Source organism: Acomys minous (genome assembly GCF_964271855.1).
Source record: "Acomys minous genome assembly, chromosome: 16".
Taxonomy (NCBI): domain Eukaryota; kingdom Metazoa; phylum Chordata; class Mammalia; order Rodentia; family Muridae; genus Acomys; species Acomys minous.
In genome coordinates this window covers 11,030,460-11,144,365 of record NC_140498.1, presented here as the reverse complement: position 1 = coordinate 11,144,365, position 113,906 = coordinate 11,030,460, and the positions used below count along the sequence as shown (strand labels likewise).

At 50.2% G+C, this 113,906-nt stretch overlaps 6 protein-coding genes across 15 annotated transcripts; 3 read left to right on the top strand and 3 right to left on the bottom strand.

The window, feature by feature from the left end:
- The first annotated feature begins 248 nt into the window (after nt 1–248).
- LLGL1 (LLGL scribble cell polarity complex component 1) lies at nt 249–15,190 on the top strand. Of its 4 annotated transcripts, none has more exons than XM_084763732.1 (22): nt 249–498; nt 3,349–3,446; nt 5,364–5,445; nt 5,547–5,677; nt 6,585–6,740; nt 6,820–6,982; nt 7,072–7,204; nt 7,388–7,442; nt 7,595–7,749; nt 7,840–8,063; nt 8,230–8,297; nt 9,178–9,331; nt 9,415–9,519; nt 10,194–10,486; nt 10,693–10,840; nt 11,011–11,164; nt 12,293–12,588; nt 12,993–13,257; nt 13,374–13,488; nt 13,616–13,728; nt 13,924–14,044; nt 14,135–15,190. In XM_084763732.1, the coding sequence occupies exons 1-22, from the start codon at nt 418–420 to the stop codon at nt 14,211–14,213; spliced, it is 3,189 nt and encodes a 1,062-aa protein (XP_084619858.1). In that variant the 5' UTR covers nt 249–417; the 3' UTR covers nt 14,214–15,190. The 4 variants fall into 4 exon arrangements, with proteins under 4 accessions (XP_084619858.1, XP_084619857.1, XP_084619855.1 ...); XM_084763731.1 differs by having other exon boundaries at nt 13,921–14,044; XM_084763729.1 differs by having other exon boundaries at nt 7,069–7,204; nt 13,921–14,044.
- On the bottom strand, nt 15,157–29,652 carry FLII (FLII actin remodeling protein). Of its 2 annotated transcripts, none has more exons than XM_084763727.1 (30): nt 29,553–29,652; nt 27,558–27,668; nt 27,132–27,203; nt 24,888–24,968; nt 24,558–24,643; nt 24,307–24,468; nt 24,033–24,136; nt 23,434–23,609; nt 23,198–23,355; nt 22,598–22,682; nt 22,180–22,330; nt 21,892–22,028; nt 21,354–21,566; nt 21,022–21,201; nt 20,436–20,518; nt 20,251–20,325; nt 20,005–20,088; nt 19,745–19,916; nt 18,109–18,213; nt 17,834–18,025; nt 17,389–17,577; nt 17,163–17,302; nt 16,847–17,090; nt 16,570–16,724; nt 16,424–16,484; nt 16,216–16,344; nt 16,039–16,145; nt 15,859–15,964; nt 15,588–15,653; nt 15,157–15,442 (listed from the first exon to the last, which is right to left on the bottom strand). In XM_084763727.1, the coding sequence occupies exons 1-30, from the start codon at nt 29,613–29,615 to the stop codon at nt 15,308–15,310; spliced, it is 3,822 nt and encodes a 1,273-aa protein (XP_084619853.1). In that variant the 5' UTR covers nt 29,616–29,652; the 3' UTR covers nt 15,157–15,307. The 2 variants fall into 2 exon arrangements, with proteins under 2 accessions (XP_084619853.1, XP_084619854.1); XM_084763728.1 differs by having other exon boundaries at nt 21,892–22,025.
- A 240-nt stretch (nt 29,653–29,892) lies between these two features.
- Nucleotides 29,893–35,881, top strand: MIEF2 (mitochondrial elongation factor 2). Of its 5 annotated transcripts, none has more exons than XM_084763743.1 (4): nt 29,893–30,023; nt 32,856–33,008; nt 33,195–33,357; nt 33,888–35,881. In XM_084763743.1, the coding sequence occupies exons 2-4, from the start codon at nt 32,862–32,864 to the stop codon at nt 34,940–34,942; spliced, it is 1,365 nt and encodes a 454-aa protein (XP_084619869.1). In that variant the 5' UTR covers nt 29,893–30,023; nt 32,856–32,861; the 3' UTR covers nt 34,943–35,881. The 5 variants fall into 5 exon arrangements, with proteins under 5 accessions (XP_084619869.1, XP_084619872.1, XP_084619870.1 ...); XM_084763746.1 differs by lacking the exon at nt 29,893–30,023 and adding an exon at nt 30,032–30,134; XM_084763744.1 differs by lacking the exon at nt 29,893–30,023 and adding an exon at nt 30,141–30,909.
- A 5,895-nt stretch (nt 35,882–41,776) lies between these two features.
- On the bottom strand, nt 41,777–79,871 carry TOP3A (DNA topoisomerase III alpha). Its single transcript, XM_084763733.1, has 19 exons — nt 79,530–79,871; nt 71,832–71,891; nt 68,725–68,798; nt 66,393–66,468; nt 63,254–63,362; nt 60,567–60,710; nt 60,277–60,447; nt 59,910–60,010; nt 58,483–58,557; nt 57,151–57,233; nt 56,206–56,413; nt 54,855–55,040; nt 54,600–54,729; nt 51,305–51,418; nt 51,038–51,203; nt 48,589–48,732; nt 46,934–47,056; nt 45,206–45,891; nt 41,777–43,057 (listed from the first exon to the last, which is right to left on the bottom strand). Exons 1-19 carry the CDS (start codon nt 79,707–79,709, stop codon nt 42,879–42,881), a joined length of 3,009 nt encoding a protein of 1,002 aa, XP_084619859.1. The 5' UTR covers nt 79,710–79,871; the 3' UTR covers nt 41,777–42,878.
- Nucleotides 79,872–80,126: 255 nt separating this feature from the next.
- Nucleotides 80,127–92,488, top strand: SMCR8 (SMCR8-C9orf72 complex subunit). Its single transcript, XM_084763734.1, has 3 exons — nt 80,127–80,307; nt 80,615–82,973; nt 86,393–92,488. Exons 2-3 carry the CDS (start codon nt 80,620–80,622, stop codon nt 86,844–86,846), a joined length of 2,808 nt encoding a protein of 935 aa, XP_084619860.1. The 5' UTR covers nt 80,127–80,307; nt 80,615–80,619; the 3' UTR covers nt 86,847–92,488.
- Nucleotides 92,489–112,453, bottom strand: SHMT1 (serine hydroxymethyltransferase 1). Of its 2 annotated transcripts, XM_084763740.1 has the most exons (13): nt 112,101–112,453; nt 110,759–110,980; nt 109,342–109,438; nt 107,439–107,584; nt 105,594–105,709; nt 104,865–105,025; nt 101,137–101,218; nt 100,331–100,543; nt 97,671–97,787; nt 95,843–95,965; nt 93,608–93,724; nt 93,089–93,199; nt 92,489–92,832 (listed from the first exon to the last, which is right to left on the bottom strand). In XM_084763740.1, the coding sequence occupies exons 3-13, from the start codon at nt 109,417–109,419 to the stop codon at nt 92,660–92,662; spliced, it is 1,437 nt and encodes a 478-aa protein (XP_084619866.1). In that variant the 5' UTR covers nt 109,420–109,438; nt 110,759–110,980; nt 112,101–112,453; the 3' UTR covers nt 92,489–92,659. The 2 variants fall into 2 exon arrangements, with proteins under 2 accessions (XP_084619866.1, XP_084619867.1); XM_084763741.1 differs by lacking the exon at nt 110,759–110,980.
- Between the last annotated feature and the right edge of the window lie 1,453 nt (nt 112,454–113,906).

Sequence of the window (113,906 nt, the reverse complement as noted above, 5' to 3'; positions counted from 1 at the left end):
GAAAACTGGCCACACAAACTTGGTAACCTCGGCAAAGATGGCGAAAGTGGGGCCTGTAGGGACTAGGGAATTGTCCCTCGCATTGTGAACATGTTCGTGTAGCTCAATCTTGAGTGGAAAACAACCTTCTCCAAGCTTCCTGGAGTGGAGACCCACCTTCGGACTACAAGTCCCAGCAGGCCCCGCACCACTGCACATGCGTGACTGGGGCCCCCTGGCGAGCCCGGCGAGCCCGGGGGCCCGGTCCTCGCCCATTGTCTGGCGTGCAAGGGGCGGCACGGCACGGCGGGCACGCTCACGTCGTGGGTCGGGCGGGCGTCCGTGGCGTCCCGCGCCTCCGTGAAGGCCCCGCCCCGCGCCTCAGGACCGGCGGGGCCGGGCGCATCCCGCGGCGGCGGTGGCGGCGGCGGGCACAAGATGATGAAGTTTCGGTTCCGGCGGCAGGGTGCCGACCCGCAGCGCGAGAAGCTCAAGCAGGAGCTCTTCGCCTTCCACAAGGTGCGGCGGCCGGGGCGGGCCACGCCGGGCCGCCTCTGCCCTGCAAGCTCCGCGCTGCTCCGGTGTGCCTGGTTGGGGTCTCAGGCTGTGCCCTGCGCCGCGCCGGGCGCTTTCTGGCTCCTCTTGTTTCTCGGCTCCTGATCTGAACCCCTGATGTGTCTCTGGGGTGTCCCTTGGGCTCAGTGGAGTCCCCCTACCTATCTGCCTTTCACTCTTGGCCTCTCTTTTTTTTCTTTCTTTCTTTCTTCTTCTTGCCTTTCTTCTTTCTTTCTTCTTCTTTTTTTCTTTTTCTTTTTCTTTTGGTGTGTGGCCCGCCTCGGCCGAGGGGCAGGCACCCAAGGCCAGGTTTTGTTTTTCGTTAACTCCTAGGCGGGCGAGAGTGGGAGAAGTGGGGGTTGGGGGGGTGGGGCTGGGAAATCCCAGCGCCGAGTTTCCACCCTTCTCCCGAGGCTCTGCACTGCTTTGGGGTCTCTAGTCTAGGGGATGTGCGGGTCTGTGTGCCCAACTACAAATTCAAACCGTGGTGCCTCAGTTTCCCCCGCCATGATATGAGACCAGTTTCCTCCTTGTAGATTCTGCATCTCCTTGTAACTAGGCCAGGCGGCCGGATCTTACTAAAGTTGGAGAGACTGTAAGGGGGAAAAAGAGACCCCTGGAAGGGCCTCAGCCTCCACCTCCCCAGCACTGACCAATATAGAGCCTTGCAAGGCTACCTCTGATTCGTAGTGATGGGGCTCGGATTGGGTTGGATGTGCACTCAGTGTGTGCACTCTGTCATTAAGGATTGGATTTCTCATTTCTATTACACACATGAAAAGAATTGAGATTCAATCCGGAGTGGGCTGCTTTTCTTTCTTGCCTTGCTGTGTGATGACAGTCAAATATGGGCCCGGAGTTTTGGGGCAGCTGCTACCCTCCTAAACAGAACTTAGGGACCCTGAACTTCTCTTAGGAGCCATGTTTGAGGGGAGGTCCTGCCATGGCTCATTTCATCCTGTTGAGGTCCCGGGCCAGCACTGATGGTGCTGTCAGAGTTCACCGACTCTGTGACTAAGAACCTGCCAGCGAGACCTGTGAGGAGAGGCTCCTCAGATGTGAGCCTCTGCATTTGCTGGTGTGGCCATGAGGATGAGCCCCATGAAACAAGAAGAAAAATGAGTCTCAGCCAGTGAGTGGGGGTCTGTAGTGAGGACCTGCACAGATGTGGTGATGCCGGGCTGCGGGTCGCCTCCCCTTGGCTGGTGCTATAGTGGCAACAGTTGAGGCTGAGACCTGATGTGAGTGGGACAACAGTGATGCGAGCTAGCTAGGTCATCTTGGGGAAAAAGAGCTGTTAGATCTCTAGGGAAGAGGCCTCAGATTCTTGAGCTTGGGCTTGTGGTCCAGGGTGAACACCCGTTTTTGTTTTGTTTTTTTTTTTTTTGACTCTGCCTGTTGGGTTCAAATTCAGCTCAGACTGTAAGTTGCCTGTCCGATGTGCATCCAATGCTAATTTAGTCTGGATCCCTGCCTCCTCGGTGCTAGGGACACAGTAGAATCCAAAGGAGACAGCTCTTCATTGAAGGGATGGCTTATTCATTGGGCAAAGGACCAGGACAAAAAGCCAACACAGAGAAGTGCAGTATATGGTAGTTCACAGGATTGGCTAGTGCTAATGATAAACCGTGGTGTGTGTGATGAGTGTGTGGGAGTGTGCACTGCGACGATGATGTAGACAGGACCTGTTAGGGAGGCCTTGTAGAGTTGCCGGTGTGGTGGGGGAGGGGGCAGAAGGAGTACAGGAGATGCTGCCTAGCAAAAGAGCAAAGGGCTTTGGGGTAGGGGGGGTCGGGGGTCGGGCGAATGGAGATGCCCAGAGAGGAATCATGTAGTGAGGACTCGGCTTTGGCCGTGGATCAGCAGAAATCTCCAGGAGGGCCCCACGTGGAGGAGGTAGGGAGGGCTGGCTGGTTTTCCATAGGTAGCCGCCTCTTGAGTGAGCGCTGGTCCAGGCAGGCATTGGGTGGGCCTGGAGCAGGGTGTGCGAAGGCCAACTCCTGTGTGTCTTAAAGCTAAGACAGTAAAAGCTCAGGAATTGATTGGATTTGAGGTGCAAAGGACAGGCACTAAATAAGGGATTTAGCCTTCTCTTCCATAAGATGAGCCTGATGGTGCCCACTCAGGACCGTGGGGACTTGCCTTGCTGTCTTGTCCTAGTGTCTCCTGGATGCTGGACTGCAAGCCTGGGGCTAACTGGAGGGGTCAGGTCCAGACAGGGTATGGCAGTACTATGTATGGGAGAGGGAATTCCCTTACCAGCTCAGGGACGGGGAGGGGTTGGTGGCCTTGCTTTCTTCGATGGGTTCACTGTCACTGCAAAGTGTAAGCAGGCTGGATGGAGTGCATAGTTACTGCCACACCACCTATCCAGAGAGCTGTCCCCACAGGGATGGCCTCTTTTACTTATGTTTTTATTATTTCTGAGACAGCATCGCACTGTGAGGCCCATGCTATTCTCTAGCTCAGAATCCTCCTGCCTCAGCCTTCCAGATGCTAAGATTACAGCCGTGTGCTACCAGTCTACATTTGACATCTCTGGAGGGTATTCATGTCCCTACCACACTTGGTCCTTGATGGGTGGGCCAGTGGGAGGAAGCACGGCCACACCAGCGTGAGGCAAGGGTGCTGTGCTTGCTTCACAGAGAGCAGAAAAGCGGGTAGGGCACATCATCACTGACAGTGCCCAGGCTAGCCCCGCTTCTGATTGCTCTCTGGCTCTTTCCACGTGGGGAGGTAGGCAGCACCTTCTAGGCCAAGCAGAAACAGAAGTCCCAGGGTGTGTTGCCCATGTAGCCCTCTCTTTCCTCACAGACCGTGGAGCATGGCTTCCCCAACCAGCCCAGTGCCTTGGCCTTCGACCCCGAGCTTCGCATCATGGCTATCGGCACCAGGTCTGGGGCTGTTAAGATGTATCCTTTGCAGTCATGGCACTCGGGGATTGTGAGGACCTTCATGCTGGGGTCCTAGCGTGCCAGGTGCTTCATGGAGATGGCTGAGTGTGTTGGAGCCACTGAAGAGGGTGGCTGTGCCTGCTTGCCCATGACTCCTTTCAGAAATGATACCGTCTTTTTGTTGGGAGGTGGGTGATTGCAGAGAACGTCAGGTAGCAGTGACCACAGCTGTGCCTTGCAGTCTTTCAGCCTGCCAATTCTTAGGTGACCCTGCCGTCACCTTGGCAAACTGTGACTGGGGCAGTTAGGGTTAGCCTATGGGCCCTGGTGAGAGGGCGGTGAGCCTGTGTGGACACACAGACACATACACACAGAAATATGAAGATCCATGTGTTCAACCCAGGGGACGAGGGCAGTGCCAGGCTCAGCATGGTGAGTGTGACACTGCCTCTATTTGGACCCTGATGCTGTACAATAGACCCAATGGGCTGTACAAAGCAGGCATTTTCCTGCCCTCCCGGGAGGGGGTGGGGCAGCAGGCTGCCGAGTGAGTGTCTCCTTACCCCGGAAATACCACCCTAACCTGCCTTCAGGAAAACTGAGCTTGGTAAAAGTGCTTATATCTCTCACCTCACTCACCCAGACAGAGCTAGGAGGACTAGGTCGGGGTGGGAATCCGGCCCATTGCTTCTGAGCTGGTGTCCCGTGTTAGGGAGTGTGCCTGGATGGATGAGCATGTCCTTCCCTCTGTGGTGGGACACTGAGTAGCTTCCACCCTACTTTCCATGGCAAGCCCTGTGGGTGCTGTGCTGCCAGTCCACTTCTGAGGCCTTGTACTGTTTTGTTTTGGGTTTTGGTTTTTCAAGACAGGGTTTCTCTGTGTAGCCTTGGCTGTCCTAGACGCACTTTGTAGACCAGGCTGGCTTGGAACTGGCAGCGAGCTGCCTGCCTCTGCCTCCCGAGTGCTGGGATTAAAGGCGTGCGCCACGGTGCACGGCTCAAGGCCCTGTACTGTGTTAGAGGTGTCCACATCAGAGTGGGCCACAGTCTTCACTGCCAGGTGCTTAGTGCTGTCCTTGTGGAAACTGGCTCCTCATGCTTAGTACAGATGAGGAGGCCTTTCTTGTCCCTCTTTCCTTTAAATTCCTACAGCCTTGAGCCCGCCCCAGGGTTGGGAAACTGAGGCTGGAAAGTGCCAGCCTTGGTCTCTAAGCCTCCCTTCCCCCTGCAGGGCAGGCTCATCTCCTGGGAGACCTTGCCTCCCGCCAGCTGCCCCTGCCCTCTCTTTGTTGTCCTTGCCAGGACTGCAGGGAGTCCCAGCTCAGTACCCAGGCAACCGCCCCTGCCCTGTCCCTGGGACAACATCCCTGACCCATCTTTAGTTCTCTTGGGCCCCTTCAGGCTTCGCTGGCCACCTGGGGTTCCTGCGTCTCAGGGCACTTGCTCAAGCAGGTGACCAGTCTTGTAGCGTGCGTGTTCATCTGTAAGATGGGCAGTGGAAGCTGCTGGCTGCTTGCTCTGGAGGAGGTTGGGGTTCTAGCCCTCAGTTGGGGTTGTTTGATCCGGTGCTGCTCTGTTCTGCCTGGGCCTGTTTAGCCTCTACTGCAAGGCGCTTGGTCCATGCAGGTGCATCCGAAGCCCCGCGTGTACCACGCTGGAGCCACAGTGCTGAGCAGGTGTTTATTCTTACTCCATCCACACCGGCTTTCTGAGTTTGAGTCGTTAGCTTGCTGTACAGATGAGGGCTTGAGAGACCTACAGCAGCACGCTACTTCGGGGGGCCGTGAGGAGTCTGGGCACCTTGGGGACGCGCAGGAGCAGCGTTGCTTCATGAAGGGGGCTCATCAGGAGACCGCCGGACTCCTGGATGGGCAGGGTCTTGGGAGAGGCCTGTCAGAACCCCTGCGGGCGTTTGTCCTTGACAAGTCACCTCAGCTATGGTGCACCTGGCGTGGAATTCACAGGCCTGCATCGGGACACAGCCACCGTCACCCAGATGCACTTCCTGCCTGGTCAGGTGAACATCTGCCCTCCTTTACCAGCACTGGGTGGTCCCCGTCCCTATGTCCTCCTCCCCTCCAGGTTATCCCCACTTTGGTCTCTGCTTCCCCCACTCAGGGCCGCCTCTTGACACTGCTAGATGATAGCAGCTTGCATCTGTGGGAAATCGTCCATCACAGTGGCTGTGCCCACCTGAAGGAAGGGCTCAGCTTCCAGCCACCCAGCCGGCCCACTTTTGACAGTGCCAGGTACTGGAAGACTAGGTTGGGGCTAGCCACCGGGTAGGGGTGATAGAGAGAGCCGAGCCGCTGAGCCCGCTGAGGGTGGGGTGTGGAAGCCTGCCTGGGTAGGGCCTTGCTTCGCAGCGGTACCCTTTGAAGTGAAGGTTGAGGTGTGACTAGCTGAGTCTCAGGCTAGTAGGCGGGGTCTGTGCTTCCCACTGTGGGAGCTTTCAGTTTTGGGGTCCCAGTGAATAAAATATGTTATACATCCAACTCCTTAGCCTTGCAGGCTGGCATTGTACTCTCTAGGCATTTGGGACAGTTCTGTGCCAAGGTGACATGAGCAGAGTCTCAGGCTAGTTTTGGTCTCCAGCCTCAGTCTCTCAAGTGTGGGGCTACAGGTGTGTGCTCCCATGCCTGGCCTTCCTGCTGGTTCCTTGAGTTTGGATAGGCCAGGCCACCGTTGGTAGTTGGGAGGGTTCTCCAGGGTACACTCGGTGAGGTGCACAGCAGGCCAGGCTTCCCAGGTAAATGACCTGGCCCTCAGGCCTGCTGGAGATGGCTGGGATGGGCTAGTCCTTGAGCACAGGTTAGTCCCTGGGCTGTCCCCTTCACTGTAGGCAGGGACTGGAGGGGCCCCTGGGTACCCTGGCTGGGGCAGTGTTCTATCTGCTTGAGAGTGGCCCAGTAGTAAGAGGAGCTGTGAGTCCTTTGAGACCTGGGGAAGATTTTTTTTTTTTTGGTCCCTTTCTTTGCTGGCAGGCTGAGGGATAATTGAGTGGGTTAATTACACTGCATATTGCCTTCCCAGGGTGTCGCCTGTGCTGTGAATAGGCCCTGCAACTACACAAGAGCCCAGAGAGAGGGTCCAGCCCATCCGCCTTCCCCAGCAGGGGGATGGGCTCACTTTACTTGCTTTCCCTCTTTCCTGCAGTGCCCCTGCCAGTCTGACCCGTGTCACTGTGGTCCTGCTGGTAGCTGGCAACACAGCGGCCCTGGGAACCGAGAGTGGCAGCATTTTCTTCCTGGATGTTGCCACCCTGACACTGCTTGAGGGGCAGACTCTCAGCCCAGATGAGGTTCTGCGCAGGTGAGCGGCAGGTGAGCAGCAGGCAGGGGGACCTTCCCGTTCCTGGGGAGTTCTCCTGACTCTGGGGCACTCTCTGCAGCGTGCCAGATGATTACCGCTGTGGGAAGGCCTTGGGCCCTGTGGAGTCGCTCCAGGGACATCTGCAGGACCCCACCAAGGTCCTCATAGGCTACAGTCGGGGCTTACTGGTCATCTGGAGCCAGGCCACACAGTGTGTGGATCGTATCTTCCTGGGCAACCAGGTAAGCAAGCGAGGCCTGTGAACCCCTCCCTCCAGGCCCTTGTACACACCTGCTGGCTCACCATGCCATCCTATCCTCGTCCGTAGCAGCTGGAGAGCCTGTGTTGGGGGCGTGGTGGCAGCACCGTTATCAGCTCACACAGTGATGGCAGCTATGCCATCTGGCCCACAGACACTGGCAGCCCCCCAACGCTGCAGCCCACTGTAGTGACCACACCCTATGGTGAGCACTGGGGAGGCTTGAGCCGAGGGTGGGACCGGAGGGCTGTCTGGCTTTGATGAGGGTACTGCCTAGCCAAATCTATAGAAGGAGACTCCGGGGGGGTATTTGCTGGGCATGGGCCATACCTTGGGGAGAGGCACATGGATGAGGAATTGGGAGGTCTGACACTCTCCCCACCCCCAGGCCCTTTCCCCTGCAAGGCCATCAACAAGATTCTGTGGCGGAGCTGTGAGTCAGGGTAGGTAGAGGGGGCAGTGTGGGAGGGGCTTGTCTGGCTGGGGACTAGAGGATTAGGCTCTGGGTGTAGAGGGGTGAAGCCCTTACTGGGTTATCCAGCGTGTGCCCAGTTCTCCAGGGGCTCCTGGTTCACGTGGCATCCCTCCCTTGCAGAGACCACTTCATCATCTTCAGTGGCGGGATGCCTCGTGCCAGCTACGGTGACCGCCACTGTGTGAGTATCCTGCGAGCAGAGACACTGGTGACCCTGGACTTCACCTCCCGTGTCATTGACTTCTTCACAGTGCACAGCACACAGCCTGAGGATGGTGCGTACCCCAACTCCCGCACCCCAGCGGGCCCAGTGTGGCTGGAAGCTGAGCTCAGTCACTCACTCACTCACTCGCCCAATTCCACAGAGTTTGACAACCCCCAGGCCCTAGCTGTGCTTTTGGAGGAGGAGCTGGTGGTGCTGGACCTGCAGACACCAGGCTGGCCAGCTGTGCCTGCCCCTTACCTGGCCCCACTGCATTCATCAGCCATCACTTGCTCTGCCCATGTTGCCAATGTCCCCAGCAAGCTGTGGGCCCGCATCGTAAGTGCGGGTGAGCAGCAGAGCCCACAGCCTGCCTCCAGTGCCTTGGTGAGTGTGGCTGTCCTGTGACCCAGGAGGGCTGGTCAGGTGGGGGCTGTTGCTGGTGGAGGGTAGCGTCCAGCCCAGACTGGAGATGGGAACATGGTGGGCGTCTGACCAGATGAGGGAGAGCGTCATCCTAGCTTCAAGCGCTCATCTTTGTTGTCTTTCGTAGAGCTGGCCCATTACTGGGGGCCGGAACTTGGCTCAGGAACCCTCTCAGCGTGGGCTGCTCCTGACCGGGTAGGTGTGGGGTGTGGGCTATAGACAGGGCCCTGTGAGGCCTTATTTGCTTCTTGGATGCCCCAGATTCTTTGGGTGCTAAAGTGCTCGGTGACTCAGGCTTAGTCTAGCAAAGTCGGGTTGCTCCTGTAAGGAAACCTCCCTACGTTCTGGCTCAAAGCCCTGCCCTGCACTTCCTCTTGGCCTTGGACTGAGTTCCAGCCCGGCCCAGGCTCCACCCACTTGGCTTGCCTGTCATAGACTGGAAAATCTGGGTTGGCCTCCGCTGACTCCTCCAGTCAGGTGCTGGAAAGCCAGGCTAGGTCTAGGCGCTGGTGACTCAGGCCTTACTAACAGCCTTGCCCCTCCCTCCTGCCTGTCTTGGGACCCTCAGGCCTCTCTAGGCAACTTGCCTTTTCCTGTGGAGAGCTTATTACGGCCTCAGGGATGCTGGAGAGCCTGAACCACCTCACTCTAGATCCTTCTCAGCTACCTGGGAGTCTCTCTGTCTTGAGACAGCTGTGTCCCAAGATTGCACCCTAGTTTTGTCTACTCTTCTCCCCCCGACGCCCTGCTTCCCCCGCTTTTGCCGCCCAGCCTTCCTACTGCCTTCTTGGGCCTTTTGCCCTTCTTGGGTTCATGGCATATGCTGTGACTTCTGAGTGCCCTTTGTCCCCTCTGCCATCTCCTAGTTGTCAAGGTGGTCATCCCTTCTCCCTCCAACCCGTTCAGAGAGTGCTTGGGCCGTGAGATATGTGTATAGCCTGGCATGCAGTGGGCACTGAGTACCCACTTCCTGCACAGTGGCTCCAGCTAGTGCTTGGCATATGCAGTAGCACCTATAGTGGCCACTGGAGGAATAATCTAGAAGGTGTGGATCTGACACTCAGCCTCTCCACAGCCATGAGGATGGCACTGTGCGGTTCTGGGATGCTTCTGGTGTGGCGCTAAGGCCACTCTACAAACTGAGCACAGCTGGCCTCTTCCAGACGGATTGTGAGCATGCTGACAGCCTGGCCCAGGCCGTGGAGGATGACTGGCCGCCCTTCCGAAAGGTGCCTCCCCCTTCCCTCCCCTCAGGCCTGGCCTTTGAACTTAAGTTCCGCACAGCAGCAGCATTGCATCTTGTCCCCTCCAGGTGGGCTGCTTTGATCCCTACAGTGATGATCCACGGCTGGGGATACAGAAGGTTGCACTTTGCAAGTACACAGCCCAGATGGTGGTGGCTGGCACTGCAGGCCAGGTATGGTTGGTGTCCCCAGGTGTGGCTACGGGGGAGGCTTTCTGCAGGAGGTGGCCCTGGAGGGTGTGGTGAAATGGAACCAAGACAGGTGGTAGGTCAGAGTGGGAAAGGAAAGCCAGGTGTGGTGGCGCACGCCTTTAATCCCAGCATTCGGGAGGCAGAGGCAGGCAGATCGCTGTGAGTTCGAGGCCAGCCTGGTCTACAAAGTGAGTCCAGGACAGCCAAGGCTACACAGAGAAACCCTGTCTTGAAAAACCAAAACAAACAAACAAACAAATAAACAGTGAAAATGAAGCACTGGGTATGGTTGGCAGGGTGAGGACCAATGGAGAGTGGGAGGTGCTGTCACTTGAGGAAGGGTAGGGGATCCACAGAGACCTGAGGCTGGGCGAGGAGGGTCTCAGTCACTGACTGCATTTAGCGCCTGACCGTGTACACGGTGTTTAGTGTTTGCTTGACTCAGGAAAGAGTCAAGGGCTCCAGGAGGGCAGGGGCCAGCCCGTTATTAGGGCACCACGGTTTCTTGGTGCTCAATGCAGCCTTTGGCATATAGTAGGTATTCAAAGGCTACTTGCTGGTGGGTGAATGAAGACATTATGGGCCCACTCTGGCAGTGTCTGGATAGGGTCCAGCATGCCTTTCTTCTGCTGAGTCCGCTTCCTGTTGGGCTGCAGGTGCTGGTGCTGGAGCTCAGTGACGTGCCGGCAGAGCAGGCCGTCAGCGTGGCCAGTGTGGATCTCCTTCAGGATCGTGAGGGCTTCACGTGGAAGGGCCACGAGCGGCTGAGCCCACACACGGGGCTGCTGCCGTGGCCTGCCGGATTCCAGCCCCGCATGCTGGTGCAGTGTCTGCCGCCCGCTGCCGTCACCGCCGTCACCCTCCACGCTGAGTGGAGCCTCGTGGCCTTTGGGACCAGTCATGGCTTTGGCCTTTTTGACTATCAGCGCAAGAGCCCTGTGCTGGCCAGGTAATGCGGCAGCCAAAACCCTGAAGACAGTCTGGGATTCAGTTTCCTTTCAGAGGTTGGTGTGGCAGAGGCAGGCTGATTGGAAATGCCCCTTATGACCTCTCATCCTGCGAGAACTCTCAGAGCAGAACCAGGCCGCTCTGGCTCGATGACCTGGCCTCTGATATCTAGTAGCTCCATAGCACAGCTGGCCCTGTCATCCCCAGGTGTACCCTTCACCCCAATGACTCTTTGGCCATGGAGGGGCCACTGTCACGGGTCAAGTCCCTCAAGAAGTCACTGCGACAGTCATTCCGGCGTATCCGTAAGAGCCGTGTCTCTGGCAAGAAACGGTCTACTCCTGCCAGTAGCAAGGTGAGCTGGGCCTGGCTGCCATGTCCATGCCCTGGCCCAGAGGCCTCAGGTTTGTTCAGTTGCCGTGCTCCCGTCGTGAGCCGGGGAGCAGGTGCAGGGATGGCGATGCCTCCTGGGTACTGGGCACAAAGGGCTCTTAGAGCACATCTGAGGCCCTCTGGCTCGTCCAGTTGCAGGAGGCCAACGCACAGCTGGCAGAGCAGACCTGCCCACACGACGTGGAGATGACACCTGTGCAGCGTCGCATCGAGCCTCGATCTGCTGACGACTCCCTTTCTGGCGTTGTACGCTGCCTCTACTTTGCTGACACATTCCTTCGAGATGGTGAGGCCAGGGGAGGGCCAGGGGCTGGCGAGGTTAGATGGCCTCTGTGTGCTGGTGGGGGAGGTGGCGTTACGAGCTACACTGTGGGACTCCTTGGCCACCTGGATGGCTTCCCATGGGACGTATTTTGGGGGTTTGTTGAGTGGGTTGTATAAGCAGCAAAGGAGCCGTGATGAGGTGGACAGGGTGGCTCACCCAGGCCCTGGTCCTGCCCATTCATTCAGGGACTTGGCATCGACTCTGTGGTAGAAAGTCCTCTCTGTGCCTTGGGTATGTTAGTGGCTCTTTTGTTTTTTTGGTTTCTGAGTCGAGACGGTTTCTCTGTGTAGCCTTGGTTGTCCTGGACTTGCTTTGTAGACTAGGCACCAGGCTGGCCTTGAAGTCACAGAGATCCTGCCTTGGTCTCACCAAGTGCTGGGATTTCAGGCTAGTGGCTCTTTGGTAGTTTGAAACACAGAAAATGGTGTGCAAGCCGGGCGTGGTGGCGCACGCCTTTAATCCCAGCACTTGGGAGGCAGAGGCAGGCGGATCGCTGTGAGTTCGAGGCCAGCCTGGTCTACAAAGCTAGCCCAGGACAGCCAAGGCTGCACAGAGAAACCCTGTCTCGGAAAACCAAAAAAAAAAAAAAGAAAAAAGAAAATAGTGTGCAGTCAGCCACATACCTCAGCCGCTACCCCAGGTATCTGCTACCATCGTATACCCTGTCCACACTTTAGAGAGCAAAGATAGGCCAGTAGACAGGGCCTCACCATGTAGTTCTCGCTGCCTGAAACTTGCTATGTAGATCAGGCTGGACTCTACTCACAGAGATCAGTCTCTGCCTCCTGAGTACTGGGATTAAAAGAGTGCTACCATGGCCAGCCTTGCTGGAATCAGTTGAGGGTGTAGTTATGGGTTGGTAGTATCAGGGACTAGTCTGTGGCCCTGACACTCATCTTGAAGGTGTCCTCGGGGTGGCTTGTGCCTCTGGGTTCTGAGACCAGTGGGTTGAGGCCACATAGCAGGTGTGAGAAAGGAGGGAGCACCGCTCCCTACAAGCAGTTGGGAAATGAAGGTACAGGTGAGAGGCTGGTCTGTGAGGAATGGGGTTCATCAGGAAGCCCCCCTCACTTTGCTTGCCCCCCACAGCGACCCACCACGGGCCCACTATGTGGGCAGGCACCAACTCGGGCTCTGTATTTGCCTATGCACTGGAGGTTCCAGCAGCCACAGCAGGTGGTGAAAAGCGGCCTGAGCAGGCAGTGGAGGCTGTGCTGGGCAAGGAGGTCCAGCTGATGCACCGGGCACCTGTGGTGGCCATCGCTGTGTTGGATGGGCGTGGCCGTCCACTGCCTGAGCCCTATGAGGCTTCCCGGGACCTGGCTCAGGCACCTGACATGCAGGGTGGGCATGCTGTGCTTATTGCATCTGAGGAACAGTTCAAGGTGAGCATCGATGGATGGTGCAGATCCATCTAGGCCCCCATCTTGGACCTTTTAGAACCCCTGTTCTGCCCATTTTCCCTACCTGCTGAGACCTAAATCCCTCACACTCCACCAAAGAGCCTTCAGCCAGTGGCAGCCCCTCAAGAGTCTGGGTGCACGCTAGACCTACCAGGTTCCCCTGAGGCTTTCTACCTTAACGCCTTCTCCAGGACTCCCATGGGAACTCCTTGAATCCTTACAGTACCAGGCATAGAACACACGACTGTCTAGTTAATCTGGCACGGGCAGGGGTCGATAGAAGGGGGTGACTGGTTGCACAGTTGGGCTGAGGCCTGCAGGCCTAGCTGGGTGTCTGCAGAGGTTAGGACAAGGCTGGGCCTAACTCACTGGCTGTTTGTCGCCAGGTGTTCACACTACCCAAGGTGAGTGCTAAGACCAAATTCAAGCTGACTGCCCACGAAGGCTGTCGTGTGCGGAAGGTAGCCCTGGCTACATTCGCCAGTGTGATCTCCGAGGACTATGCTGAGACCTGCCTTGCCTGCCTCACCAACCTGGGCGATGTTCATGTCTTCTCTGTGCCTGGCCTGAGGCCTCAGGTACATTACGCCTGTATCCGAAAGGAGGACATCAGTGGCATCGCTTCCTGTGTCTTCACACGCCATGGCCAGGGTGAGCCAGGACAGGGGCTGGGAACAATTGCTGGGTACAGCACAAAGCCCAGGCTCGTGCTGGCCAAGGGTGGGGCAGCATCTCTTCCTCACACGGTCCTCCTCTCCTGCGCACAGGCTTTTACTTGATCTCTCCGTCGGAATTCGAGCGTTTCTCCCTGAGTGCTCGCAATATCACAGAACCACTCTGCTCCCTAGATATCAGCTGGCCCCGAAATGCCACCCAGCCCAGGTAGGTGAGGAGTGGGCCCCATATCCACCTGGGATCTTCACTCCCAGGTGTTAATGCCTGTTTCTGGTTGGGGGATGGGGTGTAGTGCCTGCAATAGTCCCCATTACACTCACATCTGTTTCTCTAGCCAAAGGCTTGAAGAGTCACCCAAGCTGAGCCAGGCTAACGGGACCCGGAATATCGTTCTGGCCCCAGAGAGCTGTGAAGGAAGCCCCAACTCTGCCCACAGCAAGCGAGCTGGTGAGAAGGCTCAGGGTCAGGCAGCCATTGGCTTTGAGGGTACTTGGGGGAGATGGGTCAAGACATAAGCTTGGTGCCATTGGGCCAGGGCTGGAAGTGGCCAGTGCCTGTGTGTCTGCATGCATGTTCTGCAGTGGGCTGTTAGGCCGGGTCTCTGGGTGCATAGTAGACGCTGAGGAGCATTTCTTCCAGCAGACACCACAGAAGCACCCGAGACCACACTCTCACCTGTGTCCATTGACTCAGCTACGAGTGGGGATACCACGCTGGACACGACAGGAGACGTCACAGCCGAATATGTGAAGGATTTCCTGGGGTGAGGCCAGCTGCTCTCTCCCAAGCCTCCATCCCCAGGGCAACTCGGGGTCTTGCCACCGCAGCTCTTCTGATTACTGCCCCTCCTCAGCTCTCCTGAGGACTCTGAGAAGAACCCGAGGACCCTGGGAGCAGATGAGGCCCGAGCCTACACTCTTCTGATTAAATGAGGTGCTGCGAGGGCAGCCAGGCCTTACCACACAGCAGCTGCCATTCCTTGCTCCCGCGGGGACCCTGGCAGGGCTCTAATGCTGTCACTCCAGGAAGACTAGCTGCCAGAGGCTTAGAGACCCACAGTCACCGTCATCAGTGCTACGAAGGGGCTGGCCTGTCAGCCTTGAGGTCCTCCTGGGCATTTACAAGACCACCTCTGTCCTGTGGGCGTAGGAGTTGAGGCTCACCCTGTTCACCGAGCCCACGTCATAGGAGAGTCACCGAGGCAGATATGCCTGTTGAGCCAGCACATGGACTGACTGTATGTGCCTGTAAAGTACCGTATCCTGCTATGGGCCCAGCCTAGCTGGAGCCTGGAGCTCTCTGGACCTTGGTAGCTAGTGCCTCTGTACCTACATTGGGCATAGATACCCCCCTTACCTTGCTACTTGGTACTGTCCTAGACCCCCAGCAAGTTCATCTCAGGCTGTCCTGAACGGGCCTGTCCACCCTGCAGACTGGTATGCCTCCCCATCTGCTGACCCCAGCCCACTGTCGGTCTTGCCTAGCCCCTTAACATTGTCTCCACACCTGTTAACCTGTGGGATCCAGTCTTACTGATGCTGCGCTCTGAGACACCTCCAGCCTGAAGGTTAGCTGGAGGGAATGTGCTAGGAGACTGCACTCCATACTACCCTTCCTTTCTCAAGCAGAGTATTTTTCTAACTCCTGGACTGCGTTGGCCAGCCATTTCTACAGCAGTTTTTTTGGTACTGGCTCCTGGCCTGTGTGTATGCTCATGTGACTGGAAACTGCAGGCATCATGGCTGGAGTTGGTTAGGGGTGTGTGAGTGTGTGCGGGCCGTGAGGATGGCTTCCCTGTAGACTCCACCTTGGGCTTTTCTGTCTTTTTTTAAAAAACTAGCTGTTTTAATATTAAAAGTACTGATTTTTTAAATATTGAAAATAAAAGCATTTAATATCTTTTAAACTACATGTGGACACACTGGTGGGGCTTGGGACTGTGTGCTACTTGCAGGATGTGGGGCGCTGAAGCAAGGTGCTGGCAGGCCTCCTCTTCCTCGCTGGAGTCTGCGGTCACAGGTACTGCCTAGGCTGGGGCCTGACGGAAGGCGCTCCAGGCGTGGAAGCAGCGGGTGAAGGCCCGCTGCTCATTACCTTTGCGGACCAGGCGCAGACGGCGTGGCTGCTCACCCTCCTTAGAGCGTGTGTGCTGGATGTACACCTGGTAAGGAGAACGGTGGGCCTGGGTAGTCCTCTGAATCTCGCTGGACTGACCACAGTGCCCGTTCCCAGACTTCTGTCCAGGATGATGGAGGGCAAGTGGTTCCTGAAACCATCAGGCTGGCCTCAGTCTCCCCCTTCCTTACCTGGCAGGCTTTCAGACTCAGTTTGATCTCCACTTGGCTGGTCTGTGTCCCAACCCACATGTAGACCTGAGGAACACCGGAGGGAATGGTCACATGGGTGTGCTGGCCTTTTTGGTATTTTGTATTTTGCTAAAGGTTGAACCCGGGGTCTTTGTGTATGATGCTCAAGTGCTGTGCCTGTGACTGGGGGGACGGGTGCTCCCCTCACCCCACTACTCCCATCTACAACTTCCTAACCCAACAGGCAGGTCTGAGGTGGGGGATGTCTCACTTCTTGGCCATTGTCTAGCAGCATGATGTCATCATCTGCCAGGTCATCTTGGCAAAAGTCAGAGCATTTCTCAGTCACCGCGAAGTACCCTTTCTCGTTGGAACACCTGAAGGGCAACAGCCAAGGTGAAGGGCAAGGCTGGAGGACGGACGAAAGCCAGAGGAGGGGTCAGGCACTCACCTGAAGAGCCTCGTGTGCTTCATGTATTCTGCGTCGTCGTCATAGGGTTTCTGTGCACCAATGCCTACCCAGAAGAAGTTCTCTGGCTCCTCGCCTTCGTTGATGACCTGTGGGGAGGCCTGGTCAGCCAGGGCCCTCATCTGCTCTCACCTTTCTGCCTGCCCCCACCTCAGTCACCTGTTTGCTGTAGGAGGCATCAAACATGGTGTTGAGGATGTCTTCTGCCAGCTTGGCTTCGTCGGGGTCTGATGCCCGGCCCACCCAGGCATACACGATGCCTTGGTTGTCCTCACTTTCAAAGGGAACCTATGACACGCACAGGGGGCTTGGGTCAGGGTCCAGTGTCCAGGCCCACCACCCTGCTCTGCTGTCCTGCCCGCCTCACCTTTAGGATAAAGCAAAACTCAGAGTTGAGAAGGCTGGAGTCAGTGTTGATCTGGATGCACCTGGGAGAAGGAAGGCCAACAGTGTTACCCCCCCCCCCCACGGAATCCTGCCCTCTCCCCTTCCCTCCCCTGCCCAGGCACTCACCGGGTGCAGAGGGCACTGCCATTGGTGCGGATCTGATAGAGACTTGGCTGAAGGGCGCTCTGGGCTGCCTTCCTCTTGCCCCGGTGGATGATGAACTTTCTTTTGAAATGGGACAGGAACTTGGGGTTCTCTTGCTGCTGTGTCATCCGTACTACCTGGGGATGAGGGGTGCCTGGCTAGTTCCTGAGACCTGGCCTGCCTTTCAGGTCTGGTTTAATCCTGCTATTATCCCAACCATAGGCTACGGGGCACAGCCCAGGGCTTGGGTGAGACACACCTCCAGCTTGCCTGGGAAGAGGCTCTCGAACTTTTTCTGCAGACTGAAGGTGAAGGTGAGCCAGCCCATGTTGGAGGCCTCCCGGCCCTGCCAGAAGTAAACGATGCACTGAAAATCCTCCTCGGGCTGCTTCTCTTCCGCCTCAGCCGCTGCCGCTTCCTCCCCTTCTGCGCCCTCTGCCGAGGCCTTCTTCTCCTTGTCTTCTGTCTTCTCTTCCTCCTCATACTCCACAGGCACCCAGTACCTGCAATTCGGACAGTAATGAGCAGGGGCCGTACAGGGGAAAGGACAAGAGGGTGAGGGTGTGTTGTGGCACCTGCAGAGGAAGACATAGCAGTCCTGTGTGTAGAAGTGGCCAAACTCCTCCTCTGGCAGTCGGGTGAACTTCCTCCCCTCCAGCACGAAGCCTTCCATGCCATCGAGGTCCTCGTTCCATTCCTCCATCAGCTGCTCGGCCTGTCAGGCCAGCCCCAAGTAGGTCTGAGCCCAGTGCTGTGCAGAGCCCCCACCTCTCCCCCTCGCCCCACAAGGCCTCAGCCCACCTCAGCCAGTGGCATCGGCGGCTGCCGAGGCAGGAAGAGTGCAGTCAGGTCAGCCTTCATCTGGTCTTTCTTGTCAGTGTCACGTTTCACCTTCCCAGAGAGCCCCTGGCCCTGCAGCACGGCCTCCGCATTCCGTGTGTAGTCCACTGTCAACACATCGTCCCAATTTTTGAACTTCGCCTTGAACACCTGTGGAGACCAGTAAAATGCCATAACTGGACAGAGAGGTACAGCACAGTTTAGGCAAGGCTTGGAAAAGCTGGTCAGTGTTCAAGGGGCGGGGGCCTAAACAGGAACTTAGCAAAAGAAGTCGGGACAGGTTGTAGAGTGGGTAGTTGTGTGCAAAGCTGGGTGGGTTTTGGCCGCCTCTGCAGTACAGTAGACCAGCAGAAGGGTCAGGGCATAGTGGGCAGTGGGAAGCAAGCCTCCGGGCATGGGGGCATACCTGCGCCTCAGTGCCCTCCAGGCTGCGGCTGACCACTGCATGGCGTGGCCTGTGCAGCATCCCGCACAGCTCCTGGCCCAGTTTGAGTGCAGCAGCGCGCACTAGGCGTGGGGACTTTCGCCCAAGCCAGATGAAGACATCAGACCAGCAGTCCAGGATGTACACGCATCGTGTGTCCAGCAGGCTCTGCAGCTGGAGGACAGTGGCTGGAGGTCAGGACCTGCCTGGCCCACACAGACTCACACGGGGCCCGTGCCCACCTGTCACCACCTCACCAGTCTTATTCCTGGCATCAGTTCCACCTTTGGCCGTTTTTTATGTTCCACCGAGAGCTTGTAGTTGATCTGCGGAAGCTCCAAGTAGCCCAGACCCAGGCCCACCTGGAGGGAAGAAGAGATGGGCATGGCAGACCCCACCACACTGGGGCCTGGGTCCCCACCTTGCTGTTGGACCAGTTTCCCTTCAAACTGAATGACATTTGAAGTTGCTCTTACCAGTGGAAGGAGGGGTTTAGCTTTTTTCTAGTGCAGGGAGCAGTACCAGGGCCTTGCCCATGCCAGGCATGTGTTCTACAGAGTCCCACGCCAAGCCAGTGGTGGGGCATTTTGTTTTGTTTTGTTTTGTTTTTTGAGACAGGGTTTCTCTGTGCAACAGCCTTGGCTGTCTGGGACTCGCTTTGTAGACCAGGCTGGCCTCAAACTCACAGAGATCTGCCTGCCTCTGCCTTCCAAGTGCTGGGGTTAAAAGATGTGAATTGGGGCTGGAGAGATGGCTCAGCGGTTAAGGAGCAGTGGCTGCTCTTCCAGAGGTCCAGAGTTCAATTCCCAGCAACCACATGGTGGCTATGAGATCTGCTGCCCCCTTCTGGCGTTCAGGTGTACATTCAGGCAGAACACTGTATATATAATAAATAAATCTTTTCTTTTTTAAAGATTTATTTATTTACTATGTATATACAATGTTCTGCCTATATGTGTGCCAGAAGAGGGCACCGAATCACCCAATCTCATTACAGATGGGCGTGAGCCACCATGTTGTTGCTCGGAATTGAATTCAGGAACTCTGGAAGAATAGACAGTGCTCTTAACCATCTCTCCAGCCCCCAATAAATAAATCTTAAAAAAAAAAAAGTGAGCTACCACTACCTGGCTTTTAGCTGCTGTTTTAAAGGATGCAATTAAAAAGTATGTGGCTGGAGAGATGGCTCAGAGGTTAAGAGCACTGCCTGCTCTTCCAAAGGTCCTGAGTTCAATCCCAGGAACCACATGGTGGCTCAGAACCATCTATAATGAGATCTGGTGCCTTCTTCTGGCCTGAAGGCATACAAACAGGCAAAACGCTGTATAAATAATAAATATTTATTTAAAAATAGAAAAAAAGATTTATTTAAAAAAATAAAGAGGCCCCTCCTTGGTGCCTACGGAGGGAGGCCAGAGGTGGTGTTGGACCCCCTGGAGTGAGAGCCACCTGATCTCGGGTACTTTGGAAAAACAACAAGTGCTTTTAACCACTAGGCCATCTGCAGCCTGGAAAGGGCTATTTTTGAGACAAGGAATCACTATGTATCTCTGGCTGGTTAGGTAGACCAGGCTGGCCTCAAACTCACAGAGAGATCTGCCTGCCTCTGCCTTCAAAGTGCCGGTATTAAAAGTGTGTGGCACCATGCCCAACGGACAGCAGTTAAATACAAGTTTTCCTTTCTCGTCCGATCTAGGTCCTTACTGCTGCTCTGACTCTTGTCTCTTCCCTGTTCGTGGGAACCTTAGTCTCCTGTCAGTCACAAAACTAAGGCAAATATTCAGCTCTGGGACCCTGGAGCTTCTAGCCCACTTTCCAGAATGCTAGCTCCATTCTCAAAACAGGCTTCCAGACCCGAGCTCCTCGTCCAGAAGGTGACAGCACATGACTCACCTTGTATAGCTTGGGCTGGGGTGGCCAAAAGTCATCAGGCACATGCGTCTTGACCTCAGAGGGCTCCCCACCCAGCACCTCCCAGAACTCGGGGGGCTCTTGGCTCTGCACCAGGAGTGTGATCTCTGCCTTGCCTTTCCGCTCATTCTTGTTAATTTTCTCTGCAAAGAGTCTGAGGACAGATGCAAAGCCCTCAGCAAGGCCATGTGGTCCTTAGGGGTACCTTCCTTTGCCCAGAACATTCCACAGAACCCATGTACCTGGCCTTGGTGGTGCTACTCAGCGTGGCCTGGGCCCCCCGCCACACGTAGATGTCCAGACCTCGATCCAGCAGGAACACAAACCTGGATAGGACAGGAAGAGCTGTAACGTAATTCCCTGTCCTGACCCAAAAGATGGGGCTCTGGTCCCTTTTCTGCCAAGCTCTAAGGAGAAGTTAACAAGCTTGTTTCTTCATAGGTGAGGAGGCAACCGAGGACAAGCACCTCTCCTACCAGGGCACTCACCTTGGATCCAGTGAGGCCCCCTTGAGAGGCACAGGCTCCAACTTGATGTTCTTTTTCCCATATACACGGTACATCCTGGAGGGCAGGGCAAGAGTGATTTATTGTAGGCACTTGACCCTAACACCTCTGCCTCCACCCAATCCTGGCAGTCCCGGCCAATGCCACCCATCTCTCTACATGCTAACCTGGTGACATAGTGTGTATCTTCCACAGTATAGAAGCCACTGGCCGTTCCGCCTTCAATGTAGGAGATGTCATTGTCAAACACCTATGACAATGGTTCTTCATCACTGAGTTGTTCCCTGCCCCCACCAAGTACCTGTCAGGCTTGGTGGAGTTCGCACAGCTGAAGTACGTGCCCACACACCCAGAATGAGTCTAAGCAGAATGGTATACACGCAGTGGAGCACAGGCGTATGTCCACGTGGAGGGCAGCCCGAGAGCTGCTTATGGAAGGCTGCGGTAAACTCCAGCCGCATGCCACCTCTAAGGCAGTAGGGGAAAGCCAGTTTGCCAACTGGCTTTGTGGCTTATTCTTAGGCTTGGCCCCGCCCTCAGCGCTGAGCCTGTAACCTGCACCAAGAGCTATTAGTCCCAGCCCCATTTCTCAGCTACATTCCCAATCCTGTCAGCCCTTCTCTGGCAGCCATGAATTCCCGACTCTGACCTCAGGCTCCCTGCAGTCTCTTGTTGCTCCCCCTGGCCTCCGCTCCCCGCCCTACCTCTGTACACAAGGCCTGAGCTCCCCGCTGTCTGGGTTGGCTGTTGTACCTGCAGGAACTCCTCGCTCTCATCGCCCATCTCCTCACGCACAGTACGGCACTCAGCACCCAGGTAGTTGCGCAGGTTGACTGCATGGATGGCAGAACAGGCTTTCTTGTCAAGTGTGGCCTCCCCGCCAATCCAGTAGTAGATCTCCCAGTTCAGGGAACCGCTGTCATCCAGGAAGGTCTGAGGAGACCAAGGCATCAGCCACGAGAGCCTTCCCGGCCCCAGAGAATGCATGTGGGTTTCCAGGCCACAAGAATGGCCTATCCAACCCAGCCTGCCCCCGCCCCCAGCCTCACTGAGGCACAGCATGCAGAACAAGGAGCCAGCCCCACCTTGAGCACAATGTAGCAGTCAGCCTCGTAGAACTTGCCATGGAAGGCTTCCTCCACCAGCACAGGCACAAAGTTCTCAATTTGCCAGATGGTCAAACCGGGCAGCTGGCCCACATCCTCCGTGAAGAACTCCGAGTAGTCAAGGCGTGGCTTCTCCAAGCCCTGGTCCCAGCGCCGTGCCTTTCCCCCAGGTGCCCGGGCATCTATGCTTTCCTGGGGACAGGAGTGGTACTTGACTTTACTGACACACTAAGACTGGCCTCTTTCTGCACTCACCACAGGGTCTTTGCATTTGCTATTCTCTCTGTTCAGGGCCCCTCTTCCTCCTGGAGTCCAGGGCTGCCCTGTCCCAGCCCTGATCTGACTTACCTCTGGCTTTTTTTTCTTTTTTCTTTTTAGGAGACAGGGTTTCTCTGTGTAGCCTTGGCTGTCCTGGACTCGCTTTGTAGACCAGGCTGGCCTCGAACTCACAGCGATCCGCCTGCCTCTGCCTCCCTAGTGCTGGGATTAAAGGTGTGCGCCACCACACCCGGCTTACCTCTTGCTTTTTGTTTTTCTCCTGGGCAACATCTGACATGCCCTTTAGGACTTGCTTGGCCTGGTCATCCTGGGCTGAGTCCTTGCGCCTCCGAAGCCGCATCTTTCGAGCCAAGGGATCCTTGGACCCGCTCCCTACTTACAGGAGATGGAAGAGCCTGCAGCCCCACTGGGATGGCTACTGGACATTCAGACAGAGGCCAACCCCATCCTTGTCCCCAGTCTGCAAACCGGAAGCAGAGGTCCACAGACCTGCCCTTGCTCCCAGGCCAGGCCACACTCTACTTACCAGCGGCGGCGGCGGCGGCCACTGTGGCAGGGGAGGCACCTGCCAGCCTCAGCTGGTTTTGTAGTGAGAAGTCAATGTTGTACCACTCAGCAGCGCGGTCAGCCGGCTTGGGCGGCATGACCAGGCTGGGGTTTTCTCGAACGTCCAGGACCTGTCAGATGAGCAGAAGTGATGCCAGGCTGGACGCTCACCTCCAGGCCACATCACACCTGGCCTCTAGCTTTGGTCTATAGCTGGGCCCAAGAAATACATCCTGACACTATGGTGTAATGCCGACAAGGTGCTCTCCTTGGTGGCAGCTGGGCACAGCTTCTAGAAGGCTTCTGCTAGGTCTCTCACTCCGAGATACAGGTGCACCCTCTGCTCTGTTTTTCCTGATACCCTGTCCCCACTCCAACGCTGGCCCAGCCTGCCTGACCTCGATCTCTGTCAGGAAGTGGATGGCCTCTGGGAGGGTCACCAGGCGGTTCTTGTTCAGGACGAGTTTCTTCAGCTTTGGGCACCTGCAAAAACAGGGCCAACCACCCAGAGGTGGTGGCGCACGCCTTTAATCCCAGCACTTGGGAGATAGAGGTAGGTGGATCTCTGTGAGTTCGAGGCTAGCCTGGTCTACAAATCGAGTCATGGGCTGCCAGGGCTACACAGAGAAACCCTGTCTCGAAGGGGGAAAAAAAAAAAGCAAGCTTCGAAAGCAAGGCCAACCAGGGGCCGTAGGGGATATGGTATTGCAATTGGGGTCAGGGTGAGGGGTCTCCCCAACTCTATCTTAGAGCAAGGGATCGACATGAGAGTCAGTGATCTTCACAGGAGGATGGGACCCATAAATTTATATGGTGCTGGAGCCCTTCTGACCTAGACCCCTAACATCAGCTTCCTAAAAGGTACTCTGGGAGCCCCAAGCTGGGTGTAGGACAGGAGGGGGCCTCATCCCTGAAGGGAATTCAGTCATTAGCAGGGTGCGGGCAGGTCACCAAGCTGCAGCCTAGGCCCTGCCCAGCATGCCCAGTCTGCCCAGCACCTGCAGAGACTTTCAGGAATCAGCTCCAGGTTGTTGTTCGCCGCCATGAACTCCTCCAGGCTGCTGAGCTTGCCGAGGCCGGAAGGCAGCCCATCGAAGTCCAGCTTGTTGGAGTTCAGGTACAGCTTCTTCAGCCTGGTCAGCTTGCAAATGGCTGACTGGGGAGGTGGGGCGTCAGTTAGGGTGGGGCCCGGCACTCCCGCCCAGCCCACCCAATGTCCCGGGCACAGGCTCACAGGCAGGGAGGTGAGCTGGTTGCGAGACAGATTCAGGGTCTCCAGGTGCACCCACTGGTCAATGCACAGGGACAGCTCTGTGATCTGGTTGCTACTGAGGTTGAGGCGGTGCAGGTTGGGGAGGGTGTACAGGCACTCCGGCACCCTCGTCAAGTCATTGCACGACAGGTCCACATCTGAGGCATTGGAGGGGCACATCGGTTGAGACCCACACAGCAGCCACCGGAAGAAGCAAGCCTCAGTGTGATATTCTACCAGGTCGCACGGTCTTAGGCATGCAACAACCTCTATGACCTGAAGTATCTATGTTTGAGAAACTCCTCAGGTGGGCTGGTGACAGAAACCCAATGGAAGTTGACCACAGTGTACAGAAATGTAGTCCCAGCACTTGAGAAGCTAAGACAGGGGGTTATGAGTTCAAGGCCAACCTGCCTACACAGTGAGAGCCAGCCAGGCCAGGCAGCAGAGTCACACAGGAAGACACTGTCTAACATAGCTGTGAGATGTGACTGAACAGACGGGACCCTGCCCCTTCACTCCCAAGGAAGTAGACAAGCTTAAAGGGGTAAAAACTTAGGGGATACCCAGATAGTCCAGACCTGAAAGGTTGCTCAGGCCCTCCAGGCTAGTGGGGAGGTTGCTCTGGGTGCGCTGAGTGTTCCGTAGGTGCAGGGTCTGTAGAGCCATCATGGCTGGGAGCTGCCTGTGAAGAGAGGAGTTGTCACCTAGGGCAAATCCACTCCAGGGGTGCAGCTGGGGATGAGGTGAAGGGGGGGGGCGTGACGTTCAGCAAGCGCAGGCCAGCAGAGGCCTGAGGGCTTAGGGTGGAAAGGGTCGGGACCCCTGGGAAGCAAGGAGGAACGAGGCACCTACCGGAGCTGAGCATGCAGCAGCGGGTTTCCATTCAGCACCAGCGTCTGCAGATGCACGAGGCGGCGCATTTGAGGTGGAAGGCTTTCTAGGCGGTTCTCACTGAGGTCCAGGTACAGCAGGTCCGTCAGGTTGATGAACAGCTGGTTGGGGATGGAGCTGATGCTGTAGTGCAGAGAGAAAGGCTGACGGTCGCTACTCCATCCCGCCTGGCTCTGTGCTGCCCACCTGCCACGCCACTCAGCTCCCAGCACCTGTTATGGCTGAGGTTGAGCACCAGCATGTTCTTGGCGTTCTCCAGCTCCCGTGGGCATTCTGTCAACTGGTTATGGCTCAAGTCCTAGGGAGCAGAGACAAGGTCATTCCAGGGTGGCCTCTGCCACACTCTGGGATCTGACAGGACACTGAACAGAGAGAGTGACGAGAGCACGCCGGGCCGGAGGGAAACAGATCCTGAGTGGAAGGGGCCCAGGTTAGGGAACCGACTGCGTGAGTGATGCTGGCCCCGCACTGTGTGACTGCCCTCGTGGGTGAGGACTGATGCCTGGGCATCACAGGGGTTGGACGGGCAGGGAACCACTGACCAGAACCGAGAGATCATCCAGCTTGAAGATATCATCAGGGACTCCGGAGTTCTTCAGGCTGTTGGCCCGAGCTACAATGGCCTAGGTGTATAATAAAGAGTTCGTGAGCCTCACTTTCTGCCTTCAGAGAGCAGCACAGGCAGGTGGGGTGCCTCTTCAGAAACTGGAGGCCAGGTCTGGGTACTCTCCCACCTCTGGCCTTCGCTCACACAGTCCATCTGCTGGGCTTTTCCTATGTTCCTGGTGAGTGCCTCTTGACACCTTAAAACCCAATGCCAAGGTGCCTGGGTTCAACATGGGGCCTCAGGGTTGGAGTACTGGATGGAAACCCGGGGCTCTGTATGTCACAAGTTACGCACACTGCCGATGAACTACGTCCCCACCCACTTCTGGTTTGTACCATCAAGACAGGATCTCACTATGTAACTCTGGCTGTCCTGGAACTCACTCTGTAGATTAGGCTGGCCTTGGACTCAACAGAACCACCTGCCTCTGCCTCCCGAGTGCTGGGATTAAGGGCCTGTGCCACTACGTTCAACTCCACAGTTTATTCTGAGTCAAGGTTTCTCTAACTTGTCCAGGGGACCTTGCACTCACTCTGTAGCCCAGGAGGGCCTTAAACTTCCTCTTTATCTACGTTAGCCTCTCATAGCTGGGATATAGTCTCTGAGCCACTGGCTCAGCAGAATACATCTTTCTTTCTTTCTTTCTGTTTGTGTGAATGCTTGCACATATGTTTGTGCACCATGTGCAGTTCAATGCAGTCACTGCAGGTTAGTCATGGCCTTGATAGGCTGGAGCAGCCAGCTAACTCCCCAGCTGTGTGATACGACACAAGGTCACCTCATCACTGTGTGCCCCTGCAGCCTTGCTTAGATGTATAGAAGCTTGAGCAGAAGGCCGGAGCTGGGGAACAGCGGTGTGACACTGCTGCTTCTGCATCTCAGCGTGTACTGCAGCAAGAGCCACATCTGTTCTTTTTTTTTTTTTTTTTTTCCCAGACAAGTTTTCTCTGTATAGTCCTGGCTGTCCAGGGACTCACTCAGGATCCACCTGCCTCTGCCTCAGGAGTGCTGGGATCAAAGGTGTGCGCCACCACTGCCCAGAGATCTGCTATGTGTTTAGGTGCAGCCTGCCTGCTGGAGGAAAGGCAGGGACTTGTTCAAAGCTACTTAGCCAGTGTGGTGGTGTGGATGAGAACGGCCCCTATGGACGCTTGTGTTTGAATATTTGGTCCCCAGTTGGTGGAAGTGTTTGGGAAGGGTTCGGGGGTGTGGCCTTAAGGCTGATGTATAACCACAACCACAGGAGGCCTCCCGTTTTCTGAGGAGAAAGAGAAGAGGAGGCAAGGGGAGGTGAGAGGGAGGAGGAGGGGTAGCTGCTATTGGGATGTAAAGTAAATAAATAACTTAATTAAAATAGGACGTGTGAGCCAGACGTGGTGGCGCTCACCTTTAGAAGCAAGCAGATCTCTGTGAGTTCGAGGCCAGCCTAGTCTACAAAGTAAGCCCAGGGCAGCCAAGGCTACACAGAGAAACCCTGCCTTGAAAAACAAAAACAGGACATGTGGCCTTGACGGGGGAGGTGGATCACTGGAAGGAGGCTTTGCACCACTCCCAGCCAGCTCTCTCTGCCTCACCGCTGCTGCCTCAACATGTGAGCTTTCAGCTACTGCTGCAGTCCATGCCCCCACTGGGGTGGTCATGGACTCCAACCCTTGGAAACGGAATGTGAGCTCCCAAATTAAGTGCTTCCTTCTGTAAGTTGCCTTGCTCCTGTGTCTTGTCACAGCGATAGAAAAGTAACTAAGACAGCTAGTAAGTGGCAAAGCCGTGGTTTATAGGCAGGGAGCCCAAGTCAGACCCTGGTCGCTGAACATCTTGGGGTCCTAGACCTACAAAGGCTAGTCTCGGCTGAACCCTGTAAGGCTGATTTTCACGCCATCTTCCATTCCAGGCCCAGTCACACCAGCTACATTGCTGTGTGCTAAAGGTTGGAAGCTCATGACAAACTAACATGGACTAGCAAGCACCATGCTCTGCTTGCAGGGCCGTGTTCAAACTGTCCAAAGACGTAGTGGGCTTCAGAACGTTTTTGCTTTTCTCCCAGAAAGTTCTCCCACTCATATGAGATCCTCCACAAGAGGAGAAATGGTGCCCTCCTGCAGCAAACACAGGACTCAGAGGAGAGGAGAGCAGACTCTGGCCCAAGCCTGACCCTACCAAAGCCCCGGCCGACACTCACCCGAAGCGAAGGCAGGCTGGACAGGTCCCCATGCAGCGTCGTCAGGTTGTTGTGGCTCACAGACAGGTGCTCCTGGACAGGACAGAGTTAAGAGGCTCAGGTGGGGACCTAAGGTGTACAACCCCTGCTGCCCCTGTAACTCTGCACCATCTGGGGAGGCCATCCCAACAGTCTCCCCTCCTTTACACACCCTCACCTCCCAGACGGGTGCCCACTCCTCATCCATCAGCTTTGCCCCCGGCTATTTCTGTTTTCCCTTTGTGACTTAGCCTTTTTGCAAGGTATGCCCACCTGGCCTAACCCCTGCAACAGGGACCCTCCTGCTGCCGACGCCCCCTTACCACCGACACCCCCTTACCACCGACGCCCCCTTACCACCGACACCCCCTTACCACCGATGCCCCCTTACCACCAACACCCCCTTACCAGCTTCTGCAGAGCAGCTAGTTCTTCGGGCAGGTAGCAGAGGCCTGTGCGGTTCAGCTTTAGCCATCTCAGGCTGGTCATAGCCTTAACATTCTCAGGGAAGTAGCCACCCTGTGGGGTAGTCATGGTGAGGATGGTCTGGGAGAAGAGGGCCCCGCTCTCAACACCTTCTGTGGCCCCCATGAGAGCCTAGAGGCCAGCATCAACCCCTTAGACACTTCGCTTTCTACTTCCTTTTCTTACTCACAAAATGGGACTGAATGAAAGTCCCAGAAGCACAAAAGTACGGGCCCAAATCTGTCTCTAGCTGGAGTCTGTGTCCCAAGGATGCCAGACAGACCCGGTGTGTTTCAGGGGATAGGCAGCACCCCACTGTGGGTAGTGGCACTCACAATGCTTTGCCTGGGGTTCTGGGCACTTTGGCTATCAGGGATGAGATTCCCAAGGATGCTCCCCAGATAGCACGAAGGGCCCAGCCCCACACTGTCCCCAGCTGGCTGTCATTTATTCTCTCTCACATGTAACGCCCATCTCAGCACCCCTGTCTGTTTCTGTTTTTTCAAAACAGGGTTTCTCCATGTAGCCTTGATTGTCCTGGGACTCGCTTTGTAGACCAGGCTGGCCTGGAACTCACAGACAGCCACCTGCCTTTGTCTCCCAACTGCTGGGATCAAAGGCCTGAGCCACCAATACCAGCCTACGGGTTTTGTTGTTGGTTGGTTGGTTGTTTCCAGTCCCCTCTCCCCCCAACAGGGTTTGTGAAGTCCTGACTGTCCTGGAACTCACAAAGATGTGCCTGTCTCTGCCTCCACGGTGTTGGGATTAAAGGCGTTTGGCACCACAGCCAGGCCACACCTGGCTGCTTTGACATCTGAGCAGCATGAAGCTTAGTTGCTTTTTGTTTTGTTTTTCGAGACAGAGTTTCTATGTAGCCCTGACTGTCCTGGACTCACTTTGTAGACCAGGCTGGCCTCGAACTCACAGAGATCCGCCTGCCTCTGCCTCCCCAGTGCTGGGATTACAGGTGTGCGCCGCCACGCCCGGCTCAATTGCCTTTTACTACTATCTCCTCCTCCCTCCACATTCCTCAGGGTGACTCAGATGTTGCCAATCCAGAGAGGACACAGAGAGACCCCAAGTAAGGGTGGTTGGAATGTAGACAGGGTAAAGTGGTGACACCTGTGCACAGGGTCAAACGTACAGCCACGTGCAGGTGTGCTCGGGAGGAGCCCACTTCCTCCTCCTCCTCCTTAGTCCCCCAATCTGGCATCTAAAGGGATGGACGCCAGGTGTGAAGGGTCTAGGCCTCTGAGCTGCCCCTCCAGGGGTCGGCGATCAGCCTGACACATCTTTTCCTTTTCTCCCCCTTAAAGACAAGACAGGGTTTTTCTGTGTAGCTGTGGCTGTCCTGGAACTTGCTTTGTAAATCAGGCTGGCCTCGAACTCAAATATTCACCTGCCTCTGCCTCTGAGGTTGAAGGCGTGCTCCACCCCACGCCCTTCGCCTGCCTCCGTCTTTACGGTCCAGAACCTGGGCTGCCGGTTGCCTGTCTCCCGACCCATCAGTTTAGCAGCTGCGCAGACACGCGCCTAAGACCTCGCACACCTGTTCGACCCTCCACACTAAAGAGATCCCTCTCCATTCCACGCCTCCAAACGGGCTGTTCCAAAGCCCCTAGGGCAGATGAGAACCCGGGGGCTGCCAGGGGAGAAGTGACTGGCCCGTGACCACAGGGTGGGGCGGTGGCTGGCTAGGGCGTATTCCCCGGGTGGCACAGGGTCTGGTGCGCGGCCGGCCAGCCGCTCTCCCGCGCCGCCCTAGTCCCCGGAACCCCGGCCCAGGTCTTCGGCCGCGGGCGGGGCAGGCCCGGGAAGACTCGCGGAGGCCCGCCCGCCCCGTCCGCCGGCCCCGGAAGCGCAGAGGGCGCGGCCCAGAGGGACAGCCTAGGGGTCACCCTCCTCCTTCCCTCCTCCGCCCCCCGCCCCTCAGCTAACCTTGAAGTCGTTGCCGCTGAGGTCCACGCCGCGCACGAACGGCAGCACCCCGGTGGCCTCCATGGTGGCGCAGCTCTCCTGCGGGCGAGGAGGAGGAGGAGGAGGAGGACGCGGGCCGGTCGGGAGCCGCGGGCTGGGTCAGCGCCGGCCCCGCCCCTTTAACCCGCGCGCGCCTCCTCCCGGCCGCGGCCTCTCCGGGAAGTGCGGAGCCGCAAGGCCTCGCCGGGGACCAGACTCCTCCGCGGGGTCAGGGACTGGCGAGACCTGCTGGAGGGTGGGTCCAGGCACTGTGGCCTTTGAAGCTGGCTGTGACCCCGGAGAGATTATGGAGCCACCGTCAGGGGCGCTGGCATTTTGTGTGTGACAGATCCGCGGTCTTTGGAAGCTTCTGGACTCAAGCTTTGCTCGTGCGGACCGTGCTCCCCAAAGTTGTCCGAAGCAAACGAGGACTCAGCATGTGGCAGCTATGAGGTCAGGATGCACAAACTTGAGAATTCTCTCTCTCTGCATCAGGGCTCCCGCCACCGATCGTTATTGGCTTAGCTTCGTGCTCTAGGCTACCAGCGCCCTGGCCAGCGCACGGTAGGGTTTCCCTAAACAGACACAACTGTTCAGTGGAAGTACAGGGTCTCGGCATCCAGTGTCACGGGAGTGTGACAAGCCTGGGAGAGGTCTCACGACAGGTGGCAGAGCTCTTTTGCCATCAGGCAGGCCAAAAGAAAATGAGACCACCAGGCGCTCTCACAGGGGCAAACTTGAGAGACTGAATGTAGGCCTTTGAGCTAAGTGCAGTTTGTCTGCCAGGCTCACAAAGGGAACGTGGGCCCCAGGCAGCTTTCTCCACCCCGAGGCTCCCGTTACAAGTACACACAAGGTCAGACGTCAGGCTTAGCCAGGACTGCTGACAATTCGATGCCAGCCTTCGCTTCCGTGTGAGGCCCTTTCTCAAAAAAAAAAAAAAAAGAAAAGAAGAAAGAAAGAAAGAAAGAAACAAACAACAAAATAAACCAGAGCAAACTCCGAATGATTGTCACTCACTCGCCACCTCCCCCCGCCTTGTTCTGACAACATAACCTTGCGCCTTTAAATCCGGAGTGTCTGTGGTTTCCGCTCCCCGCGGCCGAGGGCCGTGCCTGGCGGTCATTGGCTGAGCCGCGTAGTTTTGAGCACGTGTGCGCAGGAGTTGTGCGCTCCGATTGGAGCGAGGGCCTGCTTATCCAGGGTGCCTCTCCGGTCACTCGCCTACCCGGGCCTCGGCGTTCGGTTCCCGGGGCTTGCACGTTCCATTCCTAGGCGGGCCCGGGGCCTCCTGGGTCCTAGTCGCTGTGTCCTGGGGTCGATGCGCTGACGCCCGAACGTAGGTACTGTGGCAGCGCGGGGGTCTCCCTGTCCTGGGCGTGGCACTCGTCGCTGTGCAGGTGGGGGCGTGGCCTGTGGTCACACTGCAGTGGGAGGGAGGACATGGCGACTGAAGCCCCGAGTTCGAATCCCAGCCTTGCCCCTTCCCGAGTTGGGCATTGCACACGATTTCCAGGGCTTTGGAGACTTCCCCCTTGAATAGAATCTAAGAGCATTTGGACGTTGCTACACGTTTCTGCTCAGCCCTACTCCAGGGCAGTCAGCTTTGGCCCAAGGGGAAGAACAGGCAATATCCAGCCTGTGAAGAATCAGGTTATTTTGTTATTTGTTTTCTTTTGTTTTGTTTTGAGTACTGCCTCTATTATGTAGCTCTGGCTGTCCTCGAACTCACGGAGCTCTGACTGCCTCTGCCTCTAGAGTTCCAGAATTAAAGGCCTGCACCACCACAGGCACCGCTGAGTTGGTTATTTTTAGCCACCTATTTTATTCCCTCCTTTCCCGAGTTTGAATATGAGACCCCCCAGGTGTAGGGCTGAGTCCCATTTCAGACAGATAATGAATGTAAGCCCCTTTAGTTTGCAAAGTGGGTTCCTGGTCTGAGGGTTCCTGGTTGGTGTTAATGAAGCAGAAACCGCCTCTGGGCTAGTGGTGGGCTTCCTGGCTGGCCTTTGACCTTGCCAGGCCCCAGGACAGGGCCTTATTTTTAGTCTGGGGAGAGTGGACATATGTCCCAGCTGAGTCACACAATGCTTCAGGCTTCAGCTACTCCAGGCATCTTGTCACTTGGCAACTGGGTCCCACGGCTGATGGCCCTGAAGGAAGGGCTGAAGTCCTTGGTGCCCCAGCAGGCAGTGACCTTCTGGCTTAGTGGACTGGGCCTGGAGATTTTGGTCTCCTTTTCCCAAGTTCCTGACCCTGGCCAGCCCCACACTTTTGAGTCTTCCTCATTGGTGTCACCCTACAGAGAAACAGAAGCCCATGGCTTTAGGCCTTTCTCTCACCTTCTTATCCTCAACGCTGTTCCAAGTCCATGGGCCGCGGCAGTAATTGGACCTCTGAGTTTGCTGAGGGTCTTTCAAAGGACTGAAAGGCAGCCGGGCGTGGTGGCGCACGCCTTTAATCCTAGCCTTCGGGAGGCAGAGGTAGATGGATAGGCGCATCTCCTATGTGAGTTTGAGGCCAGCGTGGTCTACAAAGTGAGTCCAGGACAGCCAGGGCTGTTAGCACAGAGAAACCCTGTCTCGAGAAAACTAAAACAAACAAACAAAAAAGGTCTGAAGGGCTCCACCAGGCAAGCTTCCTAGAAACCATTGCAAGTCTTTCTGGGTCCTTGGGCTCCTCCTGACAGGGTGGCTGTTTTGGGTGGGTCCTGATTAGGGGTCTGAGAACCTGACCAGGAGGTATGGGGAAAATATTCAGGCTTTGAGGGTGGGCGAGTGTGGAGGCTGTGCTGTGAGTCCTAGACCTCAGCGCTCACTCTGAGGCTTGGCAGCTTGTGTCTCTGTGGGCTGAGGGTGGTGACAGTAAGCTTCTTGATAGATGTCAGAGACCGTAGAGGGTAAAGTCGGGAGGAAGGCCTGGAGCCTTCAAATCTGAGCCCTTTTCCAGGGAGGGGCCTGGCAGGTTCCCCAGCTTCCCTCCAAGAAACCCACTCTTTGAGCACCCCCTTTCTCCTGAGTCCTCAGGAAACCACCCTCTTGATTACTATTTGTTTTTGTTTTGGCGTTGTTTTTTTTTTTTTTTTTGAGACAGGGTTTCTCAGTGTAGCCTTGGATGTACTGGACTCTGTAGACCAGGCTGGCCTCGAACTCACAGAGATCCGCCTGCCTCTGCCTCCCCGTCCCTGAGTGCTGGGATTAACGGTGTGTGCCACCACGCCCGGCTTCTCTTGATTATTGTTTAAGCACCTGTGCGTGTTGTCCCTACCCGTTGCCTGTCTTGCAGGTGACCATGGCAGAGTTCTCCCAGAAGCAGAGGAAGGATCGTGGTGGCGAGGGCCTGGGCAGTGTGGTGGACTTTCTCCTGGCTAATGCGCGTTTGGTGCTGGGTGTTGGTGGGGCTGCAGCGCTGGGCATAGCAACCCTGGCTGTAAAGCGGGTAAGGCCAGGTGGGCAGGGTCTGCCTGAGACCACGGGAGGAGGCCAGGACTGGGGAGCTGGGGACGGCGGGACTAGAACTCAGGGCCCCTGCTTTTTCACACTAGCTTCCTGGTTTGCTTCTCCCCCCCCCCCCCAGCTTTGCCATGGCCCCCTGATGCTCTGATCTGTGTCACTTTGCCTGTAGCTCATCGACAGGGCCACCAGCCCTCGGGATGAGGATGACACCAAGGGGGACAGCTGGAAGGAACTGAACCTGCTGAGAGCCACGTCACTCCAAAAGCCCCAGCCCCCCTCTGCTGCCCTCAGCCAGCCCACACCTCCTGCGGTCCCCTCACCCTCTGCCCCAGGTGAGCTGCACTTCTTCCCTGTAACCCTTGCACGTGCATGTGTGGGCGGTGCAGTCTTCACAAGTTTCTGCTCCTTTGCTTGTGGGCTCCTCAGATGTTGAGTGGGTATCATAGGTCCGTGTGTGCCTGGACCTCACCTATGCCAAGCAAGCACCCTGCCACTGAGTTACATCACGGCCCTGGGGGCTGTCCGGTCCTTGTTTTTGCCTGTCTCCTTTTTACTATAGCAAGGTTGTACCATATGATAGGAGAGAGCCTCACATGGGGAAACTGAGGCCTGGAGAGGGACAGAACCTGTTTTCACCATTCTCCATGAGTTATTTTAGTTGTAGAAGCCAAAGTGTTGGGCCTCTGGCCAGTGAGACTTTCTTTGTCACCGTGCCCACACTGTACCAAGGACCTGACCTCAGGGCTTTCTTGGTGACCTTTACAGGTGAAGCCAGGCACCACCAGACAGCTAGTCACCAGGTAGTTTTCTTAACTCCTTGTGGAGCCTTCTGATTTCTTCTTGTGGATGCTTTCCTCTGCAGTGGGGCCCACACCCACCCACTCCGAGACAACACCTAAGCTCGGCTCCCCAGCACCCTTGTGCCTGACGTTCCAGGAGAAGCTGCTAGCATTTGAGCGCACCCACGTGATTATCCCAGAAGCCCATGTGACTTTGGTGAAACAGCTGGCTGGAGACATTGCCTTGGAGCTGCAAGCCTACTTGAGGAGCAAGTTCCCAGAACTGCCCTTTGGTGCACTTGTGCCAGGCGGGCCTCTCTACGATGGGCTGCAGGCAGGGGCTGCTGAGCGTGTGCGCCTTCTAGCGCCCCTGGAGTTGGAGCCGGGTCTATGGAGCCTGGTACCTGGCATGGACACTGTGGCCAGGGAACCTCGATGCTGGGCTGTACGCAGGACCCAGCTTGAGTTCCATCCCCGTGGGCGCAGCCCATGGGACCGCTTCCTGGTGGGGGGCTACCTTTCCTCCCGTGTCTTGCTGGAGCTGCTACGGAAGGCCCTGGCAGCGTCCGTCAACTGGCCAGTCATTGGTAGCCTGCTCGGGTGTCTGATCCGGCCCAATGTGGCTTCTGAGGAGCTGCTGTTGGAAGTGCAACATGAGTGCCTGGAGTTCACCTTAGCCGTGCTCATGGTGGTCCCTGGGGCCAGCACTGATGACCGGCTGCTGCTGGCTTGGCCCTTGGAGGGGTTGGCCAGCAATCTCTGGCTGCAGGATCTGTATCCAGTAGAAGTTGCCCGTTTGCGGGCCCTGGATGAACGGGATGCTGGTACTCGCCAGAGGCTGTTGCTTCTGCTGTGTGGTGTGTGCCGGGGCCATCCAGCTCTGGTGCAGCTGGGCTGGAGCCATCTGACTCAGGTGGTTCTGCATTTGGGTGAAGAGGAAGTGGCCTGGACAGAGGAAGTCTTGGGAGAACGCTTTCTGCAAGCCCTGGAGTTTCTGGTGGGCAGCTTGGAGCAGGCCAGCCTGCCTTGTCACTTCAACCCCAGTGTGAACCTCTTGGGCAGCTTTCGCGAAGAGGAGATCGATGACATTGGCTTCGTGCTGTACGGCGGACTCCAGGTCCCCGAGAGCCTGCTCTAGGTGAATGGCCACTGCGATCGGCTTGTTTTCTGATGCTGGAGAGCAGCAGTCACCTCCCTCCCAGGACACTGCAGAGTGGGGTTTGCTTTGTTATAGCCAGAATAGAGGGGAGGATACATTACCTAAGCCCAAGGGTGGGCATGTGCCTGGGTGACGGTGACCAAGATTCTCAAACCTAGAGCGTCTGGGTTGCTGTCACCTGAATGTGGCTGGCCTGCCCTGCCTCAGGCCACCGTCACCAGCAATCAACTCACCAAGAATGGGGTGTGGCTTTGCCTAGGCAAAGGGTGGTTCCAACATTTTGCCAGGAAGGAAACTTGATGTTCTTGGTTGGGTAGCAGCCTCGTGTATCCTGGTGGCAGCCACAGCTGGTCATGGAGTCGCTTGTGTTCGTTACCCCCTGGGGCTGGAGTTGGCTTCTTAGCTGTTGAAGGAAGCTGTTTTCCTCATGGTCGTGCATTTGTTTTTGTAGTTGAGTCCTCAGGCTTTGAAGTAGAAGCTGACTCCCTTGCTGCCTGCCTTATACCCTCCTGCGTGGTTGGTTTTCTCTATAGGTTTGAATGAATTACCTCTGGGGGAGCTCCTTCCCCACTGGGGAGCTGAGCTCCGTGCTGCCTATGCAAGGCTGCTGCCTAGTGGCTGCTCCTGGACCTCACTGCAGGGCAGAGGACCTGCCCTCCCAGAGGCCTGTGTGCAGCCCTGGCCTCCGCAGTGTGCCAAAATATTCACGATAAATGTCTGTATCCTCACCTTGCACCCTGGGCAAGGTGGCATGGCTGGAGGAGGCAGACTACCTCCTCTGCCAGGGGGGCCTTTCTATTTTAGGTACCACCCCCTTAGACACAGACACACACACACATACACACACACACACACACACACACAGACAAACACACAGCTATGCCTTGAAGAGTGTGAATAAAAGGAGAAAAAGTTTTATACATGTGTGATTCTTCCTAGGTGGCTGCCTGGAGCTTCACAAAGTCTGGTGGCAGGAAGTGGAGGCTTGAGTCATCTTGGGGGCCAGATTTTTTTTTTTAAAGTCTTTAGGCTGAAGAGATAGCTCACTGAGTGTACCCCTATCAGGTATAAACAGGGCTGAGATTTGCCCTCTGCACTGTGGGAGCACAGTTCTTGGGTCTCAGCCTGAGAGGCCCCCAGTAGTCATGGCGGTAACCCAGGATCCACATGATACGCAGCTGCCTCAGCTCAAGCCAGCATTTCGAGGGACACTGCCCAATCTTTTGGTTCAGATCATCCGTGCCTCAACTTAGCCTCCAACCGTGGTTTTATCTGGCCTTGAATTCATGCTCTAGACTTTTTTTTTTGTTGTTGTTTTTTGAGACAGGGTTTCTCTGTGTAGCCTTAGCCATCCTGGACTCACTTTGTAGACAAGGCTGGCCTCGAACTCACAGCGATCCGCCTGCCTCTGCCTCCCAAGTGCTGGGATTAAAGGCATGCGCCACCACACCCAGCTGCTCCAGACTTCTTAGTCTGTGAGAAATCTAGGGCATATGTGGGGCAGGATGGCCCAAGGGTAGACAGCCAGGGGCAGAGAAATAGCTGCCTCATTACTCTGGTCTCTAAAATAAGCCTTCAACTGTGGGAAAGATTAAGCTTTGTCACAGGTGGAAGCAGTCTTGGCGGGCTTTACACTTGGGGCACCCCATGAATACCTTGTGACAGACTGAGTGGAGCCTTAGGGGTGGAGAAAGAACTGCCTCATTACTCTGGTCTCTAAAATAAGCCTTCAACTCTTTGCATGGCCTGTGATAATTATACTTTTTAAAAAAGATTTATTTATTTTATTTATTGTATATAAGTGCTTTATCTGCAGAAGAGGGCATCAGATCACATTACAGATGGTTGTGAGCCACCATGTGGTTGCTGGGAATTGAACTCAGGACCTCTGGATGAGCAGGCAGTGCTCTTAAGCTCTGAGCCACATCTCCAGCCCCATACTTTTATTTTTTTAAGATTTATTTATTATGTATACAATGTTCTGCCTGCATGTGTGCCTGCCCACCAGAAGAGGGCACCATCTCATTATAGATGGTCCATGTGGTTGCTGAGACTCGAACCTGGAACCTCTGGAAGAACAGCCGGTGCGGTGCTCTTAACCTGTGAGCTATCTCTCCAGCCTGACATTTGTACTTTGTTTTTGTTTTGTTTTGTTTTTTTTTTGGTTTTTCGAGACAGGGTTTCTCTGTGTATCCTTGGCTGTCCTTGAACTCACAGCAATCCACTTGCCTCTGCCTCCTGAGTGCTGGGATTATAGGCGTGCGCCACCACCACCACCACCAGGTACAGCCTTTATTACTTGAGACAGCCTGCAACACAGGAAAAGCCCGGCACATAGCCCAAGGCAACATCAGTCACTCTGGTGACCCGAGGATACTCTACATTGCCTGACTAGCAACATGGGCAAGTCCTTTTAGTTTTAGCTGACAGGCTGAGCCTTGGTGGATGGCCTGACACCCAGGCTTTCCACTCCCATGGATTTTAGAAGGAATGGTCCACAGTTGGGCTGCAGGCAGAGTCCGTGTCCCAGTGCATACGCTGGCATTTAAGGTACGGTTATATGGCCTCCGTGACAATTGAGGGATTGGGCAGTTCTCTCCCTTCCAGGGATGGCTGGGAGGAAGCGGGTGTCTAGGTTTCCTGAACACCATGACCAGGAGCAACTGGGGAGGAAATGGTTTAGTTAGCTCTCAGGGAGCTTGAGTCACAGTCAGCTGGAAGAAGCCAAGGCAAGAACTCAAGCAGGGAGGAACCTGGAGGCAGGAGCTGATGCACAGAAGGCGAAGGCTACTTACTGTCTGCTGCTAATGACTTGCTCAGCCGGCTTTCTTACGCAACTCAGCAACAGCTGCCCTGGAGTGGCCCTGCCCATAGCGGGCCAGGCCCTCCCACATTAGTCATAAACCAAGACACTGCCCTGTGGGCCTGCTTACTGGCCAATCTGATGCAAACATTTTCTTTTTTTGTTGTGTGGCATCTCATTCTTTTTTTTTTTTTTTTCCTTTCGAACAGGGTTTCTCTGTGTAGCTTTGGCTGTCCTAGACTCACTTTGTAGACCAGGCTGGCCTCAAACTCACAGAGATCCACCTGCCTTTGCCTCTGGGGTTAAAGGCATGAGCCACCACTCCCAGCTTTTTTTTTTTTTAAGTAATTTATTCAGATTACATCTCAATTGTTATCCCCCTCACTTGTCTCTTCCCGGTCACCCTTCTCTCCCTCTTTTACGTATTTCCCTCCCCTAGGTCTGTGACAAAAGGGGACCTCCTCCCCCACCATATGATCACAGACTATCAGGTCTCATCCTGGTAGCCTGCTTACCCTTCCTGAGTGCCACCAGGCCTCCCCACCAAGGGGAAGTGGTCAAATAGGAGGCACCAGAGTTCATGTCAGTTCTACAATTTTCTTGTTGAAGTTCCCTGTTTCCAGATGTCTCTAGCTTGTGTCAAGTTGACAAAACTAGCCAACACACTGTCTAAAAAGATCATCTCTTCACAGATGAGGGCACAGAGGCCCCAGTGGCTATGGGGTAGGGGAGTGAGGAGCTAAGCTGAGGCCAGACTTGTCTAGCCTTTCCTTGGTGCAGCCTGCCCAGCAGTTCTGGAGTGTTACCTGTGTAGATTTAAAAATCTCGGCTGGGCGTGGTGGCACACGCCCTTTAATTCCAGCACTCAGGAGGAAGAGGCAGGCAGATTGCTGTGAGTTCGAGGCTAGGACAGCCCACGCTACCTTCTTGAAAAAGTAAGAAGGAAAAAAAAAAAAGGCCCGGCATGGTGGCGCACACCTTTAATCCCAGCACTCGGGAGGCAGAGGCAGGCAGATTGCTGTGAGTTTGAGGCCAGCCTGGTCTACAAAGTCAGTCCAGGATGGCCAAGGCTACACAGAGAAACCCTGTCTCGAAAAAACAAAAACAAAAAAAGGCTCATGTTGAAGGTTTGGGTTTGGTCCATAACTGTCATGCTCAGAAGAAACTATCTGTTAGCACAAATGGGCAGGAGGTGGGGCACAGCTCAGGAGCAGGGCCTGCGCTTAGAATGAGGTCCTCGCTTCAGTCATCTGCACAAATTAAAGGCAACTGAGCTCAGCAGCAGAGGGCCTACCCACCATCACAAAATGAATTGGGGACTAGCAGGCATTCAGCCTGACATGATTTGCCTGTCAGATTGTCATTGTCCTAGGATAGTCACATTTGGCCGCCATTAGAGTTGTTTTTTGAGATTTCTACCCAAGCAAAATGGGACTAATGACTACTAGGTTTTTTGTTGTTGTTTTGTTTTTGCCAAGTTGGCACAGGTAGGGTCACCTGGGATAAAGGAACCTCAATTGAGAATATGTCTCCATCAGACTGGCCTATAGGCAGGTCTGAGACATTTTCTTGGTTAATAATTGACATGGAAGGGCTCAGTCCTTTGGCAGTGCCAACCGTGGGCAGATGGTTGTCTGAAAACAAAACCGAGGAAGCCAGTAAGCAGCATCCCTCCAGGGTCTCTGCTTCAGTGCCTGCCGCCTTCCCGTCATGATGGAAGGAGCTGTGAGATGAAATAAACTCTTTCCTCCCCAAGTTGCTCTTGGACAGTGGCTTTGACAAATTACTTTCAGGGAAAGCCAACTGTAAATCAAAGTTGAACTTATTTAAAAGTGGGAAGGTAGCCGAGCATGGTGGTACACACCTTTAATTCCAGCAGTCAGAGTTCGAGGCCAGCCTGGTCCACAAAGTGAGTCCAGGATAGCCAAGGCTACACAGAGAAGCCTAGTCTTGAAAAACCAAAAAGAAAGAAGAAAATGTAAAAGGGTCAATTCGCCTGTTTCAATTGCTGCCTCAGAGGCTTACTGCCTGTCTGCTAACCTAGACCTAGTCCTGGAAGCTTCTAGTCTCCATATAATGTAGCCTAGGCCTAGAATGTTTTCAGCCTCTGAGACTTACTGCTTAATAAGCTCACCCTTTCTTGTTCCTACTGTACTCTGGTGGGCTGGTTCAACTCAGCTGTTCTGGCTCAAACGCCTCTCCCAGCTGACTTATTCAGTCTGGCTTCTCTTTAGGCCCCTGAATTGTTCTGCTTGGTCTCCAACTAACTGCAGCAATAGGCTCTAATCTCCTGGCTCCTTCAGTCTTCACCTGAGTTCTCTCTCTGCAACCTGTCTCTGTCCTAGAAGAACTGCCTCCTGTTTTCATTCTGTGCTGCTCCCTTAAGTAGCGCCTCTTTCCTCTGTTCCCATGAGAGCTGGGCGTATCCTATTCTGACAAGTCTTCTCTGATTCATCACCTTTTCTGACAACTCAAGTAGACATCACTTTCAAACATGGGTGCTTCTTTCTACAAACTATCTTTACCTTCATCGTTTGGGATTAAAGGCATGTACACCATGCCTGGACCTAAGCTTTTCTTTACCTGAAACCTGCTCTATATAGGCTGGCCTTGAATTTAGATCTGCTTGCCTCTGTCTCCTGGATTAAAGGCATGTTTGTATTCAAGTAGGATCACACAGACCTAGGTCTTTGGATGTGATCTCTTTTCAGAGCACCCATGTTCTGAATTAAAATTCCTCTACAGGAAAATAAAAGCAGAAAGATACCGAAGGAAGGAGCCAAGAGGGATCAGACCTATGGATACCCCTGGACAGGATGAGTGTGGGTGTATACACAGGATCATGCTGCCTCTGAAATTACATCTCTAAACCTGCTAAGAAATGTCCGTCCCTACTTCTGACACTGCCCAGAGTGTAGCTTAGGTGCTCATTTTAGTAGCACATACACTAAACATAAAGATTAGCATAGCCCCTGCACAAGGAAGACATACAAATTAACAAAGTACCCCCTTTTGTCTCTTGGATTATACTCAGGTCTATAAATTAATCTGTGATTGAAGGAAAAAGCTGGGAGGTTTTTGTTTTTGTTTTTTTTTTTTTGGTTTGTTTGTTTGTTTGCATTTCGATACAGGGCTTCCTTGTGTAGCCTGGAACTTACTCTGTAGATCAGGCTGGCCTCGAACTCAGAGATCTGCTTGCCTCAGCCTCCCAAGTGCTGGGATTGAAAGTGTGAGCTACCACATCCTGCCAAAAGCTGGGAGTTTTCAGGAAGGCTTATGAGGGTGCTGTTGAGGTCTAGAGAACAGGCCATCCTATAGACTCAATGGGACACATTGCCCTGGCCCTGAGTGAAAGCAAGACTACTTACTGCCTTGTGTGTCTTTGGGTATACACTTTGTCTCCACAGGCAATTTTGGTTTTATCAGTGAAAATTTTCAACTCCATTAGCAGGGCCTACAAGCCAGACACACCTCTTCCCATCCTGCCTCAAGGGAACTTTACAGTACCCCAAATCATCGTCATCAGAGCTAGGTGTAATGGCGCACGCCTGAAACTCTAGCAACTGGGAGGCTAAGGCAGGAGAACGAGAAGTTCAAGATCAAATGACTTCATACACACCTGCACAGCTGTAAGGCAAAGGGGGAAAAGAACAAGAGTATGGAAGAACAGTAACGTCACATGTTGCTGTTAGAATAAAATGGTGCAAACATTATAAATATTTAAATTTAGCTAAAAATGTTAACATTCCATTGCCCCCCCCCCCAACACCAGCTGGGCAATGGTGGTGCACACCTTTAATCCCAGCATTGGAGGCATAGGTAGGTAGATCTCTGAGTTCAACACCTGCCTGGTCTACAGAGTGAGTTCCAGGGTAGTCAGGGCTACACAGAGAAACCCTGTCTCGGGGAGCGGGGGGCAGGGGATGAAGGGGGCATGGAGGGTAGGACCCAAGCAGCAATAAAGACCTTGGGCAAATCTTTCAAATAAATAAATGAAAGGAAGCCAGGCATGGTGACACACACACCTCTTTAATCCCAGCAATCGGGAGACAGAGAGGCAGGTGGATCTTGGTGAGTTCAAGGTCAGCCTGGTGTTCAAAGCAAGTTCCAGGGCAGCCATGGCTATGCAGTAATACCTTGTGTCAAAACAAAACAAAACAATGGAGTCATGACTTACAGCACAGTCTCAAATCCTGTGAACACTATGTTAAAGGAAAAAAACTAGGCACAGAAAGTACATGAGGTTCTTTTATGTGAAGGGATCAAACAGGTAAGCCCAGCAGGTGAGTGGCAGACCAGGGTCAGACCCTAAATGCAGGCTGCAAATGGTACACACTGCACAATGGTGGAAGCAGTCACTGCTGAAACTCGGCTGCCAGCAAGGCTGAGAGCCTCTAAGCAAAGGCTACTGGTCTGACCTGAAAAAAACCCCAGCTGCTTCACAAACTAGTAACTCAAGGAGCAACTCACATTTCACTTCTCAACTGTAAGACAACGCTAGCTCAGCTCTTCTAGAAGTTTATAAGGGCAAATAAAGTGCATGGCCTTCTCTGCGAAGTAAGAAGGAAGGTCAGTGCCCCGGGTTCTGCCAGCTGCAAGGGGCAGCAGGACACTGAGCTGGTGTGGGGAGTCCCAGGAAGGAGCCTGCTTGGCCTTCGCTGGCTGTTGCTGGCATCCCCAGACGGCATGCTACCTGAAAAAGTGGATGGATTTTCTATTAAGGCACATGAGCTCCGGGTGTCCTTGATGGAGCAGGAGTAGAAACGTGTGTGGGTACACAGGAGCCCCCGATGGCTGGCAGCACTACCTGCTTCTTTCTCACTTGGCAGCCACAGTCAGGGCCTCAATGGTCATCCAAGGTCAGTTCCTGCTTATAAGCTGACAGGACATCTCACTTTTCACAATGCAGCAGCTAGAGGCACTCCTGAGCCACAGACATAGGAGTGGCATCCAGTAGAGGGAGCCAGATTCTCCAGAAACATCTGATCTTTGTACCCCTCAGTAAAGGAAGGCCCACTCTAAAACCCAGCACCTCCCTAGGTTTCCAGGACAGTAGATGGCCACCTGGTCCCAATTTCCTGGTTTAGGCGACTTCCTTCACTTTGCCTGCCCTCATCTGTTCTGAGGACAAAAGGGCCGGGTGTGTCCAGGCTGGTGGCAAAGGCTACATTTCCGAGGCTTTTTTGTTGTAGGCCCCGCATCTAAGGAACCAGCTCTTAGTCTTTTGCTTGTAGCCTCTGGTCTCTGGACTTTTCCTCTGCCTCCTGGCCATGGTGGGGCTGCAAGACTCCCTGTGGGCAGAGATAGGAAAAAGATGAACTCACAATTGAAACCATCGAGGAGCAAGAAACAGGTCCAATGCCAGGTGTGGCGGTGTGTATCTATAGCCCTGGTACCTGAGGGGTAGAGCTAGTTCAAGGCCAGCTTGGGCTACAACAGATCATGTCTCGAAAACAAACCCAAATCAAAACTTGCTATGTTGGGTAGAAGTAGCAACTTTTACAAGATAAGCGAACCCATGGGTCAGACTCCCTCTACTTGATGAAGGCCAGCTCTATGTCAAGGGCACGATGTACATACCACCTGTTACCTGCTTGCTTTTTCTTTTTAAATTATTTTATTTCTACTTATGTGTATGTCAGCTTATATGAATGCAGGTGTCTGCAGGAGACACTGGACTCTCTGGAGCTGGGGTTACAGGTATCTACCAAACTCAGGCCCTTTGGAAGAGCAGCAAGTTTCCTAACCATTGCGTCATCTCTCCAGCCCAGCTTTCTTATTCTAAAAACCCCAAGTTCTTAGAGAACTGTCCTGATGAGGAGGCAGTCGTGTAACTTTCTATACCCCTTCCTACAGAGCAGAAATCCAAGCCCACAGTAGCAGATGGGGAGTCTGATCACTAGCCAGCTCCCCACTTCATCTGGCCTGCAAGGAACCCTGAGCACTGGAACCTTCTAGCCTATAAACAGGCCTCAGCGCTGGCTGCCCTGTCACTGAAGTCAACTCGTCATCTGGCTTGGAGATCCTATGTCACTTCTGGTGGCTAGAAAGTCTCAAGTGTGTACAAGGCCAAGGGCTGTGCAGTTATTTCAATATGGGCACAGCAAAGGATGCAGTGAGCGGTGGCCTGCAGCCCTGTGTTGTTGACCAAGCCTTCTGGTACTTCTTGCATCTGGAGGCATAAATACAAGAATCACATGAAGTCAGCCATGAGGGCACATGCCTGTTACTCTGGTACTCAGGAAGTTGAGGCAACAGTGTTGCAAGTTTAAAGCCAGCTTGGGCTATATACAGAACATTCCTCTAAATGTGCACCCCAGCCAGCACCCCATAAACAAACAAACAAACAAACAAACAAAAATCAGTCTGAGATTAACTTGGCTCCTTTCTTTATGAAACAGAAGTCCTATGAAATTGGTGGTAATATCTTGTTGCTGAGGAGACTGAGGCCAAAAGGCTCAGGCCGCTGTGTGACGGTATTCAACTGTGTAACTGCTGGCTAGCCTTGGGTTAAATAAGGCGGTTTGTGTACTGCTGTGCGCCGCAGTGCATGGACCCATGTGACCAAATACTGGGTGCAGTCCTTGTAGCACTCATTCCCGAGACGGTGGCAAGGCTGTGTAGAGCTGGGCAGGTTTCTACACACCTTCATAGCCAGTGTGCCCTCAGGTAAAATGAGGCTGATGTCAATGACCTAGCAAGGGTGACAGTCTGCAGGGGGAGGCTCTGTCACTGTGACACCAAATAAAGAAGCCCTTCACTGGCCTAAACCTCACCTCTTCTCTTTAGGAAAACTGTGATCTAATGCAGATTAAAGATGCCTGGGGGCTGGAGAGATGGCTCAGTGGTTAAGAGCACTGGCTGCTCTTCCAAAAGATCTAGGTTCAAATCTTAGCACCAATATGGCAGTTCACAACATGGAGGCTGAACACCAAATTAAAAAAAAAAAAAAAAAAGATGCCTGATGGAGAATTTTGTCACAGTGCTGGGCACAGTAGCTACTCCTTTTGTTTTGTTTTTCGAGACAAGGTTTCTCTCTGTAGGCCTGGCTGTCCTAGATTTGCTTTGTAGACCAGGCTGGCCTCAAACTCACAGTGATCCACCTGCCTCTGCCTACTGAGTGCTGGGATTAAAGGCATGCGCCCGCATGCCTGGCTATCTTGGTTTTTTCCCCCCAGAGCTGAGGACTGAACCCAGGGTCTTGCCCTTGCTAGGCAATCGCTCTACCACTGAGCTAAATCCCCAACCTCACAGTAGCTACTCTTTAATGTGAACCCACGACCCCGTGGTTCATACCTTACTACACAAGGAGCAAACAGCCAAAGCAATGCCCTGCTGACCCCACACTCCTCTGATCTGCCTTCCCTCCTTCTCACTGCTCTCTGCAGCAGTAGCCGCAGTGAAAACCTATGCGGAGACCTGCTGTCCTACGGCCTCACCTGGGGCCATGTTCTCATCCACCCACTGAAAGAAGCCACACTGCTGCTCTCGTGGCTTGGAACAGGTGTGAAACTGGCGTCCTTTGTTGGGTCCATCCTTCTGCACAGTCCGTGTGACAGCAGGCTGCCCGCACAGGCAGGATGTACTTCCATCATTGTCACCGCCAAGGCCGTGAAACCCATCCATGTGGCTGCTTATGCCTGATGGGCCTTCCATGGAGTTGCCTGGAGTTGATGCAGAGGTGGGGGCCCCTCCTCCCGTGGGCTGGCTGCTGTCAGCCCACAGGAAGAAGTTGCAGCCGCCGCCACTGCACTTATAGAAGTGCCGGCCCTGGTTGGGGCCCTGCTTGCGGACAGTGAGCAGCACAGCCTCCTGGCCACAGTTGCAGGTCACAGAGTTGCTTTCACCAGCAGCACTGTGCGGTAGTAAGGCTTGGGCCATTGCCTTTGATGGTCCAGTATGTCTGTTAGCCAGTGGTTGAGACAGGCTAGGCTGACTGCTGTCCATCCTGTTGAGGGCCTGGCTGGACTGTAGGTGGCCAGAGGGCTGGCTAGGTCTTGGGGTGGCCTGTGAAAATCGCAGGCCTAAGATTTCCTTCAAAGTCTCATCACATCCACCTATGCAGCCGACAAACTCCAGAGGCATAGTTGGAGGAAGGCTACCACGCTTAAACTTCAACTTCAACCTAGTGAGGCCAAGAGGAGGAAAGATGTTACTCTTTGCCCTGGTACACTGCGGTAGCCAGCCACAGCCTCCCCACTGACCCAGGAAGCCCATCCAGAGTACAGAGCTGGAGGAAGTGTACAGATGGACTCTCAGCCTCTAATAACCACCCAAATATAGGCACCTCTGGAAAGTTCTACTTCTCTACACCATTGGCCCCTGAGGGCTCTGGGGCTCTCCAAGGTTAGGAAGTCACGATGGGTAAGGATGCCTCTAATCTACTCTTGTGCCTCCGTGTGTGGACAATGAGAGTTTTCCAGAAAAGATGAACCCCGTGATGGTTCAGTGGAGTGTGGGACAGAGACTGAAACATCTCTTCTTGCCTAAATGAAAAGCAGTATTATTCTCTTCAGCAGTGCTGTATATCTGCTTTGGAAAGTAAGTATTTTGTCCTATAAGTCATTTAAAAAATGTGTTAATAAGAAATAAGTGTGCCGCCGGGCAGTGGTGGTGCACGCCTTTAATCCCAGCCCTCGGGAGGCATAGGCAGGTGGATCTTTGTAAGTTCGAGGCCAGCCTGGTCTACAAATGAGTCCAGGACAGTCAAAGCTACACAGAGAAACCCTGTCTCGAAAAACCAAAATAAATAAATAAACAAACATGTGCCAAGCTGGGCGTGGTAGCGCACATCTGTAATCCCAGCACTTAAGAGGCAGAGGCGGACAGGCCCCGGTGACTCCCACAGAGCACAGCACAATTAGACCAGCCAGTGGCTGGGGCTGCTGCTCAGACTGCAAGCTGAGAACGTTCCCTAGAGCAGCGGTTCTCAACCTTCTGCTGCAGCCCTTAATACAGGCCTCATACTGTGGGGACCCCTACCACAACATTATTGTCACTGCTACTTCATACCTGTAATTTTGCTACTGTTATGAGTTGTGATGTAAATAGAAGCCAGAGGGACCCTGACCCATAAGTTGAGAATCACTGCCCTGGACACTCGGCCTGGGTGTCAGTGAGGACAGCGAAGAGTTCTGCAGTGCATGCCCCAGAGACATGCAGCTCACCTGTACACAGGGGATGGCTGACACACGGAACACACGCTGCTGTCCCTGCTGGCCTCCAGCACCGAGTCAGGGAACCACACAGCTGACCGACATTCTGGGAAGCCCGTGCAGCTAAGGTAGAACCTGGAGAGCAGAGCGGACAGGTCGAATGCAGGAACATGGAAGGCACACTCTTTACATCCACCGGCCAGCAAGCCTCTACTTTCATTTTCTTGGTTTTCTGAGTCTTGTTGTGTAGCCCTGACTGGCCTGGAATGTGCTACATAGACCAAGTCAGCCTGATCATAGAGATATGCGCACCTCTGCCTCCTGAGTGCTGGGATTAAAGGTGTGTGCCACCACATCCACCCTAAGAAAACCCTGCTTGGATGTCACACTTCTTAAGTAGCGCTAGTGCACACCTGTAATCCCAGCACTCCAGAGGCAGAGGCAGGCATCTCTCTGTGAGTTTGAGTCCAGCCTGGTCTACAGAGCGAGTTCTAAGACAGCCAGGGCTACACAGAGAGACCCTGTCTCAAGGGGGGAAATGCAACTCTTGCTGACTTTACTTAGGTACCACCAGTGACTCGGTGTGGTGTTTCTCCAACATTCCCCAGCACTTGGGAAGCTGAGGAGGATTTAGCAAGTGTGAAGGAGGCCTGAGCTACATACTGGGTTTCAGGTTACCTTGGGCTACAGAGTGAACGAGACCCTGTTTCAGAAGCAAAACACACAAAATACCACCAAGGTGAAGCCATGTATGAAGTGCCCTGTGCACACACAGAATTGTGTGTCTGTTTTGTCCCTTTAACAATAGTCACTCTTAGCCCATGGTAATGTATGAATAGATTTCAGGCACGTGGGCAGCTGAGGCACGAGGATTTAGAGCTCAAGGTTAGCTTGCTACACAGGCAAGACCCTAGCTCAGAGACAAAACAAACAAAACAGAAAGCCATTCTGGGTTGGGGTAGGTAGTAGAAAGCTGCCAAGCGTATGAGACCATGGCTTCTACTCCTATAATTTAGATAACAAAAATGAAAATAGACAGAGAACAACAAAAATCTCCAGGGCCAGAGGCATGGCTGCAAGGCTAACAACACGACCCATTCTTGCAGAGGAGCCAGGCCTGGTCCCAGTACTCAGATGATGGACAGCTTACAGCCACTTGTAACTCTAGGAGATCCAACCCCCTGGATCCCGCAGGGCCCTGCATGCTTGTGGTGCCCACACAGACAAGTCATGCACACATAAAACAACTGTTTTGTTTTTTTGTTTTAAATCCACCTATAATGCAGTGTTGTGAAGTAGACACGGCCCTGAGGGACGGGGAAAGCGTCTCATGTGCCTGGTGGCCTCTGAGGTCAGAAGAAGGCATCAGATTCCTTGGAACTAGAGTTAAGGATGGGTGTGAGGTGCTTGTGGGCGCTGGGAACCAAACCTTGGTCCTTTATAAGAGCATCCAGTGCTGCTAACTGCTGAGCCACCATCACTCCATGGAATATAAATTCCTGTAGCACGCAGGAGCCGGGCGCCACCAGTTCTACCATCTTGCCCAGTGTCTGCCAATGGCAGGCCTGCTTCTACTTAATGCCGTGGGCCTGGACTGACAGGACTTTTCAGAGCTGTCTGGTCAGCCCAGTACACACTGGGTGAGCAGACGGAAGCCGGGTACTGACCCACCACTCTTCTTGGTCTTGAGGACCATATCCCTGTTGCACTGCGGGCACTTCCGAACAGGCTCTGGCATGGCTGGGTAGATCTCTTCTTGCTGGGACACCTCCGTCCTTTCTCCTAAGTACTGAGACAAGGCCTCATCCAATCTGAAGGAAAAGCAGATACACAAGCCCTTTCATTCAAAAGGCTGTTAACGCACTCTTAGGTCTCCATAATACACATGAGACTGGAAACATTGCTCAGGGAGCCACAGGCCACGCAGAAAGCACAAGCCCACTCTCTACCCCACTGCTCCTGGCTCCAGGCTCCTAGGGTGATGCCAGCTCTAGGTAGACACAAACAGTACAAATTCAGCAACGTCCAACTATATTCCTGTCATAGGGTAGTTTCAAGGATTAGAAAACACAAACTGGTGCGCACATCTTTAATCCCAGCACTCGGGAGGCAGAGGCAGGCAGATCTCTGTGAGTTTGAGGCCAGCCTATCTACAAAGTGAGTACAGGACAGCCAGAGCTACACATAGAAACCCTGTCTTAAAAAAATAAAGTTAAAAAAAGCAAACTGGGCCGGGTGTGGTGGCGCATGCCTAGAATCCCAGCACTCAGGCAGGGATCTCTGTGAGTTTGAAGCCAGCCTGGTCTACAAAGTTAGTCCAGGTCAGTTAAGGCTTCATAGAGAAACCCTGACTTGAAAAACCGGAAAAAAAAAAAAAAAAAAAAAAAAAAGCAAACTGGGGTTGGCACAAAGGTTCAGTGGGTAAATGTGCAAACCTGATAACCTGAGTTTGATCCTTGGAACACCACAGTGGGAGCAGAGAACTGTCTTCTAAAAATTGTCCTCTGGCTTACATCCATTTGCCTTAACATGTATGAACTCACACTCACAGTACATAACACACACACACAAATAAAAAACTCCAAACTAACATTTCCTGCCATCCATATAAATAATAGTCTTATAGAATATTGCCCCTAGACACCAAGAAGTTGTCCAGTGAATACTAGCTGGGTACCTAATTCAAATCAGTCTGGCCACCACCTGGAGTGAGTGAGACCCAGAAGACTGGCAGCTCAGTGACCAAGACTGTTCCTCTTTCAGACACTAGCTACAGATTTCAGGATGTGAGCTGTCTTTCTGCTGTCTGATTGGCTGCGTGGCTCACATAACTCAGAGAGCCAGACAGGAGAGATGCAAGGGCAAGGCGCACAAGCAAGACTGTATTGCTAGGCCTTCTCTGGGTGTACCACTTCCCAGGGGTCTCCGTGCACTCAGTTACTTGAAAGCTTAGGCCAGCTTTTATGATGTCTTCAATACTGAGGCACAACTGGTAAACCATGAGCCACTGGTGACCAATTAAAGTTCAGTACCACCATAGAGTAGTGGCAAGTACTGCCTCCTAGCCGTATGGAAGCTTCTCCTGGGAACTAATTCTAGCCTGTGGCTCAACAGGGTTATCCATCAGCCAGGAGACTGGCAAACAAAGATATCATCACTCTAGAGAGTTCAAGTGTGCTAGGAAATCAAACTAAATATGTTTCTATGCTAATGAATCATAGCATCAGGGTTAGAAAAGATTATTTTTCTTTTCTTTCCTTTTTTTTGAGACTGGGTCTTATTTTGTAACCCAGGATATCCTTGAACTCACAGCAATCCTCCTGCCTCAGCCACCCAAGTGCTAGGATGAAATGCAGGAGTCACCATCCTTGGCTTGAAAACATATTATTTCTTTCTTTCTTTTTTTTTTGTTTTTTTGTTTTTTGTTTTTTGTTTTTCAAGACAGGGTCTCTCTGTGTAGCCTTGGCTGTCCTGGACTTGCTTTATAGGCCAGACTGGCCTCGAACTCACAGCCTCTACCTCCCTAGTGCTGTGATTAAAGGCGTGAGCCACCATGCCCAGTGAAAACATATTATTTCTAACAAAACACATACTTTGTTCACTAACTGGCCACCTCTAGATGCTCTGGAGAATGACTAGGTTCCGCACTAGTTCCTGGATTAGCTGATGTAAAGGCAGAGAGTGGCACTTCTAAAGCTCAGTTTCTCTGGAAGGGAATAAACCAAACTCAGAGGGGAAATCCATGGCATAGCGCCTGTGTAGCTAGGCCCCTCCAGGGTGACTGGTGACTGAGAACCGGGAGGGCCCATTTAACTTCCCCCTGCTGAGCCTCCCTAGGCACTCCAGGCTGCTGTGGGAAGTGCCGTGGCACGGCTGGGAGCTACAGGACCCCTTGGCATGGACAGGGAGCAGGGTCTGGCATGGACAGGGGAACAGGGTCTGGCATGGACAGGGAGCAGGGTCTGGCATGGACAGGGGAGCAGGGTCTGGCATGGACAGGGAGCAGGGTCTGGCATGGACAGGGGAGCAGGGTCTGGCATGGACAGGGAAGCAGGGTCTGGCATGGACAGGGAAGCAGGGTCTGGCATGGATAGGGGAGCAGGGGCTGGCACTCACTTCTTTGCCTTTGCCACTGCTTCAATGAAGACCTGCTTGTATTTCTGCACTTGCTGCCTTAGCACCTGAAACTTATCCTTCTTGCCCTCACAGATCAGCTTGAGATCAGCTTCCAGCTCGGCACGGAGGTCAGGCTTGGACATCTCATAGCCCATGGAATCATAACCTGCAGGGAAAGAGCAGAGCTGTGAGCTTCTCAGTGACACCCTCAGGAACTCGGGACAGCTTGGCTTCCCACTGTCCAACGCCATCTCCCTCGTGCTTTACCTTCCACAAGTCCCATGCCCAGATGCCCAGGGAGGAACCGCTTGTCTGAAGTGAGTCCCACATACATCCGGGCTTTGATGGTCTCGATATGTTCTGCATGAGTTGCATCAGTACCTAGAAACCATTTCTTCATCATCATCGTCGTCATTGTCATCATCACCATCATCATCATCATCACCATTGTCTAGTATAGCACCAGCTGTCCTTGAACTGGCTATGCAGCCAAGGCTGTCCTTGAACTCTGAATTCTCCTCTACTTCCCAGCTGCTGGAACTGCGGTGTTTGCACCATGCCCATCTCATCTCCCCATTATTCTCACATAATAGAGACAGCAGCACCAGAACAGCCTGCGGGTACCTCACTTGCCATGGATACCTCTTTTGTCTGGGCAGTTTATGAGGTAAGATCTTTCTTACTCACATCTGAGCTTTGCTAGCAATCTCAGAGGCCACCACTATTCGGGCCCTGCTAACACCTGAGGGCTCATCAGAACTGTCAATCCCAGCCTTGCAATTCATTTAAATCCCTCTCTTTTCCCTGTGTTAGGCTGTGGCTGAGTGGCCCACTGCACCTATGTATTTCCTATTATTATTTATTACTATTACTGTTTATATATGTAACAGCTACATTTCTCCAGTATTGCTCGCTTTGCCCACCTCTATGCGAATCTATTTTAAGCTGTGGCCCGACTGACCTTTTAAATGTAGCTGTGCTGCTAGGAAGACACAAACCAAAATCACAGTGAAATACTACACCACAGCTGGCTCACTTTTAGGTTTCCGTCTCTGCGTGGGTCTGCGCATGTGAGTGTAGGTGTGTGCCCATGAAGGGGACATTAGGTCCCTGCAGCCGGAATCACAGGCAGATGTGAGCAAGCTAACGTGGGAACCAGGAACTTGCAAGAGCAGGAAGCTCTCTTAACTGCTGAGCCATCTCTCCAGCCCCTGGAATTGTACGTTTTATTGTGCCTGAGGCAAGGTCTTGTTATGTATACAAGGAGGACCTTGAACTCCTGATCTTCCTGCCTTACTTTTCCCTCCTAAGTGCTGGGTTTACAGGCTTATGTTACCATACTAGCTAGGTTCCCAGCCATGTAAACTTTGTATTGAGACAGGGGCTTCCTGGGCTGCTAGTCTGGCCTTGAAACTTTCACACTTCCTGCCTCAGCTCTTGAGTTACTTGTTCTGAATCAAAACGAAGATCCCAGGGAAAGGCCATAAGGTGCCCTCATCTGAGTCTGGAGTCATACAAACATCCCTATCACTACAAACAGGGTGCAGTGTTGGCTTCAACAGCACTGGAGGGGCGGGGCCCCCAGGCTCAGCATTCAGAGTGCTTGCCTAGTTTGCACAAGACTCCGGTTTCTACCCCTGACACTGTAAAAACAAATTTACTTATTTATTTTTAAATATTTATTTATTTACTATGTATATAGTATTCTGACCACATATACACCTGCACACCAGAAGAGGGCACCAGATCTCACTATAGATGGTTGTGAGCCACCATGTGGTTGCTGGGAATTGAACTCATGACTTCCGGAAGAGCAGCCAGTGCTCTTAACCTCTGAGCCATCTCTCCAGCCCCCTAAAAATAATTTTTAAAAAGTATTTTATTCAATTTTAATTTATGTGCATTGGTGTAAGGGTGTCAGATCTTGGAGTTATAGCCAGTTGTGAGCTGCCATGTGGGTGCTGGGACTTGAACCTGAGTCCTTTGGAAGAGCAGGCAGTGCTCTTGACCACTGAGCCATCTCTCCAGCCCCCCTAAAATCAAATTAAAAAGCACATTACCTGTGGAGTTATCCGAACTGGATATTAAAATGTATGTAGCCAGGGGTGGTGGTGGTGGTGCACACCTTTAATCCCAGGATTCAGGAGGCAGAGGCAGGTGGATCACTGTGAGTTCAAGGCCAGCCTGGTCTACAAAGTTAGTCCAGGACAGCTAAGGCTACACAGAGAAACCTTGTCTCAGAAAAACAACAACAACAACAACAACAACAACAAAAAGTATGTATTTAGTGACCTTAGGTAAGTTCTTTTTTAATTTTTTAATTTTTTAAATTTTATTGTATGTTTATTCCTTGTGTATTGGTGTTTGCCTGCGTGTGTATCTGTGTGAGGATGTCGGAGCCTCTGAAACTGGAGTTACAGACAGTTGTGAGCTGCCATGTGGATGCTGGGAATTGAACTGGCATCCTCTGGAAGAGCAGTCACAGCGCTCCCAACCAGAGAGCCACCTCTCCAGCCCCCCTCCCCCCTCCCCCACACTTAGGTAAATTCTTAACCTTTGCAGGTCTGACTTCAATTTTTTTTCCTTCCTTCCTTCCTTTTTTTGAGACAGGGTCTCTCTGTGCTAGCTTTGGCTGTCCTGGACTCACTTTGTAGCCCAGGCTGGACTCGAACTCACAGAGATCCACCTGCCTCTGCCTCCCGAGTGCTGGGATTAAAGACATGCGCCACTACGCCCGGCTTCTTTTTTCTTTTTTTGAGACAGGGTTTCTTTACATACCCCTGGATGTCCTGGAACTCACTCTGTAGACCAGCCTGGCCTCACAGAGATCTGCCTGCCTCTGCTCCCAAGATGTGGGATTAAAGGTGTGCACCACCACCATCTGGCTTCTTTTCTTTTTTTCTTTTTTTTTTTTTTTTTCTTTTTTTTTTTTTTTTTTTTGGTTTTTTCGAGACAAGGTCTCTCCGTGTAGCCTTGACTGTCCTGGACTCACTTTGTAGACCAGGCTGGCCTCGAACTCACAGCGATCCGCCTGCCTCTGCCTCCCGAGTGCTGGGATTAAAGGCGTGCGCCACCACGCCCGGCCTTTCTTTTCTTTTTTGAGTCTCGGTTTGGGATGGAATCATAGGGACTCATGTAAAGTAGGCAAGTGATCTGCCACTTAACTACACTACAGGCTCTTCCCTTAAAATATAGATGAAGCGGGGCTGGAGAGATAGCTCAGCAGATAAGAGCACTGTCCTCTCTTCCAGATGTCCTGAGTTAATTCCCAGCAACCACATGGTGGCTCACAACCATCTGTACTCTCTACTGCCGTCTTCTGACATGCAGGTGTACATGCAGATAGAGCACTGGTACCTGAAATAAAATCTTAAAAAATAACAAAAAAATCATCTATTTATCTATCTGTGTGTATACATGTATACATACATACATACACATATACATACATATATACACATATATATACACACATGAGGAATATAATGCCTTCCCCCGAGAGGAGGTCATGCCTGGCCTATAAATGCCCAAGAGCCATGAGCTCCCCACACAAGGTACTGACCGATGCCATGCTTCTCCATGAGGGCGATGAGGTCAGCCTCAGTAAGCAGCTGAGGCGGGCTGGTCTCCCCATCCACCATCTCCACAGTGCTGGGCTGAAAGCAGAAGCCTTGCTCATAGACAGGGAGGAGCTGCAGGGGAGCAGGTATGGCTTCAGATCACTTCGTCACCACGCTCATCAGCCCTGCTCCATCAAGAAGCACAGGCTGGAGCACAAGGGCTGCCCCTCCCCCGGGTGGGCCCACCTCCCCATCACCTTGTCACTCCAGTGATCATACGGATACACATCCAGGTAGTTACGGGCTACAATTATGAGGCCATGAGCTACAAAGCGTTCCTGAGCGATGTCAATCTCCACAGTGGTCTCTTGCCCCTGAGCATCCTGAGAGCAGCAAGCCAGGAAATGGCGAACGATGAACTCGTACAGTCGCCGGTCATCTCCCTGAAGAAACGGAAGAGAGTGAGAATCCTTTCAAAATAGCATGTTTCAAGGAGCACAGTCCCAGTGGAGTTCCACCTTGGTGTACGCCACTGTGAGCCGGAATCTGCAGAGAACAGAACACAGGGCTCCTCAAGCTCTGCAACAATGTGAGCTGGGAAGCTGCTCTCTTATGGTCTTTTGGGTTTGTTTAAGATAAGTCTTATTGCCGGGCGTGGTGGCACACACGTGTGTATGTGTGTATATATATATATATATATATATATATATATATATATATATATATATATATATATATATAATTACAGAGCTGTAATAGAACTCACAGAAGTCCACCTGCCTCTGCCTCCCAAGTGTCAGAGTTAATGGCGTGTGCCACAATGCAAAATTCACAACTCTGACCAGGGAAAAGTAAGCAAAAAATTCTTTGATATGAGCCTCATGTAAACAGAAATGAGGTAAAAGCACAAGAGATAAGCAGGAGACTTTCTAAATAGAGCCAGGTAACACTGTACAGGACAGCTTTGGGCTAACTTCATGTGTGTAGTGAGTTCTTGGGGTAACCCTGAATTACCTGTAAGCAGGACTTAATGAGGCTCACCCTACTAAAGCGCCCATGAAACAGTCACACACATACCTAACAAGTCCCTTGCTGAGGATTCACTCATTCCATCCCCCAGCCCACTGCCATCACTTATAACCAGGACAGATACACTATGCACAGGAATCCAGCTATGTGTGTGGGTCTCCAGGTACTTCTCTGAATGACTGCTGTCTCTCCCACGCACTGCAGCATGTGTGCCCCTCCCTCACAGTGCCCCTCCCTCACAGTGCCCCTCCCTCATAGTGACTAACTTGTCATAAGAACAGCTAAGGCTGAGCAGGCGGCGCACACCTTTGATCTGGCACTTGGGAAGCAGTGACAGGTAGATCTCTGAGTTTGAGGCGAGCCTGGCCTACATACTGAGACTTTCTCTTAACATAAAGGTTGGAAAATTTAAAACACAGAAACAGATTCACTAAAGGCTTCCTTGACTCCCCTCTTGAAATGAAAGACATTTGGTTTCACTGTTTCTGAAAACCAGAGCCTAGAGAGCAAGGTCTGGCCTTCCCGCCCACCCTGCAGCTGCTCTGTGCTCCAGCAGGACTCACCCTCAGAGAAACCAACCTGCAAGCTGCTGGTGTATTTGGTGGGGTGAATGGGAGGATGAGCTTGATCAGATTTGCTCCCATTTCGTGGAGTGGGGCCACCTCGCTCTAGAATGTTCTGAGCAAAAGCTCCCCAGTGTGGATCCACGGTCTGCTGTTCCACCAGAGCAGCGAGGTTTAAGTCTTTGGGGAAGATGTTTGTTTCTGTTCGTGGGTAGCTGATGTACCTAAGAGAAAGGTACCCCAAAAGGACATCGTTAGGCTTTTTCGTTGGTTTGTAGCCACTGGAAGTTGTAGTCATCCAGTCACGCACCTGACACTGCCAGTGTGAGTGTAAACCACCTAAGCGGAGACACCACGGCAGCTGGAGATGGGCCCTAAGGGTTAAAGCAGCGCTTTCCTGCTAAGGCATTCTGGGGACCTACAGACAGAAGGCAGAAGCAGCCCGTAGTGGTGGCGCACACCTTTAATCCCAGCACTCAGGAGGCAGAGGCAGGTGGATCTCTGTGAGTTTGAGGCCTGGCCTACAGAGTGAGTTCCAGGGCAGCCAAGGACACAGAGAAACTGTGTCTCAACAAATTAAAAAAGAAAAGAAAAAGAAAAAATTGAACATTTCATGTCTTGTTTTCATATACATCTTCAAAATCTACTATGTATTATACTTACAACCCATCTCAATTTGGACAGCCCACCTGTCACGTTCTCACACAGTGGTAAGCAGACAGGAAGGACACTTCACTGCTAGGGCACTCAGTGGCCACAGAGATATGAAGATCCTGACAGGCAAACAACCCTTAAAGGTGCTGTCTGCTGCCTGACACTCGGCAGAACCCAGGAGAATTGCTGAGGGGTCAAGAGGAGGACTCAGTTTACCTACTGTGTGCAGGGCCCTGGGTTAGAGTGAACTCCTAGCATGCAGGGCAGGGAGGTGACTTCGGCTTGCCCTGTGAGCTCCTGGCCTTACCCATGTGTATACAGCTTCTCCGCAATCCTCATGGTCTCCTTAGCATTGATTCTCAGTTTCCGAGAAGCCAGCTTCTCAAGCTCCTGTCAACAGAGACAGAAGATGTGGCTTCTGTGTCAAAGTGTTTTTCGAGACACAGTTTCTCTGTGTAGTCTTGACTGTCCTGGACTCGCTTTGTAGACCAGGTTGGCCTTGAACTCACAGCGATCCACCTGCCTCTGACTCCCAAGTACTGGGATTTAAAATGTAATTTTAATGAGAACAAAACAAAACAAATAATCAAAAACCAAACAGCCAAAAACAAACAAACAAACAAAAAACATAAGTATGAGCACAATGGTGCTTGGGAAGCGGAGACAGGAAGATCTCTGTGAGATCTAGGTTAGTCTCGTCCACGTGAGTTCCAGACCAGCCAGGGCCATATAGTAAAACCCTGTCTCAAAAAACTACAAAAATACAAAATAAAAAAATGTTTCTTTTTGGTTTGAGACAGGGCCTCATATAGTCCAAGTTGTCCTTGAACTCACGACTCTCCTGCCTCTACCTTCCAAATACCATGATCACCAGCATCTATCACTCTGGCTTCCTAAGGAAGCCAGTGAGTGGTTCTTCAAGATACTGTGCAGCTGATACTTGCCCAAGGAGTTAGCAGGTTCACAGCACCATATGTAGCTCAGGGCAGCTAGGACCACAGACATGTGCTACCACTCCTATTTGAAATCTGTATTTTTAACAAGAAGCCTAACAAGAACATGATGTTAAAATCTGAGAACCACACTTGGAGAATATGACTCAAGTCTCAAAAATCTCCCCTAGACACTAAAACACATCCTATGCACCTTTCTAATATCCAAGCTGTTCTTTTGTATTGACAGTCTGCAAAGGCTGAGCATGGTGGTGCATGATTTGAACCCCACATTCAGAAGTAGAGTAAAGCAAACTCTGAGTTTCGGCCAGCCTGGTCTACATCGTGAGTTCCAGGACAGTCAGGATTATAGAGAAACCCTGTTTCAAAAAACCCAAAATAGGCCAGCTGTTGGGGTGCACTCTTTTAATCCCAGCACACAGGAGGCAGATCTCTCTGAGTTCTAGGCCATCCTGGTCTAAAAGAGAGTTCCAGGACAGCCAAGGCTACACAGAGAAACCCTGTCTCGAAAAACAAAACAAACAGGAAAGAAAAAAAAGGTGTGCATCACCACTGACTGGCAGCTGAGTGGCCCTCAAATAGGTGATGGTCCTTCCTTCCTGGGCCATAACCCATGAAGAACTGTAGCCCCAAGAGCAGGAAGTAACTCTTCCTTAGTACCTTGGAACAACCTATCTGGAACGTACCACAGTGTCCAAAGCTTGAGGCCTCCACTTGCTTTTTGGCTTAGACTTGACCTCTACCACGGTTGCCATGGGATTCTAGAAGCAAAGAACATAAAACCCATATTAGCCTGGAGTTTATCACCTCAATCCCCCCTGCTACAGCCCTTGAGCAGGTGAGCACTCCATGTGGTGTCATGCATACTTGACACCGTGGATGCCATCACTTCCTGTTCACTCACGTCAAGACTTTGAGAGACATTTTCACAGGTGTTTAAGTCCGTGGTCTAAAACTGATGTGCATCTGAGTAAAGTCTCCCACCTGCACATGTTCCCTGGTATTTATAGTGGTCAGTGGCACAGCACGCATGAGGCGCAGGGGTCCATCACTAACCTCACATACTTTACACTTGAGGTATAAATAATACAAACTGCAAAGCCTCCAAAGACACTGTTAATAAACATGAAATTTGAGTGGATTGCTAATGAAGAGATTCATATATCACAATCCAAATTTCTCTTTCCCAGTAAGAGTGGGGAACAGATGCTCTTTCCAAGGAGCTCAAAACCTGTCACTTTGCCTCTTACTTGCCATTAAAACCTTTTTTAGTTTGTTTAGTTTACAAGTAGATTAGAATCAGTTCAGACTCTGCCCAGCGAAATGTCTCCTTGATTAAAGGCGTGTTTGTATTCCAGCCGATCACACAGACCTAGCGGGTCTTTGGGTGTGATCTCCTGCCAGGGTAGCCACGTTCTGAATTAACATTCCTCTACAGCATCACTAAGGCTGGACATAGCCATAGTCTATAACTCTAATAAAGCTCATCCTGAAGGTAATTGCTTGTCAGTATCTATCTATGAAGCACATTAATTTCTAACACTTGCATTTTGGGGGTGGTTGAGACAGAGTCTCACTACACAGTCAGTGCTGGCCTTGAATTTGCCTTCCCTCAGCTTCCTGAAGATTCCAAGCATGCACAATTATGATTGGACACTTTACACAATTTTAGTGTTGTTTTCATGTGCTTCTGGTCATGCTTATCACCAAAAAGTGATGTGCACACAGACACAGACACACACAAACACCCACACACACACAGAAACACACACACAAACAGACACACACACAAATACACACACACACACACACACACACACACACACACACACACACACACACACCAGAGACACACAAACACAGGCATACACAGGTTCACATGTGGAATATAGACTGCAGCTCTTAGGAATTGATTTTCTCCTTCCACCATGTTTCCCAGAGATTGAATTCAGGCTTTCGGACTTGGCAGCAGGCCCTGAGCCACCTTGCAGGCCCTGGGACTGTAAACTCTAAGCCCACAAGCAAGCATAGTTCAGTGGGGCATAGGGCAGGGTCACCCTGGCCAACAGGAAGGAACTGCTTCCTAGGTCGCCACTCTCTATGAACACCTTACCTCCATACACAACTGATAAAGGACAAGACAAGCTGTGTGGTTAAAGAGACGGTATCTTTTCCAGTTGAACTCTACGGTTCCATCTCTGTGTTCATGAGTTACTGTATTGGAGAAACACAAACAGAGGCTGTCTCAGAGAAGCCACCACACGACAGATGGAAAATGGCATATTACAGTGAAAAACCAAAGGGTTATGATACAGGGAGGAGTTCTGGATACCTCAGGGACCTTCTAGAAGATTCTGAATATTGTAAGGAGGCAGGGTGAAAGGCACCAAGGACGAACAATAACCATGCCTTTACTTAAGCTCTGCACTCTCTTGTCTTCCTGGGGCCTGCACATCTTACATAAAGAACCTGGGCTTTACCTTTAATTCTGTGGAAGACTTCTGGCACAAAAGCCTGAATGGCCTTGAACCTCTCCACCACAAAGCCCAGCGTTGGGAACTGGCAGCTGCCATAGCTGATGAGCTGCTCTGCCAGCACCTCAGGGAAAATCCGCTGCAGCCTCAGAGTCTGGAACCTCGTAAAGGCAGCTCCTGGAAAGGGGAGGAGGAAGGAAGGGAACAAGGAAGCAATAGACCAGGAAGATTTTTTGTTGTATAATTTAACACCAAGGTGCCACGAAGTCAATGGGCAGCCCCATCTCCCTCCTCACCGATTCTCAGGTCCAGCTCCTGCCTCACCTCCACAGCATCACTTACTCTCTGGTCAGGCTCAGTTAGGTTTTCACAGGCTGCCCTGACAGCACGTGGTGTGATCTCAGAGAAACGGGCTCTCAACACCTGCAGAGTGGGCTTCACTGCAGAAGGGAAGGAAGCACAGATGCCAAACTTAATCAGAACTGCAGCTCATACAAAAGCAATTGCTTTTCTTAAACCACCATGACACCCAGGCAAACCAGTCCAAAAAGCTGGTTTGCCTTTCACCTATTAGTTTAAATTAATGAGACACAAATAACAAAGAGAGAAAGGGTATTGTAAATTTTAATATAAGTTTTGTCAGAAAGAACAGTGGGACCATTTTCAGCTATGAACTAAGATCCTATACTTTCTGAGACTTCAATCTTATTTGGACCTTTGGGCTTAAATTTAAGAAAAAGAACAACTTGAACAGTTAAAGGATCTCTGAACATTTTTCTTAGGGCTCTGGAAAGATGGGTCAGCAGCCACCACGCCTGGCTCTCCTTCCACTTTTACGTGGGTTCTGGGGCTTGCCAGGCTTACGGGATAAATGTGTTCACTTGCTGAGCAACCTTGCCGGCTCAGTTACAGGTTCTATGGGGGATGTTTCTCCAGGAAAGAATATATAGGACATGCACTGTCCTGGGAAGGTCACACATTTTGCTGGGCGGTGGTGGCGCAGGCCTTTAATCCCAGCACTCAGGAGGCAGAGGCAAAGGCAGGTGGATCACTGTGAGTTCGAAGCCAGCCTGATCTACAAAGCTAGTCCAGGACAGCCAAAGTTACACAGAGAAACCCTGTCTGGGGGAAAAAAATCACACATTTAAATTCTCAGAAGTGTTACAAACTCAGATATAAAATTCTTTAAGGGTCTTTCCTTTAGTGAAAATTGAACTATCTTTAAGGTAGAGATAGGCTGTTCACCACTTCTCAGCTACCAAAAATCATTAACCCTGTTAGAACTATTTAAATTCACTTACACACACACACACACACACACACACACACACACACACACACACACACACACACACTCCTCCTCACATATGACAGAGGTATACTAGAACCTAGAGCCTCATATGCATGGTAGGCAAGCATCCTTTTTTTAGATTCATTTATTTTATTTGCATGAGTATTTTGTCTGTACACACATGCACCACATGTACTCCTGGTGCCCTCAGAGGTCAGAAGAAGGCATCAGATCCCCTAGAACTGGAGTTTCACTTGGCTGTGAACCACCATGTAGGTGTTAGGAATCTGGGTCCTCTGCAAGAGTAGCCAGTGCACTTAACCACTGAACCATCTTTCCTTTTTTTCTTTTTTTTTGAGAGAGTCTCACTATGTAGCCTTGGCTGGCCTGTAAGTACTGTATGTTTACCAGGCTGACCTTCAACTCAGAGATCTGTCTGTCTCTGCCTCCTGAATGTTAAGATTAAAGGTGTGTGCCATTATACCTCACTTTCTATCTAAATTTTTATTCATTTATTTATGTACTTATATGTGTATCTGCACATATGTGCACTCATGTCTGTGGAGAGCAGATGACACCTTGCAAGGCTCAGCCTTTTCTCTGGCCTGCTGGCAAACACTCCTATCACCAAGCTTCAGCTCCAAAAACTACTTAGTCAGATACCATAGAAAGACCATAGGAGAGTAAAAAGATGAGCTTTTTTTTCTTTTAAAAGATTTATTTATTTATTATATATATAGTGCTCTGCCTACATGTACACCTGCAGGCCTGAAGAGGGCATCAAATCACATTATAGGTGGTTGTAAGCCACCATGTGGTTGCTGGGAATTAACTCAGGACCTTTGGAAGAGCCGAGAGTGCTCTTAACCTCTGAGCCATCTCTCCAGCCCCAAATGATGAGCTTTTAAAAAATTAATTATGGCCAGGTGGTGGGGGTACATACCTTTAATCCCAGCACTCAAAAGGCAGAGGCAGGAAGGTCCCTGAGTTTGAGGCCAGCCTGGTGTATAAAGCAATTTCTAGAACAGCCCAGGCTACAAAGAGAAGCCCTGCTTCAAAAACAAACAGAACTGATTATGTGTATGATTACATGTATGTGTGGTTCTGTGAATGATTCAGGAGGACTTGTACACAGAGGAACGTGGCCACAGCCCACTTGAAGACCCTGTGGGGGGGGGTTGAGTAGAAATGGCCCCCACAGACTCATGTGTGTGAGTGCGTGGCCCATAGAGAGTGGCCCTCTCAGGAGGTGTGGCCGTGTAGGAGACGGTGGGGGAAACGTGCCACTGTGGAGGAGGGCTCTGAGGCCTTGTATGCCTAGTGCTGCTGCCTGCAGATCAAGGAGCAGACCTCTCAGTTTCTTCTCCAGCACCATGTCTGCCTGCACTGCCATGTTTCCTGCCATGACGATAATGGACAAAACCTGTGAAACCATAAGCCAGCCCCCATTAAATGTTTTTCATGGTGTCTCTTCACAACAATAAAACCCTGGGCAAGGCATGGTGGCGCACGCAGGAGGCAGAGGCAGACAGATCTCTGTGAGTTCAAGGACAGCCTGGTCTACAAAGCAAGCCCAGGACAGACAGGGCTACAAGAGAAAATCCTGTTTTGAAAAACCAAACCAAACCCAAAAAACAGTAAAACTCTAACTAAGATGGCCTCCCAAGCAGAGGAGCTCAGCAGTAGACTCACCAGCCTTGCACACATGGATAATCTCAAACCCGATGTTTTCACCTTCTCTGTCACAGTCCGTCCAGATCACCAGGGCCTGACAATGCTGAGTCTCTCGTTCCAGTGTCTTCTGAAGTTACCAGGGAAAGCACAATGAGCACAGAGTGAGGAAAATTACTTGGCTCCTTTACACTAAAGAACCTGACTTAGGAGGAAAGGTGGCTCAGTGGTTGCTCTTCCAGAAGACCGACACGGCAGCTTACAACCATCTGTGACTGCAGTTCTAGGGGATCTGACTTTTTTCTTTCTTTTTTCTTTTTTTTTTTTTACCTCTGGGGCACCAGGGATGCATGTGGTATACTGACATGCATACAGACAAAATACCTATACACATTTAAAAAAAAAATTAAGTTAGGGGCTGGAGAGATGGCTCAGAGGTTAAAAGCACTGACTGCTCTTCCAGAGGTTATGAGTTCAATTCCCAGCAACCACATGGTGGCTCACAATCATCTACAATGTGATCTGATGGCCCTCTTCTGGCATCAAGGTGTAAATGCAAGCAAAGCACTATATATGTAATAATAATAAATAAATAAATCTTTTTTAAAAATTAAGTTAAATTTAAAAGAAAGAAATCTGACTTAGCTAGGCAACATAGCCCATGTCTGTAATCCCAGCATTTGAGAGGTTGAGGTAGATCACTGTGAGTTTCAGGCCAGTCTGGGCTACAGAGTGAAACTGTCCTTCAAAAACAAAACCAAATCCAAACAAACAAAAAACTCAAATAAATCCAAGAACCAAATAATAAAAGAGCCCATCAAAAAAAATCATTGGTTGAGCCAGGTGTGGTGGCACATGCCTTTAATCCCAGCACTTGGGAGGCAGAGGCAGGTGGATCGCTGTGAGTTCGAGGCCAGCCTCGTCTACAAAGTGAGTCCAGGACAGCCAAAACTACATAGATAGACCCTGTCTTGAAAAACAAAAAACAAAACAAACAAACAAACAAACAAACAAAAATTGTTGGTCTTGGAGTATTCAAAGTTTGTGAGGTGAGGATGGGAGGTAGAGGAGCAGAAAGAATTGCTCATGACAGTCTCTGGTACAATCTTCCAGACGTGTGTGTCCATAGAAGACTGAGGGTTGCACCAAACTTTATCAACATGATAAAATCCAAAACCCAGCTCTAAAACACTCTAGCACTAGTGGTTCTGATCAAGTTGTAGTCACCGAGTAACTTCCTCCTTTCCCCCTCCGCAGAGACGGTCTCATGAAGCTTAGGCTTGCTACACAGCTGATGATCTTCAACTCCGGCTCCTCCTGTCTCCAGCTCCTCAGTGCTGAGATCACAGGGTGTGCTACCACGCCCAGTTTATGGACACAAGGACGTGCCCAGGGCGTCATACATAAGAGAAATGCAGTCTACAAACTGAGCTCAGTCCCAGGCTGCTCCCCAAGTTTCATGCTAATAAAGTCTCCCAGTTAGCAGAACTAAGTGTCTTGAACTGGTCATTTACTCTCCCCCAGTGTTGTTGCTGTTGTTGTTATTGTGGGGGGTATGTGGATGCCATAGGACTACTTCAGTGGAGTCAGTTCTGACCTTTCACCTTAAAAATATTTTAAAAGTGGTTAAGAGCACTGCCTGAGCCGGCCGTGGTGGTGCACACTTTTAATCCCAGCACTCAGGGAGACAGAGGCAGGCAGATCACTGTGAGTTCAAGGCCAGCCTGGTTTACAAAGCTAGTCAAGGAAAGCCAGGGCTACACAGAGAGAGTCTGTTTTAAGAAAAGAAAAGAAAAGAAAAAGAAAGATTGATTTAAAGTTTTAATTATGTGTATATGTGTGTGTTGGTGTGTAGGTTACGTAGGTGTCTGAAGGGGCCCCTACAGCTGGAGTCGCCAGTGCCTACGTGCTGCCTGATGTGTGTGCTGGGAACTGAATCCAGCTCCTTCAAAGAAGAGCATGTTTTTTGGCTTTTCAAGATAGAGTTTCTCTGTGTAGCCCTGGCTGTCCTGGACTTGCTTTGTAGACCAAGCAGGTCTCAAACTCAGAGATCCGCCTGCTTCTGCCTCCCAAGTGCTGGGAGAGCACAGAGCCATCTCTCCAACCAGGAATTTTTTTTTTAAATGTATTTTTCATTTGTGAATATGTGTGTGTTTCTGTGTGAACATATACCACAGCTGTGTGGATGCCTTCAGAGGCTGGAAAATGATGTTGGACCCCTGGAGCTAGAGTTACAGGCACTTGAGAGCTGCCCACCTGGGTGCTGGGAACTGAACTTGGATCCTTGGAAGAACAGAAGATACTTTCCAGCCTGAGCCACCTCAAGCCCTCTTCCCACCTCCACACTGGTTCCTGGCAATTGACACACATCACCAGGCTTTTGTCGGCCTGACAGTTTTCCTTCTTAGGTCAGGGTCTTACTATGTTGTCCTGACTGGCCTTGTACTTGCTATGCAGACCAGGCTAGTCTACTTTGTAACAATTTACGTTTAGACAGTCAATTATACTTTGTAACTTTTTCTAAGACAAGGTCTTGCTAAGCAGTCCTTACTGGCCTTCAACTTGCAATGAGACTCCTGGCTCTCCGCTGGAAGAGGTGTGAATTCATACTGCTCCATCTTACAGGGAAGGTTCTATAGTTTACCTAAGGGTGAGGTGGGAGCTAGAATTAACCATCTCACACCATTTATTCCTGGAATTTCATTTGCAAAGGTTTTATTTAGTGCCTTGGGTACTTAGTTTAGCCTGGGGTGGTGGCTCATGTCTGTCATCCCAGCACTTGAGAGGAGTAGACAGGAGTATCTGTGCAAGGTGAGGCCAACCTGGGCTACACTGCAAGACCCTGTCTTCAAGACAAAACACTTCACTTATGCAATAGGTGGAAACAATATCTTAAAGTCAGGATACTGGTTAGGAACGCTGGTGTACACCTTTAAGTCTAACACAGGCAAGTGGAGCTAGTCTGATCTACATAGTGTATTCCAGGACAGCCAAGGCTACATATAGAGTGAGACCCTGTCTCAAACAAATAAGCAAATAATCAATTAGCTATAATACTAAGATAAGTAGGGAAATTCCAGTGTATTAAAAACATAGAAATTCAGTTCAATGACTTCTGGTTGTTTCAATATTAGGGTCTCATATCTTCCAAAGACCTTACCTTGATGTCTATAAAATTTTCTGGGCAGTATTTTTCAATTTCTGCTTCAAAGAGGACTAGGGGATTGCAGCTCTGCCTAGAATAGAAACAAAAACACAAAGGCCTTTACCAGCACAGGGCAGAGAGTCATCTACACTGAGAATGTATAACCACAGCAGGCTCACATGTGACCCTCCCACAGGAAATGGCTGAAGACAGAAGAATCATGAGATCCCAGGGATTAAAAGCCTGAGCAGAACAGCAGACCATGACTCAACACAACAAATCAACACACAAAACCCCAGCAACATCAACAAAAATAAAACCAAAATAAAGAAATAAAACTTGGTAAGGTAGCACATACCAGACATCTACCACTTAGGAGACCGGAGAATGACTGTGTTGAAGGGGAAATAAACTTGTTTCTGTTTTGATCCCAAGTGTGGGATTGAATGTACTAGCTTCAAATATTTTACATTGATATTCAAATATTTTACATTGGTAATGATGGAAATTTTAAGACTTTTATTCAACTTTTGCTTTATGTATTGTATATTGTATTTGATAAAAACTTAAAACTATATATTGTATGTTGGTTGAAACTTAAGATCATTTTGTTTGACATTTACCTAATGTATTATACATGTACAACTCATTTGAAAAGGTGATGTACAGTTCCAGTTATGAAAGCTAACTGTTATAACTTGTTCACGTTGGTCAGATATAGAAATTGATAGTTGGTCACTTATAAATCTTTTTTTTAATAAATCTTATTAGATGCTAAATTAATTATAAAATAAGCTTTAGTTAGTTTCTTGTATATGTTTTTAAAAGGAATAGATAGATGATGGATAGGATAGATAGATGGTCTTCAAACACATCAGAGATCCACAGAAAATGGCATTTAATAATAAAGGGCTTTTATGACAGAGACACATCAACTCCTGACAACACCTCCAGTCTAATTATGAGGACATTAAGAAATGATAGTCACAGATAGCCACTGGACTGAGGAATTGTGCTTATCTCTACTGATGACAGACTGACCATCCACAATAATCAAGCCTGATACTGAAAAACTGACTGCCCAGCCTTGCAGAGACCAGGTCGGCCAGTCTTTCAGGATTCCTTCTTCAGAGCAGTGTGTCTGATGGTTCTGGGCCAGCTGGCTGAAGACTGGATGCCCTGAGGATGGAGAGGAAGCTGTGACTGTCCAGGCAGTCAGCCCTCTCTGTTCTGTCTGTACTTCTGGAGTGCTTGCCTGCACTTCCTTCATACTAGGTAGTATTTCCTTTTGGGGGTCTCTGATGGGATTGAAGACTAGATAGTCACAGTGTTGTTATTTTTAAAAAACTCTAGACACTAGGATAAGACTCAGTAGGATAAAATACTGAAATAATTTCTCTGAGCTTGTCAAGTACAAATGGTCCTTGTAAATGTGACTTTTACTGGATAATTCTCATAATTTTTTCATTGTATATAGTTTATTATATTTAATAGGAAGGGGGAGGTGAAGAGGAAATAAACTTTTTTCTGTTTTGATCCTAAGTGTTGGAGGGATGTTTACCACTTAGATGTGAGAAAGCAGGATACTTTTCCACATAGAGGCCGAAGTACTTTCTGGGGGAGCTTGCTGAAAAAAACAGCCTTGAACAGACTGAGAGGATGTATATATGGTTGGGACTTGGCTTTTGGCTGTTCATCGCTGCACTTCAAGAGTCTCTTAAAGAGAAGTGCTCCAGAAAAAGTTTGAAGGCTTTGGACTCCAGCTGAGGCTTGAGGTTCCAGCTGCTGCTCCAGGTTCCAGCAGTGACTCTGGTGGAATTGCTGGTCTGCTGAAACCCTGCTGACTACGCCAGGGACTGATAGCCTTAAGGTTTCATTGTAGTGTTCTTTAATATCCTTTTCTGATTGTTTCTAATCGCGTTGTTAGAGAAGTAGACTTGTTTACTAAGTTCATAATAAAATATAATTGATAAAAAAAAAATTGAGCCTACACTGTGTCTCAAGAGAGATGATTAGAAGCAAAGCTATGTCTTTCTGCATAGCGGATTGACCACTTTCCCAAGCGGATTAACAGGAGATGCAGAGATGAAACTCTGGGATCATTTATGCACATATGCAATAGAATACACACAATCTGGACTGCATTGAAAAGAGGATATTTAGGGAAACACCTCAAAGTGGGTATTTATTCTATAGGTATGACTTACAGCAGGTCATTTAACCCTAGGTAATTTTAGTATTAAAAGTAAATATTTAGAAGCTATTATAAATGACATGGTAACATCAACATGCTTCAAAATCCCGGTAGCATTCATCACAACTTATTTCTCCGACTAATTGTACTGACCATTTTCGAAACTTCATCTGGAAATCATGAGCCAGCAGATGTCCAGAGACGGAAGTCATGACCATCGTGACATTCTGAAGGACAGCAGACACTAAGGTTAGTCTTTGTGCGGTTACACTATGCCAGACGCTTCAAAGGAAAGGACCAGTGAACAGCACTGAGAACAGACTCAGCTGATGGAAAAGAAGGGACAGAAACGTAACTCTGCAAAACAAGACTCATAGTGATACAACCACCATTCAGTCTCTCTCCCCTCCCCTCTCACTGGTAAGGTTTGCTGACTAGGGTCTCTACAGTTCTGGACGTGCTGGACCTTCCTGTGTAGTTTAGGCTGGCTTCAAATTTACAAAGATCCACTTGTCTCTGTCTCCCAAATGGTGAGGTTAACAGATGTGTGCTACCATGCCCCACACCGTTGTTTGTTGTTTTTCAAGACAAAGTTTCTCTAGGCAGCCCTGGCTGTCCAAGAACTCAGAGACCCACCTGCCTCTGCCTCCCAAGTGCTGGATTAAAGGTGTGTGCCACCATCACTCAACCCCACTATCATTTTTTGTTTAAAAAAAAAGGGGGGGGGATGTGGCATTCCTTTAATCTCAGCACTCTAGAGGCAAAAGCAGGTGCATCTCTTGAGTTTGGGGTCAGCCTGGTTTACAGAGTGAGTTCCAGGATAGCTAGCGCTACACAAAGAAACCCTGTCTCAGAGGGGAGAAAAAAGTATGTATTTTACTTTCTGTGTGGATATTTTGCCATACTTTGTATGTGTGTGTACCACGTGCATGTCTGGTGCTCATGGAGGCCAGATCCACTAGAACTAGAATTAGGATGGTTGTGAGCCTCTGTGTGGGTGTTAGAAACAGAACCTGGGTCCCCTGCACCAGCAACAAACACTTTTACCTGCTGAGGCATCTCTCCAGCCCCAACAAGCACCATTCCAATACCAGTGATCGAATGCCTTTTGACCACTCAACATTTCTCAGGAGGCCAGAAATATTGACACATACTTTTGATCCCACCACTTGGGAGGTAGAACTCTGTGAGTCCCAGGCCAGCTAGGACAATATAGTAAGACTATTTTTTAAAAAGCCTCAGGGATGGGAGAGTTACAACTGTCAACAAGTGGTTAAGTTCTTGGCTTAAGGCCCTATGTTTTTTCTCCAACACAATGTTGGAATGTGTGCAGGGGAGAGATGAAGTCCTAAAATTACTGTAGATTAGCTTCTTTTTATTAAGCAATGGAGACAGGACCATATTCTATTAAAAATGAAATTGTAGAGCCAGGCGTGGTGGCGCACGCCTTTAATCCCAGCACTCGGGAGGCAGAGGCAGGTGGATGGCTGTGAGTTCAAGGCCAGCCTGGTCTACAAATGAGTCCAGGACAGCCAAGGCTACACAGAGAAACCCTGTCTCAAAAGACAAAAAAAAAAAAAAAAAAAAAAAAAAAAAAAAAAAAAAAGAAATTGTAAGGCTGGAGAGATGGCTCAGAAGTTAAGAGCACTAACTGCTCTTCCAGATGGCTCACAGCCATCTATAGTGTGATCTGATGACCTCTTCTGGCCTGCTGGTATACATGCAGGCAGAACACTGTATACATAATAAATAAATAAATCTAAAAAAAAATTTTAATTTGTAAATTATAAAAATAATATTTTTTAATTACAGTACTTGGGAGGCAGAGGCAGGCGGATCTCTGAGTTTGAGGCCAGCCTGGTCTACAAAATGAGTTCAGAGCAGCCAAGGCCACACAGAGAAACCCTGTCTCAAAAACAAAAAACAAAAAACAAAAAGAAATTTAAAATTATCAGAAATAGTGATCTATAGCATAGTTGGTAAAGTATAAAAATAATATTTTTTTAAAAATGAAATTATAAAATTATCAAAAGTAACGATCTATAGCATAGTTGGCAGAGTGCTCAGGACTCCCTGAGCCCAGTCTCCAGCACTGTGTACACCAGCATGATGTGTATAATCTCAGCACCTGGGAGGCAGAGACAGAGGATCAGTAATCAGTTACAAAGACTACATTGTCACCTGTAGCCACAAATCTTCATAAGAAAAACAGAAGCAATTTAGAAAGGATTTAGGGATTTGTAAGGACATCTCAAATTTCTTTCCTTTTACCTGTTCAATATTTATTTATTTAAACTAACTTACTCATTTACTGTGTGTCCTGGCCAGTTTTATGTCAACTTCACATAAGCAGTCAATTGAAAGGAGGACACCTCAGTTGAGAGAATGCCTCTGTAAGATGGAGCTGCTGCTGGGTGGTGGCAGAGCACACCTTTAACCCCAGTACTCAGGAGGGAGAGGCAAGTGGACCTCTGAGTTTGAAGGATAGCCTGATCTACACAGGGAGTCCCAGGGCAGCTCAGGCTACAGAGAAAGCCTGCTGGGGAAGGTGGGAGTGGGGGAGAGGATCTGGCTTATTATGGGTAGTGTCACCCCTGGGTTGGTGGTCCTGGGTTCTTTAAGAAAGCAGGCTGAAGCCGGGCGTGGTGGCGCACGCCTTCAATCCCAGCACTCGGGAGGCAGAGGCGGGTGGATCACTGTGAGTTCGAGGCCAGCCTGGTCTACAAAGTGAGTCCAGGACAGCCAGGGCTACAGAGAGACCCTGTCTCGAAAAACCAAAAAAAAAAAAAAAAAAAAAAGAAAAGAAAGAAAGCAGGCTGAAGCCGGGCGGTGGTGGCACGTGTGTCCATGCAGGCAGAGCACTGTGTCCATAATAAATAAATAAATCTTAAAAAAGAAAGAAACAAAGAAAGGAAGGAAGGAAGGAAGGAAGAAGGCTGAGCTGTAAGCAGCACTCCTCCACAGCCTCTGCATCAGCTCCTGTCTTGAGGTTACCACCTTGCCTGAGTTCCTGCCCTGACTTGCTCTGACGATAAACTGTGGTGTAGAAGCTAACTGAATAAACCCTTTCCTCCTGAAGTTGTTTTGGTCATGGTGTTTCAACAGCAATAGTAACCCTAACTAACTAAGACACCTGGCTAGGTTGCAAAGTAAAAATAACCCTCCTGCCTCAGCTTCCCAAGTGCTAGGATTGTATCGCAGGCTAGCCACCACACCTGTCTTATATGTCAGCTTTATGATGGAAACGCTTTAGCACTTACCTGGCCATACAGATGATAGTCAAATTCATAAATCTTGTTGAATTTAGAAAGGCCTTCTTTCTGTAAAGTGCAAGAAAAACATGTAAAAAAATCAAATCATACTTAAAAACAAATGGCTCCCCAACATAGAGACTGAGCAATACCCAGAGAAGTGGAGACGGGAACACGAAAAAAGCCAGACACAACCTGATGTTCTAGCACTCAAGAGGCTAACAGTATTGTAAGCTTGAAGCCTGTCTGGGCTACAGAGACCAAGTTTAAACAAACAACCGAAAATAGTATTTCTTAAACATAAAGATTAAGCAGATTTGGCTGTAGCTCAATGGAAGACAGTTTGCCTAGCACACAGAATGTCATAGGTTCAATCTCAGGTAGCTCACAATAGACAACCGTGTTAGCTGTGTGTGGTGGCACATGACTTCAATCCCAGCACGTGGGAGGCAAAGGCAGGAGGATCTCTGAGTTTGAGGCCAGCCGGGTCTACAGAATGAGTTGTAGGCCAGCCAGAACTATGTAGAGAAAAAAACAAAACGAGCAAACAAAAGATCTGTAACAACATTAGTACATCCACTCTTGGCCCTGTTCCTCAACACTATGCTACAAGTTCCAGCTAGGACTCTTAGTCAAGAAAAAAAAAAAAGGACAACAGATTGAAAAAAGAAAAAGAATTTTTTAAAAAAAGATTTATTTATTATTATTTATACAGTGTTCTGCCTGCATATACACCTGCAGGCCAGAAGAGGGCATCAGATCTCATTACAGATGGTTGTGAGCCACCATATGGTTACTGGGAATTGAACTCAGGACCTTTGGAAGAGCAGTCAGTGCCCTTAACCTCTGAGCCATCTCTCCAGCCCAGAAAAAGAATTTTTATTTATAGACTATCTATCTATCTATGTGTGGTATGTATGTATGTATGTATGTATGTATGTATGTATGCATGCATGTATTTATTTTTTCTTTCTTGGCTGCAGGAGACAAGGTTTTACTGTGTGGCCCTGGCTGGCCTAGAAGTCACAGAGATCTCTTAAAGATCTGCACTACTATGCGCAGCTTAACATGGTCTTTTTTGAGATGGGGTTTTATCAGGCAGCACTGACTGGCATCAAACTCACAAAAATCTGTTTGTCTTTGAATTCTGGGATTAAAGGCATGTACCATTATACTAACACAATCTTTTTTTTTAAGATTTATTTATTTATTATGTATACAGTATTCTGTCTGCAAGCCCGAAGAGGGCACCAGATCTCATTATAGATGGTTGTGAGCTACCATGTGGTTGCTGGGAATTGAACTCAGGACCTTTGTTTTTTTTTGTTTTTTGTTTTTGGGTTTTTGTTTTGTTTTGTTTTTTGTTTTTTTAAAGATTTATTTATTATTTGTACAGTGTTCTGCCTGCATGTGTGTCTACACACCAGAAGAGGGCACCAGATCTCACTATAGATGGTTGTGAGCCACCATGTGGTTACTGGAAATTGAACTCAGGACCGCTGGAGGAACTGCCAGTGTGCTCAGTGTGCTCTTAACCACTGAGCCATCTTCCCAGCAAAGATTTATCTATTTTAGTTAGTTAGTTAGTTAGTATTTTGAGACCAGCCTGGCCACGAACTCACAGCGATCTGCCTGCCTCTACCTCTGAACTCAGGACCTTTGGAAGAGCAGTCAGTGCTCTTAACCTCTAAGCCAACTCTCCAGCCCCCAACACAATCTTTTATATGAGAAAAATCGTAAAGAAATAATAAAAACAAAAACAACAAACAAATTAACAAAAAACTAATAAGTGGCAATAAACAAATCCAGCAAAGTTGCAAGGTACATGTTCAACACAAAAATCATTTCTGTGAACTGGTTATGGCACATACTCCCAGCATTTAGAAAGCTGAGGCAGGAGGATTGCCACAACTTCAAATCAAAGGCCAACTGACAATCACCCTCCGTGCGTGCTGCAGGACCTTACCTATTTTTTAGGTCACCTCCTCCTGTTCCACCTGTATTCTTCTCCCTATGCTAACATAACTTAGGTGACTTTTTTTTTTTATTTAAAAGGTGTGACTGCTGTGCTCATGTATGTTTTGGGTGCCCCTACTACGGTGTGATGAGGAGGAGGTGATACGGGACCTCCATGATGGGTTTTGGAACATTGTTTTACTTTATGTACCAACTGGGTTTTAACGGAAACTTAAAAGAAAAAACAAAGAAACAAAAAGGCAAGTGGTGATGGTGGCACAGTCCTTTTATCCCAGCACTGGAAGAGGCCCGTGGATCTGTGAGTTCTAGGACAGCCTGGTCTACACAGAGAAACTGCCTCAAAAAACAAAAGCAAACAAATTACGAGTTTGGTTAGCAAAGTACTTGCCTGACGTGCATGACGCCTTTGGCCTGTACCATGTTCAGTGCTCCCAAAAAGAACAAACAACTTAGGGGTTATTTACCAAGGAAGGCTGGGTGTCGTGGCGCATGCCTTTAACTCCAGAATTTGGGCGGCAGCAGCAGTTGGATCACTAAATTCAAGGCCAGCCTGGTCTACAGAGTGAGTCCAGGACAGGCAAAGCCACACAGAGAAGCCCTGTCTCAAAAGCAAAAACAAAGCAAACCAAAACTTTACCAAAGAGGTAAAAGACTTGCACACTAACATCAAAAGAAAAGTTAAAGACTTAAGTAATTAGAAGGGAAGAACACACTTGTCAAAGACCTAAAGGACAGTGGAAGTGCACTGCTAGCCCAGCAACCCCGCTGTGGAAGTGCACTGCTAGCCCAGCAACCCCGCTGTGGAAGTGCACTGCTAGCCCAGCCACCCCGCTGTGGAAGTGCACTGCTAGCCCAGCCACCCTGGTGTGGAAGTGCACTGCTAGCCCAGCCACCCTGGTGTGGAAGTGCACTGCTATCCTAGCAACCCTGGTGTGGAAGTGCACTGCTAGCCCAGCCACCCCGCTGTGGAAGTGCACTGCTAGCCCAGCAACCCTGGTGTGGAAGTGCACTGCTAGCCCAGCAACCCTGGTGTGGAAGTGCACTGCTAGCCCCAGCAACCCTGGTGTGGAAGTGCACTGCTATCCTAGCAACCCTGGTGTGGAAGTGCACTGCTAGCCCAGCCACCCCGCTGTGGAAGTGCACTGCTAGCCTAGCCACCCTGGGTCTCAGTGTCCTTTCCTGCTGCTGTGACAAAAGCGAGGTAAGGGAGGAGAGCTCACTTGGCTCACGGTTATAGGTTAGAGTCCATCTGGCAGGGAACTCACAGCAGCAGAGCTGGGGAGAGAAGTGACCCACTACAACCAGTTACAGCAGAGAGCAATCAATTAGCGCATGCACGCCTGTGCACAGCTGGCCTTCACCCTGGCACAGCCCAGGGCCCCTGCCGAGACCGGTTCCTACCTCTATTGACATAATAAAGATAGCCCTTCCGGTATTCCCACAGGAAAATCTAACCTATACAATCTCATATAGAGACTCTATTCCCAGATGAGTCTAGACTGTGTCAAACTGGCATTTAATATATCCACAACAACAAGAGAAACAAATTCCAATCCTTAAAAAACATTTAAAAAACTTTATTAATGTAACCATTTCATTGGCTTCTTTATAAAAACTTAACAGCCTTTTGTACAAAAATATGAGAGCTGATCTTAAATTTTATGGAACTGCAATATTTCCATAAGGCCAAAACAATCCTAAAATATATAAAGTTGGAAGACTCAATCTTCCCAACTTCAAAACTCAATATGAAACTATAATAACTAAAAACATCAAATTTAATTTTAAAACCAACCAAACAAAAAAACCCTGCAGTAATCATGAGAGCTCAGAGTGTAGCTGAATGGCAGAACGTGCTTTGTTGGCTGAAACCTTCCACAGCGTGTAAAGGGCAGAGTCCTGTCAGGTGTCTTCCTCACTGCTCTCCTCATCTGTCTGAAACAGCGTCTCACTGAACCTGGAGCGTGCCACGTCAGCCAGACTGGACGGCTGGCAAGCCCCAGGGAGCCTGCCAGTGCTGGAGTTACAAGTGCACATCACCACACCCAGCTTTGTTTTTTGTTTTGGTTTTTTGAGACAGGGTTTCTTGGCTGTCCTAGACTCACTTTGTAGACCAGGCTGGCCTCACTCCCAGAGATCCGCCTGCCTCTGCCTCCCGAGGGTTGGGATTATAGGCGTGCGCCACCACACCCGGCCACACCCAGCTTTGTATTTGGTTGCTTATGATGCAACTTTTGTCCTTATGCTTGTGTAGCAAGTATTTTTTATTGACAATCTCCCCAGCCCATTTTGTGGTTGTCTTCTTCCCTAAATTAAATTTTGAAAAACAAGCCAGGCCAGAAAAAAAAAAGAAAGAAAGAAAGAAAGAAAGAAAGAAAGAAAGAAAGAAAAGAAAAGAAAAACAAGCTGGGCACAGTGGCACTCCCAGAACTCAGGAGGCAGAGGCAGGTGGATCTCTGTGCATTTGAGGCTAGCTTGGTCTACATACAAAGTAAGTCCAGGACAGCCAAGGCTACACAAAGAAAGCCCGTCTCAACCAACCAACCAACCAAAACAAAACAAACATCCATTCAAAGGACAAACTTCACGGAATGATGCTGGAACAAATAGATCTCCATACACCAAAACAATGAGGTAGGACGGAATTAACACAATATGGAAATATGAACTAAAAAAGTGGATCACAGGGCTGGAGAGATGGCTCAGCGGTTAAAAGCACTATCTGCTCTTCCAGAGGACCCAGGTTCAATTCCCAGCATCCACATGGCAGCTCACAGATGACTGTGGCTCCAGTTCCTGAGGATCTGACACTTTCACCCAGACATACATTAAGGCAAAACGCCCCACTGCACACACATAAAATAAATCTCTTTAAAAAGTGACGCACGCCTTTAATTCAAGCCTCCAGAGATAGAGGCAGGTGGATCTCTGAGTTCCAGGACAGCCAGGGCTAAAACAGAGAAACCCTATATCAAAAAAAAAAAAAAAAGAAAGAAAGAAAGAAAGAAAGAAAGAAAAAAGAGAGAGAGAGAGAGAGAGAAGGAAAAAGAAATGAAGCAGGGCGTGTTGGTGCACGCCTTTAATCCCAGCACTCAGGAGGCAGAGGCAGGGGATCGATGTGAGTGCCAGGCCAGCCTGGTCTACAAAGTGTGTCCAAGACTACCAAGGCTACACAGAAAAATCCTGAGGAACACCCCCCGCAAAAAAGTATATTAAAACCACAACATTTTAGCCAGGCATGGTGGACCTGTAATCCCAGCACTTAGTGAGGCAGAGGTAGACAGATCTCTGTAAGTTCAAGGCCAGCCTGGTCTATACAGAGAAACCCTGTCTCGGAAAAAAAAAAAAAACCAACCAAACAAAACCCCCACAGTATCTTTTCATACCTGCTAGGGTGGTGATAAAGCAAAAACAACACAAAAAGCAAATTGTTTTGTTTTGGTTTTTTCCAGCCTGCCCAGGTGCTGGGATTACAGGTGTGCCCCACCTCGCCCAGCTAGTAAACATTTCTAAAGCATGTTTAAAAAAAAAAAGTGTGGTTCCTGAAAAAGTTAAACATAGCCACCACATATCCTAGCAATCCCACTCATAGGACTCCCATAATTGTAATAGCTATCCAAATAGACACTTGTGAGAATCAGTTTACAACAGTCCTAGTTATATAAACAAAAGGTAGAAGCAGCTCAAATGCCCACCAATTAATAAACACAATGTAATCCATCTAGCCAATAAAATGTCCAACCATGAAAAGGAACAAAGTACTAATATATTCCACAATGTGGATACATTTCATAAAAGTCTATATTAAATAAATTTGACACAGAAGGCCATGCTTTGTCTGGTTCCATTTATACAAAATGTCTAGAAGAGGCAAACCCAGGAGGACAGCAAGCATTCGCGCTATGCATCGTGTCCTACTTCAATAACCACACTGAAAGGTGGGAGCAGGAAGAGCAAGCTTTCAAGGCCTTGGTGTCTAGTGTTGGGCCAGCTGCCGTCTACAACGAACAAATATCAGCTTCCTGGAATATTAAGCTCAGTTTCAAGACCTAGCTTGGGGGCGGGGGATTCACGCATGTTTCAATTTCTCAGTTGTGAGGAAATTATCTCACACAAGCTGAAGTTTGATAAAATATGGATTGTATAGAGATATAAGGATGGTGCTTAACCCGGGCGTGGTGGCGCACACCTTTAATCCCAGCCCTGGGGAGGCAGAGGCAGAGGCAAGAAGATCTGTCTCTGTGAGTTCGAGGCCAGGCTAGTCTCCAAACCCAGGTCAGGCCAACCAAGGCTACAAGAGAAACCCTGTCTCAAGAAAACAAAAAACAAAAAAAGAAGACCAGACAGAATAAAGGTCATACAACCCATACGTAAGTTTGTTGCGAGACATTCCCTCCAAATTGCAACACGAATCTCACCCAAAGCCAAGGCCCTGAAACTGAGCTCAAAATTCTAGGAAGCAGCTACCGCAGGCAGCTGGCCCACCTCCAGACACCCAGGGGTGGCAGTCTAACCAAACAGCTAACTTCCTCGGGAGAAAGGAGCCTGAATGTGTACATGCATGGGTTGGGGCGGGAAGGGGGGGGGGGAGACTCCTTTAAAAAGACATTTAAGGGGCAGGAGCGATGGGTCAACGGTTAAGAGCGCTTGTTGCTCCTTCCCGCATACTTAGGTTTGATTCCCAGAACCCACATGGTTGCTCACAACCACTTGTACCTCCACCTTTTAGGTGATCTGATGCCCATTTGTGGCCTCAGTGGGCACATGTGTGGGACACAGGCATATAGACAGGCCAAACACCCATAAATATTAAAAGGGGGGCTGGAGAGATGACTCAGAGGTTAAGAGCACTGGCTGTTCTTCCAAATCCTGAGTTCAATTCCCAGCAACCACATACAGGGTGGCTCTCAACCATCTCTAATGAGATCTGGAGCTCTCTTCCGGCCTTCAGCCACACACTGCAGGCAGAAAAGTGTATAAATAATAAATCTTGAAAAAAATAAACCTCAGAGATATGCAACACTTTAAGGAAGTGAAGTTGGGGACCAGTGCCCACTTAACCTTGGCTCCCCATCCCACTATTTCAGAACTGGAAGCAGAGGTCTAGAGAGATGCAAAGAAAAAGGAACAGCTCGTAGGAAGGGCCTCCAGCTGAGAGATAACGCAACAAGTCTTGGGGTTTTGCTCTTCTCATCTTCCCCTTTTCCTCTGTCAGGAGACAGGCGTCTCTCTCTCGTTTATCTTAGCATCAGCCTGTAAGAGCAGTGATTTACTTCCCGTCTAGTTCCCAAACCTTAGTGAGCCCTAGGGTGCCACCAGAGACAGAAAAGTCACAGGGACTGCACAACGCAGGGATAGGAGCCACAAGTAAGGGTTGAACGCCACGTTGAAGGAATTTGGTTACGGGTTTCTAAGTCAGCTGAACTTCAAGCTCACCAAGGAAGAATTTTAAAATAACCTGCTTCCTCCCAATAGCTCCAGCCCCACAGAAGACCCACTGTCCGAGGGTATCTGCGACGATCAGAGACGGTGGGCAAAGCTCTACCAAAAGCCAGAAGAGGCCGACATTGACAAGAGGCCCGCAGTCGAGGGAGAGAGAGCCTGGGCTGTGAGGGCGGGCGGGCGAGCGGGCGGGAGAGAGCTTCGGCGGCGACATCCGCTTAGGGTACCCAACGTACTGTCCCACTTGGTGGGCATTCCTCAAGGGAGCTGAACCGAAAAGCTTCTTACCCGCCTCATCCGACCATTGGATAACAAGTCAGCGATCCCCTTGGCAGCGTCGTTTTTCTCCGCCACACAGAGAACTTTGCGCACTCCTCGGAAGGCCACTTTCATGGCAGCACGGGACAAGGCACGGCCTCCAGGCCGTCGCTGCCACCGGAACGCTAAGAGTGTGGCTGGGAAGATCATTCCCTAGGTCCTGCGCCAACAGCAACTCCACGGGTACCCACGCATGTTGGGGAACCCAGAGGAGAAGACACCAGGCACCCCTCTGAGAGCCACTTTAATAATGCACTTTCTCCAAGACACTGCCAGAAACTCAGGACTCAGAGTCCCGCTTAAACTCGCGCTCACAGACAACTTCCGCTAACCGGGCCACAGAGCAAGCTCGAACTACAACTCCCAGAATGCCTCATGTCCCGGACACGCTCACTCAACACCGTTTCTCCTCCTCCTATCCAAGCCACTGTATTCTACCTTCCCTTTCTGTAGGAGAGTGACTAGTTAATGGGACTCGTCCTCACGAGGGACTGATTGACAGGACCTCTTAAAAGAAGCCACTTACTTGGAATTCTGTGCGAGCGTTTCCGGGTCACGCGACGCTGATGCTTGGGAGTCATGTGATACCAAGATGGCGGTGCCGCGGTAGCTTCCCTGGGACAGTACCGTCCTAGGAGCCGCGACAGTTTCTGCCCTTAGGTTGTGGACTGATCCATTTGACTGACTCTGCGGCAACCCGTGGCTAGGAGTAAGGACCTGATCAGAGTTGGAGCTGTTAATGTCGCCGGTAGGTTCCGGGAAGTGCTAGTGACCTCGGTTCAGAAACCTTGCAGCGGCGGGGAAACAGCCAGAGAGTGGCCAGCTTCCTCCGTCATCTGGGCCTGCAGCTTTGGAGTTCATGCGGCTTCCCAGGTCCCAACCCTCGAGAGTCTGAGGGAGATCGAATTCTTGGTTGTGCGAGAGGCAGCTTTGGACCCCTGGAGGTGCAAAGGCGGCCGCAAGAACTTCGATTTCTCATCCAGCGGCGTTGACTTCCCTGCCGACTAACCCCGCATTCTTTTCCATTTCTTTTCAATGTTCTCTCCGTATTTCAGGAAATATGATCAGCGCCCCTGATGTGGTGGCCTTCACCAAGGAAGACGACTACGAGGAAGAACCTTACAATGAGCCCGCCTTGCCTGAGGAGTACTCAGTTCCTCTCTTCCCCTATGCCAGCCAGGGGGCTAACCCCTGGTCTAAACTGTCTGGGGCCAAGTTCTCCAGGGATTTCATCCTTATTTCCGAGTTCTCTGAGCAGGTGGGACCCCAGCCCTTGCTGACCATCCCCAATGACACCAAAGTTTTTGGCACTTTCGATCTCAATTACTTCTCCTTGCGGATCATGTCAGTGGATTACCAGGCTTCATTCGTGGGTCATCCTCCTGGTTCGGCCTACCCCAAGTTGAACTTCGTGGAGGACTCTAAAGTGGTACTGGGAGACTCTAAGGAAGGGGCCTTTGCGTATGTGCACCACCTCACCTTGTATGACCTGGAAGCCCGCGGCTTTGTGAGGCCTTTTTGTATGGCTTACATCTCCGCAGACCAGCATAAAATCATGCAGCAATTCCAAGAGCTTTCAGCCGAATTTTCCAAAGCATCTGAGTGCTTGAAGATGGGTAACAGGAAGGCGTTTGCTGGGGAGCTTGAAAAAAAGCTGAAAGACCTGCATTACACCAGGACAGTGCTGCACACGGAAACGGAGGTCCAGAAGAAAGCCAACGATAAAGGTTTTTACTCCTCTCAGGCGATTGAGAAAGCCAACGAACTGGCCAACGTGGAGAAGTCCATCATTGAGCACCAAGACTTGCTGAAGCAGATCCGCTCCTACCCTCGTCAGAAGATGAGGCCGCCTGATTTGCATCCTGGTGATGTGGAGCATGCCCAAGAGCAGGCTGACCAGGTGTCCACTACCTGTAACCCCGAGGAGTCAGCGAGTGCAGACCTTTATACCTGCAGGCCTGCTTACACCCCAAAACTCATCAAAGCGAAGTCCACCAAGTGTTTCGACAAGAAGTTGAAGACCTTGGAGGAACTCTGTGACACTGAGTATTTCACTCAGACCCTGGCCCAGCTTAGCCACATCGAACACATGTTCAGAGGAGACCTGTGCTACCTCCTGACCAGTCAGATTGACAGAGCACTTCGAAAACAACAGCACATAACAAATTTCCTCTTTGAAGATTTTGTGGAGGTTGATGACAGGATGGAGAAGCAAGAGACTGTGGCCTCTCAGCCCAGTCAGGACAGGCTGCCTTCCAGGCCTGTGGTAGAGTGCCCCATTCCTAAAGTGTTAATTAGTGTTGGTTCTTACAAGTCCAGTGTGGAGTCTGTGTTGATCAAGATGGAGCAGGAGCTTGGAGGTGACGAGTACAAGGAAGTGGAGGCAACAGAGCCAGGCAGTTTGGACCCTCAAGAAAACCTGGACTACCTGGATATGGATATGAAAGGGAGCATCAGCAGCGGGGAAAGCATTGAGGTTCTGGGCACTGAGAAGTCATCGTTTGTGCTGTCTAAATCTGACAGCCAGGCCAGCCTCACGGTGCCGTTGAGCCCCCATGTAGTCCGTAGCAAAGCGGTCAGCCACAGGACAATCAGTGAAGACAGCATTGAGGTCTTAAGCACCTGCCCTTCTGAGGCCCTCATTCCTGATGACTTTAAGGCCAGCTACCCAAGTGCCATTAATGAGGAAGAAACCTATGCAGACAGTGAAGGGGCCATCCATTTCCAGGCAGGTGCCAGCCCACCAGAACTCAGTGAGACTCAGGAGGGCATCTTGGAAAACACCGCATCCCAAATAGACTCCAGCTGCTGCATCGGAAAGGAGAGTGAGGGTCAATTGGCGCCTCTCCCCACCCCAGCTTATACGCTTTCTGATGAGGATGGTGTGGTGAGCATTCCTCCACAGCGCTACTTGCAGAAGGACCAGGGGCTCCATGTGGACTTCGTGATGGAAAACACTGACCCCTCTCCCCGAGACAACAGTTGTGAAATGTTCCCTGCTTACGAGCTGGATCCAAGCTGCCTTCTGGCTAGCAGAGATGTTAGTAAGACGAGCCTGGATAACTACTCGGATCCCCCTAGCTACATGGGCAGTGTGGCCTCCACCAGCTCGGACAGAACCCCCTCTGCTCACCCTGCTGCTCTGTCCTCTGAGAGGCACAAAAAGAGAGCTGGCCAGAATGCCTTAAAATTCATCCGCCAGTACCCTTTTGCCCACCCAGCCATCTACTCCCTGCTTAGTGGGAGGACACTTGTGGTCCTGGGTGAAGATGAAACCATAGTCAGGAAGCTTGTAACCGCACTGTCCATCTTTGTGCCCAACTATGGCTGCTACGCCAAGCCCGTGAAGCACTGGATTTCCTCCCCTTTGCATATTATGGATTTTCAGAAGTGGAAGCTTATTGGCCTACAGAGGTAACTGGGTTCAGGCGGTGGGGAGGAACAGCAGGCATTAAAAAGGGAAGCTTGCTTCCTAGGCAGCGGCTGACCCAGCTCACTGTTCTTGCCTTTGGCAAATCACCCTTGATTCTGTTGCCTTCTCTATCATGAGGCAGGGGGTTCACAGTTGCTAAGTGAATGCCAGTCCTGGCCCCTCCCCTCTTCCATGTCAGAACTCTTTAAGAGAATTGATTTCTTGTCTATGTGTGTGGTACTAGCAATAGAATCCGGGCCTGCACAAGCTAAGCAGGCACACTTCTAAAGCCGTATCCTCTGGGAGAGTTTTATTTATTTTATTTTATTTTTTGGTGTTTCGAGACACGGTTTCTCTGTGTAGCCTTAGCTGTCTAGGACTCTCTTTGTAGACCAGGCTGGCTTTGAACTCACAGCGATCCGCCTGCCTCTGCCTCCCTTGTGCTGGGGTTAAAGGCGCGCGCCACCCGCCCAGCTCCAGTAAATTTAAAACCATGGATTCCAGTTAGCTCCTTTCTCAGTCGGTCTGGGGTAAGAACTGGAATCTTGGTCCAGTGAAGTCAGAACGACCGGACTGAAGAGCCTGTGTTCTGTGTTCACACTGGTGTAAAGCTTTATGGCTGTCACTGCAAGATACAGGGCTCCAATAGCTTGTACTCTATTGTTTATCTGCTCAGAAAGTGAGGAGTCACAAGAGCTTGTCCTTGCCCCATTTGAAGTCTCTCCGTGAGAGACAGGAGCTGTGGTACCGCCCTGTCATGGCTCATTCACACAGATACGTAGGCAGGTCACTCCTGTGTTCCAAGAAAACAGGAAAATAGAGCCAACTCAGTGGATTTGTGATGGTCATTGCATGGTCACTGCCCAGTGCCTGAATTACAAGGTAATCCAGCCATCTTGACTCTGGCCCCTATCCTGTGACCCTGCCACCAGTTTAACCTCGGCGTCTATTTCCTCCACTGTAGACGGTTGGCAAGTCTGTCTCAACGATAGCAGATGACTGCCCTCTACAAGTGTGCACCCTCTAAAAATGGAGGCAGGCAGGGCCCCAGAGTTCAGGGAGATGCCCTCAAAATGACACCAGAGCTGCTCAAGTGAGGAGGCGTTGGTACCATGAGATATGATGTGAGCGTCCTACTGAGGGGCAAAATGTGGGGAACACTCCTACACAAGTGTTGGTGCCTACGTAGTCTTTTGTGCCCAAAGGGGTGACTTACTGGGGGTCACCGAGAAGCCAGAAATGGCATCCAGAGAAGCCCTGGGGAAGTGAGCTGAAGCCATAACACTGGTACACCATGAGGTGAAAACTGTCAGAGCTGTAGTTGTTGCGGAGGAGCAGCAGGGGCCTAGGTCAGGCTGATGCTGCCACCCTCACTGTGGTAGATTTGGATGCAAGTTGTGTGTGGGTACCTCCGCTTCTGTGTTTGGGGTGGGTAGGGCTCCTGCATTCACCTTATGACGCTGTAGAAGGGCCCAGACTTGAGTGTGTTATTTTAGAACAGTGCCTGGCCTTAGAATTGATTAGCTATGTGGAAGACAGTCTAGGCTATATTAGCAGGACAGTGGCTTAAAAAAAAAAAGTGATGAGGCATGAGAGGAGCTTTTGTGTAGTGGCATTCTTGTCCCCAGAGCTGTGAGCAGCAGCGGGGCTGTTTGAGAGCTGGGTCCAGCTGGATCCTCAAGTCTTGGCTTCACCTGGAACTGCTCAATACAGGCTTTAAAGACTCTCCTTGAACCACAGTGTCACTGGCCCTTGATTCTTCTCACCTGTACATGCCTTCTGCCTGGAAACAAGGTTGGAGTAGCTGCTGCTGAGTCTGCCGTCATTTTAAATAAACACCAGGGAGACGTGTGTGGTTTGGTAAACAGCGGTGACAGGGTCAGGAATGATGGGAAAACAGGACCCAGTTCTAGTTGGAGAGTGCATGTGAGGGTTAGAGGGTCAGACAGAGTCCTGGCTGGGTGACTCCTCAGTCCTAGTGGCCTCCCTGGTTTGGATGGCAGCAGTGGCTTCGGAGAATAAGTTATGTTCACTGTAATGGCGCATAAGACCTGGGGCCTGGTAGTGTATTTGGCTTCCCAAGGAAGAATTTTGTGGGAAACAAATGGAAGAACTTGGAAGGAGCCAGGGTCCTGCCACCACTGGGAGGAAGAGAGTGCACCCGCTGATTTCCAGGAAATGGCCTAGGCTGAAACATCCTAAGAAATGGAGGCTCAGACAGGTAGGAACTGAGGCTGAGCCTAATGGGGGGAGGCGCTGCACGTGCTGAGCTCAGGGTTTGCCTGGGCCCCACAGCAGGAGTAAAGGCAAACTAAGTGTGATAGAGAACTCGTGTGGCGTTACCAAGGCCCCCGGAGGGGGTGCAATGGGGTGATAAGGCAGGCCATTGAGGCACTAGTGGGGACAGAGAGTGGGGGACACTTTCTTCAGACCTCTTACTGTCCTCATGAACTGAGCTGTTTCTTGCCTGCAGGCCCCAATTCTCCCTTATTAGTGGGGTGTGCTGTACACCCACTGCTTCTGGCTCAGGGTTCAGGGCCTTTGTGGGTCTTCCCATTTGAATCCTGACCTTACCTTGTCATGCTCTTCAGGCCTTCCATAATCCCCAGGGCCCACTGTCAAGTCCAACTCGCCCATGAAGAGGAACAAGCCAAGGCTCTGGAACATTCTTCTTCAGTCTCATCCCAGCTCAGGACCTGATTAGCTGGTAGACGCTTAATGAATCATTAAGTGCACCAAGAAGGGAAAATTGGGGTTCCAGGGGCTTTTTTTGGTTTATAGTATCATGTCTTAAATAAGCCTTAAATGTTAGAGGAAGGTCTTCTAGTGGGTAATGCCTACCCTTGTGGAAAGACTGCCCCCTCCATTTTAGTTTTTTGTTTTGTTTGAATTTGTTTATTTTACATATATGAGTGCTCTATTGGTGTGTACACCTGCAGGCCAGAAGAGGGGATCAGATTTCAATATAGATGGTGTGAGCCTCCATGTGGTTGCTGGGTATTGAACTCAGGACCTCTGGAAGAATAGACAGTGCTCTCAACCGCTGACACATCTCCCCAGCCCCCTTGGTTTGGTTTTTTTTGAGATAGGGTTTCTTCATGTAGTCCTGGCTCTCCTGGAATTCACTCTGTAGACCAGGCCAGACTGTGCCTCCCAAGTGCTAGGGACTAAAGGTGTGTGCCACCACTGCCTGGCTTTGAAGACTTGGTTTGGGCTTCTTTTTTTTGAGGCAGGGTTTCTCTGTGTAGCCTTGGCTGTCCTGGACTCACTTTGTAGACCAGACTGGCCTTGAACTCACAGCGATCCGCCTGCCTCTGCCTCCCAAGTACTGGGATTAAAGGCGTGCGCCGCCACCACCCAGCTGTCTTCCCATTTTTCTAACCCTTGCCCTTTTTTTCTGACCTTGGCATGTCTTTTTCAGAGTGGCCTCCCCTTCCAGTGTGGGTACCCTCCATACCCTGAGCCGTTACAGCCGCTACACAAGCATCCTGGACCTGGACAGCAAGACCCTCCGCTGTCCCCTGTACAGGGGTACACTGGTGCCCCGCCTGGCTGACCATCGCACTCAGATCAAGAGGGGCAGCACATACTACCTACACGTCCAGAGCATGCTCACTCAGCTCTGCTCCAAGGCATTCCTCTACACCTTTTGCCACCACCTGCATCTGCCTGCCCACAGTGAGGAGACACAGGAAGCAGTGGCCAGCAGACAGACCAGCTTCCTAAAGCTGAACCTGGGACTGGTGAACGAGGACATCAGAGTGGTGCAGTACCTGGCTGAGCTGTTGAAACTGCACTACATGCAGGAGTCACCTGGGACCGCCCACCCACTGCTCAGGTTTGACTATGTCCCCAGCTTTTTGTACAAAATCTAAGGGTTCCAGCCACTGTGACCAAGACCTGTGACTCAGGGTATGAGGAGGGAGAAGGGCTGGTGTGACTAAGTGGTTGCCTGTGGCATCAGAGGGAAGGAAAACAGGTGGCAGCTGTAGTTCCCACATAGCCCCGAGCAGTGCGTGACGTAGACTGAGCAGAGGTGGCACCTGGCTCTCCAGAGGTGGCTGGAAGAACAGCAGCAGCTGCTCTTGGTTCCCGAGGGAAGTGGCCACAGTTAAGTGTGTCCTTAATTTTCCAAGGAACAGCAGTCTGGGCAGGAAAACTCCAGATCCCATGGAGCTGGAAAGGATGAGGCTAAGTAGCTAAAGCCCAAATGACATCTGAGTGGGAAAACCAGCCTGGGGACTGTGACGATGTGCTAAGAAACAGGACCGCCATTGCCTCTGTCTACCTCTACCAAGGCCCGTTACTTGGCTTGCTGGAGACACACATCTGGGCTCTTGGGCTGCAGAGCACAAGTGGCCCCTGTCCTGGCTTCACCTACTTCCAGGAAGTGCTTAAGTCCCTGGGGTCATTGTTGACAGTGGTCCCTAGGCCTGGAGATGAGGCAGATGCCAGATGCTACACCCAGTGTGAGCATGAGCACTGCCTTGGGAGCTGTAGGTGAAGCAGGCCGTAAGACCATCACCACGGTGCGTGGCAGGAGCTGCTTACTGGCTCGGAAGATCTGCAGGCACTGTTACCTGTCCTGAGGGCCTGGTGACAGCTGAGTTCTGGTTGGCTGGCTGCTGTGCTGACTGGAACTTATGAGCAAGGATACCCCCTACCAGCTCCTGATGGCTATCTCTGTAGATCATCTGGGAGGCAGTGTCCACCCCTGTCCTCACAGTCGTCCCCATGTGAGTCCTTTCCCCTTCAAGGAACTTTGAGCCTGGCGGGGAGACACCTTGCCGTCTCCACCTGACGCACTGGTGGCCATGGTCATGGCCTCCCTGGGCTTCTGTTGTAGCTGCTCCTGTTGTGTGCATGGAATGCTGCTCACAATCTTGAAAATGTGAGACCTTAAAAGAAGTTTTCTCCCCAAATAGGAGAAACTCTGGTTGTTACAGCTGCTTTTTAATTTGCTCCCAAAAAACTGCAGTGGAATAGACCTGATCAGCAGCCCATGCATGCATCTGTTCGATGCTGTGTCCCCTGCACTCAGGTCTAGCCACACCACTGAGGTCCCTCAAGGAGCCCTGTAGAAGCCAAGTAACCAAAGATGGCTTGCAACAGGTCACTGTGTCACCTTCCTTGCCCTGGTCTTTGACACAGCACTGCAGCCTCTTGGTTCTGGTCGATGGCTTCAGGTCATGGTCCTCATTTCATGTTAAAGGGTGTGTGATTTTGCTTCAGAGGTTGTGACAGAGAACCAAAAAGATGACGCTGCCTGCAGTAGTTTGTCACTGTGTCCCTTCTATGTATTTAGACACCTTGGCAGCTCTGGTTTCTCCTCATGGGCTCCCTCATCTGCTATCACTTTTTAGTGTTCTAGATGCATGCTGACTGGCTGGCTAAGTGCCGTTTCCTCAGCCCTCCAAGGATGAATATGTCACTGAGTCTAAGAGCCAGGCTGGGAGGTAGTCACAGCTGCTGGCTTACTGCCTCAACATGGGGACTCAGAGACAAACACTGTTCCCTGCACTTGAGAAAGGCAGAGGAGCTATAGCCATGCTTGGAGTTCAGGGAGGCTCAGAAGACAAACCAAGAGTGGTGGGGAGTGGGCAGAGCAGTCTTTTGTGTGACAGCTGTTGAAATGGCAAACAGGTGCCTCTCTTGAATGGCTCTTCACTAAGTACAGACTGACTGACAAGGGATCAAACTCCAGGATCTACAGATTTTTGGTTTGTTTTTGAGACAGGATCTCATATAACCTAAACTGGATTAAAATCCAGTAAGTAGCTAAGGATAGCCCTGAACTCAACCATTCTGCCTCCACATCCGATCCTGGAATGTGCCAGTAGACCCAGTGTCTACATTTAGACTGCTTTACAACTTTGTTGTGGTGAATTGAAAGGATTACTTAATGCTGAAAGCATGCTTCCTCTCAGAGAGTATTAGTCCTTGGGATTGAGTTTGAACAAAGGCAGTTAATGCTGTCCTTCTGCTTTGGAGGGCTAGAATCTTCCAGTAGTACATCTATACACCTTGATGCTGTGGAGACCTATGCAGCAGGGCTCAACTCCTTACGTTTCATTTGGTCACAGGGTATGGTGGCACACATCTTTAACTCCAGCACTCAGGAGGCAGAGGCAGGTGGATCTCTGCAATCTTGAGGCCAACCTGATCTACATGAGGAGTTTCAGCCAGGTCTTTATGAGACCTTGTCTCAAAAAACACAAGTTTCCATCTGAAGTGTTTTTCAAGTACTAGGCTAATAAGGCTTTTGTCAGTTCTGTTCTTCTGAGACAGTCTCATATGGCCCAGGCCAGTTGCGAACTCTAGCTAAGGATGACTTTGGACTTCCGGTCTCCTTGCCTCACATGCTGAGACTGCGGGGCTGTCGTGCCTAAAGCCAGGGCTTCACACATAGTAGGCAAGCACTCTACCAACTGAGTCACATTCCTGGCCTGGCTAACTTAACAAGTTACACTGTTCAAGGGTAACAGTGCACCTCACCACTCCATCGCTATCATTCTGAGTCCTGGCACTAAAACTGCTAAGTGAAGTTTGTTTCACTGACTACCAAGCAATTATTTCCCTTCCTGTTTTTAAACCATCCAAATGAGTCAGTACCTTCTTTCTACCATTGTGCAAGTAATGCTTGTACATTACTGAATGTTCACATGCTCCATTGTAGAGTCAGTCCATGGTCTTCTAGACAGTTTGGGGGGGGCATGTAGAACACCAGCTTGAGTTACCTCACCATTTTCCTTCAGTAGAACCTTGAATTAAAAATGTTTAAACTTTGGGGCTGGAAAGATGACTCAGTGGTTAAGAGCACTGTCTGCTCTCCCAGAGGTCCTGAATTCGGTTCCCAGCACCCATATGGTGGCTCACAACAATCTAACCTGGCATCCAGGTGTACATGGCAGGTAAAGCACTCATCTACATAAAATAAATAAATCTTTAAAAAGAAAAAACAAATGTTTAAACTCAGCTGGGTAGTGGTGGCTCACGTCTTTAGTCCCAGAATTTAGGGGGCAGAATCAGAAGAATCTGAGGTTGAGGCCAGCCTGATCTACATAGTGAGTTCCAGGACAGTTAAGACTATACAAAGAAACCCTGTTTTCAGAAAGTTTTGTTTTGGTTTTTCTTTTCTTTTTTTTTTTTTTGTTTTCAAGACAGGGTTTCTCTGTGTAGCCTTAGCTGTCCTGGACTAACTTTGTAGACCAGGCTGGCCTTGAACTCACAGCGATCCGCCTGCCTCTGCCTCCTGAGTTCTGGGATTAAAGGCGTGCGTCACTACCTCTCTGCTCAACAAGTTTTAATTCCTCTATGGTTTGCTACTGTAGTGGCTAAAGTTGCTCTTAAATTTGGAACTGGATTGCAGCCATGACCTGGCATTCCTGATCTGACCTTTAGCGTCTTTATTTTAGATCAGTTACAGCCTCATCTAAATCAGTTAGCTCCCATTTCATAATCTTAGAAGGCCAGGAGCCCTCCCCTCTCCTTTTCCAGCAGGTAAGCTATATGGTCCTGTAGGCACAACACCTATCTGCTATGCTGAGTTCATGCCATTCCCAAGCCCGAATGTTGCACATTGGTCCAGTGTCCTGTGCAGCTGCAGCCATGGTTCATCTCCAAAAAGGTTGGTAGCAATAGCTCACCCAAAGATGGATGATGCAACATCAGGTATGCAAAGCCTTTGGAGGAACCAAATTGTCATGGCTGGTAGGCCATCTCGGCTACTTTCTACTTCCCTAGAAAGCTCCTAAGAAAGTGCCTTGGCTTGTACTTTGAAACACATTAGCCAGCTTTCTGGCTTTACCTTAATGCTGTGATCAAACTGGAATCTTTAAGGGACACGAGAGAGCACACGTGCACACATACATACTCAGGCTGCAGAAAGGAGAAAGGTTAGATTTCTCTGGCTTGGAAAGCAAAGCTCTTGAGTCAACATACTGTTTCCCTGAGCCCTTGGCCCACTAAGATCTGATTATGTTAAAGCTTTGGGTTGGAAGAAACAGAAGACAGATAAGATGTAGTAGTGGAAAAAGAGCACCTTGCAGAGTTGAGCTGCTGGCGTATACCCTGGCTCCCTAGGAGCCTGGAGCCAGCTGTTGTCAGCCAGGCAGGAAGCACAGTGGCCCTACAATCGGAGATGAGGGGACCAATAACCCACCACACCCCATGGGAACTGGTGCCGCTGTCTTCTCTCCCTGGAGACAGTACCAACAATGGACCAGCTCCCAGGGAGCCTTGGCCAAACTATCTTATGCTGGACAGCTGGAGGCTGGACCGGGCGCATGGCAGTTCAGTGAGCAGCACAGTCTAATAAACTTGTCTTCTAAGAAGCTGTTTGATCACTGCATGTCCCCACCATGTCTGTGAATGTGTCCCAACCCTGCAAGCCAGTCACGCACTGGAACCAGAGCACTGCTGCTGTGACCTGTCCCATAGGTATTACGCACAAATTTAGCCAGAGTAAATGCCAAACAGAGTATGAGGAGTGTACTTTTTAAAATGTTAATTTATTTGAGTTCAGTTATTTTTAAAATATGAAAACTGGTTGTATTTTTTAAAGCTATAATTCTTGTAGACATTCTGTGGGTAAAAATTTGATCAGCCGTATTAAAAAAAAGTCACTGATGGTTTGCAATTCAGCGATGTGAAAAATAAAGACTCTTTGGGAAGGTGGCATTTGGGTCCCTAATTACAGGAAGGAGCTGGTTATCTCAGGCAGGTTAAACAGCTCTGCTGATTTTCAAACCAGGAAGGGATTCACACATCTGTAGAGATAGTTGGTTCTGCACGACTGTGTCTGTGTCCTAAGCATGAACCTAGGGCATCGTACGTCATACACACGGGCATGTGTATTACGTGACAACCCTAACCCTTCTATAACATATCAAGCTGCTGAAAAGAAAATTTTCGTGTATTGCTATTTTGCTTGCATGCATGTCTGTACCTCATGTGTCCCTGGTGTCCTTAGATGCCTGATGAGGGTGTTGGATCCTCTGGAACTGGAGTTACAGAGGGTTGTGAACCGCCATGTGGTCAGGGCCCTTTGGAAGAGCAGCCAATGCCCTTAAATGCTAAGCTATCTTTCCAGCCCCTGGCACTAACTCTTCTTGCTAGAACAGAAAAATCCATGCTCCTGGGCAACAGAATAGGGAGAATGGAAAACACAAGGGTGGGCTTGAGCACTCCGGTACCTGTCACAGGGCCCGCCCACTTGGTAAAGAGAAAGAGTTCTGGAATCTTTAATAGCTCTGCCTCACGGCAGTCGATGAGTGAGGCCAAATGGCTACATGGGACTTTTTTTTTCCCAGAATAACTAATTATTTATAGCTGTTGAGAAATGAAGTTTCAGCCGGGCGTGGTGGCGCACACCTTTAATCCCAGCACTCGGGAGGCAGAGGCAGGCAGATCGCTGTGAGTTCGAGGCCAGCCTGGTCTACAAAAGTGAGTCCAGGACAGCCAAGGCTACACAGAGAAACCCTGTCTCGAAAAACCAAAAAAAAAAAAAAAAGAGAAATGAAGTTTCAAATTTATAGTCCTTAAGAACCTGTCCCAGAACATGTGAAATGAAAACAGCCAGACAGAAACACCCTCCAAGGCACAGTGCAGCTCAGTGGCAGGTTGGCGGTCTCAAAAGGGCACAGGGTCCTGATGCAATCCTTGGCAAATGCAGGCTGTGCTAGCTCTGTCAGAAATCGGGCAGGCCAGGCAGTGAGAAGTTGGAAGCAAAAGTCTCCACGTCTTCCCGGAGCATCCTCACAGCACTCTGGTACTTCTCATCCTCGGTCAGCTTCTCCTTGAACTCTTTCAGCGTGGCCCTCACAGGCATGCTGCTCTGAATCTGCAGAGTCAGCTCAATCCCTGTGCAAAAGACAGCGAATGCTATGTGGGGTGTCCTTCGCTACATAGGTGTCAGTGTTCTCCTTGGTGATTCTGGGATCTATCCCTTGGCAGTGGACATTTTTAAAAAACATCATAGAAGAGGGATTTGTAGACCAGAGTGATTTTGTTGTCCTGTCCTGAGCTCTCACTAATGACTGGGTCTTAGCTACTAAAACACACCAGAAAGTCCATAAAAACAAGCAAGGCATGTGAACTTCCAACATCTCATTCTTACCTCTGTGGATAAACTGGGCAACTTTTTGGAAATCTTCTTCCAAAAGTCCTCTGGATGTCAATGCTGGAGTCCCCAGGCGCAGTCCACTGGGCCGCAATGCACTTGTATCACCTTCAAGACAAACAAGGCCCTGAGCTATGGCTGATAGACCACTATGCCCACTGTGTATTTGGAAAGAAAAGTTTAGCAAAAGATTCTGGTCTGTGTGACCCATCTTGATCTAGCAAGGAGGCAACTGACTAAAAAACGAGAGTCTGAGGATAAAGAAGCATTATGTGTGACTGCATTGCCTAAGTCTGGATGTTGTGTGGCCCTGGCTCCTTCAGAGACTAGCATCTGTCTGGGCCTGATGTGAGACATACTACTTGTTTTGAAGATTCCCTGCCTCTCAATTAGCTTCTTCCTTTCTGCTCTTCCCCTACTGTGGTCTGTCTCTTAAGCTGAACACTTTCATCAACTGCAACACTGGCCGAAACCAATGCAAACAACTGTGCAAGGGGAACCTCGGAGGAGTCTCACCTGGACAAGTATTCTTATTGCAGGCGATAGAACAGGCTTCTAGTACCTTCTCAGCCCTTCCACCATCAGTACCCTTAGGACGGAGATCCATTAGGATCAAATGATTGTCAGAACCACCTGAAAAAAAAAGTTAGATAAAGTGGAGCATAGAAGGTTGACAGTACAAGGGAAAGAACCTGCTGTTCTGCAAAGACGTGGGCAGATGGCTCCAAATCTAGGAAGAGGACAAGAGCTCTTATAAAATGGCGTGTATAAAAATACAAAGGAGAGCCAGGCGTGGTGGCGCACGCCTTTAATCCCAGCACTTGGGAGGCAGAGGCAGGCAGATCTCTGTGAGTTGGAGGCCAGCCTGGTCTACAAAGTGAGTCCAGGACAGCCAAAGCTACACAGAGAGACCTTGTCTGGAAAGAAAGTAAACAAAAAACAATACAAAATGCCGAGACCAGAAACAGCATTTGAGATGAGTTTTTTCACATTTTAGAACATTTGGCAAACCTTACTGGCTGAGCATCCTTAGGACAAAAATTCCATTCCAAAACTTTTAAGGCTTCTGGTTGATGTGCAAAGCCTTCAGATTTTCTAAGAGATGCTCAGCATGCATTAGTGATACAGATAGTGCTCTGTAAAAGTTCAAGGTGTTAAAGGCTTGCTCTCTATTCTAGCATTATTGAAAGGTGACAGAACCTGTGAGAGATGGGCCTGGGACTGGCACAGTGGTGCATGTCAATAACATACACAGTATTTGGGGACTGGAGGCCAGCCTGGGCTATATAATGAAATCCTGTCTTTAAAAGGTTTTCTCCCTGTCCCCCAAATACAGGCTTAGGTCTTTATGTCACTGGAATACTGTGGGTCTCAGCCCCTTCTTTCTTGTTCTCTGGCCGTGAGCTAAATGGCTGTGCTTCACAAGCTCCTACCATGATGCACTGCCCAAGAGCAAAGGGGCCAGCTGGGACAATCAACTGTGGACAGGACAGGACAGGTGCTCCAAAAGCAAGCCACTGTGTCTTTGTGTAAGCTGAGTTTCTCGGGCACTTGTTATAGACATGCTGGCTACCAGATAACTTCAGAGATGCTCACAGAATGCTCTGACCTAGCCCAAGCTCTGAGAAGTGTGTGAGCCTCTAGGTCTTCCCACTTTGAACGTTCATTAAACCAAGCCTTGGAAGACTACTCTCACTTCCGCTCCAGTCATGCAGCCTAGTTTTGCAGATCCACAGCCAAGTCCATGCATTTGCTATTTGGCTTCCATCAGCTAACATTCTGGAACCTCAGGAGCCCAGGTTAAAAAAATAATAAGCTAGGCGTGGTGGCACACGCCTTTAATCCCAGCACTTGGGAGGCAGAGGCAGGCCGATCGCTGTGAGTTCAAGGCCAGCCTGGTCTACAAAGTGAGTCCAGGACAGTCAAGGCTACACAGAGAAACCCTGTCTTGAAAAACCAAAAAAAGTAAAAAAATAAATAAATAAATAAATAATAATAATAATAATAACTGGTATTCAAAATTTATACTCAATACTTGACAAGAACTAGGGATAGCCTGCGTGCCTTGGCCTCATGGATGGTGTGAGCTATCACCAAATGGAAGGAAGCTTGCTCTGCCACCCACAGATGGGTAACAACTGTTCCTAGAATATGCAGGACCCGTGTTGGGTGTTAAGTGGCAGCTACTAAGATGAAGGAGACCTACAGGGGTCCCGCTCAAACTAAGGCACAGCCAAGGACAATACAGGCCGTAAACCTTAAGCCCCTACCCAGATCCAGCCAATGGTCAGAACATTCTCCACAGTAGAGTGGAGAGTGGGATATGACTTTCTCACATACTCTGGTGCCTCACCTTTGACCATGTCCCCTGGAGGGGGAGACCTGGTGGCAATCAGAGGAAGGACAGCAGGCTACCAAGAAGAGACTTGATACCCTATGAGCATATAGAGGGGGAGGTAATCCCCCTTAGGAACAGTCATAGGGGAGGGGAATAAGGGGAAAATGGGAGGGAGGGAAGAATGGGAGGATACAAGGGATGGGATAACCATTGAGATGTCACAAGAATAAATTAATAAAAAAAAGAAAGAAAAAAGAAATTAAAAAAAAAAAAAAAAAAGGAAAGACCTACAGCCAAGAGTATGCTGTCTGAGGTGACCAGCGTTACTGCAGTGGTGGCAAACCACACCCCAAGACTTCAGGATGCCCACCCAGGAGAGAAGGGTAGGCCAGCACTATGTGCATTCAGTATACCTGTGACTATTTTGTAGCCTAGTTCTGTGAGGGCCTCAGACAAAGCCCTGCAGTTGGCCACCACCTGGAGCTGGTAGATTTTGAATTCTGTAGTCATGGCTTGCTTCAGGGCAACAGCCACACCTGGATGAGGAGATAGATTTAAAGACAGGTGGTGACTCAGGAGGTCTTGTTTTCAAGGAACCCAGTGTCTGGAAATCACACACCACCACCACCCGAGTGCCCATTTATACACTTCTGTTCTCTTACAGTGCTAGAGATAGAGCCCGGGACCATGGTTGTGCTACACTCCCGATTCATTGCAGATGCCACTGAAGTCACCCCCTGAGGACTGCTATGGAGGTGACCATCTCTAAGGATGGAAGCCCATGGCACTGATTACCACAAGGACAGACACTAGTCCTTCTTATGCTTGTGATACATGAAAATGATCCCCTGCATAAACAGTCAATGTCTTACGTAATGTAATGCAGCATCCCGGGCCGTGCTCCACAGGAGAGACAGCCTGCTTCCCCCAGACTACTTAGGGGTACCGACACCCTTTAATGGCTCCTGAGCGCTGCACAGGCAGCAGAGCACCATGCAGATTCCATGTACTCAAGTCCTGTCTGCTTGTAGGAACTCATCAGTGCTTGGGTACCAGCAAGCCAGCATGGGACCTGGGTAGCAGGACTATGACAGCTAAACATACAAGCACTATGGACAAATCTGAAAATCAGCCCAGGGCCAACTACCTCCCATACCCCAGGCATCCTCCCTACAGTAATGTGCAGCATGAAGCTAAACTCGTAGACCCTCCCCATTGTTGCCTCTTCTTCCCCAATTTGGGGATTAAAGACATGTGCTATCAGGCTGGAGAGATGGCTCAGCTGATAAGAGCACTGTCTGCTCTTCCAGAGGTCCTGAGTTCAATTCCCAGCAACCACATGGTGGCTCACAATCGTCTATAATGAAATTTGATGCCCTCTTCTGGCATACAGGTACATTAAACAAATAAACAAGTTAAATCTTAAGAAAAAAAAGACGTGCTATCATGTCCCCCCAACCCTTACTGTGTATGTTTGGTTTACATATATGGCTGTGTATCGCCTGCATGCCTGATGCCTGCAGAGACCAGAAAGGGTACTGGAGTCCCTGGAACTGGAGTTCCAGATGGTTGTGAACCCCCTGTAGATGCTGGGAAATGAACCAGGCCCTCCAGAAGAGCAGCCAGTACTCTTTAACTGCTGAGCCATCTCTCCAGTCCCTGTCTTCTGCTTTTTTCAGTCTCAGTTACACACTGATGTCTTGCCTAAGAAACCTGACCTTGTCCTGAGTGCCAGTCACTGCCAAGATGACAGGAAGATTACTCAGACTGCTGTAGGTATCTGTGAGCCAGGTGTCCAAGTAGAATAACAAGAGAACCCATAGGGCTCCCATGGAACCCAGGAGTTACCACTGTAACCAGGGTACAAGGTGCAAGTACAAGGGTCCTAGTGTGGGCGCCTCCATGGAAGAGAAGAGAAGCAGCTGGTGCAGTAGGATGAGGCCCTACTTCTCTTCACTGCAGGCCACACTCTTCTCTCAAGTATCTCCCCTGCTCAGAGTTCTGCCTAGAGGTGGCAGTCTGTGTGGAACAGCACTTGTCCTCACCTTGAACCATTTTTAACCCCCACCCCCTTTCCTGTGTTGTCATCTCCTATGCAGACACTTTGCCCGCAGTCCCTTCTCCAGTGTGGAAGTCCAGGAACAGCCTTTGGAGGACAAGCAAGATGGGGATTATGGGCTTCATGGGGCTGTAATGGTTACGGAGCAACCCAAGGCTCCACAATACAACCGGTGACATTACCAGCAATGGCATGGTTGTGGGGACCCCCCTGCAGGCCTGGGAACACGGCAGAGTTGATGAGCGACTCCAGGTCATAGTGAATCTCCTTGCCGGTCTTAGGATCCACACTGCGTACACCTGGTAAAAAGAAACTAGAATGTTAACAGACTGACTTATAGCCAAACTGACGTGGGCAGCCAGTCACCTCTGTCCTGACTGGCTGCACTTTCCAGCGTAAAGGGCCCTGTGGATTGATGAGGGATCGACTGCTGGTTTCAGCTGTATACCTGTCTTCTCACTAATATATAAAATTTATATATTTATGAGACAGTTCTGCTTTGCAGGCCTGGCTAGCCTGGAACGTGCTAAGTAGAGCAGGCTGGCCTTGACTATAGAGTTCCTATTGCCTGTTGCCTGAAATGCTAGGATTAAAGGTGTGACCACAAAACTTGACCTCCTACAAAAACAAAAACACAAACACAAACCTAGCAAGGGCCTGGTTGTGCACACCTTTAATCCCAACACTCAGAAAGTTGAGGCAGACAGATCTCTTAAAGTGGAGGCCAACCTGGTGCACTGAACAAATTCCAGAACAGCTAGGTCTACAGAGAAACCTTGTTTCAAAACCAGAAACCCCACAAATCTATTATCGTATGTGGGCATGATGTGTGTGGATACACATGTACCATGGCAAATGTCAGAGGGCAACTTTGTGGAGTTGGTTCTCTGCTTCCATTCCACCTTTATATGGATCCTGGTTACTGGGCTTGTGTGGAAAGTGTCTCTCTACCCACCAAGTTCTATCACTGGCCCAAAGGTCTCTTCTGATGACATCTTCTTAATAACAAAAGATTATTATTATGAGATCCCAAAACTGAAGGAGACAAATAGTCCTGAGTGGATCAAATGCTTTGGCACTGCTCCTCCTCCTCCTCTTCTTCCTCCAAAAAGACTAGAATGCCAGTGCAAGGGCAGCAATGCTCAGATGGCCATTCAGGACAAAAGGTTGACAGTAAAGAAAATTCCTCTCCAATGGTGAGCATCACTACCACCTGCAGTTTCCTGTAAGCCAAGGGACCACTTTAGAAGCACTTTGTGTAATCTCACTGAATCCCCAGAACAGCCATGTAGAAGGATGGGTGCTTTGTAACCCTCTGGGACACTCTAGAGATCAGGAAGCCAAGACTCAGAGAAGCTGATGGTGGCCCCAAATGACACAGCAACCAAAGAGATCAGATCTACTCTGACTGGCTGAGGGTCAACAAATCCCACAGCACACCACAACAGACAGGTAAAATAGCTACTGACTCAGAAATGTGACCCAGGAACCTAGCTTGTGGCTCACATCTATAATGTGATCACTTGAGAGGTGGAGACAGGAGGATTAATGCTTGTGTTACAAAATGAGACCCTGTTTTAAAACCAAAACAAGCAAAAAAACCACAACTGCACCCAAGCAAACTGACAACAGTCCTCAGAAGCACAGGACCTGGGAGACTGAGAAGCAGCTGACTGGGTTGTGCCCTTACTAGGGCGCAGTGGGTTAAGGCATTATTAAGATCCTCCCAGGGTAAGTCACACTGCAAGGCTTCTCCGCTTCTCCAAGGCTAGGGGTTACATAACCACCTGACTGTTTATGACATTCACCAGCGTGGCAGCGCCAGAATTAGGGGAGTATATGCAAAGCTGGGGTGTAAGATATTAAGAAGAGAAACACCTCACTAAAATGAAACTCATACAGAAGTTATTTGTTTTCTGCATGAAACCATCTTACTATGGAGCCCTGGCTAGCCTAGAACTTACTATACAGATCAGGCTACCCTTAAACTTGCGGCTGTCTCCTGCCCCAAGTTCCAAGTGCTGGGTTTACAGATGTGCACCACCATGCCACACCTCCTGTATCAGTGTTTTACAGCTTCATTGCTGTAAGCATCCCTGTGTTAGTCTCACTGTCATCCCCTACACGCTGGCCGCAAATTCCTCATCTTCCTGTTTCCGCTCAAGAGATGGGATTACACATAACATTAATCTTTCTTTATGAGAGCCATGAGATAGCTAAGCAGGTAAAAGTGCTGCTGTGCAAACCTGCCAACCTGAGTTCAATTCCTGGACCCCACAGTAGAAAGAATGAACTAACTCCCAAAAGCTGTCCTCTGACCATCACACACTGTGGCATTCAAGTACCCTCACTAATAAAATTTTTAAAATAATAAATAAATCAGGGCTGGAGAGATGGCTCATAGTTTAGGAGCACTGGCTGCTCTTCCAAAGGTCCTGAGTTCAATTCCCAGCAACCACATGGTGGCTCACAACCATCTATAAAGATATCTGGTGCCCTCATCTGGTGCGCAGGCACACATGCAGACAAAACACTGTATACATAGTAAATAAAAACATCATTGTTTGACAAATATACTAGATTAAGTTCATCAAAATGTTGCTATATCCTGGAGCTTCTTGGCTAACTGACCTTCCTCCTGTGGGGAGGTCAGGTGGGCAGGACACTGCCCCTTTCTGTCACACATATTGAAGCCAGAGCTGTGTGGCTTGGGGCTTTCCTGAGGAGCTCTTCAAGTCACAGAATTGTGATGTTTTCCAGAAGCCACAGTCCACTTTCCCCCAGTCTCTTCCACACAGGAAATGTAAAACCATTCAGCTTGTCCCAGCTTGTAGGAACTTACCCTTTCTGTAGAAGATCATACCAGCACGGCAGCCTCTCAAGGTTTTGTGGGTTGTGGTGGTCACTACATGGCAGTGTTCAAAGGGGGAGGGCACCACGCCAGCTGCCACCAGCCCGCTGATGTGTGCCATGTCTGCCATGAGATACGCCCCATTGTCGTCAGCAATCTTCCGCAGACGTGCATAGTCCAGGTTCCGAGAATAGCAGCTGGTCCCTGAGATGGGGGAAATGACATGTAGTGTCAAAGATCTCCAGGGTAGCTGAGCTAGCCTCTGGATGTACAGAGCTTCAGGGAGACACACATCTCCCACCCGAATCTTTGAGGACAGAGGTGCAGGATGCACTTAGCACCATCCCTGAGCTGAGTGTGGTGACACACACCTTTAATCCCTACACTAGAAGGCAGAGGCCAGGGGATCTCCCAGTTTGAGCCCAGCCAAGGATACACAATGAGACCTGTCTCAAAACAATTAACCAACCAAACAAAACTACCGTGTTTCTGAACATGTGAAGAAAAGCCTACGGGGCAGACAGTGGTGGTACATGTCTTTAATCCCAGCACTCGGGAGGCAGAGGCAGAGGCAGAGGCAGGCGGATCTCTGGGTTCAAGGCCAGCCTGGTCTACAAAGGAGTCCAGGACAGTCAAGGCTACATACACAGAGAAACTGACCTCATGAAAATGGCAGAGGTCTGGCCTGAAGAATAGCTCGTTATAACCCAATCCTTAAAAGGGCAGAGTATGCCTCAAGCCAATGTCCCAGGCTCTCCACAGTGAGCTCCGAAGCCTGCTTCCCTCGTAACGCTCACCTGCAATGATCAGCTTCGGGTGAAAGAGGCGGGCGTTCTCCTCCAGCTGGTCATAGTTGATGTAGCCAGAGTCTGGGTACACCTGTGGAGATCAAGATGCCACAGGCATGGCTACTTCCCCTGGTCAAACAGTGCCCCTTGTCCATCCACCTGAGGCCATCCAGCCTGCCACAGCACGGACCTGAGGCAGGCCACTGTATTCAAGCGGCACAAGGGTATAAAAGGCCAAATGTCACATAGACTTGGAAGCTCTCAGAGGGGCCTCAGGATAAATGGGAGCCTTAGCCCTAAGCACTATACCACGTTACAGAACAAAAAGCTCAGGAAAATGAGAAAGACACAGCCAAGCCTGCTTACACAAGCCTGTAATAGTAGCCACTAAGCAGGATGAGGCAAGAGGATTGCCACGGGTTCAAAGTCTGCCTGGGCTACATCATGAGACACTGACTAAATCAAAACAACAAAGGACGGGGCTAGAGAAATGGCTCAGCAGTCAGAGAACTTGCTGCTCTTGCAGAGGACCCAGGCTTGGTTCCCAACACCCACTTGGATGCACACAATTGTCTATATATAACTCCAATTCCAATGACTCTGATGCTCTCTTCTGACATACGCACACACATTCAGGCAAATTCTCATACACATAAATTAAAAATATATCTTAAACTGAACACCCAACAACAAAGACAAACCACCAGGAAGCACTCCTAGGCTAACAAGCTTCTTCTGACAGGACAGTGCAGAGGCCACCAAGTAGAAGAGGATCAAGGAGAGGGAGTGAGTCCTGAAGGGAATACAAGCAGATATGAGGTGTGACTAGAAACACAGCAACACCAGGCCCAGTGGACATGGGCAGGGGCGGATGGTCTGGGTAAGCTTCCAGCAGAGACAGCTGGCCACAGAGGGCTGTGCATCCTGGACCCAAGCCAGCTCATCCTGGCCACACGCAACAGGCCACCACAGGTGCTATCATGGCCAAGGGGCTGCAACAAAGAACGCACTTGAGAAAAACTGGGCACTGAAGCTCGGGAGTGGGCGTCACGGAATATTTAAAGACAGCATGAGAGGCCAACACCTCATCCAAGGCTACAGAGAGATCCCTCCCGTAGTTCTTTCCCTGCCCGAACAGCTCAAGTCAGCTTGTGTGCTCTACTGTAAGACCACCAGGCTACTGTTGCCCAATGTTTTCAAGTTTAATCCTGCATTCAGGAAGCAGGGGCAGGTGGATCTCTGAGTTCTAGGACAGCCTGGTCTATATAACAAGTTACAGAACAGCCAGAGCTACATACATATCAGAGAGACCCTTATCTTCTTTTCTTTTTTTCTTCGAAAGATTCATTTATTTATACAGCATTCTGCCTACGTGTGTTCCTGTGCACCAGAAGAGTGAATCAGATCTCACTATAGATGGCTATGAACCACCATGTGGTTGCTGGGAATTGAACTCAGAACCTTTGGAAGCCAATGTTCCTAAACTCTGACCCATCTCTCCAGCCCAAAACCCTTACTTAAAAAAAAAATCTAGTTTCTAGGCTGGCCAATAAGATCAGTGACAAGAAGCCGGACATAGTGGTGCATGCCTTTAATCCTAGCACTTGGGAGGCAGAGGCAGGCAGATCGCTGTGAGGCTAGCCCGGTCTACAAAGTGAGTACAGGACAGCAAGGGCTACAAGGAGAGACCCTGACTTGGGATGGGGGTGGTGGGGAGAAGATCTGTGACAAGCCCTCAGCCTGTCCACAAAAACAAAATCACTCACACTCAAAAGTACAGCTGAGACATGGCTGACATAACAGCCAACAGGACGCCACAAAGACGACACTCGCTACATTTATTTACTTGTGTGTATATATGCGTTTGTGAGCGTGTGTGTGTGCGCGCACGCGTGCGCGTGCACATGAGCACCATGATGCACATGCAGAGGTCAGAGAGCAATTTATGAGAGTTGGTTCTCTCATTTCACAATGTAAGTCTCCTAGGGCCTGAATTCAGGTCACCACGCTTGGCAGCAAGCACTTTTTTCTATGTAGAAATCTTACTGACCCTCAATTTTATTTTCTTCTTCTTTTTTTTTTTTTTTTGAGACAGGGTTTCTCTGTGTAGCCTTGGCTCTCCTGGACTCACTTTCCTGACCAGGCTATTCTCTACCTCCCAGAGTGCTGGGATTACAGGCATGTGTCACCGTGCCCAGCATCCCCTCAATTTTCTTAAAAGAAAATAACACCTAACATTTAGCTATTTCATGGTCGCAAACAGAAAACAGCTAGGGACAGCACATTAAGCACTAAGAGAGGGACAGCAGGAAAGCGCACTACCAGATGATAGGAAACACACATGCTTTCTTCTTCTGGCCAGTCACCCTATTTGTTGTTAGGATTTATTCATTGTATTGTAGGAGCATTTTGCCTACATGTATGCGTGTGCACTGTATGCTCGCCTGGTGCTAGTAGGAGTCAGAAGGCGTGGGATGCCCTGGAACTGGAGTTGCAGACAGGTGAAAGGCACCAGGTGAGCGCTAGGAACTGAACCTAGGTCCTCGGCAGGAGCTTAGATATCCCCAGCTCCCACTGTTGGTCCTATCATAATGAATGCATGAATTCTTGCATCTTTTTGTTTTTATTTTTATTACTCAAAGTCTCACTGACCCAAAACTCATGTAGCATTGCTTGGCCTCAAATCTCATGACCTTTCTGCCTTAGCTTACCAAGTGTTATGACAAGCAAGTATGGTCACCATGCCTGGGGGGGGGCCCAAATCTTTCTTCCCTCCTTCCCCTCCCTTTTAAAGATTTATTTATTTTATTATTTATACTGTATTCTTTCCACATGGATGCCTACACTCCAGAAGAGGGCACCAGATCTCATTATAAATGGTTGTAAGCTACCATGTGGTTGCTGGGTATTGAACTCAGGACCTTTGGAAGAACAGACAGTGCTCTTAACCTCTGAGTCAGCTCTCCAGCCCCCGCTCATTTCTTTAGACAGAGCTTTATGTACCTCAAAGTAGCTTTGAACTTTTGAACCTACTGTTTCCACCTTCTAAGTGCTGGGACTGCAGACAGGTGAATGCCCTACTCATACAGTGCTAAGCTACACCCCAACCCCTTCTATACATTTCTTTGGCTCTACTGTTAATATAGGAGAGCCCCCCCCCCATACACACACACACACACACACACACACACACACACACACACACACACTTATTTGCTGTGGGCACTGACTGTAACAGAATTGATTCCACTGGTGTGTGCATGGCCTTAAGGCCTGAGAGTAATTTGTGAACGAAGGACAGTAGTGGGCTGCAGGGCGGGGCTGTAAACATACACAGGCAAGGGCTGGATCTAATTGGGCTGTAGGGGCCTGAGGCTATTTATGGTGAAGGTGTTAGCACTGATGCTAGAAAGAGGGACAATGCTGACCTGGGTGAAGGCAGAACTACGTCACCAGCTGTTGCTGGGGTCTGGCTACAGCTGAGCTCCTGCTACAAGTTTCCTCCAGAACGCTAGGGTGGCCACTGCTCTGCTGCAACCGATCCTCCGCAGGCAGAGCCTCGGCCCAAACCTTAACTTGCCTTCCTTGTTGTCCCCAGTATGCCAAGGACCTGCAGAGTCCTCGAGGCAATGAAGTGACATCTGGAGGGAGAGCGCAGCAGCGCTGTGTAGAGGAAATGAATTATCCCCGTGGGTGCCAAATGACAAGGAAAGCTCTGAACAGACACACACGCCCACCTTATAAGGCATGGATTCAAAGAAGATAGATGTGGCAGAGATTTTCTTCTTGTCTGTCATGAAGCCATGAGTCAGATGGCCTCCATCTGGCAGGTCCAAGCCCATGATTCGCCCATGGGGCTCTACCAGGGCGGTATACACAGCGAAGTTTGCAGGGGAGCCTGAAACAGGGAGAACAGACGCCATGAGTATTTCTACCCATGAGACACAAAGTGGCATCCAGGAGCTTGGCTACTCGACAGTCCCTCTGCAGGCTCTCACCATGATTTTCCTGAGCTTTAGAAAGTAACTTTTGGGGCTAGAGAGATGGCTCAGAGGTTAAGAGCACTGAATACTCTTCTGGAGGCCCTGAGTTCAATTCCCAGCAACCACATGGTAGCTCACAACCATCTATAATGAGATCTGATGCCCTCTTCTGGCCTGCCTGTGTACATGCAGGCAGAACACTGTATACATAATAAATAAATAAATAAATAAATAAATAAATAGTTTAATAATAGAAAGTAACTTTTGTCCTGTCCCACCAAGAGTAAGTTCCAGGGCAGAGTGGCTCTTGGGAGGGGAGTACAGAGCTAAGTTAGTCCAAGGGCAATGGAGATGGATACGCACACTCCCTTGCCTGTCCCTATTATTTAAGAGAAGCCTTTTGTAGGACTTGACTTGGTGACTATAATGACACAGAGCCAGGCCCAAGGAGGTACCCAGGGTCTGCACAGATGCAGCAATTACCTGAATAAGGCTGGACATTGACCCCCCAGCACTGAGGATCCAGATGGTAGGCCTGCAATGCACGCTTCTGACACAGTGTCTCCAGCTCATCAACATACTCAGTCCCACCGTAATACCTGTGAAGAGAAGCATGGGACATCTACCTTGGGCGCAGTCTCTGTGCCGAGCACAGGCCACAGGTGCTCAAGTTAGGCAGAGGATGTCGAGAGGAAAAGGGAGCTGCTCTAAGGTTGCTGTGAGGATCCAGTGACACAGCAGTAGTGAGGCCATACCTGGTGGTGTACACCTGTAATCCCAGCACTTGGGAGGCACAGGCAGGCGGATCTCTTTAAGTTCAAGGCCACCCTGGTCAACAACAGCTGGAGACCAGGCTGGAGAGATGGCTCAGAGGTTAACAGCACTGGCTGCTCTTTCCAAAGGTCCCAAGTTCAGTTCCCAGCAAGCACAAGGTAGCTCACAACCATCTATAATGAGATCGGGTGCCCTCTTCTGGTGGGCAGTCACACATACAGGCAGAACATTGTACACATAAATAAATAAATAAACCTTAAAGGGGGTGGGGGCTGGAGAAAAGGCTCAGCGGTTAAGAACACTGGCTACTCATCCAGAAGACTCAAGTTCAATTCCCAGCAACCACATGATGGCTCATAACCATCTATAGTGAGATCTGGTGCCCTCTTCTGGCATGCAGGTGTACATGCAGATGAAGCATTCATACATAAATAAATAAAATGTTAAAAGAGGAGGACAGGACAGAATGCGGCACTGTATTCTTGGAAGGATTCTTTGTCCTGTTTCATTTGAAGAAACCACTGATATATTCTGTATTTTCTTTACCTGATGAGGACTGTAATAAATAGATAAAGATAGTAGGCAGGCACGTGGGTGTGGTGACACACACCTGTAGACCCAGCACTGGGGGGGCTGGAGGGGTGCGGAGGTTAAGGCAGGAGGACCACTTAAACTTAGAAACATGAGGCAGCCTATGCTATGCAGTGAGAGTCTGCCTCAACAAACCATTTTCCAGGTGCTGAGTCTCTAAGGCAGTGGCAGAAGACTTGCCTAGGGAGCATGAGGCCCAGAACTGAGCTCCCAGCAAGCACCACTAAAAAGGCCAAAAAAGGCCAGGCACAGCTGCAAGCCACTGCTTGAGAAACAGAGGCAGGCAGATCAACACAAGTTTGCAGCCAACCTGGTCCACACACCAAGTTGTATAGCTACATAGTTAAGACTCACAAAACACCAAAAGTTTCACTTTTGAAGCACTCTGGATTTCAGAGGTAGAATGCTTAACCAGTAGATTATTTTAATGAAATTAAATTAAAATTAAAATTTAATTATTTCATTATTTAATGAAAAACACTTTTGCTTGTAAGCATTTTAGAGAAGGGATACAGAGCCTGCAATACACATTTTTTTTTTCATTTCCCAGATGTAAAGGTCAGAGAAAAAGCCACTCTCTGTGGCTTTCTCATAGGAGTGTGGCCTTTCCTGGAGGCTGGACTGCATCTCTCATAGACAAGTCTGCTTACAACCACTTGAACTTAGAGGCACAAGGCCAGCAATTCTATGCAGGTCTCATAAAGGGACTTTTCAGTGTGACTGCTCTGAGAAAGCTCGCAGAATCCCACCCAAGCAGAGAACTAGAGGAGTTAGGTGAGAGAGCAAGAAGGGAAGACAACGTCACGTAAGCAGGCTTTGTAGCTTACTTACATCTGCAACAGCACTTGGGAGGCTGAGGCAAGAGGATCAGAGTTCAAGGTCAACCTGAAACACACAGGGAGACCATGGCTCAACAAATAAAAACCAAACAGTTAAAGCAGGACTTTAGGAACACACACTCACCTCTGGCCTGGATATCCCTCGGAGTATTTGTTATTTAAGCAAGATCCCAGGGCCTCCAACACAGCTCTGCTGGCAAAATTCTCTGAGGCAATCAGCTCCAGTCCAACCCTCTGCCGGTTGCCTTCTTTTTTAATAATGCTGTAAACCTTAGCAGAAGAAAACAGACGTGAGTTGATTCCCAGTGCTGGATAAACTGGGCAGGGTGGCACAGGCCAGCAATCTCAGCACTCACGATTGTGGGAGTAGGGTCAGAAGTTTCAAGGTCACCCTTGGTGATAAAGAGTTGAAGAAAGACATCAGCAACAGAAAAATGAATTTAAGACAAAATAAACAGAGCCTGCTAGTACAAGCCTGTAATCTCAACACTTAGGGATGAAAGTAGGACGATCAGTGGCTCAAGGCCAGCCTCAGTTAGATAGCAGAACAGTGACTTAGTATCACGCCTAAGTCTTATTGTTTTTGTTTGTTTGCTGAGACAGGGTCTCACTAAGTGCCTTGGCTGGCCTGGAATTCACTATGTAGACCAGGCTAGCCTCAAATTCACCTGCCTCTGCCAGCATGAAAGGCGTGGCCACCACTCCCAGCTAATTTTGAATTCTATCTTTACATTTTACCAAGTTCTTACCTCAGTGAACCTTATTCCAAAAACGTCTTAGCAAATGACAGAAACCCCACTAATGGTTGCCCAGGGCTGCGAAGTTAAGGGAGAACAGGGTAACTGCTCATGGATTCCTGGATGGGAAAATGTCCTAGACTTTACTGTGAGTGCAGCTGCCTCTGGACATACAGTTCCTCAGCTTTACAGGCAATGCACCATGCACTGAGTAGAAAGAAGCCTCTTCAAGTTTCAAATCGGTCTCTTTTCCCTGCTAGAGACTGACCCTCTCTCCTGACACTGGCAGGATGCAAGCCATACTGCCCACTGAGCTCATGACTAGAAATGCTCAAACCACTATGCTCTGCACTGCAAGCCAGGACGTGTGGCCGGTGAGGCAGATCCAGTGTAGTCTGGCCTGTTTTCTCCTTAGGCTGGTTTATTAGAACATAGCCACAGCACAAATTGAGGAGCACTGTATGCTAAAACCACTGAACTGTACAGGTGAACAATATATTAATAAAATAATTATATAATCAAGTTGCCTTAGGCATATAAGCAGGTCTGTTCTTGTGCAATGTAAAGGAAGGGCCAACCTTCGTCCTGTTTTCCCCTAGAGCACCTAGCCTCGTGTTCTGAACTCAGAAACACCTACATTTATCCCCAAAGGGCTGTCAGGAACAGCTTCCCTTTGGTGGTGCTGGAGTCTTCTGCATGCTAGGCAAATGTTCTACCACCATGCTACACCCTAGCCCCAATCTGTCACTCCACAAGGCTACACCCTAGCCCCAATCTGTCACTCCACAAGGCTACACCCTAGCCCCAATCTGTCACTCCACAAGGCTGGCTGGACATTGTAGTGGAACTTTTGGTGTCTTTAAAACTAGTTATGGAGGGGCTGGAGAGATGGCTCAGTGGTTAAGAGCACTGGCTGTTCTTCCAAAAGTCCTGAGTTCAACTCCCAGCAACCACATGGTGGCTCACAACCATCTGTAATGAGATGTGGTGCCCTCTTCTGGCATGCAAGTGTACATGCAGGCAGGACATTGTATATATAATAAATAAATAAATCTTTAAAAAATAAAAATAAAAAAACTAGAGCCTACAGTAGTAACACAGTCAAGTTAACTCAGGACCAGAATGGGCATTTAGAGACCAGGAGTTTAGCATGGTAGTGAAACTCCCAGCTCCACCCCCAACAGCACAAATAAAAAAATGAAACGAAACAAAACAAAAACAACCCCCAGTGATCAAAACAAGACTTCCAATGTACAAACTTGTAACATGTGAAGGCACCACAGGTCTCACCTCAGCATCACAGTCCTTGAGGGGCTGTGCCAACATCTTCTCATGAGAAGACCACAGGGCGGCATCCTTGTTTGCCATTGCACTGGTTCAGAGTTGCCTAAAAAAGGGGGAAAGCACATGTGGATTCAACATCAGCATCCAGCAAGTCTCTCCTGAGTGGCTGACACACTTTTTTTTATTTTTTATTTTGGGTAAAAAGGCACATAAATCCCTTGAAATCACTTGGGGTTCCTTTCAGAACTTGAGACCAGCTCCCCCTCATTCCAAAGCTGCCTACCGGAAAGCCTCCTCCTTCCAAGGCCTTCTTAGGTGGCTCTTCAGGGACCACAGCACGGCCAACTGTCTGCTAATCTCCTACAGTCACCTCAACAGATACACTTGAAGTAGCACGTCTAAATGATCAGACTGTTTACTTACATCAATTCCATTGGGAGAGTACACACCCCATCCCTAACAACGTCTCGGATTTTTCTGGGTAGACACATACATTAACAGAGAACACAGGCAACTGCAATACTCCTCCCAAGACGCCAAACAGCAATATTTTATAAATAAATATTTCTCCATGGTCCAGGTTTGCACATAGCGAGAAAGGAACTCCTTCTACTTCCCAAGTGCTAGAATTATGGGCATACCCGAGCACACACAGCACGCATTTCACAATCTCTCAGACTCCATGGAAGCACACATTGAACACCAGTTGTGTTGTGCAAACAGTCACACACGTACAATAAAGTAAATAAATATAAAAACACTGCACTCAGTCCCAGCACTCTGGAAGCAGATGCAGGTGGATCTCTGAGTTCATGGCCATGCCAGTCTACAGAGTTCCAGAACAGCCAGGGCTCAGAAAAACAAAAACAAACAAACAAAACCCACTACAGTCACAGCTCTTCCTTTCCCCGTAGTTAGTTGGTGGCCCTCCTGTCCTTTTCTGTTAACCTGCGTAAACTTTATTTTATGGGACAAGCAGCTAAGAGCTGCCCACAGGCTACTACTTTTTGGTGCTGCAGTCAACAATCCAGCTGGAGCCCTGACTTTATGAGGCTTCCTCGGGTGGAGAAGGACCATAGACCAGCAAACACTGAATAACACATAAGGCAAAAGATGAAGCCCCCAGTGCTGGGGGTAACCAGGACAGGAGGACACAAGAAGGAAAGGACACAACAGAAAGCAGCCAAGCAGGGACAAAGAGCCTACTCTCCAAGAGGACACACTGCAAAATAGACAGAACCAGAAGGCAAACAATGCAAATAGTCTCAAACAATAGGGCTCCTCCTCTCTCTGGAAGAGGCCTACAAAGGATGCCTTAACCATCTTTAAACAGAAAATCCCCAGTTAGGACTTCTAGAGTAGTTGTTATTTTAACACAAGCATGAAATCATTAGGTGCACAGCCCAACACGGAAAGCACTTACAGTCAAATGTGCTTCTTTAGCCTTGCAGGCAGCAGCAGCAACACCTCCTGAGAAGGAGAGCTTTACAGTGACTTCAGAGATGCAGGCAAAGTGCCTTGTGCCTCTCTGGCCACCCTTTGAGTATCTTCCTTCAAGACCAGAACCTAGGCGATCCCAGCACCTCTCTGGGCTGTGGGCAAGTGGGAACCAGAGCCCACACCGGTCAGGTTTGGACCTCTGCTCCTGAAATCCCAAAGGGCAGCACTTTCATTAAACATTAACTGCTGAGGGCTAGAAAGGACGTCTGTGAAAAGAGTATTTCCTAACCACCAAAGAGCTAAGGTCCGCTTGGAATCCTCTCTTTTGGAGAGCCAGACCTCTTAGCATTTGACCAGGATCGCAAAGCCCTGTGCCTCTCACTCCTCTCCCTGGAGTTTGTTACCTTGTGGTATTTTTTTCTTAGTCTGCTTGCTTGCCTTTTTTGTTTTTTAAGACAGGTTATCTGGGTAGCCCTGGCTGTCCCAGAGGTCTGTAGGACAAGTTCAGACTGGCCTTGAACCTGCCTCCACCTCTGGAGTGTGGGGACTAAAGATGCACTGTCATTTTTTAGCTAACTCTAGGGAAAACAAACAGCATTTTTTTTTATTAAGGCCTATAGGTTTGGCAAGGCTCAAATTCATTTATTACTATTACTGCTATTAAATTGTCATAGGGGCCAGGCATGGTGGCCTTTCTCGGCTCACACACGGATGTCTGCGCTCTGCTTTACAGAAAAGGGTCCCAAAGGCCATGGTGCTACTTTGTCTAACTAAGGTCATATAACAAGAGGCAGAATCTGAACTCTAGTTTACTTTTTGTACTTCCCAGAACCCTGGTTAACACAATTATTCACCTCGGTTCGACATTCCCTCAAGGAAGAAACTTAAAATGGATTCTGTAGGAAACTAAACTGGTGTTTCCAGTCCAGTAACTTCCTGGCTCAGTAAAATAAACACATTTGTGTTTGTTTCAGCTAACCAAGAGTCACCTAACACACCTTGAAGCGGAGGCACTGGGCAAAGTAAGAAGGCTACAACCCAATCTGCCTCCCAGATCAGAGCAGCACACTGCAGGCACACAGGGATACGATAGTAGGTCAAAAAGCAGTGATTACAGAACTAGAGACAAACCTCGGAAGCTTCACTAACATGTATAAACCAAGAGGGTCCACCCCGCCAGCTCTGGCTCGTGAAGTGAAGGCACGGGACGATCACAAGTTCAAGCTCATCCTTGGCCACACAGCAAGTTTGAGGGCAGCATGTGCCACATAAGACTCCCGCCTCAAACAGAACAAAAACAGCCACAAAGATTAGAAATTACATACCTAGAGTTAGGAGCGTGGGTTTTTGTATGGCGGCCTCAACCTGTGGTCCACGGTGGCCTTCAATTCGCTTGGTGGCGGGAGCTGGCCTTTAACGCCTGGTCCTCCGGCCTTTAGGAAAAGGGCTAAACCCGTGGCGGTGGCGCAGGACTTTAATCCCACCCAGCACTCGGGAGGCAGAGGCAAGCGGATCTCTGACTTCCTGGAGAGCGCGCGAAGAGCGACCTGAGACCCACAGTCTGCCCGAACGCAGTACCGCGCCGTCAGGGTCCCCCAACAGCCCCGCACGTGCTCTGGGTACCTGCCCACGGACCACGTGACACACCACGTCCGGAGAAACCCGAACTTGGCGCGCGGTGGCCTGAGCTCCAACTAGGCTCACCGAGCCAGCCCGGCCCCGCCCCGCCCCGCCCTTTCGGCGGCCCAATCAGAGGGCGCATCCAGATAGAGCCCGCCCCCAGCCTCCCAGGCGCGAATCCCAAACACAGGGCAAAGTGGGTGGGGAGGGAGCTGGAGCTGGAGTGACAGGAGGGAGGAGAGGTCTGGGCGGCCCCTCTCCTTGGGACCTGGGAGTCTTGGGCTTTAGTGCTGGCTGTACAAGGATGGTTTGCGTGATCCGGAAGACCCGGGTAGGGTTGGGGATCGAGCCTGGCTCGGGTTCAGGTACCAGCAGCTTACAACTGTCTGTAACTCCAGTCTCAGGGGCTCTGCCTCCAGAGTTCTGGGATTATGTGCCACCGTGCCTGGTTTAAATAGATATTTTTTAAAAGGAAAGAGTGATAGTTTGGGACCCTCGTGTCTACCCACCAGCCAGTACTATATAATCCCTGTATCTAAACAAACAAACAAACAAAACAAAAAAAAAAACAAATAAGACAAAGAAACCCAGCTGGGTTTCCAGAACCCTACAGATTTAGGCAGAAGGATCTTGAGGTAAGAGACAGCCTGGTTAAATACCAGCCAGCTGGCTGTCTCAGAATTAAAACAAGGCTAGACCTATGGTAGAGAGCCTGCTTAGCATGGAAAAGGGTCTGGATTAATGAAGCAGTGGGGCTTGGTGGCACGCCCCGGTAATCCCAGCGCTTGGGAGGCAGAGGCAGACCGGCAGGAACTGCGAGTTCCAGGCCAGCCTGATATACAGAGGGAGTCCAGGATAGCCAGCACTCTGTGTAACAGAGAAACCTTGTCTCAAAATAAATTTAAAAACTTGAGGCTCGAGCGATGGCTCAGTGGTAAAGAGCACCTGCCTTCCCATCCAAAGGTCCTGAGTTCAATTTCTAGCAACCACATGGTGGCTCACAACCATCTATACTGGAACCTGAGATCTTCATCTATCTGATGTCCTCTTCTGACATGTAGGCATACGCGCAAGAGAGTGCTTATATATAAAAACAAATAAATCTTTAAAATCAGAAACAAAACAAAAAAATAATGAAACAAAGCATAATATGACAGGACTCAGTGGTTAAGAGCACTTTTGCTTTTGCAGAGGTCCTGAGTTCAATTCCCAGCAACCACATGGTGGCTCACAGCCATCTATACTGGGATCTGATGCCTTCTTCTGGCTTGTAGGTATACATGCAAATAGAGTGCTCATATACATATATATAGAATATAATTTAATTTTTAAAAATATTTTTATTTAATTTTTAAAATTTATGTGCATTGGTGTGAGGGTGTCAGATCTTGGATTTACAGACAGTTGTGAGCTGCCACATGGGTGCTGGGAATTAAACCTGGGTCCTTTGGAAGAGCAGACGGTGCTCTTAACCACTGAGCCAACTCTCCAGCCCTAGAATATAATTTTAA

Bases quoted from the DNA above. Each gene is read 5' to 3' on its own strand.
- LLGL1 (XM_084763729.1), top strand. From the start codon at position 418: ATGATGAAGTTTCGGTTCCGGCGGCAGGGTGCCGACCCGCAGCGCGAG. The intron at 499-3,348 runs GTGCGGCGGCCG...CTTTCCTCACAG, and splicing joins AGCTCTTCGCCTTCCACAAG to ACCGTGGAGCATGGCTTCCC. The intron at 13,258-13,373 runs GTGAGCCAGGAC...TCCTGCGCACAG, and splicing joins CTTCACACGCCATGGCCAGG to GCTTTTACTTGATCTCTCCG.
- FLII (XM_084763727.1), bottom strand. From the start codon at position 29,615: ATGGAGGCCACCGGGGTGCTGCCGTTCGTGCGCGGCGTGGACCTCAGC. The intron at 20,519-21,021 runs GTACAACAGCCA...CCATTGTCATAG, and splicing joins AGAGCGAGGAGTTCCTGCAG to GTGTTTGACAATGACATCTC. The intron at 20,326-20,435 runs GTTAGCATGTAG...CCTGCCCTCCAG, and splicing joins GATACACACTATGTCACCAG to GATGTACCGTGTATATGGGA.
- MIEF2 (XM_084763743.1), top strand. From the start codon at position 32,862: ATGGCAGAGTTCTCCCAGAAGCAGAGGAAGGATCGTGGTGGCGAGGGC. The intron at 33,009-33,194 runs GTAAGGCCAGGT...CTTTGCCTGTAG, and splicing joins CAACCCTGGCTGTAAAGCGG to CTCATCGACAGGGCCACCAG. The intron at 33,358-33,887 runs GTGAGCTGCACT...TTTCCTCTGCAG, and splicing joins CCCCTCACCCTCTGCCCCAG to TGGGGCCCACACCCACCCAC.
- TOP3A (XM_084763733.1), bottom strand. From the start codon at position 79,709: ATGATCTTCCCAGCCACACTCTTAGCGTTCCGGTGGCAGCGACGGCCT. The intron at 66,469-68,724 runs GTCAGTACAATT...TTTCTATTCTAG, and splicing joins CAGATGAAGTTTCGAAAATG to GCAGAGCTGCAATCCCCTAG. The intron at 63,363-66,392 runs GTAAGGTCTTTG...TGGTAACTTCAG, and splicing joins AAAATTTTATAGACATCAAG to AAGACACTGGAACGAGAGAC.
- SMCR8 (XM_084763734.1), top strand. From the start codon at position 80,620: ATGATCAGCGCCCCTGATGTGGTGGCCTTCACCAAGGAAGACGACTAC. The intron at 82,974-86,392 runs GTAACTGGGTTC...TGTCTTTTTCAG, and splicing joins AAGCTTATTGGCCTACAGAG to AGTGGCCTCCCCTTCCAGTG.
- SHMT1 (XM_084763740.1), bottom strand. From the start codon at position 109,419: ATGGCAAACAAGGATGCCGCCCTGTGGTCTTCTCATGAGAAGATGTTG. The intron at 97,788-100,330 runs GTAAGTTCCTAC...TCTTTTTACCAG, and splicing joins TATGATCTTCTACAGAAAGG to GTGTACGCAGTGTGGATCCT. The intron at 93,725-95,842 runs GTATACTGAATG...TTTTTTTTTCAG, and splicing joins AGGCTACAAAATAGTCACAG to GTGGTTCTGACAATCATTTG.